At 37.9% G+C, this 144,179-nt stretch overlaps 1 protein-coding gene across 1 annotated transcript; it reads right to left on the bottom strand.

Annotated features, from left to right (window-relative positions):
- Window positions 1–69,822: 69,822 nt before the first annotated feature.
- SMC2 (structural maintenance of chromosomes 2) lies at window positions 69,823–121,168 on the bottom strand (the record flags this gene model as incomplete). Its single annotated transcript, XM_084239046.1, has 24 exons — window positions 69,823–69,981; window positions 70,950–71,097; window positions 74,737–74,897; window positions 77,605–77,721; window positions 79,139–79,339; window positions 81,084–81,278; window positions 83,461–83,604; window positions 84,733–84,926; window positions 86,029–86,153; window positions 87,759–87,894; window positions 96,621–96,825; window positions 98,344–98,463; window positions 98,808–98,946; window positions 99,808–99,925; window positions 100,407–100,566; window positions 102,224–102,457; window positions 104,540–104,689; window positions 104,866–105,099; window positions 106,293–106,337; window positions 106,781–106,891; window positions 117,518–117,556; window positions 118,717–118,839; window positions 119,973–120,122; window positions 121,001–121,168. The coding sequence occupies 24 exons, from the start codon at window positions 121,166–121,168 to the stop codon at window positions 69,823–69,825; spliced, it is 3,576 nt and encodes a 1,191-aa protein (XP_084095172.1).
- Between the last annotated feature and the right edge of the window lie 23,011 nt (window positions 121,169–144,179).

The raw sequence follows: 144,179 nt of genomic DNA, 5'->3' as shown, positions 1-144,179 counted from the left end.
ATAAAAGCAAAAGAAGAAAAAGAACTTACTAGCTGCTAAACACAATGGCTAAGTGCATCGTCTAGTTTCATCAACTTGTGAGGTTGGTACTATTATTAGCACCATTTTACACATGAAAAACTTGGTCTCCGTAGATGAAGTTACTGGTGGTGCTTGAATTTGAACTCTGATCTCATCTATCTTTCCACAGAATGAATGTCTTAGATGAAAAATGAATATTCTTATATCCATTAATTTTGAGTTATATAATTTTATTCAAATTTTAAAAGGAAAACTTGTTCTATGGGGGAGGGGAGTAAAATTTTAAAAGCAGAAATAAAACAAACTCATATTTCCTTCTAGTAGTTCTTTATACAAATGTAAACTTTCTACCCCAAATTGAGATAATATTACATATCATAGGATCTATTTTATTTTCTCTAACTGTATATCATAAACAATTTTTCATGTTGGTAAATGTTATCCTAAAACATGTGTTTTAATTATTACAAAGATATTTAATCACAACGCTATATGAGTGATCAATTTTTAACCACTTCTGTAATGCTGTGTTCAGTTTATAACTCTTCAATTTTATAAATCTTTATGTATAATGTAATCTTTGTATAAAACAATTTATAAATTTAATTTATATCAATTAGTAGAAATAGTATTTCATGGGAGGAAAATCATGAAAAAAATCAACCCCCAGGAAAATTACAGCAGTTTCTAGAGATTCGTGAGAAAGTACATTTTCTTATTCTGTTGGCCATAATAACTCCTGGCTATTATTTTAATTTTAGCATTTATAGAGAAAATAGTGTTTCTTTCCTCACATTTAGCTTCTTTCCTTACTTTCTATATTGTTTAGTTCATGCTAAGCGTGTTAAAAAGGTCTTGGTTAGTACAAACCGAAAAGAAATTTTAAAAAAGAATACTGAGTAACTTGCAACATTGAACATACAGTTGAGCAATCTGATCTCAGTTGAAACTGGGTAATTCTAGAAATGCATGAAGCATGAGTTAGTGGAGAGTTTCTTCAGGATATTTCTATTTGAACAGCTCAGGCTTGACTTTTCTCTAATGTTGATTGCCAAGTTTGTGTTAATAGGGGTACAGTTCTGGCAAGACCACATGGAATAGAGGAGGCATGTTTCCCCAGAAGAAAAGTACAGATGAAATGAAAACCTCAGGGCCTCCCCTGGTGCGCAGGGGGTTGAGCGCAGCGCTGTGAAGCTGTCCGCAGCCTCTGCAGTGCCGGTTCTATCCCTGCCAGCTGCTGAGAATCCCACATGGCACAGCAGACCTCTCCTGTCTCGCCCACTGCTCCCCTCAGCAGTGTATTTCAGTCTGCCTGTTCTGTTCCCTGCTCTGTCTCTGGTGAATCCTCTCACCCTCCCGCGCATCTGGCCTGTACCCCAGTTCTTGTATAAAAATAAATAAATCTTTAAAAAAAAAAAATGACAACCTCACCAGAACAGAAAAGCATATCCCTGTATATTTATTGGCTATTGGGTGTTCTCTGGTGAATTAGTCTTCTATGTGTCTGACTTCCTTAGTTACTATGTCCTTTTCTTATTGTTATATTTTTATAAATTAAGGACATACACCCCGTATTTTTCATATTCATTGTCTTTGTCTTTCTAGTTTGATTTTTCATTAAATTTTTGAATATGACAGCTTATTAACAAATATTTTAAATGCTTATACAATTAAGTAGTGTAGTGGGAGAAATCTGAGTGTGAGGCCAGAGGTACAGGAGTCAAAGAATTCACCACAGAGTGGAGAATAGAAATATACTGCTGAGAGGAGCAATGGGTGAGACGGGAGAAGTCCGCCCATGAAGGAGAAAATGAAATGGGTTTTTGAAACAGAAATGGGTTCAAATTTCTATGGCTCTACCATGCTCTAGTAAAATGTCCTTGGCAGTTGTGGCATTGTTTACTTTCTACAAAAAATGAAAATCAAGGGCCTCCCTGGTGGCACAGCGGTTGAGCGCTGGGTTGCGAAGCTGCCTGCAGCCTCTGCAGCGCCGGTTCGATCCCCGGCTGCTCCCCGGTCACCAGAGGCGGGTCCCACCACCAGAGGCGGGTCCCACATGGCGCGCAGACCTCTCCTGCCGCCCGCTGCTCCCCTCAGCAGTGTTCTTCGGTCCTTCTGCCTGCTCTGTTCCCTGCTCTGGCTCTGGTGAATTCCCTCACCCTCCCGCGCTTCTGACTGTACCCAGTGCTTGTATAAATAAATAAATCTTTAAAAAAAAATGAAAATTATTAATACCTATTTCTTAAGGGCTTATAGTGATCAAATGAGCTTCTCTGTTTCTACAATCCATATAATACCTCAGTGGGATATTTAATAAATGTAAATCCTCCCTATGCAAAAATAAAAATGAATAGATTTCCAAAATTCACTTGTTAATTATGAAGTTCTAGCTAACTTTGCCAAGTAATTTAAATTATTATTTTTTTAACTATTTGACTTCTAGAGGCTGAAGTCAAGTTTAGAATATGAGTGTCAAATCAAATTGGAAGGCGTGTGGACAAGGTTGCTAAAGATAAGGGTTTGGAAGTATCTGTCCAGCTTACAAAGATTTTCTTGTAGAAAAATCAGACAAGAGTCAGGATCCAAACTAGACAGACAGAAGGGGGCAGCCAAAGAATAGGTTTCACACAACAAACAGAGGAAAGCTGTCTCATTCAGTTCAAAGGAAAATACTTACAGAATTTACTGTGTTGAAAATAATTAGAAAACCTGAGTTCATATCAATCTTTTAAATACTGTGACATTAAATATTGTGATATTTGACTCCACGGCTATGTTTAAAAAAAAGATTTGTATGATATATTTTAAAATTTAAAAAGCAGAACACGAAAGTGTATTGTAGTTGCAACTATATAAGTGTTGATTTATGAGGATAAGGAATAAATTAAACCAGAAAAAAATGTAGCAGCTTGTTCATTAAAGAAGGTGGGATTGTTTTCTTTTTGTTTTCAATTTTATGTTGTAAAATTGTGCAATAACGGGGCTCCCTGGTGGCCTAAGGGTTAAGTCTCAGCACTATCACTACTAGGGCCTAAGTTCCATCCTGGCCAGAGAGCAAATCCACATATAGTGCAGCAGACCTCTCCTGTCTCACCTGCTGCTCCCCTCAGCAGTGTATTTCAGTAAATCTGCCTGTTCTGCTCCCCACTCTGTCTCTGGTGAATCCTCTCTCCCACACATTTGGCCTGCACTTCAGTTCTTCTATGCATAAATAAATAATTTTTTTAAAAACAGTGTGCAATAAAGAAAAATTAAGAAACAAAAGTCTTAAATCAGTATAGATAGTCATCCTCAAAAATTTAAAAGTAGAAATTTTGTTTAAATCAGTTACCTGAAAAATCCAAAAATACTCATTTGAAAAGATGTATGTACTCCATGTATATGGCAGCATTATTTACCAGGGTGACGAACTGGAAATAACCTAAGATATACAGATGATGAATAAAGAATATATATTCTTTATTCTGGGATCATTTAGTTACCCAGGCTATCATGTTATCTCTCTTGGTTCTCTCTTTCTAGGACTTTAATGTCCTTATCAGGTTCCCTACATATGGAGATCTATATCTGTACCTATATCTATATCTAGCCAAGAGGTAAAGAATGTGTGTGGAGAGAGAGAGAGAGAGAGAGAGAGAGAGAGAGAGAGAGAGAGAGAGAGAGAGAGAGAGAGAGAGAGAGAGATGAGGTTTGGAGGCAGGGGTAGAATGGTGCCTCACATTTGTTCATCTTCATTTCCTTGCCTGGAGTTCAGTTGCAAAGCACCATTAACTGCAAGGGAACAGGGAAAGACTGTCAGTAAGTCCGAAAACATAGATATTGGTGAGCAACACTTTTCTTTGTCACAAGATCACTGTGAAGACACAGTGAAATGTTAAGGCTCTCAACATTTCCTGGATTCTTGACAGTGATAAAGCTACAGAAAAAGTAGACACAAGGATACAATAGTCATTTAGTTTACCACCACTGCCCTATAACTTTATTTATTTTCTTTTTTTAGTAATTTTTTTTATTTTTTACATCTTTGTTCATTTTTAAACATTTGCTTCCCCCCACCCCCTCAGGTGTAGTCCCCATAGTGTTTCCTTCACCAATGCACCTGTGCACCATCACCTCAGTCCCCCTTGCTCCTCCCTCCCTTCCTCTAATCCCTCTTCCTCCTCCTCCCCTGCAGTGTCTCTGATTTATAATTGTCTGATTTTGCTTTGTTGTGTTTTGTACTGTTATCATTTTTTTACACTGATGTCTTATTTGGTTCCTCTATATTTCTGCTATAAGTGAAACCATCCGATATTTTTCTTTTTCCTTCTTGCTTAGTTCACTGAGCATAATTTCTTTAGTTCCATCCATGTTGCTGTGAATGGCATGAGTTTATCTTTTTTGATTGCTGAATAATATTTCATTGTGTATATATACCACATCTTCTTGATCCAGTCATCTGTTTTTGGGCCTTTGGGTTGTTTCCAACCACTATGGAAAGCTCTCTGGAGGTTCCTCGGTCTATGACCTGGCAATTCCACTACTAGGGATCTACCCAAAGGACACAAAAACATTGATTCAAAAGAACATCTGTACACCTATGTTTATTGCAGCTCTATTTACAATAGGTAAAACCTGGAAACTGCCCTATGATTTTAGATCAGAAAAAATGCAGAGATATTGAAATGAAAAGGCTGGTTAGTGGAGGATGACAATAATAACCCCAAGTCTCCGGATTCCTATTCAGTTTTCCTTCCTCCATAAACATGTCTCCATAAAAATATGTCATGTGGCAGAGAGACTTGAATTAATGTGGTATAATTGTGGAAGGCAAAAGGAGAACCAAGCAACAAAAGTGAAAGAGAAATGGCTTATGCTCGATCTATGATATATGGTTAGTCCAGAGGGAAGGGACTATCCAATAAAAAATTAATTTACTGTTAATTGAGTATTAAATGAAAGCTACGTAGGAAGTTGTGGGGATGTTACTAATGTAAAAATTGTGTCAGGTCAACTCCGTACTTTTCAAATGTAGAAACAATAATAAAAACATTTTCATTTTCCATTTGTAGTCAGGAATGTAAATGTTTTATGATTATAGAAAAAAATATTCATCCTAATAAATATTATTTTTAAAAGTAATTCTATTAAAGTAGTGTTGAATTGTAACAGTATCTAAGTTTCAGGTATGCATCATTATGTGTAGGTACTACATAAAAAGTTCAACACTAATAGTCCAGTTCTATCCTTCACCTAATTTACCCACCCACCCCCACACACACATCTCATATGGTAACCACTAATTTGGCCTAGTGTAAAAGTTTATTTTTGTTTTATTTAATTCATTTGTTTTTTTCTATGTACTACATATGAATTAAATAATAATCTTTTTCCTTCTGACTCATTTCACTTAGCATAATGCCCTCCAGGTCCATCCACATTGTTGCAAATGGCAGGATTTCATTTTTCTAAATAATTGAATAGTATTCCATTGTTTGTTTATACTACATTTTTATTCATTTTTTTAATCTTTTTAAAATTGGGACAGCACTGGTTTACCACATTGTGATTTAGAAGTGTAGGATCTTCCACCTTAAGTATAGCATCTTCCACATCTTTATCCAATCATCTGTTGAGTTCTTAGGTTGTCTCCAGTTCTTTGTTACTGGAAATAGTGTTACAGTTCATATGAGGTGCATATGTGCATTTATCTCTCTGAATTAGTGTTTTGCATTTTTTCAGGTAAACATCCAGAAGTGGGATAACTATATCATATGGACTTCCTATTTTTTAATTTTCAAGGAATCTTCATACTGCTTTTAAGATAGTCACGCCAATATACATCTCCACAACAAAGTATAATAGCTTCAAAGAAAGATAAATTGGATTGCAAGGTACAAATGATAAGTCTCTTAAATTGTAAAAATAATGCTTTTGATGCTTAAAACAGTATAGTCCTCCTACTTTGTTCCCTAATAGAGTCATAAATGAGGTTTCATTCTTTGTATCATCTCATTAGGGAAACAACACATTAAAACAAATAAGCAAACACCAAAACTAAGACTTTGCAAATTTTGATCACTGATTAATAGGCTGCATTAAATAATAAGTATCTACCATCTGGATCTATTCCATCTGTACAACAGCCACAGGACACTATGCAGCACTGAAATGTGACTGATCTATATTGCTGTAAATATAAAATGCATACCAACTTTTCAGACAGTGCAAAAAATTGAATGTAAAATCTCACTGGTAATTTTTATGGTGATCATTTATTTGAATGATAATATTTTGGATAGGTAAGTTTAAATTTAAAATTAATTTACAATTTTTAACTCAAATTATTGGAAAATTAAAACTGTGTCTGAGTCACATTGTATGTGAGATAGCATTACAAAGCATAATTTGATAAATACTTAAGCTTCTGTATTAAGACCCAGTCATATAAATAACTTTGTTTCTATTGACCCAACAAATATAGAACAGCAGCTAAGGGGTTGTCTTTGGCATGGTTCATTGTTCAGCTATATAATTTGCTAGCTGTATGATTTTGGGTAAGTTAGTTTAATTTTCTTTTTTTAAAAGATTTATTTTTATTTATGCATACAAGAACTGGGGTGTAGATCAGAGGTGCAGGGGTGAGAGGATTTACCAGAGACAGAGTGGGGAGCAGAACAGGTAGATCCACTGAAATACACTGTTGAGGGGAGCAGCAGGCAAGACAAGAGAGGTCTGCTGCACCATGTGGGTTAGCTCCCTGGCCGGGGATCAAACTCATGGCAATAGCGTGATAGTGCTGAGACTTTAACCTCAGTCCTACCAGAGAAGCCCCATGTTAGTTTACTTTTCTAAGCTTCCCGCTTCTCAGCTAAATAAAGACAATAATAGTATCTGTGTCATTGTATTTCAGTGATTAGCACAGGGTAAGTACTCAATAAATACTATACCTTACTACTACTACTACTACTACTACTACTACTACTAATACTACTACTATACAGATTCTGCCAATCTTCACATCAGTTAGCCTATGAAATATTAACTGTCCCATGCATAATAACCATTCACCAAATGATACTCAGACCTTAACATGTACAGTCTCACCATAATTTAGACTAAAAAACAACCCAAATATCAACAGTAGGGAAACGATATAGTATGATTCATTAAGACCCAACTATTAACACAATAATTATAAATTCTTTTAAGAATCATATATATACAGAAACTTGCTCCTAGGAGTATGACCCCTTGGAATTACTTGTGACTCGCTCTCTTTTCATTATTACTCTTCACAGTAAATAATGAAATTTGTATTTATTAATGTATTATTTAGTTTTTCTTTATTGACATAACATTACATCATAACATTGTATAAGATCTCGTGATTCATCATTAAAAATTAAAGTGTGTATATACTGCATTGTTACCACTGACTCATTTTCCTGTACAAAAATGTAAGAATTAAATAAAACATTACATATAAAACACTTCAAATATTGTCTAGCATTAGGAAAGATTATATATGCTACCTTTTAGAATATAGTAGTTACAGGAAATGAAAATAACATATTTGGAAAAACAGGAAATTATCATTACATCTCCCTAAGCAATTTTGCTATTTTATTTGTCTTGGTCCCTGTATATTCACATTCTTGACATATCTTTCAATTATTGTGCTTATGAATCATTTTGTAAAGGTAAATTGCAAATGTGAGTCTATGCAACATTTAAAGCGCTGAGAAACAGTGACATATTTCCATAGTGGGAAGGAAAAATGTAAACCACTTGATTTATTGGACTACAAGAATTGTCGGATGATTTTCTTTCCCTTTGATTTGTATTAATGTTGTTACTGCAATAAGGAAGGAAAAAAGTTAATTCTTAAGTTGATACTGTTAGAAAAGCATTGAATCATGAAGGTTCCCAAAGGACAAAACATGATTTCCTCTAGCTTGCTACCATCCTATTGCCTATGTACTTGTGAAAAGGTGGTTAAAAAAAATCATTTCTTAGTTGATAGCATTTGTCCTGTCAGGTTTCCAGAATGGAACTTTAGTATTTGAACAACAATAAATTTGAAAAATAATTTCAAGGAGACCATTCACTGAGCAAGGACATGTTTTCCCATAATATTCTAATCTGCTATCATGATTGTTCCTTTTATCAAAATAAATTAATATCTTAATCCATCCAGTTGCCATATGTTTCAACAATAGAATGACCTTCATTACAAGTGTTGCTGAAGTGACAGGCTCTCTACATGAATAGCAGTAGATCTGTGCAATGACAGACACTGATAATACTTTTTAAAAAATCATTTCCCTTTATCCATTATAGCTGTTCTTTCTTGATTCTTTTTACCAGGTGCATTTATTATGTCTATGATCTCTAAATGGTATAGGAAATATCCTGTAGTGATATGCACTTTTAAATGCATTGTATTTATTATATCATTTAGCTTTAACAGTACCTTTTGAGATAAGTATGTGCTTTCTATAGATGAAGACATGAAAGTTAAACTTATGTATATAGTAAACATTATACCTCTGATGGCAATGCAGAGGGTATGACAGGTTCCAAAGATCTATTATTTTTTAACATAAAGATCAATAAACAATGTTGCTTGTGCAATTGCATGATCATATTTTTAGGTCTGAATTTTATAACAAAAACAAGAACACTTGAGAGTTTTTAGGTGCACAGAAGATAATAGCAGCCATCTTCATTTGAATCTCTCCCTGTATTCTCCAAAAGCATACAGATGAACAGAAGAATAAAGTAGATATTTTAAAGTTATATCACATTTTTCCAAAATGAAAATATGTAAAAGTCTAACATTTTATTAACGGAATATAAATCCATAATATTATGTTTCTCTTAAAATATAATGTATATAAAATATATAGTATATTTCACAATTAATTAATCTAAATACTGTCCTCCCAAGTGGAGCTTTAATATGGGTTTCCAGTTTAAACTACTGTTAAGAATGGAACATTAGGACCTCCCCGGTGGCACAGCGGTTGAGCGCTGGGTTGCCAAGCTGCCCGCAGCCTCTGCAGCGCTGGTTCCATCCCCGGCTGCTCCCCGGCCACTGGAGCAGGGTCCCACATGCGCAGACCTCTCCTGCCACCCGCTGCTCCCCTCAGCAGTGTACTTCGGTCCTTCTGCCTGCTCTGCTCCCCGCTCTGGCTGTGGTGAATTCTCTCACCCTCCCGCACTTCTCACTATACCCAGTGCTTGTATAAAATAAATAAATAAATAAATAAATAAATAAATAAAATATTTTCAAAAAATTATTGAAAAAAAAGAATGGAACATTAACAGAATAGGAAATCACTATTGTCTTTTGTATTTTATAGGAAATAATTTCCCATCCTAAGAGTTACACAGGGCCAGGAAAGTGTTGAGTGGTAGGTTGTTGTAGCAAGAGCAAGAAAGGAAACATTATTACTGAGGAATAAACTAGTAGCCTTAGAATATACAAAGGTATATAAAGACATAATAAAAAAATAATTACCAATACTGATATTTACTCCAGTTAGACTATTATTTTTCTGATTGGATATTTCAAAACTTATCTTCTAACTGGAAGAGTTGGATTTACCTAGAATATTCCAAGTATTATAAGAAAAAAAGGAGCCATGAAATCATGACATGTAATACTATTTGTTAAATGTCATTTCTTAGGTTTAGCCCTGCAAGATTGTTTCAAATACCTTCTGTGCACTCACTCCATCTGCCTCCACTCTCTCTCCACACCCATTTTCTTTCCTACTCTCTCTCCTCTATACCCAGAGCTTCTATCTAAATGAGTCCCTCAGATTCTCTCATCTGGACATTGCACATCTTTATTACTGTCTCTAGTTTTTCACTCAATCAATACATCTTTTAAAATATCTAAAATACAAGCTGGGCATTGAATACCCTTACCACAGTCCAGATTTCTTACATTAGTAAATTTGGTCTTAGTGATCTGGTTATTGCCCATCTCAGTTTCTCCTTTCATTCCTCATGCCAGACCTCACTGCCATTTATAACACAGCTATAACAAAGTACCTTTGAAATATTAAAGAATGAATATGTTTATACACACACACATACAATCATATATAGATATGTAAGTATGTGTGTGTGTATAAACAATTAATAATTATCAAGAGCATAGTACTCCCCAAGAGATGGGCAATAGAATTATCTTATTCTATTTTGATCAAAAAATATGATTTTTCTTTCTTTAAAGAATAGAAATGACACTTTTCAAAACACATAAAGATGACTTGTTTATGTTTGCCAATTTTGCTACGTTTGTCCTTGGAGTAACAATTTTTTTCCCCTCCATGATTGTTGGGCATGTTATGGTTAGGAATTCCCTATTGCCTCTCTAAGGATATACTTTCTAAGTCCCAGTTTCTTCCTCAAGAGATAATCTTTCCTTCCCGGTTGAGGCCTCATCTGTAAAACACAACTATTATCTCAGAGTAAAACAAAAATTGTAACATTGTATGACAGGAAATGCATGGCACAAGACTGTGTAGTCAGAGGCTGTATGATAATAGGTAGATGCTGTATTTCCTTGGAGTTATTTGCTGGAATTTCTAAAAAGCATTGGACTGCACATTTGAACCACTCAAAGTAATTCATTTGGCTTAACAATATACATGAAGCATCCTTGTGTATTTTTAAATTTCACAAAATGTTCTCAGAGAATGGCAGGAATTTAATCACTTGCATCAGCATATTTTTCCATGATAAAGGAGCTCTCAGCAATTTCAAATCAGCAACTTTAAGAACACAAAGTCATTCCCTAAATGTACCATTTTATATCTTGCAGCTTTGGATGCCCAGAGAAAAACAACAAACAAGTTTATATGTGTTTATTTCTGTCCATGGTAGTATATTTATTTCACTGTATAGAATGCTATAGACCCTGAAGTGTTCTGGAAAATTTTGAATTGATATACTCTTTAGATCACCTTTGTATATTTTCTGGGAACCCCTAGCACTGGTCTTTTATATTACATGCTACATTAAGCTATTTGAGAAGCTTCAAGTTGCATCGCTGCTTCAAGTTGCATCACTGAAAAGCTTTGATGCTTGTCAGAAGCAGTGCATTTTGATGTTTATATCATAAAAGGCTTTACAAAGTGCAATATTATGACATAGTTACAGGTATATATTTTAACTATTGAATTTTTTGCTTCACAGAATGGCTGGCAAAGTAGAAACTTCCCAAATACTTACTGATTATAAAATAAATTACTTTCAGAACTTAAACTTAAACTTACTCTCTTAAAATCACTCACTAAGAAGCAACACCAAATTGGATGAGAGTAGGCAAAAACAGAGGTGACCAAGGCAAATAGTAGTTTTATAGATGTGTTGCTAAGGGAAGCTTGGGAAACACTCAGAGCAACCATGGAAACCCACTTGCATGCTTAGATTTGGACTGTAACTGGATAAAGCCTGGAGCAAAGGTTTGTCCATGTGTCTTTTCACCAAAACCAAGGTACACATGTCTCCAGAAATAGTCCTTCCTCCCAGGAGTCCTGCTAAAACTACATTGCCCATTTAGAGCAAGACTGACATGCTTCACATCCCAAGGCTGAATTGACAGGGTAATCACCTAGAGAAATCAGAATCCATTTGAGCTTCTGGGCTAAAAACTATCATGTTTAAAGACAGAAACAAAATCAGAGACACCATCTCAGCTATCAAATCCAAGATTAAATATGGGGATGAATACAGGAAGGGATGTAAGCAGCCTTGAGCTGTAAATGCACAAAGCAGGAAGTGAAACTGAAGAATTGAAGAAGGGATTGAAAAAGGCACAGAAAAATCCTTAACATTACCAAGGGTAAATGTCCAAGTTCCTCGATCCTAGAGTTTCTGCTCCTGGGTGTTGGGACTGCTATGTTCAAGTCAGTTGGCCTGAGTTAGACTTAGCTGTGAGATAAATACTAAAATAGGGACAACCCTGGCCATTTACATAAGATGTAATTTTAACTGGGCTTGTTAACCCAAGCTTTAAGACAAGGAGTATTGCCTGAGATGAAGATGGCTTTTTTAATAAGGCTAGTAGAGTCAGATCATCAGGAGACATCAAAAAGATATGCGGTGAAAATGTTTTGCCTCTTGATTGAGGTGGTGGTTGGATAGGTATATACTTCTATCAATATTCGTCAGATTCCATAGTTACTGATCTATGAATTTCATTTTATATCAAGTGTACATCAAAAAAGTGTCACAAAATGGGTTTCCTTGGTGGTGCAAGGGGTTAAGTCTCAGCATTATGAAGCTATCAGCAGCCACTGTAGCATGAGTTGGATCCCTGGCCAGGGAGCTGACCCATATGGCACAGCAGACTTCACCTATCTCACCTGCTGCTCCCCTCAGCAGTGTAGTTCAGTCAGTCCACCTGTTCTGCTCCCACTCTGTCCTGGTGAATCCTCTCACTTCCCTCTCCTCCTGCGCCTCTGGACTATACCCCAGCTTTTGTATGCATAAAATATATAAAATAAATCTTAAAATATTAAAAAAAATTAAAAAAAGAAAGCTTCACAAAATGAACCATATGTTCAACTATAATAATCCTAATCTTTTAGAATATGCTATGAAGTAGTAAGCATGTGCTAAAGGCAGGGGGGAAGAAAAGAATAAGGAGAAAACTATTTTAATCCTGCCCAGAGAGGTCCCCTTAGCTCCACCCCAGGCAATAAGAAACATAACGTCAGAGACTTTATGAATTTATTGTACTTCTAGTACAGAATCTGATGCATAGAATCCAACCAGTATGTATTTATAGATTATTTCTTGACTGATCAATATGTTTGCCTGTCAGCCTAGTTTCTTAGGTATAATGACTTCTCTTTCTTTAGATAATTGAAGATAAATTTTGTGCTTGTCCTGTGTCAAAAGCTGTGAAACTTCATAGCAGGAATCTAGAGAACTTAAATAAGGGACCAGGAAAATGAATATAAGAAAGTGAAAATCAAAATCAACAGAAAACTATGAACCAGAGACACTTTTTGGGGGGCGGGAGGGGAAGGATTGGGGTCAGAATGGGGCGTTTGCAATTGTATGGGGGAATATAAAAATAAAATTTATTATTTAAAAAAAAAAAAAGCTGTGAAACTGAGATCTATTGTTTGGTATCTGAAATTAAATGTTCAGCTAATTATTGTCTTTAAAATGTAGCAGGCTTTTGCACACCCATATTATTCACAATAGCCAAAGGTGGAAACATAACAAGTGTCCATCAGTGGATGAAAAGATAAAGAAAATGTGGTATCTACATATAATTAAATATCAGTCAGCCTACAAAATGGATGAACTTTGAGGACATTATGCTAAGTGAAATAAACCAGTCACAAAAAGACAAAAACTATAACATCCCACTTATATAAGGTATCAAAACTAATGGAACTCATAGAAACAGAAAGCAGAGTGGAAATCGGCTGAGGAAGAAATGGGGAATTATTGTCCACTGGTTATACCTTCAGTTTTGAAAGATGAAAAATTTATAGAACTCTTGCAAAACAATGTGAATATACTGAAGACTACTAAACTGTACACTTAAGAAATGGTTAAGATGTTAAACATTTTATGCTATATGATTTTTAATCACAACCTTTTTTAAAAAAAATTGCAGCAAGTTCTTTCATTCCTCATACATTGCAGAATGTAAGAACAAGCTTCCAACAAAGATATCCGTCCTGGCATTTACAGTAGGGTAACTTCCTTGACCCACTAAACTTAGCCCTCTGTGTCCTTGTGCCATATGTCTGTGATTTCTTGGCTTTGTTCTCCAATTTTCAGTATTTGGCCCTGGTCTTTTGCTATATTTTGGAGTCTTTTCTGATTTAATATTCATTGATTTGCTCCCCAACATTGCTGGTCCCACACTGACTCAGCATACTCCTTTGATGCTAAAAGCATCAGAGACCTGAGTAAGGTACACTTCCTCTCCATGCCAAGGAACCCATGAAATCCTCACTGTGTTGGTTACCCAAACTGTCCCTCCAAGGAAATAGATGAGGAATTTTGTATCTGGCAGTAAAATGGGTTTAATATAGACATATGAATTTAAATCCATGCAGCAATTTAGGTTGATCAGAAACACATAGTCAAGGGTATAGTTCTAAATGCCAAAGTATAGTGAGGGAGTGTGGCTTCCTAAAACCATAGGAACAAAAATGTCAAAACCGTAAGTTGGCATGTGGAGAGAAGTGAAGCTCAAGTCTGTTGAAGCCATGTTCTATCTTATTCATGGAGTGAGTGGTTGGCCAGAAACTAAACACAGTGTCAGGACCACATGACTCTTAGATGGTACTACTCTTCTTCCATTAGGTCGTTATACCTGTTTTTCTTTTTAAATTTTATCCTACCCAATAAGTCTTTGCTGTTATATTCACTGTGCTACGTCGATTGTTGTCCCCAAACTGATTTAAAGGATGCTTTAAATTTTGTTTATTATAAAAAATAAATACATGAACCTAATGTGCAACTTTTAAAATTAATTTTCCTTCCTTCCTCTCTGATATTGCTTTTTGGAAGTTATTTTTAAAAGATTCTAAGTTATATTTTTAGCTCTGGGTTCTCCAAATATCATCAGTATGTCTGCTAGGCAATTTGTTTAAGTTAGAAGTTCACCAGTGAGTGCAGATATGAAAATGCCTGAAAGCTGCAGGCAGGGTAACTTTCGCAGATCGATCAGTATTGGGATATCAGGGCAGGAAAGAACTTTAGACAACTTCTATAGAAACTGTTTCCATGTTTAAAAAAAATGAGGACCTAGATATGATCTGATCATTGAACCTCTCCCCTTAACAACCACTACTGGTCTCACCCCATCCAGTGCCCTCTCCCCACTGTCAGGACCTCATTTAGTGTGTCTGAAGCCAATGGATTGAAAATTCAGATCTAGACAGTGCAGGCATCTTCTTTGATGCTGTAAATCAAATGGTCTCATACCAGGATTTCTGCAATACTTTCCTCTGGCGGCTCCCCCTCTTAATACGTTGTTAAATTGAGAGTGTTTTAGTTCATTTGCCCTGCAGACAGAATTTTTTAAATTATTTTTGGATCCTATTTTTTATTTATATACCTATCTTCATTTTTCTTTTTTTATATAAATTTGTTTATTTTTTAATTGAGGTACCATTAGGTTACCACCATCAGGTATCAGAACTGTAGTGCACCCACCAGCAATCACCCATAGTCCACCACCACCATAGTCCATTGTGCTTCCTTCCCTCTTTGTTATTACCCTTCCCCACTCTGGATGCTTCAGTGCTGTAGTTGGCTTTCGAGGGCTAGTTTTTCAGCTTATGTTTATATGACCCTTACTTTGATTTTGTTCTGTATTTCACATAGGAGAGACACCATCTGGTATTTACCTTTGTCCTCCTTACTTAATTTACTTAGCACTATCCTCCCCCTAGCACACACCTCACCATCTGCTAGGCTATAACTCATTCATCCCAGTCCATGGAGGAGAGAGAGGAAGAACCAGGATTCTGCTTATTGTTGAAGTTCTAGAACATAACATAAGGCTTGCCACAAAAGTTCCCAATAAATATTTGATGAGCAAATATATTATTGAAAGAATGATTCTAATACAGACATAATGGCATGTCAATCTACAGGATGGAGTATTCAAATGTAACAGGGCCTAGTGGTTATATAAGCTAAAATAGAATAAATAATTTTGAGTAAGAACTTGGCATCATGACATAATTTTTCTGTTATCCCAAATTAAACTTTTTAATTGAATAATGTATCATGACTTATTTTAAATTCTCAGAAAATTTGATAAATAACAAGAGGTAAATGGTTTAATTAAATTTCTTAAACTAGTTAAGTGTTAATGCATAAACAAATCACTGCCACATACAGTCCATAAATGTTCTCTATTTATCCCCTTTTCTCCTATCCAAAAATGCTTCAAAGCTTGGTTTATCAACAGATTGTCTGTTAACTAATCAGCACATTGGCTTTTGTTGGTTCTTCCTCCTTTCTGAATTCTTAGTGTATGTGTCCATGCTGACAGGCATCAAATTCAATGATTAGTGTGGATTACACAAAAGCATAGGTTAGCCTGGGATAGCAGAGCATTAGTTTTGATCAGGTTGCTTCATTATTTTTCTTCCTATGATGAATCAGAACTAAGAGATGTGGGGGGCCAAACAGGCTTGCTTGATTGGGTCAAGACAGGGGCTGTGAATATGGCAGCAAAATCATTGTCATAAATCAGACACTGGGAAATGATGTTATAATAACAAAGTTACCATGCTGTTTCAGTCAGTGTTCTCCAGAGAAACAACCAATTATGTATATAAAGAGATAGACTTTAAGGAATTTGCTTATGAGATCACTGAGGCTAGCAAATATGAAATGTGCAGGGCAGGCAGAAGCTCAGGCAGTTCTGATTTGGAAATCTGTAGAGCAGGCTGGTAGGCTAGAAACTTGGCAGAAGTAGTTGACTCTGCAGTCTTGAGGCAAAACTTTCCTCAAAAAATCTATTTTGATTCTGAAGGCCTCCAACTGAATGGGTGAGGCCAACCACATTATCAAGGACTCTCTCATTTACTTAAAATCAGCTGATAGCAGATGTTAACCACATCTAAAAATATTTTTACATTAGCACCTAGATAGGTTTTTTAAGTAAATTATTCTGTACTATCAGCATGCCAAAATGAGACATAAAATTTAACTATCACACAGACAAAATCATAGTGTATGTGGTGTTTAACTGGCATCTGGGATCAAAGAAAAAAATGTGGAGCATGTGGTCGGTAATGACCAAAGGTAGAAGGTCTCAGCCAATTCTGAGTTTTAAAGTAAGAATAGGGAGATCCAGGTTTAGGGGCAGGACATCCAAAAACTGGGGGTCATCAGGTCAGAAATCTAGCTTCTGACAGGAAATGAGAAAAATAGAAGGCACTGCACTAAGTCACATGGAGAATGGGCAGAGGCGAAATTACTGGATACTTACTGTAAAAAATAATATGTCACATGAGCAGTGGTAGAGTTAGAGAAATTCAAGTTCAAATTCTGGTGCTTCACTTTACTGAGAAAACTCTTTAACCCCTATCAGTTTTATATTTTCGCCACTACCACACATATGATAAAAATAAAATGTATAAAATATATTTGTAAGGTAGATGATAAACATTTTCAAAAATTTTCCTTTTCTCTCCATTTGGGAAGAGAAAAGGGGAAGTTAGGTAAGATCTTGAAGACTAAGGTATAGGTTTTTAATGTTCTCTGAAAGTAGAACGTTACTGTTTGATATGATTTGGTAGATTATTTTGGGGGTCTGGGAATCCTGTTACCAATGACTGATATGGCAAAAATATATATAACATTCTCAGGTGTTATATATAACACTTGTTATATATATAACATTCTCAGCACAGAATCAACAAGAAGCAGCCTCAACTCATAGCTGTAAAAATCAGACCAATCGTCCCCAGCCTCCCCATTCTATTTCCTTCAGGTCTGCAAGTATTCCTGAATTTGGGCAAGGCAGTATCTGGTCCCAGGAAAATCTAGGAGTTTGAAATTTCTTAACATTTATGAAATTTGTTTTATCAAGGTTTGAACATGTAAGCATTAAGAAAAATTCCATATGTTGCACAGCCAGAAGGTTCTGGGTCATTATACAGCACTTACTGTGCAACCATATAACTCTCATCCCATCGTCATCAGTGACCCCAGGTGGTGAGCTAGATTTCTAGCAACCTAAAGGAATATTTTCACAGATGAATACCATTGGGGTCACTTAAAGGTTTCTACAAGAGTTAATCCTTCAACCTGTGCTCTAGCGTTTCCAGATGGTCTCATACCTTCTGGAAAGACTCTCCCAGGGCAAATGCTACAGGGTCAATTCACAAAGCTAGTATCTCTAGCACCTGGAGATATAAAATATAGCTGATTTATCAGAATATTGGTGTCAGGTGCAAAAAGAAAACTCCAGCAAATCAGACACGATGAAGTGACTTTGATACTTGTATATAAGGAGTTGATAGAGATTTAGGGCAAGTAGAAGAAACAAAGATAGAAAATGAAGGAGTCCTGTCTCCCCACCCCATCTAAATCTTAACCAACCCCCAAAAAAGAACATGTAGGGCCTCCCCGGTGGCGCAGCAGTTGAGCTCTGGGTTGCGAAGCTGCCTGCAGCCTCTGCAGCGCTGGTTCGATCCCCGGCTGCTCCCCGGCCACCAGAGGAGGGTCCCACATGGCGCACAGACCTCTCCTGCCGCCCGCTGCTCCCCTCAGCAGTGTACTTCGGTCCTTCTGCCTGCTCTGCTCCCCGCTCTGGCTCTGGTGAATTCTCAAACCCTCCCGCGCTTCTGACTGTACCCAGTGCTTGTATAAATAAATAAATAAAAATAAATCTTTAAAAAAAAAAAGTATAACAATTCAGGATTTATTAAAAAAAAAGAATGTGTAACTTTTTTTCACAAAACAATAGTGATTTAGAAAAATCATAAGTAAAATGCTATTATGGTACTATTGATTAATAGAGGAAGCATAAATATTGTGAATTGGCAAAGAAAGAGATCTACTAGTCTAGCAAGAATACAATTCACAAAACAGTGTGTGATTGAGATCCTTGTTGCTTTGTGCAAAAGATATGCAGGAGGGTACTTTATTCTTCAGTTTTTATTTTTTTATTATTTTTTTAATATATATTTTTATTTATTTATTTATTTATACAAGCACTGGGTACAGTCAGAAGCACGGGAGGGTGAGAGAATTCACCAGAGCCAGAGTGGGGAGCAGAGCAGGCAGAAGGACCGAAGTACACTGCTGAGGGGAGCAGCGGGCGGCAGGAGAGGTCTGCGTGCCATGTGGGACCCTCACCTGGCGGCGGCCAGGGATCGAACCAGCGCTGCAGAGGCTGCGGGCAGCTTCGCAACCCAGCGCTCAACCACTGCGTCACCGGGGAGGCCCTATTCTTCAGTTTTTAGAAGAAATTAAAGAAATATTAGGGGAAAAGGAACCACAATTACTAAATAATCTACTTATCTCAGTGATTGTTAGATGAAGAGTTTATTAGATAATAAAAGTAAGTAAGGATTTGAACCTAGAGCAGTCTGACATATAATACTCCGTGAATACTGTTCCAATAAACTACTGTTGAATTTAGTTTACAGAGGTAGGAAAAGTAATTCACTGATATTAAAAATGTAATTATTGTTGACAGGGGTGCTACTCATTCTAAGTTGTCTGGACCTAAAAATACACTGATGCTAGAGGAAAGTAATCCAGTATTTAATTTCCTCCTTTCTAATGAATGCACTGCAGAGATGCAAAGGCTGGGTACTCATTTTCAAATCTTTTTTTGTTTGTTTGTTTACACATAATTTATTTTTATTATTTTTTATTTAAATATTTTATTTTATATAATTCTTACATCTTTTTTCATCTTTGCACAATGTATGCATTTTCATTTTGGTTATATTCCCCATACAATTGCACCTCCCCCTTATTTTGACTCTAGTCCTTCCTTTCCCTGTCCCTCCCCACCCATAGTGTGTCTCTGGTTTATAGTTGCTTGTTGGTTTTGATTTTTACTTTGTATTGATTAGTCTTTTTCCTGCTCTCTTATTTAGGTTTTCTAAATTCCTGCTATGAGTGAGACCATCCAATATTTTTCTTTTTCTTTCTGACTTATTTCGCTGAGCATGATCCCTTCTTTATCCAGCTTCTTGGTTATTAGCATGGGTTTAAAGATGGTTTACCTTCAGGCAGCAGATTCCCTTATAGTTTACAGGGTGGAGCTGTTCTGACTTAAGTCTATAAAGATGGCTTTGCTCTCTTACTTACTAGACTAGGAAGTGGGATCTGGGTGAAGAGGTCCCAGAAAATGTTACAATATGTTCACAAAACTAAAATGTCATTTTATCATAGGAGACTTTTCTGACCATCCCAATTTAATTATTCCATCCCCAACTCTAGACTTATTCTTGCTCTCATAGACTTTATTATTGCCTTCATAATAATAATTGCAATTGATAATTATATATTGAGTGTCTATATATATTCTATATCTTCCTATATTTATTTTTTAATCTATCTTTCTATAGTCGTGTCTTATTTAAGCATCATGAGAGCTGTGATCACCAAATTGTTCACCATCATATAATAAGCACCTAGCACACACAGGATCTGTCAATGAATAAATGTTGAAGCAGTGGAATGAATGAATGAGTGGTCAAAGAGTATTTTCTTTTTTGCCTTGTATGAAGCTTTCTTGGAAATAAATATGATCAAATTCCCCACAGAAATGGAAGATGAGATTAGAATTTTGACTTTTATTCTAACCTTAGATCCTCTTTGAGAATATAATATCTAAGCTGACTCTGATTATAAGATAGAGGAGTTAGAGATCTATCCAGAAAAGGGAAGTAATGAAAGAGGAGTGTGTTATATACAGAGATGGCAGCAGATACAAGGATTCTATGATAGAATCCAGTAAGAGCAGTCTTGTTTGGAGGGCAGTTTAGGTACCAAAGTTCTCTTTGGGGCATCTTAAATTTGAAATACTTTTTAAAAATCTAGCTGGAGATGTCAAGTAGACAGTTGGTTATTTGGAGTTAGAATATTGTGGTGAGATTAGGGCAGTAAGTAGACAAAGAAACTAGTCAGAGTTTTAATTGCAATAATTAGGGGACAGGAACTAAAAATAGAAGAGAAAAATAGGGTAGTGGGTCAAGCCTTTGAGCTAAGCTCACCTACATTTGCAGATTAATTGAAACAGAAGGAGGCAACAAAGAAGACTGAGAGCAAAACCAGGATCATGATTTAAAGAAACAAAGAAAACAACATTTTCAAGAAAGAAAAATAATTCTAGTCTCTCAAAAACTAAACTTAGTGTTGCAGATAAACCTCTGTGAAGGGGAGGTATGCCGACATTTGTGCCATTTTACTTTGCCCCCACTTACATGTAGCTACGTTGGACTTCTCCAGTATGTCATGAAACAGACTTCCCAAATGAGGGGGTGGGCAGCTGGGAAGGAACAAGGTGGCTATATAAATAGAGAGGGAAGCATGGGAGGGACTTGGAGGAGACACATAGGAAAAGACACTTAGAGGAGAGACATGTAGAGACACTTCTAAGAGATACTTGGAAAAACACGTGGGTGAGACATACATGGGGAGGTTGCTCCTTGTCTGAGGCAGAGACAATGGCAGCCATTATCTTGAATACATGTTGTATTATTAGATGGTACATTTTGAATTTTGAGTTTTGGTGATCTGCCTACCCCCTTTTTAGGTGGTTGGTTGTACCAGAAGTTACTTTAGACTTGTGGCAAGTTTTCAGGTCTCAGTGGCCCCACCTCAAGCTGAGCCTGTTTGAGCATTTGCTCAAACACTCATATACTCATGAGTGTATGGGTAATTTGTGGAGGTTTATTGGGAGACTATTATTTAAAATCCTCCCCCCGCCTCCCCCGCACATGACTTCTATTAAAAATATTTCACACTGAGTCCACTTCCTTTGCCTTTGTGCATGTAGATGGCCAAATCCCCTCAGAGCATGCACCCCTTAACAGTTTGGGGTCCCTGGGTGTCCCTTGGTTGCAAGCTAACCCTAGAGTGAAGTACAGACTATTGAATCTGGCAAGATGGAGGCCATTGGTGGTCATGACAAAGTAGTTTTAATAGAATACAGAGACTGGAAGCTCCATTAATGTAGAAATGAAGTGAGAATACCTTGATCATATTGGCATATCGCCATCATAATACCTATTTAACAGATTAGACATATAGTGAACAAGTACCCCTAAATCTTTGTTCAGTCATTAATAGTTTTTTCTAGCTTGAACCTATTTTTGAAGTACCTCAGAACTCTAAGGAATAAACATTCAGTTCTGAGAACTTTTCAAATGTAATTGTTTAATTCTTTTCTCTAATGAATGATGGTTTTAAATTTTACACTTGCCTGATGCTTTACTCAGGAAGGAATGAGTCTAAGGTTTGTTTTAGTCTTGCACTTTTTTAAATTCTTTATCCTGGCAGAGTGTTTTCATTCATTTAATAATGTCTTTCCATGTTCACTATATTAAAAAAAAACTTTTTATGGATTTAGATAAACTAGGGATGGCTATTCATACCTGTAACTTCTTTAACAAGGTATCTTTATTTGTCCTACATTCTTGTCCTAAATGACTTGGCAGTTTGGGGTCAATAACTATGAATAGCTACTCTTATTAAATTCACTAGTTCTACTGTAACACCAGAGAATTCATTATAATGAATGAGTTTCTTAGTGCAGTAATTAGAGAATTTGCTATTGATTTCCCATGCTGTGACAATTGCTGGCATTTCTGTGACAAAAATAACCATAATATTTTGAGAATCCTTTAAACACTGAAGAGAAGCAGAAGTTCGAGGCATAATATATTATTATATCGGAATTTGTTTTGAGAAGTTTTCCCTTTACCATAATCCAAAATTACATAGCTGTCCTTCTACCTTGCTGGCTTGAAGAAGAGATTAGAATGCTTTATCAAGCTATTTTACATTGAAGATGGACAGTGCTTATTGTTATCACTGATACAGTGTTGTTTTTTTAATGTTCATTATGTAGAAATTTTAGAAGTATAAAGGATCATACCTCACCATCCAGAAATAATAATTATTTCTTTTTATTTTAAAGATTTATTTATTTATTTATACAAACACTGGGTACAGTCACAAGCACGGGAGGATGAGAGAATTCACCAGAGCCAGAGCGGAGTACACTGCTGATGAAGTACACTGCTGAGGGGAGCAGCGGGTGGCAGGAGAGGCCTGCGTGCCATGTGGGACCCTTGCCCTGTGGCTGGGGATCAAACCAGTGCTGCAGAAACTGCGGGCAGCCTGGCCACCCAGCACTCAACTGCTGTGCCACTGGGGAGGCCCCCAGAAATAATAATTATTAATATTTTTATACATAAGCCCCTGCAAACTTTTTTTTTATGCTTCTATCTTTAAATTTGATGCCTAACAGAGAGCAGCTTTGGCTGTTACAACATTTCTTCACTTTTCAAGTAGATTTTTTTTTGTTAAAATTATTTTTCTGTTTTCAAAGAAAGTATTAGTTTGTATGGAAAATTCAAGTGCTAGAGAGAACAAAATCCCCCTTACCATCTCTACCACCAATCCTTTCACCCAGGTATAAGAAGCGCCACTATCGGTGTTTCAGTGACTATCCTTCCAGAATGAATTCTCTACTTGTAGAGAGTTTGCTCTGTATAGTTTCATATCATGCATACTGTTTTTCAACTTGCCTTAAAAAAAACCCTTAAGTCGTGATTTCTTTTACTGACTGTAGATACAGAGCACGTCCTTACATGGTTGGAAGTTATTTAATCCATCACTAAATAGTGAACACTGAAATTCTTTTTAGTATTTATTTTTTTTTACTGTTTTAAGTTAACCTTCACATTCATACTTGTTAGTTTTTCTCTTTTCTACTCTTAATCTCAAGGTATTCTCTTAAAATATGATTCAGGGTTTTGTTTTTGTTTCTGTTTTTGTTTTTGTTTTTTTGCAATTTAAATGATATGGCTATAAATACATATGATGTTAAAGGTCTCTCTTGGGGTGTTCTGGACCCAGATTTCTCCCCTTGATTTTCTTTCATGAGGAGATCAGCAGAGTCAGGTGAGGTCATAAAATATAATCTAATGAATAAAAAGAGAAAGAGGACATTGCAACCTTATTGATACAACATCTTTAAAAACCTATTTGGCAGAATTAAAAATATACATACCCTCTAACCCAGCAATTCCATTCCCCATATGAATATATGTGCATATGAAAATATTCATAGTAACATTATTAGTAAAAGCTACCAAAAGCAGTCACCTAAATATGCATAAATGTTAGAATAAGTATAGTATACTCATAAGGTACAATACTATACAAATGAAAATAAAATAAATTTTATTACCTACAACAACTTGAATGAATCTCACAAACCAAAAATTATTTTATTTTTTGTAAAATATATATACTTTATTGTAAAAAATAAAGCTGTTTATTTATAAAAAATTAAACTGAGGGCCTCCCCGGTGGCGCAGCGGTTGAGCGCTGGGTTGCGAAGCTGCCCGCGGCCTCTGCGGCGCCGGTTCGATCCCCGGCTGCTCCCCGGCCACCAGAGGAGGGTCCCACACGGCGCGCAGACCTCTCCTGCCACCCGCTGCTCCCCTCAGCAGTGTACTTTGGTCCTTCTGCCTGCTCTGCTCCCCGCTCTGGCTCTGGTGAATTCTCTCACCCTCCCACGCTTCTGACTGTACCCAGTGCATGTATAAACAAAAACAAAACAAACAAACAAATAAATAAAACATGCCTCTATAAAAAAAATTAAACTGATATTTTGATTTTTGGCTTCAAACTGTATTTCTCACCTGATTCAAAAATGTGCAGGCAAAAGATCTTTCATACAAATGTCTGTTGTCCTCTTGGTTTAAGTCCCAGGTTGACGGATGTCTGTCTGTCTCTAATCCACAAGCCAGAAAGTGATAGTTGTTTGCAATAGAATGAGGTAACACTGAATAAATTAAGTAGCATTTTATTGAACATATCGCAGGAAAGACACTTTGCAAAGATTTACAAAAGAATGAATGAAAATAAAAATAGGTTCTTGTAGTGAGCATGGACTGTGCCAGATGTAAACTCAATTGTTTGCATGCCACATCAGGCAAGGTCCTGCAAGAAACAACATTCTACTTAGCTGGTTTCAATTCAAAGGCCTTTAATGAAAGGACTGTTTATAGAAGACTGGGCAAACTTAAGAGAAACAGCAAGAGATAACAAAACTCCCAGGAGCTAGAAACCTAAAATTGGTTGAAAGCCATCAACTGCAACCTTTAGGCCTGAAGGACAAAAGGGGAAGCCAGGCAGCTAAGACCCAGTGAGAACTTGGCACTGAGGAGCAGGGACCCTGGGACAACAAGGAAGGCTGTGGCCCATGCTGTAATGTGCCAGAATCAGGACATGTGAGCAGAATTATAATGAAGAAGAAACTCAAAGAAGAAAGACCAACTACTTCCTTCTCCTTTTCTCCTATTACCTACCAGTGCCTTGCAGAATTAACAAGAAACGGGCCTACCAGACACTCTGGGTGATGCATTATGTGAGGATCAGCCTTGAGACACAGAAGAGGATAGAGAAGGGCAGAGAATAGCAAAAACAGAGCAAAGGGGAAAGCAGTCAGCAACAATGGCATGATATAAATTATCTTTGAATTTTAAAAATTATCTTATGAGGTTGCTCCTGTGATTCTCATTCTAAAACTGAAAAATGTTAGTCTTAGAGATAGTAAATAAATGACTCTATTTATGAGTCCATGAACTTAACTAAATTGTTCTGGATGCAGAGTCTGTGCCTCAAAATATTTGCTTCAATAATTAATTGAATGAGAGCTGTATTTTGATGTAATTAGGCATGCATTGTCTCTATAAATATAAGCTTATTAACTACAGTAATTATTGCTTGGTTAAAAAAAAAGAGAGATGATTTTTCTCCCCTGAGTTACCAAATACATTTAATTAGGATTAGGAGACAACTGCAGGAACATTCAGGATTAGAGCTGAAAGTCAGAGGAAGCAGGAACTCAGTAGAAATGAAGCACTCTAAAACACGTTGTTCTCAAGCAGCCTTAGCTGCCTTCCCTCAAGCATGCCCTGCCTTTCTCATGATTCAGGCAAATTCTATCAATCTAGAGATTTGAGCTTATAATTCATGTCCCTGCCTCTGTTTTCTTCCACATGCTGTTCCCTTTCCTCCCTTTCTTTTCCTGATCTAATTATCTAGCCTATTTTTCAAAGTTAAGTTCAAAGCCACTTTCCTCTGTGAAGTCTTCCTGAGGGCAGGGACTGTGTCATACTTCTCTGTACCCCCCATGTCTTCCAGATAGCCAGAAAAACTATATAAGGCACTTTGGGAGTGTGTTTAAATGAATTAAGCTGAGATGAGTGCAGACTTTGGGGAAAACAATGTAGAGGGACATAGGGCAAAATAGGGTAGATTTTAAAGGTTGATCAAAGGCTATAGAACAGGGTCTCCCCTGGTGGTGCAGGCGGTTGAGCGCAGCACTGTGAAGCTGTCCGCAGCCTCTGCAGTGCTGGTTCGATTCTGGCCGGCCAGCGAGAATCCCACTTGGCGCGGCAGACCTCTCCTGTCTCGCCCGCTGCTCCCCTCAGCAGTGTATTTCGTCAGTCTGCCTGTTCTGTTCCTACGCTGTCTCTGGTGAATCCTCTCACCCTCCCGTGAATCTGGCCTGTACCCCAGTTCTTGTATAAATAAATAAATAAATCTTTAAAAAGCCAAAAAACAAAAGCTATAAAACAAAGAACCATCAATGAAGTGGATTTCTGGCACTGCACAGAGCCTGCCTCTTTCCCCACCCACCATAGCCTGCAGCACCTTTTCTGCTCAGCGTCTGCCACCCAGGGTCTGTTTCTCTTTGAAGAATTATGCACATGTATTTCATCACTTTTCTCACCTTTATCGTTTAGCTTCTCTTTTATAATTTCCAGCTATAATTGATTTGGATCACTAATAAAAATACATTATTCCTTTCCCAGCTGAATGGTGACTGTTAATAGAATCTTTTTATATGAATGATTATTTGTCTCAAATATTAATTGCATCAAAATCTATTATCAAAAGCCATTTTGATCCCAACACCCTCTGCCCCCACCCCAAATTTATTTATTTATTTTAGATTTATTTATTTATACAAGAACCGGGGTACAGGCCAGATGTGCGGGAGGGTGAGAGGATTCACCAGAGACAGAGCAAGGAACAGAACAGGCAGACTGACCAAAATACACTGCTTTGGGGAGCAGCGGGCAAGACAGGAGAGGTCTGCCGCACCATGTGGGACCCTCGCTGGCCGGCCGGGATCGACCTGGCACTGCAGAGGCTGCTGACAGCTTCACAGCACTGCGCTCCACCGCCTGTGCCACCAGGGGAGGCCCCCCACCCCAAATTTATATGTAGTTTATTGCTGTGGTGTTAAAGCATCATGTGAGACATGGAGAAATGTATGAAGATGAATGTGAGGGCAATTGGGTGGTAGCAGGAAAGGTAAGAAAGTTACGGTAATTAATTTAAAGACTAGAATTTTTAAAGTGTAAAAAATAGTTGCTAGGGTTTAAGAGAAGCTTCTAATAAGGAAGGGCTTCAGAAAAATATAAAATGTTTTAATTGTATCCAGTTTTCAAAGTGCCACGCACCTTATTTTATGAACCAGCTAGTAGATAAGAGAATGATAAAGGTTTTTTTTACCTATCTTTTTTGAAGGGAAAAGGAAAGAGTGGTATTTTGTATTGAGGATGACACTGGAAGAAAGGAGGACAGCATGCATGTTGTAGGGTAAAGAAAATGTCAGGCTTTTCTGCCCTTCCGCCATCAGGATAGATGATGGATCCTTGTCCTGAATGCATGCCTGATGGCGGGCACCTGGAATAGGGTGTGGGCATAGGAAGATGGGATTCAGCTGAGTTAAGACTGTGCTTTTTAAGGGCGGCGTCACGGGGGGACGCCAGCAGCACCAGTAGCAGCAGTAGAAGCAGCAGCAGCAGTAGAAGCCGAAGCCGAAGCCGAAGCCGAAGCCGAAGCCGAAGCCGAAGCCGAAGCCGAAGCCGAAGCCGAAGCCGAAGCCGAAGCCGAAGCCGAAGCCGAAGCCGAAGCCGAAGCCGAAGCCGAAGCCGAAGCCGAAAGAAAAGCCGAGATCACTAGAGAGCCCAGATAGAGTGAAGACTTGCTGGGGGCTGGGAGGCTGGTAGGCCTCCTGCCATATGCCTGGTGAACTCCAATAAAAGACCTGCAAAACTACTGAGGACTCTGACTCCTCCTTTACCCAGTCTGCATGGGATCAGAAAACCTGCACCGTGTCCATTCCTGCCTTTACACATGTCTAGAGGGAAGAGACGTAGGACTGTCCAAGTCAAGGGAAGCAGAAGCTTAGAGCATCTATGACTTAGGAAAGTCACAAATCTCTTCCTTCCCACCAAGACCACCGTATTGCACATCATTAGGCTCCTTACACATTAGCCCATGAAAATGTAAAATAGGAGAGAGTCTTTATTTTTCCTTATTGCATTCTCATGAAAGGTTAACACCACAGAGATACTCTATATCTGTTCATGTATGAAAGCTATGCTTCATACATAAAAGTGTAAGCTTTTTGGTTTCTTCCTCCCCCCTCTCCCATAAGCAAATTTTTGCCTCCTTAGGATCCATAAAATCTGTGCTGAGAAAGCATGATGGAGAAGGTGGAACCCTTTGAGTTACACAGGACACTTTAATAGAGACCACAAGGTGAATGGTTCTCCTGGAACGGAGAAGCCCAACTCCCTCATGCCACTTTGAATCTCCCAAGACAGTACAGACAATCATTTAGCAGCTTTACAGTGGACAAACTTGATTTTGAGCCATTTTAATTTCAATCTCAGATATTAGGTTATCTTAGTTGACACCTAAGTCACATCATGAAAGATAACAAAAACTATTGTCAAAGATGAAGCATTCCCACATACTTACCAGGCTAATGGAACTTTATTGAAAAGCTCTAAGTCATCAGTCACACGAGCATTCACATGTGTAGCAGATTGTAATAAAGGATTAGGCTGCTCATCCTCAGGTTTTCCCACTCAACACAGTTCCCCTTTCTTTGTTACCTGGGGCAATTTTCCCTTCTTTATATCTCTAGCAGCTGCATTTCCAAAGATGTGTTAGTATTACTTGGAAGTGGCAAAGATTCTGAAATATCATTCTTTCATTCTCCTTGTTGCTACTAAACTTTTTCATAGACTAGGTCAATATAGAGATTTATTTTCATGCTAATCTGAATTGTCTCCCAAATACAAAAAGACATAAAAAGGTCAGAGTAGTTATCGCTCATTATAATTTTAAATGACATTCTTCTCCATTACGGGAAGTCATGTATCATTTAGATATTTTCATTTAAAATAGAGAAGACTCTTTTTAGGATTGCTAGCCAGATTCTGGGTTGGTATTTTGCTTTTCCTTTTTCATGACATTTTTCAAGTATTGTTGTTTGTATTGGCAAAAAAAAAAAAAATATACACAAAACAGCAAAACACTTTCAATTTTCCTTAATGGAATGCTCTGTCTCGAGAATAAATTGGATACTCAAGTATCTATTTAAGCAAAAGACTTGCAGACTACATTCAAGTTTCTAAAACATAAAGAAAAATTCTCACATGAAAAGTCTTGACCTTGAAACCTCTAAGGTCCCATCTAACTCCTAAGGTTTCAAAAACAGTATTTCTTTTTGAATACTGAAAGGTTCAGGCGATAAGCTTCAACCATGGTTAAGTATTTTCAACAGTCATTTTCTTCCTCAGTGTCAGCCAGAGACCTGGTCTGTGCAATACTCACCAGTCCCCTTTCTTACCTAGATTCGTGTGATATTTGATTATTATACAGTTAGGAGATTTTATTGTATAAAATTTAAAGACTGTGTCTACGTTGAAAAGGAACATGGGAGTACCTAAGAAACTCTTCTTTGAAACATCCACTGTATCCTTCAATGTAATTCCTTCCTCACCCCTAAAGACAGATTTGATCCCATCACATCAGGCCTAAATAACTTCAAATTGCTATCAGCAAAAAGTGAAAATTCCTTAGCATGACATACAAGTCATTTCTCGCCTGATCCCATCTATATTTATGACCTCATTTCAAGCTAGCGTTTCTTTTACTTTTTCCATGTGATAGGTTTTTCTAAACAAGGCAATTTTTTTTCCTTTTCTCTGCCTCTTTGCTTGTCATTCTTTCTGTCAAGAAGTGCCTTACTTTTTCCTTATGATAACCATCAACAATTAGCAGCTGACACCTCCCTTAACAAGCTCTTATATAACTACTCACACTTCCCTTGCTAAAAGTTTGAGGCTTTGCACAGGTCTCTGTCATAGCTCCTGCCACTGAACTGCAGTCACTTGCATCAGGTTTGCTGCTGCTAATGGGGTCTGCAGTTTGAGGGCAAGGAGTGTTAACTCGGGAAAGTGCTTGTGACATTATGTACTTATTTATTAAGCTGAACTGTATAAAACTGCTGATATTTAACCATTTGACTGACAAAAATGACAAGACTTATTTGTAATCTGCCGCATTCTAAAAATACAGCTCAAAATCCTATCGAAATACTGAGGTGCAGATAATATGCTCACAAGCTTTCCACTTGAACCTTTACATTTCCTGACTCCGCTTCCAGGGGGGAGTGGCCTTCAATCAGTTCTGGTCAATGAAGCAACACAAAAATAAACAGAAGTACATCACTCACTGGCAAACAGTGAAAATAGCATGTGCATGTTTCCCAACTGATCTCTTGCTATCATGACAAAAGAAATGCATCTTTCAGATGATACAGCTACAGATGGTGTAGTTACTTTGTGCTGTGAGCATGCAACAAAGGCCTTTGCTGGCCTATAATATGCATAAGCAAAAGATAAACAATTGCGGTGTTAATTCACTGGGATTTCAGCTTTAATTTATGGCTAAACTTACATTTCACTAATTTTAGAAGCAGGAAGGGCACAGAGCAGGATCTCTATGATCCGAGCAGATGGGTAAAGGAGGGTCCTGGAGCCCTCAGTGGATTTTCAGGCTTTTATTGCCATTTTAGCAGGTATACAGCAGGCAGGGGTGCCCAGAGGCCAGGAGGCTGGCTGGCCTCCAATGTCCTTGCGAATCTTCACTCTATCTGCGCTCTCCTGCGTTCTTTTGTGGTCTTGTTCGCTCTCTTCTGCTCTCTTTCATTCTTCTCGCTCTTCTTCTCTTCTGGTGGTTCTGTTCCCTGTGATGCCACCCTTATAAGCCCAGTCTCAGCCCAGGTGTACCCACCTCTGTATGCCCACACCCTATGCCAGGAGTGTGCCATCAGGCATGCATTTAGGACCACTGGGGTTCATCATTAATCATAATGGTGGGAGGGCAGAAAAGCCTGATAATCACTTACCCTACACTAATGAAATAAAATAGACAATGAAATGAAGTACAGGGGATAAAGAGAGAGAAATAAAGACAGGATAAGATTAAACCCAAAGTGTACCCATTATGGCCTCTGAGTACCAGAGTTATGATGCATATTTGACTGAACCTTCTCTGTGGTCAAGACAAAAGGAGAAATAGCATGTCTTGCAAAGTTCTACATCTCCATAAAATGAAACTTCTCATTGCTTTAAATACTTGATATATTTTGAATGAATAAACCTTTTTATGTCATTGTTTACATGGGCATTATATATCAGGAAACTAGCTTAGCAACATAAGAAATAGCAACAGGAATAAGATTAAAGAGTCTTTATCAGAGGTCAGAGAAAGTACCCAATTGTGTTGAGCCCAAAATCAAACACTAGATCAATTAGTTTTCTATCTCTAGAGGTATTCACCTTGAATTTCCAATTAGCAAATGATTCTAAACAAAAGAAGGCTGATGTTGTGGTAAACCACTTTGTGCATATATTTTTAATAAGCTTTTAAGAAAGGACATTCGTTTAGATAATGTTCAGCTGCATAATAACCTATCCACAACAAAGAATTTTATATAAAGAAATTCTTAGCTCAGAGGTAAGAATAACACCTTCAATAATTTTGTGAGATTCATAGAGCATAGAGACTGATAATAAGACAAGACTGACAATGATATTAATAAACGTAGCCTCCAAACATTTGGTGAAACTAAAACATTAATCTAAGCTGTTAGCTCTCCAGTTACATATTTCCAAATTAAGATATAAAGGTAAAAATCTTGTGCATATGCCCTATATTTACATTGCATTTGAATCAAAAGATTTGTGAAATTTTGGATGACATTATCTTCTATATACTTTTTTGAAAATATTTAACAGCAAACTTATAATCAGATGTGTATTTTTAAATATATGTAAATTTAAACAGTTTGGCATTCTGAGTCATCCTTTTCTTACTACCCATCTGCCCTCACATCCTCATTCACAGCCTTGAATTGTTTATAACCAGGACTGTCATCTGAAGTTTCTCTAAAGATAGGAATCATATTATACTAACTACTTATTACCCTTTTACTACCTCTATCATTTAAAGCTCTTTTGAAGACAAAAACTCTGATTATAAAAAAGCTGGATAGATCTATGAAATATAAAATCTCTGTATTCCCACTCAAAATTCAGGGAGAAGCCACTCCTGATTTACTTCTAGATACTCCTGCTTCTGCTAATGTGCACCAGCATCTCATCCTCGGTGCTGCAATGTCCTTGCTTATTTAATATACTCTTGGTCTGTTCAGTACTCTCTTTTCTCAAAGCCAAGCTCACTCAAACACTTCCTTTCTATGCTCCTTTTTTTGCCTTACTGAGACTACGCTACTTATTTCCAGAAACGCACCCCAAATTCTCTTACCCTATTTAAATACCATGGCATTTGTGTGAGGCTTCTCATACAATACATTCACAAAATGGAAAGAAGAATCAATATGAGTTATTTTTTTATGTTAGTTGGTTTAAAATGTAAACACCAGCCTTTTCACTTGATATTCAATAAACTATTACTATCAACAAATGTAGAGGGCAGGACCTGGGCACAGTGCAGGTTTTCTGATCCCATGCAGACCGGGTAAAGGAGGAGTCAGAGTCCTCAGTAGTTTTGCAGGTTTTTTATTTGGGGTTCACCAGGCATATGGCAGGCAGGGGTGCTGGCTGGGGGGCTGGGAGGCCTGCCAGCCTCCCAGCCCCCAGCAAGTCTTCACTCTATCTGAGCTCTCTGGAGTTCGTTCTGCTTCTGCTTCGGCTTCTTCAGATTCTGCTGCTGCTGCTGCTGCTGCTGCTACTGCTGCTGCTGGCTGGGGCTGCTGGCGTCCCCCTGTGACGCCGCCCTTAAAAGCAGTCTTAACTCAGCTGAATCCCATCTACCTATGCCCACACCCTATTCCAGGTGCCCGCCATCAGGCATGCATTCAGGACAAGGATCCATCATCTATCCTGATGGCGGAAGGGCAGAAAAGCCTGACATTTTCTTTACCCTACAGTCCACCCCCTCAGGGTTTTCTGCCATACAGTCTATATACATATATACAATTTTCTAAGCAAACAAACAATGCAGCCATGGCCCACAAAAGCAAATACATCAAATATAACAAAACACAATATAACAAAATACAACAGAACACAAATAAGTCCAGGCAGGACACCAACCTAGTGCAAAAGACAATTATTGGTACCAGCAGATAAGCCACCAAATCTGCTGCCGAAGGCACTGCTCATACGAGGGAGGGGAATCACTCATGGCATCTACTATATCACACCAGGAGCCGTCAGGCTTCCTGGCCTTCTCTGGCTGTAGTCTCGGCTACAAGGCACACACAGCATCCACCCCCAGGATGCACTAGCTCTGGGATTGGCAATTTTATTCTGTTGGGGGTAATCGCCAACCCTCAGGGTTTCTGTCTGCAGTCGCTCCAACACTCGGCCTTCATGGCCACCCATGCGACTGGCAGACCCCTGCACTCAAGCCAACCCACTGCACAAGCACATGGGTTGGGGATCAAAACTCTACATGTGGCTTGGGCTCCACCCCAAGCCACGTTCCCCACCCGTCCCCCAAGGACAGGTTCCTCAGCCTCTCACCCTCACTCAAGAATGAGCAGGGCATCACCCACAGGTGATTTTACGAGACCCACAGGGCTTCAGCATACCCAGGTTGCTTAACAGCTGCTTAGGGCTTCTCAACTTAGCATCAGTACCAGCTTTTGCCGCCTTAGTTGGCTTTTCTCCTCCACTTGGCTGCTGGGCATACACAGGCTGCTTTTGGCCATCTAGGCCCACTGGCCACCCCCAGATTCTCAAAAAAAAACATAACCTGCCAAGGTCCTCCGCCTTCTGGCGGGATTGTCAGTCCAAGTTTATCAGTCCATGTCCATTGGCCTCTCCCTGCGTCAGCAGCGGCCTGCTGCCTCAGGGGTCATTGGCTGGTCCTTTCCGGTGTCGTTGCCTGGTCCTCTCGGGTGTCTCCTCCATGCGAGGTCTCGTCCCACAGCTCTGGACCGTATCCACCTTCTGTACCACCATGGCGCCTCCAGCGTCATCACAGGCAAACAGTCTGTTCTCCTTAGTCCCTCCAGGTCTTCAGAGGGCTCTAATACCCGTCTGCATGGATCCTGCCGACTACGCCAATTGTAGAGGGCAGGACCTGGGCACAGTGCAGGTTTTCTGATCCCATGCAGACCGGGTAAAGGAGGAGTCAGAGTCCTCAGTAGTTTTGCAGGTTTTTTATTTGGGGTTCACCAGGCATATGGCAGGCAGGGGTGCTGGCTGGGGGGCTGGGAGGCCTGCCAGCCTCCCAGCCCCCAGCAAGTCTTCACTCTATCTGAGCTCTCTGGAGTTCGTTCTGCTTCTGCTTCGGCTTCTTCAGATTCTGCTGCTGCTGCTGCTGCTGCTGCTACTGCTGCTGCTGGCTGGGGCTGCTGGCGTCCCCCTGTGACGCCGCCCTTAAAAGCAGTCTTAACTCAGCTGAATCCCATCTACCTATGCCCACACCCTATTCCAGGTGCCCGCCATCAGGCATGCATTCAGGACAAGGATCCATCATCTATCCTGATGGCGGAAGGGCAGAAAAGCCTGACATTTTCTTTACCCTACAACAAATTATACCATATTGCATAATTTCTTACTCTTTCTAAAGTTTAGTGTAGGGTAAATGAAGATTGCTCAGGCTTTTTTTGTCATTGGCCTCTGTGGCTATCACCTGCAGCCTTGAATGCAGGAGGCGCTTGGGAGCGTGGGCTCGGGGCACGCATGCCTGATGGTGGACACCTGGAGTATGGTGTGGGCATGCATGAATGGGCACGCCTGAGCCAAGAAATGGGGCCTATCAGGGCGACATCACAGAGGGCGGGTTGCAGCAAAAAACCACAGAGAGGAATGTGTTGGAGATTGCCAGAGGAGCAACAGAGAGCCCAAAGAGCCCAAAGAAAGAGCTCAGAGAGCCCAAAGAAAGAGTAAAGATTTGATGGGGGCTGTGAGGCCTACCAGCCTCCTGGCTCCTGGGCCCCTGGCCCCCCTGCCTGCCCGCTCCCTCAGCACCAGCCCAGAGAGCCACTTCCCAGCCTCCTGGCCCCCAGACCCCCCGGCACTCCTGCCTGCCTTGCACCTGGTTAAGTCACTACAAACAGTATAGAAAGAACTTCAAAAACCTGAAAGTGCCACTGAGGGCTCCAGGACTCCTCCTTTACCCCTGTCCCGTTTGCCTAGATCCATAGTGTACCTGCCCCCGTGCTAGCTTGCCACTGCATTTTTGAAAGGAAACTTAGGAAAATAAACGGAATACCCCTCCAGTTCAAATCATCAAGGCTTCCAGGTTTTAAGGAGAGAATATTTTTGCACACATACTCCCCTTCAGATAAGGTTAGTGGGACATCAAACAATATTCATTTGTCTTCCCAAATCTCTAATCTCAGATTCTAAAGTATATTTTTTTCAAATAATAGTCTCTGATTCAAAATCATGTCTTTATTCTACCGAAGCTAAGACCTTTTGTTTCCACCACAAAGGAGCAACCTGGCTCTTTTCCAAAAGCAATACAAATGATTACATCTTTAATAATTCGATAGAGCTGTTAGAAATAATTAGTTGGCATAACCTTCTGGAGGATAGGTTTGCAATTTATCTGAGTGCTAAATTTCTACATAAACTTTGACCTCAAATTTCAGTTCTAATGATAATGACTTATGCAAAATTTGCTTAAAAGTGTTTATTATAAAGATATTTTCTTCCAAGAAGAAAATAATTACAATTTTATTTTAAGACTAGCAGTTCTTATTTCAAGGTAATGTGATTATGCCTTTTATTTTAAATGTATGTATGTATTACTATAACATAAAGTTAAAATTTGTAATATAAAATTTCCTTGCTTTTCTCATCAACAGTGTAGGCAAAATAATGTATACCTTATAAAGTCATTGTACAGAGTAAATTCACAGCATATGTTAAGTACTTAAACTATTAGGATGGTGATTATGTGATGATGGCAATGGTGATACTGATTTAAACAAATACTTATCACAGAGTTTGGCACATAGAATGAAATCAATATTCATTTTCCTTCCCTTCTCACTTTGAAGTTACTTCATCAAATATTTATAGCGTGGTCGACTCATAGTGTTTCTCCCTGGAATCCAAAAGAAAAGTATTTTCATTGTTCTCTCAAGAAATATCAGATCTCCTTTCCACGTGATCCTTTATTGTATTTTGTGAAAATAAGTCAGAGGAAATGTGTTTTGGAGTCAGCGTTACTGGAGACCAGCTCCAGCAAGAGGTTGTGTCAGGGGCCTCAGAGAGGAGAGGACGGCGTCGGCCAAGGTTGCTCTCGGAGGACTGAGGGGGAGTGGAGCGAAGTAGGAGTGAGGTAGACACAGACACCTTAGTTCGTTCAAGTATCTCCTGCTGAGGGTCTCAGAGGGTCTTTATACCTTAAGGCCAGCGGTGGGATTACATCAGCGTAAGCATTGAAGCAGAGCAAAGACAATACATATTTTCTCATGATCATGTAAAGACTCCCTTGGCCTTATACCTGTAGGCCATTTCTTTGGCAACCTAAGAACAATTAGTTTCCTAGGTACAGCTCATTTGCTAGCATGATCAATCATACGGGACAGCACAACATTTGGCAACAATTAAACTTTCCCAGTTACAAAGTGGGTGTAAAATTCCTATTCTATATACAATTACTAAAATCGATCTATCTCCTAGCACTCAATTAACTTGGTTAATATATTAATTACTTCAAAGTGGTCTAAAACAACTCATCAAATCTATGTAAGTTCTACTGAAGTCTAACTCTTAACTAGAAATTCCTAGCCTCCACACTGCCTACGAACTATTGACCTCTTGCATACACCAGGAAATGTATTGTTGCCGCAAACAGGTACCCCCCAGGTTAGGCTATGGTTTCCAAGCACAGTTGGTTCAGGGCAGCTTGTTCTCCATAGTTCTCAGGGCCAAAACATTTCTTTCCTAACTATACCTTTAACAATTTTTACTTCTTTTGTGATAGTTCATGTGTAAGAAAAATAAGCCAGTTGTCACCTGGGTCCCTAATTAGGTTTTCACAGGCCAATTTATAACTAACTTACATTTGCATTAACCAAGAACAAAGAGGAGAGCATTAGCAGGCATTGCCAAGGAGACTCCCTAGTTCAGATCTTCTTTGGGAAATGCAAGAAATCCCCTCTTCTGGGAAATACAACTTTGCCTCTTCAGGGGAGCACAGGAACTCCCTGCTTCTCGGGAGTCTCCCCCAATGCCCGGACCAAGTCAAGAGACAGCATGGGAGGCGCAGCCTGCCGCACAGAGTACCTGAATTTTTCTGCTCTTACTATTCCTGAAGTATTGGGGAACATCCGTGTTAAGGTCTTTTCCTCCTGTGTTAAAAGAACCCAAATTGCACCAAAGTTTCTTAATTTTATTCCATCCAAAATATAATGAGAGTACCTACCACTTAAGAACACTCAATGTATAGATGTACTATCTCACTTAATGCTTATAATTTTATTATTACTGTCATTCTCATTTTACAGGTGAAAAATATTTGGCTAATAAAGGTAAACTTAAAACCGGACCAAGGTCACATAGCCAATAGGCAGCAGAATTGGAATTTAAACCTTTGACTCTAAAGACTATGCTGAGATGCACTATCTCCATACATCTCTATATCAAAGATGCAACTCTAAGTAAGCAAATTCTCTTAGCAAACTATAAAATAATAAAAATCAAGCAAAGTAAATGTCAACCAGTTCATTAAGATAGGAAGAACATACAATATAAAAATGATAAATCCGTTGCCTTTTTTTTTATAACCCCAGTGTTCTGTGAGAAAACTAACTCATCAATCTTCTTCCCAACTCATCTTTTTAACATTAATAATTTCCTAAAGTAAATTAGGAACTGGGAATTAATTTAATGAGTTTTTTCTTCCTAATAACATAAGACTCATATCATTGTCTTTTCCAAAGTAAATTGCCATTAAAGTTATCAAAGATGTGGATGGTAGCTCTCTATGGAACTCAGTTAAAAACAGAATTTAGTAATTAGAATTTTTCATTGAAGTGGATATTTTTCATTCTTGAAAAAAAAAATGCTTTAACATAGCCAGCAGCCTCATTTCTTGTCATGTGTTACCTGCTCCACAAAACACATGCTGCCAATATAAAATATGGCTTGTATACATTTTTAAATGCACAATTATAATTTTCAATGAGCCATGTACAAGAGATATATTGCTTCATGCCATTTGCATAAAATGTCAGTCAAACTGGCAGCCACTTCACCCTTTTGCTGTCCTTGAAACAGAGCACAGAATGCTGAGTCCCACACTGTCATTAGCGATGCCAATCAGAATAAGAATCAGTCACTCACTTTTAACTAAAAGAGTGAAAAATTGAATTACCTCTGATTTGTCAAATCATTTCACAGAATAATGACACCATTAATAAATCATATTAGTCTCATAAAGGAACAGAATTCCCACCATAACAATTATGGGCAAATTATTATACTTGAGGATTGAATTAAAAGATTTGGGCACTTTTTTAAGTATATTCATACTTGAAAAGGATTGATGAATTGAAGTTTTACCTTTCCAGTCATTTTACTTGTTTGTTTTAATACTCACCCTGGACAAGATGCTTTTGATAATGGGAATGACAGAACAGCTTAAAAAAAAAGTAAGTTCTAAGAACCAAGAGTGGCCTTCCCATGGGCATCCCAATGGAGCAGCTTTATGGCTTGTCCCTATTTGTACATTTTTGCTTAAAACTATTCTTTTAAATAGATAATACAGATATGTTCCTTAAGGAATTTTAAAAGGTGCAAAAAAAAAGTAAGTTCTGTATGTTAAAGGGTCAGCCATTTATAGTTCATAGAGAGGTGGAACTATGATCGTGAAGAAACTTGAAACATGAGGAATGACTGAGGAAACTGAAATTATCTAGCGCAAGATGATTCAGCAAAAGGCATGCCAGATACTTTTATTAATTTGCAACTATTTAATTGAGGTTTTGAAGCAGGCCAAAGTTCAGGACTCCAGACGGGCTCTTTCTTGGCTTTTGTCTTTGTCAAGGAAAGAATTCGACATTGATACCAAGGATACAGAAAAGCAAGAGATTTATTGATAGGTAGGTAGGAAGAAGAACAGGAAATCTCTGTGAGTGGAGAGAGGTCCCATCACTGAGGGGGCGAGAAGCAGGTGCTAATATTAGTGGGCAAGGAGTGGGGGTTTGGCCATTGGGTATGTCCAACTTGTGTCTCTTGCTGATTGGCTGGGCCTGTGGGGTCTCTCTCATAGGCTACCATGGTTCACTGAGTTGGCTACTGAGTTTGCAGTTCTCCTAGGCTACTGAGGCCCACTGAGTTTGCCCAAGTTACCTTATCTACCTTTCCAAAACTAGCTTTAGTCCATTACTTTAGCATTGTGTTACTGAGTTGGTATTCTGAACTCTGCAGTCAGACTGATAAATGGACCTGGGGCTTGGGGGGTGCTGGAGTTGGGGGAAAGGGAGCCTTCCTGGTTCCAAACGACTGCTTCTCAACCAGGCTGATAAATGGACTTAGGGGCTTGGGACACTCTGTTCCTATACCCATTCCCTAATGTCCTCCTTCACTATCACATGCAAGCGGATTAATAAACAAAACAAAGACAAGTGGGTAGAAGACACAAGGAAACAGATTTCCATTTATCGTGGTATGAGAATGGGTGGACATCAGAGCTACACATTACTGTCTACTCTGGATGTCATTGCAAATATTCAAACACAGGTTGAGGTTGAGATTACTATAGGGGGGAAACATACTGTACACAAGAGAAAAAACTAGGAAGACAACAAATGTTTCCTTAAGTCCTAAATTTCTGTTTTAGGAAGCAAGAAGCCTCCAGACATGGGTAATTTGAAAATTACCCAAGCATAATTTTAAAAGAAAATGACCAAGATTAACAAATAAACAGAATAATTTAAATTCAATATGAGGTACTGTCACAGGTTGGGTTCCTCCAAAAACTGACCCTAATGCTCAGTTTAGTTTGCTCAGTGCTTATTAAGGAGTTGCCTTAGGGATAATCCCTGCAGAGGGAGGGGAAGGACACAGGATTGAGCAAAGAGAGAAGTCGAGCTATGAAGCAGGGCCAGTGACAGCCCAAAGATCCAAAAGTTGTTCCAGAGCTAGAAAACCTCATAAGAATTGAACTGGGGTATGGTGGCCAGGACTTTATATGATCATGCATATTCACTTGATGCGGATTACCCAGAAAGGGCTGCCACCTTGGACAAGGTCACTCCCTGAAGCTGAGGTAGACCCTGAAATAGCTGTCAGCTGAAGGCTGTCAGAAGCAGTAAGTCCATCGTTGAAAGGAGATCTAGGTTATGTATTATAGTACCCACCAAAATCTACCTCTTGCCTGCAAATCAGATCTACTTCATGCACAATTTGGGAGCAACTTCTACAAGATTCAAGTAGATCTCTTTTTTGAATGAACTTTATAGAGGAGGAAAGTTAGTAGGACAAACTGCAACCACTGCAGCTTGTCTCAGAGCTACGGCTGATGCTCATTGCCTCCCTCCACCAGTGAACCACTGCTCTATTCTGGATCCTCTCCTAGCGATATTAGCTAAATCAACAATGCTACATGAAAATCCACACTATTGGGCACAAGTATAGACCCTTTTGCACTGTGTGTCTGTTGTTTCAGGCGGCATGAACCAAACTCTTGGAGGAGGCATCTAGAGAAGGGACCTCCCACTTCCAGGGCGCCCAGGTGTGTCTCATTCCGGGACTCTCCATAAATATCTGAGCTCCGGAGGGATCACGCTTCCTCTGAGAAGAACAGTCACGGGAACAGAATCTCGGGCCTGATTCCTCCATTCCCTTGACCTCCTGTGAGTGAAGCTACCTTCGGGAAAGACCTCTCCCTGTCTTCAGGACTTGCATCTATTCCTTCTACACACATGAAATCAGATGGCGCACTCTGAGGGCTCCTGTTTGCCTTCCAGGAGAGCCCTACAAACCGTGCCCTCCCCACCAGCCGCCACACTGCCCTCCGTGTCACTCATGGCAGTGAGAAATGTGTTTCCTGTCAGTGGGACTGGATGTAAGTGCCAGCTCCTATCACAGAATACTGGCAGTTGGGCTCAGTGGGTCTCAAGAGACATCAGTGCACCAAGGCCTGCTTTCAATGGTAGGCCTGAGGAGCCAGCATCTAGGGTCTTCTGGGTCATTTCAAGAGAAGAGAAGAGAAGCCTTGGAGAGAATTGCATGCTGGAGCAAGAACTTGGAGTCCACCTCTTTCAGGGCTCGTAGTCCCAGGCTCTTCACACAGGCTCCAGGGACACCAGGCCTAGGCCTGAAAAGGTTAAAGGACAGAACAACTTGAGAGCACAGTTACCTTACTGGCTTATGGACACGTCTGCAATGTTCCTGCCCTTGCTCCTCCTTGGGACAGAGTCTGGTCCTTCACTCCTTGGTGAGGCCGGAGACAGGACACTATTGCAGCGTGACTCTGACTACTGGACCAAGGTAAGTTTTGCGGAGGACTTCGATTTGTTTGATAGTGTGAACCAGACTCCATTCTGAAGAGTCTCTGTAGGGGTCTCAGAACATCTGTTTGGGCTACTTTTTCCTACTTAGCTTCTTGCTCTGTGATGCCAGGTTGAGGAGATATCTTTTGAATGTTGTGGGGAAATCACTTTGATTTGGTCTCTGGATATTGCCAGATTGGGGCAAGGGCTGGAGGATCAGGGCAGCACATGGTGGATCCTGTTTCAGAAACACAAGCCCCAGATGAGCAAGTGAGTGATGCTTACATTCATTACCCAAATGAAATAGGAATTGAGGCAGTGCTGAGGCTTATGGGCAAAGTAAGTGATTATTATAAATTTATTCATATAAATTATATAACTTTAAATCTAAAACAATCTTGTATTCTGCACCCATATAAGAAGTAACAAACATGTAAGTAATTATAATTTTGTCATGACTAGTCAATGTTTAATAAACTGACAACAGAGACCTGCTGAAGTCAACCAGATAATCAGAGTGACTTGGCAGTTACTTGGTGCCTCTCGCTCTGTTGAATGTTCTTTGGTGGGTGTTACAAGTGATACAAAGATCTTTACACTTTGTCCTTCACCCTCATTTGACTAGCCATATGCTTCTACCTACCTGTTTTTGAGAACTGACTGTCCCTAATCTTCCAATATTTCTCTTTGAATAGCCTCTCAAGATTTCTTACCACTGCCCATGAGGCTCTGTATAGTCTCACTTCACAGCACCTCTCTATGCATACAAAGTAGGTGGCCAGTTGTATTCCAGTCTCTGTTTATTGGGGGAATTTTTACTAGTCACTGTCTTCAAGGACTTTCATCAAAACAACTATAGTACAGCTGCTACCAATTTTAGTTTTTACCCCCATGCTCAAAACTGGCTTATCCATGATCCAATCTCATGCTTTTTCCTCTTTTGTCTAGCTGTATGAGATTCCCCCATCCAGACATGGGTGGTGATTTGAGGGTGAGGCTCTATGTGGTGGAGTACATGGGGATCTTGAGCGAGCTGATATAGGACTTGTGCTTGATTCTCGATGAAGCGGTTTTTTTAATCTTAAATGGATTATTGCTGGGCCTACCTGTGATTTAGTGAATGAGAAAGCAATGCTAATTATGGGCAGCTGGGGCTGTGTGCACACTTGATACCCCGTGGTTAGGGGTACAAGGGCTCAGGGGCTCAATGGGAGTTGTTTTTCAGAAGATAATGAAGTTTATGCAGATGATTTCGCCTCACCCTAAGAGCGTGCTGTGAATATCCTACTGGGGCTTGTTGTCTATAACAATGGTACTTTTTCCCACAAATGGTAATACCAAAGGGCCTGTCTGCCTGCCATATATTCCGGATGGCAAAGCTGTTCCAACATAGCCGGTCTGGCTACAGAGATTTTCCTGTTTTGGGGCCCCACTGAGAGCTTCCATGTCACTTGATGGGAGTCAAAACGGTAGTCTCAGGGGTTGAAGATAACTGCCTTCAGAATCTACCTGTCATTGTGCTTCTTTCTTTGTATTGGGAAGTTCAAGTTGCAATAATTTCTTTTACTTTGTGTGGGATGCCTGGGAGGCCAGGACCACTAGACCACTAAAACTTTCATTGATGTGTCTCGTTGTTTTGGTTACAGTCTCTTACTGTGCAGAAGCTTTTTTGGTAATCATAATTGTTTAAATTCCCTTTTGTTTTCCTTGCTGGGAGTGAATCTGCAAAGGTTCTCTGAAGCTTATGTCATACAGTATTTTGCCTTTTTTTGTGTGTGTGTGTGTGTCTTAGAACTTCTGTAATGCAATTTCCTCTACAACCCCTTCCTCCTCTGGCCAGAAAAGGAGAAAGGAGAGAGCATTTCTTGGTAATTTTTCTGTCCACACCCATGGATTTGGAGTTCTCTAAAACACATGGTGGGAGTCATGGAAGAAAAAATGAAGCAGGAGACTCAAGGCTGTATGGGTTATTTTTCTCCCAAATCTGCTAGGTATTACTTTTCAGAGCTCTAATGTAGTGTCTTTATGTACTTTGTGTAGGCTTTTTAGTTTTATAAATGGGAGACAGAGGTTGGAATGTGCTTACTTCAACTTAACTGGAGTTTCAACCCCAAAATTTGAAGATTGAAAAAAATATATAAATTATTGAAAAAGAATGTTGAATATTACTAAGTTATTGCTATTCTGTAACTTGGAATGATGACATTGAAGAAAACTAAAAAAACAACAGCAAGGAACATTCAGTAGATTGTTTTACTAGACCATTTTTATTTAGTTGGTGGGTTTTTGAATTATTGTAGAGTTGTGTTTTTTTCATGCATGAAGTGATTTTTGCCTTTCCATGACATAAAATTTGAAGTGTTTGTGGGACAAGTGACTCACTTGATCTGTTTATGAATAAATGCAATGGTTTGGTGTTTCTATTGTGAAGAGTAAAGATCTCAATATTATATGATTGTGAGTGATTCCTTAAATGCTAAGGGTTTTAGTCATTTTGAGAACAAATTGCTTTATAACAAAAATGGTTTTACTATCCATATATCATCAAAATATAAAATAGTATCTGTGTGCTCTCTGCACAATTTTAAAGTCATTAATGCATGATAATAAACAAGAATATTGACTGTATTACTATTCCTTGATAATGCTCTAAGTTAATTTTCAAATTCTCATAAATATTTTAGTCTTGATAGTAAAATTTTAAAAAATCTTTATAGTGCCTTTACATGCATTCTGAGCAAGTTGCTTCATCTGCTTCTGCTGGGGCTTCTTTGAGCATGATGTTGCTAGGATTAAATGAGGATAAGATACTGTTAAAATGGACAGGCTTAGCAATTGTCTATTAATGGTCATAATTTGTTGTCATTTCTCCATACTGCCACCATATCTTATTATCTGATTCACCCACTGACAATAGATGACATTTGTGCTGCCCCTGATATTCAGGGTGGACCAGATGTGACCCCAGTGACCCTATCATCTAAGCATTCTTAATAAAATCCTTATGAGTTCTCCCTTTAAAGTGTTTTGGGTGTACAATATTGGCTCCACTGTGTCAGTTACTAGAGGCCTTATATTTTTAGAAAGACTGTAAAGTCAGATTGATGGATGACATGAGGCTGAAATGAGCCAAAGGGACCTGTGAATTATTTTCAGGAACACAATGGGAATCGTGCATTCAGGATATATGTCCTGGCTTCCAACTGTGTGCCAAAAACTGGGCTAAGATGTGGAAATCAAAATGCAAAAAAAGTACCTATCCAGATTTGTGGAAAACCTGTCAGAAAAACTTGACCTAGATTTTAAGTTCTTTCAGGAAAGGAATTTTGTTTCATTCATCTTCGTACCCTTAGCATTTAGCAGACTTTCTAACATGATAGAGTTAACAACAGGAATCTCTCCTCTCTCATTTTTGTTTCCTTATTACACTCTAAGAGAGAAGACATGCAAAGTCGGAATAGGTTAACACTATGCAGACCTATTCTGAAGAAAAGTGTTTACGTTTTAAATCTATTCCTTTAGCATCACACCATTTCCACAAAGTAGAGCCCAATAGTAAAACAGTGAAACTTCCCTGATAGATTCAGGACAGGAACTCAAAGCCACTTGGAATATAGACAACCCGAAAACTGTCCTGTATAGTAGGACTAGAGCTTATAGGAGTGTGAAGAATGTCCTGTGGAATGCTGTCTGTGCAATCTCTTTCCCTCAGTACCTCCCATTTTTTTCTTATGTAAAAATTTTGTCAGAACAACACACTATCATTACATTGAACAAAAATCACAAATTCTACTGCTTTGCAACATTTCCATTAAAATGAAGAGCGTCATGGCTCTCCTCTATAACAAAATTGAATTTAATAATCCTCTCAGCCCTGAAAGCAGATCCACCCTTAGCAGCTCCTACAAAGTCTCATGGACTATAGGGAGACACACTTCTGTAGAAGTTACTTAAATCTTTGAATTGATTATGGTGTCTCTGTTTCAGGGAGATACTGTAAATGCCATTCACATACATTCTCTCTTCTCGCTTTAATTCATATAACTCAGCATTCTCGGCTCTACGTGATCTATAGAAAGATACAAATGTAGAATGGGAACAAGTTAAACCCGTTACCAAATAGGGTAGTGGAAATAATTGAGTTAGAAATAAGAATATGGATTAAAATACATTACATATTTAACATTATTTTAAGTTCAACCTAAGTGTCCCAAAACAGATGAGTGAATCAAGGAGATGTGGTATATATACACAATATATATTCCATGATCAAAAGAGAAAATTATGCCATTTGTGGCAGTGTGAATGAAAATGGAAGGGATTATGTCAACTAAGTGAAGTGAGTCAGGAGAAAGACAGATGGTTTCACTTACATGTGGAATATAGAGAAACCTGACAAAGAGTCAGATAAAACTAAACTCAAAACTAATCCACAAAAGCTGACTACAGAATTGAGGCAATCAGAAGGGCGTGGGGTGGGTGGTTGGTGTGGGGGGATAAGGAGAGAGGGGTCCGTACAAAGTGGGGAGGGAGCACAGCGGATTATGGTGGAGGACTCTGGTGCTTCGGAGCTTGGGAGTGGTACTTTCAAAATACATACAATGATGTAAACCAACATTGTCTCAAAAAAATTAAAATTAAAAAGGGGTGTGTGTGTGTGTGTGTGTGTGTGTGTAAAAACTTTTGGTGTTAAAAAAGGAAAAACAAACCCTGATTGCTTGCGTACTCTGTAAAAGACTAGTTGAGGTGATGCATTTATTTTTTAAAGTGGGATTATTAAGTCTATGAAATTTTAACTTTATATAAAATATTCTCTCAAGCATGTCTTTTCCATGCCAGTTAACTCAGTTCTCCATGGACACTAACCCCAAATTTACTCAATTCTCACACTGTTTATCTCAAGATTGCATATTCCACAGCTGCTTGGGTTGATGTGTTCACTCTGATCCATCAGACTATAGTCTTATGGTTTGTGCACTTTTTTTTTTAAAGCTTTATTTATTTATTTATTTATTTATTTATTTATTTATTTATTTATACAAGCACTGGGTACAGTCAGAAGCGCTGGAGGGTGAGAGAATTCACCAGAGCCAGAGCAGGTAGCCTAACAGGCAGAAGGACCGAAGTACACTGCTGAGGGGAGCAGTGGGCAGCAGGAGAAATCTGCACGCCATGTGGGACCCTCGCCCGGCGGCCTGGGATGGAACCGGTGCTGCCAGTGCTCAACCGCTGTGCCACCAGGGAGGCCCTGGTTTGTGCACTTTTGTTTACTATGCTTTGTGTACTTAAATATGCAAAAGTAAAAATTATAAACAAAAAAAAAAAACGCACAAGAGAGTTGAGTCCAGAACACCAAGGACTTGGATAAAGGGTTTATATATCTTACAGGGAATAAAATTTGGGAGAAAAAATGTAAATAATTGAGGGGCTTGATAAGAGCTGTTCAGAGTGGTTAATAAATTTCTTCAGCATGGAGGGTGTGTGTGTGTGTGTGTGTGTGTGTGTGTGTGTGTGTGTGTGTAGACAGCAAACATGTAGAAAAGCTCTCAAAGACTATGAATCTTTTACTTACAACTGAAAATGACTTTTATAAAATGCTACCTAGTCTTTTTCTGATGAGAAATCTCCACAATGACTCTTATGATTCCAGCATTTCCCTTGCTGTACCTACAACTGCCTAATTGAGATCTCCAGGTGACAGAACAAGGACTGTTTTAACACCAGTGTCTTTTCAAGACCCCATTTCGGGGTCAGTTTTCTAGGCCCTGCCCCATTCCGGGGCCCTCTGGACACCTACCTTGCACTGGCCTTAGTCTGCCTAAATCGGCAGCTTTTATAGTCATGTCAAATGTTTTCACACAAAATATAAATGTTCTCCTCTCTAATGGTGAGGCACACATAAAACATTCAGCTTTGTTATTTAAAGTTCACCTCGACCTGACTCCCTGGTAGGCTGGGGTGGAAAATGTCAGCATGAAAATGTTTCTAGTAGTTTTCATGGATCAGGAAAGCGCCTTTAAATGATATATCTGGAGGACAAGAGTAAAAATTGTCTACAGATAAGGTAAATCAAGATAAGACAATATGTTGAATAACATGTAGACATAACTATGCTGTCTCACGTAAAACGTTCATTCTTTTTTTTTTTTAAGGAACTCTGAAGTTATTATGAAATATGCTTTCTAAATGTTGTGGGGTTTTGTTTATCTGTGAACTTATCTCCCATTCATGAAAAGAGGGCTATGGATCTTGAGCAAAGAAAAAGTGAAACCATATTACAGAGGCTATATTTTTAAATTCCTGTTTGAAACTAGAGATAGGTGAACTGCAGAGGTATTTGTTTATCCACCAAAAATGAACTTCACGAGAAACAAATTCTTGTGACTCGCAGTCCTAGTCTCTCTTTGATGAAATGCTTGTGTTTTGGAAGTATATTTGATCACTTTGATTTCCAAGAAGTCATAAAAATAGGTAGAAGTGTATGAAGCCTTGTGTTTACCTTTTTTAAATCCATACTAAAAAAATGGATTATTCATCAATCGTTATCTAGGTGTAAGGGAAACATAGATCAAAATATTGTTATTGAACTCAAATAGCTGGTGATCTAATTTGCAATATAGAATAAGTAAAGCTTATCCATGAGGACTATGATACACCAATAGTATATGAGGGTTCCTTTCTCTCCACATCTTATCAGCACTTGTTGCTTCTGGTCTTTTTCACATGGACTATTCTTGCAGGTGAGAGGTGACATCTCATTGTGGTTTTAATTAGCATTTCCCTGATGATAAATGATCATGAGCAATTTTTCTATAATCTATTGGACATCTGTAGGTTTTCTTTGGAAAGTATTTAGTTCTTCTTCCCATTTGTAATTTTTTTTGCATTCTATTTTTTAATAAATAATTTTATTTTATACAATTCTTACATCATATTACATTTTTACATAATGTATGCATTTTTTATTTTGGTTATATTCCCATACAATTCCCATCCACCTTATTCTGACCCTAATCCCTTTTCTCCCCCCGCCCCCACTTTAGTGTGTCTCTGGTCTATAGTTGCTTGTTGATTTTGATTTTTACTTTATTGCAATTGGTCTTTTTCCTGGTCCCTTATTTAGGTTTTCTAAATTCCTGCTATGAGTGAGATCATCCGGTATTTTTCTTTTTCTTTCTGGCTTATTTCGCTGAGCATGATCCCTCCCAGCTCCATCCATGTTGCTGCAAATTGCATGTGTTTCTCTTTTTTGATTGCTGAGTAATATTCCATTGTGTATATGTACCACATCTTCTTGCTCCAGTCATCTATGGTTGGGCATTTGGGTTGTTTCCATAGCTTACCTATTGTAAATAGTGCTACTATAAACATAGGGGTGCAGGTGCCCTTTTAAATTAATGTTTCTGTGTCCTTTGGGTAAATATCTAGGAGTGGAGTTGCTGGATCATATGGAAGCTCTATCTTTAGCAGATTGAGGAATCTCCACACAGCTTTCCATAGTGAATGGACCATTTTGCAATCCCACCAGCAGTGCAGGAGAGTTCCTTTTCTCCACATCCTCTCCAGTATTTGTTGTTGCTAGTTTTTTAATATCTTCCATTCTCACTGGTGTAAGATGGTATCTAATCATAGTTTTGATTTGCATTTCCCTGATTACAAGTGATGTTGAACATTTTTTCATAGGCCTGTTGGTCATTTGCATGTCCTCTTTGGAGAAGTTTCTTTTTAGCTCTTCTGCCCATTTTTTGACTGGATTATTTTCTTTGTTTTTGTTGAGTCTCATCAGCTCTTTGTATATTTTTGTGATTAGTCCTTTATCATTAGTGTTGTGTGCAAAAATTTTCTCCCAGTCGGTGGGATTTCTCTTTGTTTTGGTTATTGTCTTTTTCTGTACAGAAGCTCTTTAATTTGATGTAGTCCCAGCTGTTTATCTTTGCCTTCACTATCACTGCTTTGGGTGATGTGTCTGTAAAGGTATTTTTGAGGTGCATGTCATGTAGTGTTTTGCCTGTATTTCCTTCTATATATTTTATGGTTTCAGTTTTTATGTCTAGTTCTTTAATCCATTTTGAGTTGGTTTTTGTGTATGGTGTGAGGTAGTAGTCAAGCTTCATTCTTGTACATGTAACAACCCAGTTTTCCCAGCACCATTTATTGAACAAACTTTCTTTGCTCCATTGCATATTCTTTGCTCCTTTGTAAAACATTAGTTGACTGTAAATCTGTGAGTTTATTTCTGGATTTTCTATTCAGTTCCATTGGTCTGTGTGTCTGTTCTTGTTCCAATACCATGCAGTTTTGATGATTATGGCTTTGTAGTATAGTTTGAAGTCTGGCAGTGTGTTGCCTGCATTCCCTTTTTTTTTTTTTCCAGGAGAGCTTTGGCTATTCGGGATTTTTGGTGGTTCCATATGAATTTCATCAGTAATTGTTCTATTTCTTTGAAGAATGTCATTGAAATTTTTATTGGAATAGCATTGAATCTGTAAATTGCTTTTGGTAGGATGGACATTTTGATAATGTTAATTCTTCCAATCCATGAGCAGGGGATGTCTTTCCATTTCTTTGTGTCTTCTTCTATTTCTTTTAACAGTGTTTTATAGTTTTCTTTGTATAGGTCCTTTACCTCTTTTGTTAGGTTTATTCCCAAGTATTTGATTTTTTTTTGTTTCAATAATAAAAGGGATGTTTTTTTTTTTAATTTCTTCTTCAGATTTATTGTCTGTGTATATGAAGGCTACTGATTTTTGCATGTTGATTTTGTATCCTGCCATTTTGCTGAACTGATTGATTATTTTGATTAGTTTTTCTGTGGAGTTTTTGGGGTTTTCTATGTATATTATCATGACATCTGCGAATAGTGATAGTTTGACTTATTCCTTGCCTATTTGGATTCCTTGTATGTCTTTCTCTTGTCTTATTGCTAGGACTTCCAGTATTATATTGAAAAGCAGTGGTGAGAGTGGACATCCTTGCCTTTTTCCAGATACTAATGGAAATGCTTTCAGATTTTCACCATTGAGAATGATACTGGCTATGGGCTTGTCATGAATGGCCCTTATGATGTTGATTTATGTTCCTTGTATCCCAAGAATTTCAAGGGCCTTTACCATAAATGGGTGTTGTACTTTGTCAATAGCTTTCTTAGCATCTATTGATATTATATGGTTTTTATATTTCTTTTTGTTGATGTGTTGGATTCCATTGATTTTGATTTTCGGATGTTGAGCCATCCTTGTGTCCCCGGAGTAAATCTTACTTGGTTGTGGTGAATTATCTTATGGATACATTGTTGGATTCTGATAGCTAAAATTTTATTGAGGATTTTTGCATTCGTATTCATTAGAGAAATTGGCCTGTAGTTTTCTTTTTTTGTGTTGTCCTTGTTTGGTTTTGGTATTAGTGTAATGTTGGCTTCATAGAACGTGTTGTATTATCCCTTCCTTCACAATTTTTTGAAAGAGTTTGTGAAGGATAGGTACTAATTCGTTTCTGAATGTTTGGTAAAATTCATTTGTAAATCCATCTGGTCCTGGGCCTTTGTTTTTGGGGAGGTTTTTGATTACCATTTGAATTTTGCTGCTTGTAATTGGTCTGTTTAGGTGTTCTATTTCCTCTTTATTTCACTTTGGGTGATTGTAGAGTTGTAGGAATTTGTGCATCTCTTCTAGATTGTTGAACTTGTTTGCATATGACTGTTCATAGTAGTTTCTGATTATTCTTTTGATTTCTGCTGTGTCTGTTGTGATTTTTCCTCTTTCATTTGTGATCCTATTTATTTGTGCTTTCTCCCATTTTTCCTTTGTGAGCCTGACTAGGGGTTTGTCTATTTTATTGATTTTTTTTTTTTGAAGAACTAAATTTTGGTTTCATTGATCTTTTGAATTGTTTTTTTAATTTTGATTTCATTTATTTCTGCTTTGATTTTTATTGTCTACTGGTTTTGGGATTTTTTGGTTGTTCTTTTTCTAGTTCTTTGAACTTTGAGATTAGGTTGTTTCTTTGAGTTCTGTCTTGTTCCTTGATGTGAGCCTCTATTGTTATAGAGGCTTTTGCTGCATCCCCTATGTTTAGGAAATTGGTGCCCTCCTTGTCATTCAACTCAAAGTATTTTGAATCTTTGATCACCTCATTAATCCAGTGGTCTTCCAGTAGTGTGTGTTTCAATCTCCATGAGGTAGCAGAGTTCCTTGCCTTTTTTTTTTTCCTTGCCTTCTTTTTATGGTTTATTTCTAGTTTGATGCCTTCATGGTCAGAAGATGGTTGGTATTTCAATCTTGCTCTGTTGATGTTTGTCTTGTGTCCCAGTATGCAATCAATCCTGGAGAATGATCCGTGTGTGCTTGAGAAAAATGTGTACTCAGGTTTTTTTGGGTTTAGATGTCTGTTAAGCCCATGAGCTCTAGATCCTCATTTAGAGCTTTAGTGTCCTTACTTATTTTTTGTCTCATTGATCTATCCATTGTTGATAGTGGTGTGTTGAATTCTCCTACTATATATGTGTTTTCTCTGATGTCTGTTTTCAGAGATGATAATAGTTGTCTGATATATTTTGGTGCGCCTTCATTTAATGAGTACATGTTAATGAGTGTTATTTCTTCTTGAAGTATTGTCCCCTTGATCATAATATAGTGACCGTTGGGGTCTCTTTTTACCTTTTTGAGTTTGAAATCTGTTTTATTTGATATAAGTATAGCTGTTCCTGCCTTCTTTTTTGGTCCATTTGTTTGTAGGATTGTTTGCCATCCTTTCACTTTCAGTCTATTTTTATCTTTTGTAGTTAAATGTGTTTCCTGGAGACAGCAAAAGGTTGGGTTTTGTTTCTTAATCCAGGCTGTGATTCTGTGCCTTTTTATTGAAGAGTTTAGTCCATTTACATTGAGTTAATATTGATATGTTAGTGTCTGTATTTGCCATTTTGTCTTTTCTCTGATTTTATTTATTCTTTTAATAACTTTTTTTTTGTCTTATTTCATTGTTATTCATCCCTCTGTTGGTTCTGGCTTTAGGATTCCTTACAGTATTTTTTTGGAGTGGGGGTTTAGTTGTAATGAAATGCCCGAGTTTCTGTTTGTCTAGGAAAGTCCTTATTCTTTCTTCATAGAGAAAGGAAAGCTTTGCAGGATAGAGTATTCTTGGTTGGCATTTGTTGTCTTGGAGTCTGTTGACTATGTCCCTCTGCTCTCTCCTTGCCTGTAGTGTTTCTTCAGAGAAGTCTGATGTCAGCCTGATTGGTTTTCCTTTGTATGACATCTGTTTCTTCCCTCTTGTCAGCTTCACTATTTTTTTCTTGTCTTGGATTCTTGGGAGCTTTACTATTATGTGTCTTACTGTATTTTTCCTTTCACCATGGAAGTTTGGTGTTCTTCTTCTTGTATGTCTATTTTCAGCTCCTTCTTCACATTTGGGAAGTTCTCTTCAATTATTTCCTTGACTATTTTCGCTGTTCCTATGTCTCTTTCCTCTTCTTCTGGGATTCTTATAACTCTTATATTTCCTTTCCTCATGGAGTCAGATAGTTCCCGAAGTCTTTCTTCATTCTTTTTCTTTCATACTTCACTTTCCTTTTCTGTTTTGGTTCTTTTTATTTATGTGTCTTTGAGAGTACTTATTCGTTCTTCCATTTCATCTGTTCTGCTTTCACTGCTTTTTTCTGAGTTCTTTAGCTCCTCCATTAATCCTTTGATCTCCTGCATTTCTTTCACTTCCCTCTTTAGGGACTCAATTTCATTCTTCTGATTGTTGATTATCTTTCCCATATTATTTTTTACTTCTTTCAGTTCAATCATGGCAATTTTAAATTCTCTTTCTGGAAGGCTCATAAGTTCTTCCAAGTCACTGTTGTGCATTCTGGTGGGTGATTTTCTTTTTGTTGTATGTCTTCTCCCTGAGGACTTGCTTGGTTGTTTGTAGATTTTCTTCTCCCTGCTGCTTGTTTTCTAATTTGTCCTATGCATTGGGACACTGTCGCTGGTGTATCTTTTGGTGTGCTCTTTCTGGGACGTCAGAAACTAGTGGTCCAGTTGAGTCAAAAACTGTTATGTCTGAATTCTGGTAGGGCAGTAGTACTATGAATATGTTAGTGGTTGCTGTCACAGAGAATCTCCTCCTTCTGCATTTGTTTAATTCCAAGGAGGGTCTTATGATCCCACAGTGTACCCTGCGGTGGCAGGATTGTCTTCTGGGCTCCAAATCGCTGGATCCCCCTCTGGGCTCAGACTAGTGGCCAGATGGGTTTGTGGGGGCTTTTCAGCTCACCTCTGAAAAGGTGAGGGCAGCCCTTTCCCAGCTCCACTCAGTCTAAGTGTGTTGCAGACATGCAAAAGGTTCCTGATCTAAAATGACGAGTCGGGAGAGCACTTCTGTGCACCCGTGGTCTGCCCCAGCAGTGACTGGATCCCTCTCTAGGCTCCAGTGGCCAGATGGGGCCTGACTTGTGGGGGCTTTCAGCTCACCTCTGGCTGTGGGGCCAGCCCTTTCCCAGCTCCATGCAGTCTAGGTGTGTTGCAGACACACAAAATGTCCCTGATCGAGTCAGCCCCGGTGCTGACTTGTTTTGTTTGTTTTGTTTTTTTGATGGTTTTTTTATAAGCCCCTTGTTAGAGTTCAGATTTCCAAATATTTTCTCCCACTCACTAGGGTATCTTTTTGTTTTAATGGCTTCTTTCACAGTGCAGAAGCTTTTAAGTTGGATGAGTTGGTTATAGTGCTAGGTTTATTTTTTGCTTTTTTTTTTCCTTCCTGATGGAGTTGAGGCACCAAAGACATTCATGAGTCATTGCTGTGGAGTGTTTTGCCTATGTTTTCTTCTAAGTATTTTATGGTTTCAGATCTTACATCCAAGTCTTTAATGCATTTTGAGTTAAATTTTGTATGTGTTGCGAGAGAGTGGTCTGTTTTCATCCTTCTGCTTGTCTCACTGTCCAGTTTTCCCAACACCGTTTTTTTGAGGAGGATTTCTCTAATGTATATTCTTGGCTTCTTTGTTATTGCTGTCTTAAATGTGAGCTGGTTATCAGTGGATAAAGATTTTGTAGGGCATTTTTTTTCAATATGTTATAGGTTTTCAATAGAGAACCACGTTTTTATAAAGGCAAAAATTTTTAAATAAGGATATACTCAAAACTGATGTATTGTTTTATGACTTTTCAAAGGCCAATGAAAGCTTGTACTAAACTATTCTGTGAACTATGAATGTAAGATGGAATGTGTGTGTGTGTGTTTGAATTGGTGACTATACATAGTGGTTACTAAAATATCTTTGAATTTGGAAACTCTTAAATATCAATATCAAATGCTGTTTCTGCATTTCTGAATGTTATAGACCAGAGTGGTTTATTCCGGACTAAGTCATGGTGTCTCCAAGTTCTTGACATAGAAGTTCTCATTCTAAGTATAGATTGTACCAAAATGAACAACATACTCTTAATGTTGAAATGCACACAGAAATAATTTGACCTGTGAAGCTGACTTTTTCTTTAACAGTATGTCAGTAAATTGGGAGCTAAATTGTTTCTACTTCCATTTTAATGCTTCTAATAAAATTTAAAGCCCCAATAAATCTAAGGTAACATAATTATAATAAACTATGATTATAAAGAAAGTATTTTCCATGAAATACAGATTTATGACCACTTAATAATTAGAATGTAGATTTCTAATGGAAATGCAGTAAACATTACAGGGCCTTATAACTTCTTTGTTTTATGGCACTCGATTGTGCCTTATAAATCTAACCTATTTGAATTTGTTTCAGGTAGTTTTTCAAACTTTAAAAATGAAAAGCATTAAGATAGTTTGAACTATATGCAACTTTGATTAGAACTCATTTGCTGTGTGATGTTACAAATACATAGATAATTGTTGTGGACTGATTTTTTTTGTTTTTAAAGGTGATATATATATATATATATATATATATATATGGCATAAGAGTCTCTGGTGTTTTGAGAAGAAATCACAGTGGATTTTAAAAACTAGCAAAATAGGTATAACTTTTGAATAGTTTATATATTGCACTTAGCATATGAAGTAAGGGGAGTTCTCTCTTAATATCAAACTGCTGAACTTAGTCTAAGAAGAGTTGAAAATAACATGGTTCCTTCTTAACTAAAGTGATTGAAGAAACCATTAGTGAACGCCAGTGAGAAGAGGTGAGATGTGGACAGGGAACACCCAGGTTTTGGAACGAGATAGTATGTATTAAAATCTCAGCTCTATTTTCCATGTGCAATAGGAATATCACTTAACTAGTCTGATTTCCTAGCATTCAATTTACATTTTCACAGAAGATCTGATGGTACCCATATTTTAAGAGTGTCATAAGATTTTAGCAAGCAAAATCTTTAAAATGCCTGTCAGGGATATTACAGACATAGGAACTAAAAAGTTACTGGCTAACCTCTTTGCTAGTATACATTCCTGGAAATAGGATTAAAGTCTAATTCCCTGCAACATCCAACTAATATCCCTGCACAGTGACTCTTTAATGAGAATGTGTGAAGTTTGGGCACTTCAGAGATTCTAAGATGTTTGTCAGCCAGGTGTATATCTATCTCAAGGTGAGTTGATTGCTTTCTTTCAGTAATTGATTTTTACATTTGTATTGTTTGGTAATCCTAATTTCAGAAATACTTTCAACAATGTTGATTTCAGTGGTCACCGCTAAACATTTTAAACTGCACCTTCCCTATGTGATTCTGTATTTTGCTTCAACACTTGAGTAAATAGCCTGTTCTTAGAGGCTTGCTTTATTAATTGTTTTCTAGGAAGATTATGGAGTTGATACTTTATTTTTAATTTTGCATAATTGAGGTAACATTGTGTTTCCTCAAATGATTAACAATTTGGTTGAATAGAATTCATCTGTTACAACTTCCCCATGTAGCATTTCAAATATTTTTGATGTATAATTTGTGGAGGATATATCAAGGCTGCTCAGAGTCTTTTCTCTTTTCTAGAGTATTTTTTGCCAAAATGCTTATAAAATTGCTTTATACTTTATCACAAAGTGCTTCTATTTATATATTAAATCTCAATTGTGTATTTATATATATTTAAAGGGTTTTTCTAGTGTTTTTTCTTCATTGAGCATTAAACACTCAATGAGATCACTTAAGCTTGTGCCTTTATTTCAGAAAATATTCTTCATTACATCTTTTTTCTGGCTTATCTTTTTTTCTGGACTCTTCTTCAGGAATTAATTATTATAAATTGAGTTTTTTGGCTAAAATATTTTAATTCATTCTTCATCCTTTTTTTCCTGTAACTAAAGGGTATGATTTGAGTTTTCAGACTGACCTTAACTACTTTCAATCTAATTTTTTTATTTAAAGATTTATTTATTTATTTATTTATACAAGCACTGGGTACAGTCAGAAGCGTGGGAGGGTGAGAAAGAATTCACCAGAGCCAGAGCAGGGAACAGAACAGGCAGACCGACGAAACACACTGCTGAGGGGAGCAGCGGGCGAGACAGGAGAGGTCTGCGCGCCATGTGGGACCCTCTCCGGTGGCCGGGATCAAACCAGTGCTGCAGAGGCAGTGGGCAGCTTCGCAGCCTAGCGCTCAACTGCTTCGCCACTGGGAAGGCCCTGCTTTCAATCTAAATTTAAATCCTATTTGTTTAGTGTCATAAATATCCTAATGTGATTTCTTTCAATGTGTCTGCTTCTCGACACTTATTTCTAGTTTCATTTAATCAATGTCTTATTTCATAAATATTGAGAAAAGGAAAGCGCGCAATTTCTGGTTTTGCCTTGTATTGTTTTTAAAGTGTATTTCCCCTCATTTTAATTATTTTATTCTTTGCACTTTATATTGCAGAACCTAATACAAAATATTGACAGTGTTTACCCATATGTAGGTAATTATTTCTTGAATATTCTCACTCTACACTTTCATTGCCGTTAGAATTTTCCTCTTATTTTCAGATGGACAGCTAACAGATTTATATAAATGTGTACAACCAGCTCAGACTGAGCTTATATGGAAATAAAAGAGTCAAAGATAGTTGAAGCAGGGCCTCCATGGTGGCGCAGCGGTTGAGCGCTGGGTTGCGAAGCTGCCCACAGTCTCTGCAGCACCAGTTCGATCCCCGGCTGCTCCCCGGCCACCGGAGGAGGGTCCCACATGGCGCGCAGACCTCTCCTGCCGCCCGCTGCTCCCCTCAGCAGTGTACTTCGGTCCTTCTGTCTGCTCTGCAATCCCCTCTGGCTCTGGTGAATTCTCTCACCCTCCCGCACTTCTGAATATACCCAGTGCATGTATAAATAAATAAATAAATCTTAAAAAAAAAAAAAGATAGTTGAAGCAGGGAAATTTCATGTTATTCACTAGCCTTATTTTGAATTCAATCAATTTTTTTACCTTTGTGTCACACGGCATCCAATTCTGGTAAAATCTATAGTTGTTTTCTTAACATTATCCTCATAAGCCTCGCTTTAAAAACATAATATATACTCTAACAATAACATGAGTGAATTACTTGAATATAAAGACATTCTTAATACCACTGTCCTATTAGTTATATCAGGTTTTCACTTACTATCTTCTAAACCTTTTATCAATCATTTAAACTTTTATATAAGAAAAAAGAACATACATAGTATTCTCCTAAATGATCAATAAGGAAAAATCCATGTTAGTGTTTTGTCCAAGAAAACCTTTATAAGAGGGCTGTGACCTAGCGAGGCCCTCCCTCAGGATATAATTTTCTTCCTACCCAGAGGGGAGTAAGGTAGGTAAGTGGACCGTGGCAAAATTGATTCAACCTTTTCTAAACAGAGTTCAAAATGTACAGAAACTAAGACATTCATTGTTGAAACTCAAATAACTAGACATGTGAGATGCAACAGAAAACAATTGCCTTGAGTTATTTTGTAAAAATAATTGCATGGCATTAGAGATTAATTTCTGTTGTATTTGAAGGAAGTTATTGATGATAAAAGAACATCAATGAGAGAAAAATAAGTTTGAACCAACATCCTCTTCATCTTCTAGCATTCAAATCTGAGTCTTGTTTCAGGCAAAAGTTAATTTGCTATATCTAGCTTGTGAGAAGTCCACTAACCAATAAGGGATATGCTGATTACAATATTTAATTGAAAATACAAAACAGTAGAATGCCTGATGGAATTTCTGCTCTATATACTGATGCAATGGGAAGGGAATTGCTAGTATTAGAAAAGAAAGGCTAACACAGAAATGATCTAAAGCAAGTTAGGCTGGATATAGTACTGTTGATGGTAAAGGGGAGGAATAAATTTTCATTTTTAGATATAAGATATGAATTTTGAGTTTCTTTGCCATGCACATCCATTTTTCTTATAACTTAGTTTGGGACATTTTCCTTCTTAGGAAATGGCAGATTGCAGCAATATCAACATACAGCTTGTCTGCCTGTTTCTAACAAAAGCAACCTACAACGGGTGCCCCTCCCTCTCCAAATAACTGCTGCTTGCTTTTTTTTTTTTGTATTCTGAAGCACACCAGTCAAAAAGCATGCATCGGTTTTAATAAAAAAAGCTCATTTTGAAATATTTTAGCATTGAATAATACAAACTTGCTATAGGAAAATACCAATAGAAATGGAGTGTTTTCAAGTTAGAGGTATTTGGATTAAGAATGATAATTTGGGTGAGAAGTTAACTAGAACTGAGCATCTTTGAGTGTGTCTTCTCAGGGAAAAATGTAAAAACATGGAGACTGCTAATTACAGCCTCAGTGGAATCAGTCACAAATTGCACGTGGCTAAAACAGGTCTTGTAGCAGCACATGAATCTGTTGCTTTTCACCCTAAAAGATTTAGTCTTAAGAAATTCTTGCATTTGTGGCAGTTGCTCTATCTGTAAACTTAATGTATAATAAGGCTTCTTATCTGGCTTTTAAAGTATTTTTGCCTGGGACATGCTGGGGGTATCTTTAATTGGAGAGCTTGGATTAGAGCTCACTCCTGTTCCGGTCACTCTTTCTTATGTCCTCTGAGTGCTGGTTCAGTCATCTGAATTGTTCCTTTTCCTTTTGCGCACCGTTGATGTAAGTGATTCTGCCTGTTTACTTAGTTTGACATTACTTTTCAAACTTCGTTATTTTGCAGAAAGTAATTCTGCTCAGATGATTAGAATATTATGTGCTAAAAATAGAGTAGGGGTCCACATTTCCTTCCCAAACAAGCAGGGGATTCAAGGTCAGCCTGGACTGTCGTACTAGAAGCAGATGGACCTGGGAGTGGGTAGGGAGAGGTCTTTGGGGTAGAAATGTGGTTTGGGGATGGGGGAAATGTCTTGCAGATCTAAGGGCAAAGAAAGAATTAGAATATGCCAGTAATTAAACACCAAACAGCAAGCAGGCAAAACTTGAATGGGCTTGTTTACGCAGGAAGAAGGCAAGAGGGGAGTAACTGAGGCAGGGCGAGGAATGAGGGGCCTCACAGTGACTTGTTGATCGTGGTACTCTGTTACCCAGACTTTCTGAAAGTCAAGCACCTTATATAGGCCAAATTGTATTCCCTCTGTGGGGTACTATTAAGTCTATTTTGTGTTTGTGTTTGGGTGAAGGAGACAGCAAAAGTGTAGTATATTTTCAGTGTGCCCAGAGTCGAAAATAATTGACAGTGTCCATGCCTTGAATTCAAGTTGAAATTATATCACGCTTTAATCTAGTTATGTATCTTTGTGACAAAAAAAGACATCTCAAGACCTGAATAGTTTTAGATGTGACCCCCATTTCCACTGATTTTTGGCTAAAATATAGGGAACACCTTTGACCAGAGTTGGCAGTTTTTTCCTTGTTGAGGAGCGTTTTAGCCATGTCTCTGATTATTGCTCTTGTTAGACTTGTGCTAAGTTGTCAAGGTTAGGTCATGTATCTGCATCTCCTTTTTAGTAATTCTTGTCATATTTTCTCCTGTTACTGCCATTTTTCTTCTATATTTTAGGAGTTACTTATTTTCTCCTGATTTCTGTTTAGATTTTCTAGCATCAGTTTTCCATTCAAATCAGGTTTGTTAAGAGGACAGAGTTTAAAGTGAAATAGACATTTCTCAATTCAGGGCTAGGCTGCCTTTCCAGATGCATTTCTTGATTCCATTTACTTAATCTACAAACAAGGCACAGTTAATTTCATTCTCCAACATTCAATTTTTTTTTTCCATGTCTTCTGTGTGCTCTCACTTTATCCCTGGAAGAGCATTGTCTTTCGTTTCCAGTAATGGGCCATGCAACTTCCTGCTGCTGGAAGGAAGTAGTCAGAGCCTCCGAGCCTGCTGGCTTGGCTACAAGCACCACTGTGAATCTCCTGCAAAGACATCTCTTCGAGATATTGTCCAAGTGCTTGGAATAGCTTCAATTATAAGCTCATTAATCGTTATCTTTCTTTAAAAATGAAAAAAGTCTTAAAAATGTTTTGTAAATAGAGTGTTCGGCCATTTTGAATTGAGCATTGTGCCAGGTACTAAGGAAAAGAGCTGAATCACACACTGCCCCTGTCCTCCTGCTTTCCGGGGAGGTCACAGGGACCTAGGAGGCAGCAAGTGTTCTGAGAGGTTGAGGTACTGAGAAACGTCAGAGGGGCAGAGACTCGCTCTAGCAGGTGGCCAGGCTTCAACAGACATGCCATTAAATCTGAGTCTTAGAAGTTACACAGAAAATTTCAAGGCAGAGATTGGAATAAAGGACAGAAGAAAGAGAACACAGAGGTAGAATGTCACGGAAAATTTGAGTAACTGTTAAAGAACAAATTCAGTCAGGGACACTGACTAGGGGGAAGCAGGCAGGCAGTAGATGTGTTGGGCTGGGCATGGAGACAACTCTGAGGTCCCTTCACCTCTCAAGGCTTTAAATTTTATGCCCAGGCATTGCACATTAAATGTGAAACGGCTTTAGTTGAAATTGCTGAGTTGTTGAATTCTAAGTGCTAGGTAATAGGTTAGGCACTGAAAATGCTAAAATAAGTCAATGGTTCCAAGGTTAGTTGGGATGACAAATGAACCTGTAGGACAGTATGATATATAATATCACATATAATATATGTATAATCAGAAATGTACATTTTGAATTTTATAGAATAGTTTTGTTTATCCTAGTAAGGGTAGCATTTAAATTTGTTTTCACTACCTCATATGTCAAGAAAATGCAAGCAATGTGTACCACGCCTTAATTCAGTGTTCTAACACTTCATCAACATTTATCAACATTGTCAGGCTCGTAAGAGATAGTGCCATCTATACTTATATTTTAATAGGACTTTGAGAAATTTAAAAGTAGACCGAAATGGAAGAATTATGACAGCTAACTTTCCGTAGTCCCGAAGTAAGTGGCAGGATGTTCTGAAGCTGTGACCTTTCAGGGAAGTGGAGTAGAAGTTTAATCTACACAAAGTACAGCTGAGTGTAGGTGAGAAATACTGAGGATGTGTGAAAACCCACCGAGGTAAATGCTGCAATGGAACCTTGCCTTTGTCAGAGAGTAATGACCCTCTATACAAATTATGCACATCTATCTTTGATGCACCATAGTTCAATCTCTTAAAAATTGCAGTTTTAGAATCTCTGTGGAGGAATCGGGATTTATTTTCAGGAGCCTGTAACCTTAGGATACATTCTCAGGGTGTGTGTATATTTATTGTCTTCTCAGTATTTAGAATTTTGTGTTTTTATTTGGGTAAGTTAAAAAATGAAATACATGCATATGGGGGAGGTTTATCTCTACAAATAACTATCTTAAGCACTGCTTGGTGACTTGAATGCTACTATTTATATCTGTACAACTCTCTTTGGCATGAAGCAGGGATATTTTAATACAAAAGGCCATGAGAAAAGAACAGAGGTGTTCTTAAGATGTACATGATGTGTACCTTAGCAGGTGACGACCAAATGACATACAACACGTTGTAACAGGTGTCATAGTGGTGTGTACTGAGGACAGCGGTGGGGGAAATGAGTTATTACATGGTTTATTTAATGAGCTAGAAGCAAAAGGAGGACCTCCCCTGGTGGCACAGCGGTTGAGCGCTGGACCGCAAAGCTGCCCACAGCCTCTCCAGCACCGGTTCGATCCCCGGCCACCGATCCCTGGCCACCGGCAAGGGTCCCACATGGTGCGACAGACCTCTCCTGCCGTGCCTGCTGCTCCTTTCAGCAGTGTATTTCATCACTCTGCCTGTTCTGTTCCCCGCTCTGGCTCTGGTGAATTCTCTCACCCTCCCACACTTCTGACTGTACCCAGTGCTTGTATAAATAAATAAATCTTTAAAAAAAAAAAAGAAAAAAAAAAACAAAAGGACCTGCTCTGTAGGTTGTTCCACAACAACTATATTTCCACCCTTTATCAGCATAATTAAATGCTAGAGAGCGAAACTTTTTTTTTTTGTTGGTGGTTTTGTACTTATTTTGTGTTTTTTGGGGGGGGGGTTGTTATTGTAGGTTTATGAGACTGGAAGGCAAAAGAAGTTTATTTCAAAGTTTATTCTCATGCATATTTAAGTGAATCTTGTTTGGAAAGTTTTTGCTTGTTGGAACGTATTAGAAAAAACTGCATAGTTGACAAATCATAAACCTTGGAATTAAAAAGACATATTCATGTCTGATCCTGCTGCACCGTAACTGAGGAAGCAAATTAACTTCCCTGAGCTTGTGTCTCCTCATCTGTGAGAGTGATGATGGCAACTTTGGTGTTAAAAACAATCAGTAGATGAAATTGTGTGCAACTCATGTATGTACGTTCTCTTCATTTCTTTTCTCTTTACCCTGAATTCACATTTTACCATAGGAATTTTTGAGCAGTAACCCACCGGGGAATAGCGTGGGCTGCGGTTATCAGCACAGTGCATTTTTGGTCCATTTAGTCCTGATGGAAAATATGTGAAAGGAAGAGTAGAAGAAATGGCTCTAACTATTAGAATTACTTATAAAAGTAAATTACTCACGTTCTTTCCAGTCCCCAAAACGGAGGTAATCAGGTTGTACTTAAAACCTGCTCCTCTATGCTGAGCTAGGAGCAATCTCAAGATAAAATTCTTTTTTTCCCCATTAGGTTTTTTTTTTTTTCTCTTCAAATTAACATCTGCCTTGAATTTTCAATCCTAAGTAATTAGCAATACAGCAAATTTCTATACCTAAATTACTAAGGGAATTAAACTTTGTCTTTGATTACAGTTGGCAGGTACGGGGTGTGGGAACCTTTCAATTTGAAACACCTTAGGCAATTTATATACCTCTCATGCATACAAAAATAGAATTAATAGATACAGTATAGAAATGCTAGATGCAATATAGAAAAGGGTGGATGTTATTCTTTTTTTTGGAGGAAACATCTCTACCATGAAATCTTTGTTTATAAAACTTTACTGTGAAACGTCATCAGCATGGTCATGTGACAAAATCTTAATAGTAATTCTTCAGAGTAAAATATGAATTAATCTCATTCTAGTAACATACTAATCCATACAGTGGATTATGAGTTGTATATGATGTAAATACTGCACTGTATTCCATCTTTAACATTTACCATCTCTTATATTCATTTAGAAAGCAAATAATGTTTGAGATCAAAACATTAATAGCGATAGGCACTCAATCACCTAGAAAAACTAAGATGTATTCAGTTACTACTATTATGGACAATATTTTGATAGCTTATGAAAGAGGGAAGGGAATAGAAAAGGCTCCACAGAGGTGGTGGCTTTTCAGCAGACCCTTGAAGGATGGGATGTTGTAGGAATGGTATAGAGTGGCTGTTCTGTATTGAGGGCACGAGCAAAAACATAAAGACAAAGAAGTTTGTTTTATAATGAGTTTCTTGTTTTGTAAGTTTCTCATTTTATAATGAGTTGAGTTGTGACTACTGTTGCGCTGGGTGTAATGTGAGGTTCATAAAGGCAGTTGGAGATTGGCTGGAACTCCACAAAATGGTGGACTTAGAATGCCTGCTTAGCGGGTAGTGATGTGCATTGTGACTGACAGGCAGGATGGAACACGATTATGCCTTGAGGTTTAAAAATTTTAGAGGATGATGGTAACTATCAAGTAAGAGCTCATCCTATCCTACAAACCACATAATAAAAGTTGTCTTGGAAAGAAGAATATGTGAAGGCTCTCCCGACTGGAGAAAACTCTCATCCTTAACTGGTGACAAGAGACCATTTATGGCCCCTTCTGTCATACCTTTGGAGATTAGTAGCCATGCTGTCTCACTCAATTGCTGTGAAATGATCCACTGGTGTGAGTTTAGGACTCTTTGTTCCTATAATAGGTTTATTTTATTGGGGTAATGTTGGCTTCCATTATTATTATTTTGGAAGCATACGATCACCGCTGCCCCATCACCACCGCAGTGCACCTGCCCCGCAGTCCACACCCGTCCATTTTGCTCCCTCACCTCTTTTTCTCATCCTTTCCCCCCTGTATGTTTTAGTTCTACAGGTAATTATCTTTCTTTTGACTTATTTTACTTAGCTTATCCCTTAGCTCTAGCCATGTAGCTATAAATGGCACATGCTTCTATACACGTATCTGCTGTGTATATTAGAACACATCTTATTGATCCACTCATGTTTGGGGGCACTTAGGTTGGCTTATTTATATAGATAATTGATTATACATAGTAGTTTTATATATAATCAATATTTTCAGGATTTTTGTTGCTGTTCATGACTTTTTATAAGTTTCTTGTTTTATAATGTCATTGCAAATTTTACTATTAGAATAACACTGGCCTCAAAAAAAAACACCTGGAAGTACTCCATTCCCTTCTATATTCTGTAAAACTTTGTGTAAGAATGCTGTTACTTTCTTCAGTGTGAAAGTATACAGGTGAAACCATAGAGGATTAGAATTTTCATAATGGGAATAAAATATTTTATGATTTTCATTAGTAGATGAAAGGCTCTTCAGGCTATGTTTACAACAGCTTTGCTGAGTTTTCTTTCTTTTTTTTTTTTTTAAGCCTTATTTATTTATACAAGAACCAGGGTACAGGTGAGAAGCACAGGGTGAGAGGATTCACCAGAGACAGAGAGGGGAGAACAGGCAGACAGACCAAAAACACTGCAGAGGGGAGCAGCGGGCGAGACAGGAGAGGTCTGGCGCGCCATGTGGGAATCTCCCTGGCCAGCTTGGGATCGAACCTGTGCTACAGAGGCCACGGACAGCTCCACAATGCTGTGCCACCAGGGAGGCCCTAAGTTTTCTTTTTAATTGAGGTGTCATTGGCATAAGAGAGGTGTACAGTATTATTCAGTATTTGCATGTATAGTAATGATCACACTAGAGCTAGTTACTGTTACCACCTCGTCACTTTATTTTGTGATAGGAACTTTTTAAGATTTACTCTGAAAGGCTCAAATTTGCAACAATACTGATTACAGTCATCATGAGTTATTTGTAGCTGGAAGTTTGTAACTGGTTCCCTTCACCCAGCCCAAACTCCCTGCCAGCATCTTCTGAGCTCAGGTTTTAATTTTAGATTCCATGTCTGTGAGCTCATATGGTATTTTGGGGGAGGGGGGTGTGTGTGTACATGACTATACCATTTTCTTTATATATACATTGAAGGATACGTATGTTGTATCTTGGCTACTATAAATAATGTGATGTTTCAAGTTAGTGTTTTGTTCTCTACATACTGATACCCGTAAGTAAAACTGCTGGATCATATAGTTCTGAGAAACTTCCAGACTGTTTCCCATAGCCGGTGCAGTAATTTACACTCCCACTGAACAGTGCACAAAGATTCCCTTTTCTCCACATTGTCGCCAACACTGTTTCTTGTCTTTAGTAACTGCCCTTCTAACAGGTGTGAGATGGTTCTCACTATGGTTTCGATTTGCATTTTCCTGGTCATTACGGGTAACTCTGGTCAGCTGTGTGTTATCTTTGGTGCAGTCTCCTTAGACCCTGTCCATTTATTTACTGGATTTTGAGTGGATGAGTTTGTTATATATTCTATATCTTAACCTTATGTGAGATGATTTACAAATGTCTTCTTGTATTCTGTCAGTTCAATTTTCATTTTGTTGATGGTTTCTCTTGCTGTGTCGAAGTTTAGTTTTTGCCTTTTATTTGTGCTTTTGGTATCAGATCCAAAATATAATCACTAAGACCAACAGCCAAGGAGCTTGCCTGCCTTTTTGAGTTTTATGGTTTCAGGTATTTTCAGTCAAGGCTTTAAACCATTTTAATTTTGTACATAGTAAGAGGTAGTGTTCCAGGTTCATTGTTTTGACTGTAGGTGTCCCATTTTCCAGCACATTAAAGGGGTATTCCCCAATGCATGTGCTTGCCTCCCGTGTCGTATGCTACATGACCATGTACAGGCACTGGTTTATTTCTAGACACTCTTCTGTTACATTGATCGATGTTTTTATGCCATTATCATACTGTTATAATTACTGTAGATTTGTGCGAAATCAGGGATGAGATGACTCAGTTTTGTTCTGGGCCAAGATTGCTTTGGATATGCAGGGTCATTTATAGTACCATAAAAAAATTTAGGCTTATTTTTTCTATTTCTGTGAAAAGCCACTGACATTAATAGGGATTGCAGTGAATATGTAGATTGCTCTGCATGGACATTTTAAACAATGCAAATTCTTGTAATCCATGAGCATGAAGTATCTTACATTCACGTCTCTGAATTTCTTTCATAAGGGTCTTCGTTTCAGTGTACAGAGCTTTCACCACCTTGGTTAAATTTATTCCCGTGTATTTTCCATCTTAATACAATTGTAATGGGATTGTTTTATTATCTTTCTGGTTGTCAGGTGTATAGAAATGCAGCAGATTTTGGTATGTTGATTATATGCAGCCTGCAATTTAGTGAATTCTTTTACTCTATAAGTTTTTTGGAGTCTTTAGGGTTTTTTAATATGTAATAAGTCATCTGCAAATAATAAGTTTTATTTTGACCTTACCATATTTCTCTTCATATTATTCCAGCCTTTTACCTTTCCCTTCCACTTCCCCAATTGGGATGTCTTCTTTTTCTTGCTCTGGTGAGGTAAATAGGTTTTCTTTCACCTAATTGCAACATGGATGTCTGTGGAGGCTTCCTCACACCAATAAACAATTCTCACACTCTGCTCAGACTTGAAGTGCCACGACAAAAGATTATGAGGCAAATTTAACATTTATGATTTATTGGAAAATAATTGCAAATCAGTAATCCAAGCTTCCATCATAAAACTCAGTGTTCAAAGCAAGCAGAAAAAAATGAAATAAGATAAAAGCAGAAATTGGTGAGTTGGCAATAAAGACAACAGAGTTTATCAGAAGACAGTAAAACTTACAAACCTCCATTAAGAATGACAAATATTTTGAGGCAAATTTCTATAAATGGGAATACAGAAATTGGATCTATCAAAAGGATAGGGAAATACCATGCCCTCCACACACAAATCTGACAATTAAATGAAACAGAAGTGTTCACATATATATATAAAAACCTAAAACACAAACTATCACAAGTCACTATGAAGTAATTCAAATGGCCCTATAACTATTAAAAGAAAGTGTACTCATTTTATCAAACACTCCACAGCCCCCAAATCCAGCCCAGATGGTTTAATTCTACCAAACATTTAAAGAATTATATAGAACTGGCATAAATTCCCCAGAAAATAGGAGGTAACATTTCCCAGCCCTAGAACCAAATAAAGAATGACATTACTTACAAAAATGTAATATTTGAGGATTTTTAGAGTAGAATGATACATAAAACCAATTAGGAAAGCACTTAAGTAGACAATCTGTTGCAGAGGAAAATAAAAACTAGTACACGTGGTAAAATATTCAACCCCAACAAGTTATTTATAAAATCCTAACTAAAACAGCAGAATTACTAAAATTTATGAGTTGTGGTCAAATAAGTATACTATATACTGGTGACAGTGCAAATGATGTAACAATCTGCAACACATTTGAAAAAATTTTTATCCTGATACTGGATTTCCTGTGGCTCAGCATATATAGGTTTGTCTCCCTTCTTCCGCAGTGGCTAGAGCTAATTTCCTATTTCTTTCTTTCCAATGTGTCCCAACAATGGGTTACCAGGCAACTTCTAGATAATGTATGAAAATGAAGGATGAGAAATGTTAAACTTAGTGCCAACAAGTATGCGCATGTATCAGGGAAAGGATTAACTGGCACCGAGGAATTTTAGACTCATGTTATGAAGAAGGGACCTGGGGTCAAAATAATAAAGCCAACATCAGAGCGTTTATGATTCAGATTTTTAAGACACTGTTCTGGTGATATACCTAGAGATACGAAGAATACCATATATATTTCTTAGTGTTTGTTAACACCATTCTTTGAATTCTTATAAGAAACTTCATCCTTTTGAACTGGAAAACAGAAGATACTAACACTGGTTAAGTTGTGAGTCCTTTTGGTAAAACAGAGGGACCCACTGACATACTTATCATAAGTTAGGAAAAAGACAGTTTGATTTAGTCTGCTGACTCCTACATTCTCATTCCTCAATACATGTTTCTGATTAGATTATGAAAAGGGTGATACAATCTCTGAAAACACTAGACTTCTGATAAACGTGCAGCAGAGAGCAGCTTCTCCAAACTTCTATTAAAATACTCATTTTTAAAACTTAAGGTTACAGAGAACAATTACTGAATATATAGAAACATGATATTCAAACATCATTAAAAAACAAAAACACACACATCATTAAAATGAGAAATGTTTCAAGATCTGTTTCCCATCTGAGTCTAAATCTGAGATCTAAAGGTTTGTGTCTTCAAGGAACTAAGGACAAATAGCTTTCTGTTGTCCCTGTTCATTACTTGCTTTGCAATTCTTCCTTACCTGAATAACTTTATTAGCAATAGAAAATACATATTACCTTAGGAATTAAACTAACTAAAAAGCTGAGTATCAGCTATATATATTCTATAATTTAATCTGTCTCTTTGTATTTTTGTTTTTACAAATAGAATTTAACACCAAGCAGGTATCTCAGGTTTCCTAGTATATAAAAAAACTTGGGTAAGAACATTTGATATATATAAAATCACAGCCACAGTAATTGGACCATAGTTATACACTAATTAAGAAGAATCTACACACATTTATAAGTGATTATATAAAGGAAGAAAATCTGGGTTAAGTAGCATTAAAATTTCACATACACATATTAGATAAAATTAGATAAAGTCCAAGTTCCTAAAAAGTTTGTTTAAAAAAACAGGTCAAGGTGAAGGAGTAAATCTGTACTTGAAGCTTCCATATGTGATCACTTGGGTCCTTTTGCCTTTGATTTTGTTTCCTTTGGAACCTTTCCATTTTGAGATTGCGTAAACCTAGCTACTGTAGAAACACCATCCACAAACTTGGTTTTAAAAAGGACGTTCGCATTGTTGAACATTCCTTCTTTAAGGGATACCACAATGAACTTGAAGCAAAAAGAGAAAAAAGCATAAACATTTTTCACAATACCCTTGAAGTGCCATCCATTTTTAACACTGGGGTCAAATTAAGAACTATTTTTGGAGATGTTTTGATATTTCTTTAAATGCTTGGCTCTAAGCAATGCAAATTCTCAAATGCAAGAAAGGAAGAATTATAATATGAATGAATCCTAGCTTCCTATTCTGTTTTAGAAATTGCTTAATTTTACCTCAGTGCCTCATTACCCATGTTTGTTTATTTCCTGCCGGTTGACTGCTTGTTGCTAGCTCTAAATGCCCTTGTGAAATATTTTTCTCTGGTATTTTAATATTAAGGAAGGCCTCAAGTTGGTGAGCACTGCCAGCAGCTCAAATGGAACATTTGTATAATTTAAAAGAGGTACTACTTCACTGTTATCTGCCCCAAAATTGCCAGAATAAATGCACATCCATGATAACTGTGAGTGAAGCCCCCAGAATTGCCCCATACATTAGCTATCCAACCATATTTTGTAGCCAGAGGTCTTATAACAACAGTTCAAAAACTATTCTTAGCTTCAAGGGGCTTTTCTCTATTTTTTATAGCCAGGAGAAATTAGGATTCCCCTATCAAGTGCCACATGGTTCTGAAACCTAGGTATAGCCCTGAAATAGTCTTGTTTTAATAGTGCATCTACCAGGAGGTAAACTAGAAGGAGTAATTCCATTAAATTTAAATGAATGCCAAATTTAAAAAAAAATCTACCTCAGATTCTATACCTCATATTACAACCAACAATTGTAATGCATGGCCCTTGTGTTCAACAGACCAAATCCTCTTTCCGCCTATACCCATTTGAAATACATATTTGAAGAGAGAGATGAAATCTTAATATTCCTCAATCCTAAGTATTTTATTAAGTGACCACTACTAAGCAGCTGTGGAAAAACAAGTACTATACTTAACTAGGAGACATTTATTTCTGATTCTTACCTGAGAATGTGTGAAATGAGTACGCAGCATCTGTCCAATATTTTGGGTATGAGAAAGATCCAAGGCTGCATCTACCTCATCCAGGATGTAAATTGGAGCAGGTTTGAAGAGGAGCATAGATAATATTAATGACAAAGCCACCAAAGACCTAAGAAAAGATCAGAAGAGAGTCTATCAAACTTGATTTGACTATTTTTTACCAAAATACTGAAGAAATCTGCTATGCTATTATAAATAGTACAGATATAGCGGAAAGATAGCCATAGGAAAAAAGGAATCTTTAATTTTAAACTTCAACACTTTGGTTATGGTTATATTAAAACTCTTCTTGTATTTTATTTTATTTTTTTAAATATTTTTTATTTATTTGTTTATATTTATACAAGCACTGAGTACAGTCAGAAGTGCGGGAGGGTGAGAGAATTCACCAGAGCCAGAGCGGGGAGCAGAGCAGGCAGAAGGACCAAAGTACACTGCTGAGGGGAGCAGCGGGCCGCAGGAGAGGTCTGCGCGCCATGTGGGACCCTCCTGCGGTGGCTGGGGAGCAGCAGGGTATCGAACCTGTGCTGCAGAGGCTGCGGGCAGCTTCGCAACCCAGCGCTCAACTGTTGCGCCACCAGGGAGGCCCTCTTCTTGTATTTTAGATTTCTATTTTTTCCTCTCTTGAATGAGTTTTATTTTGAACAGAATAGGTTTATAATATTTTCAGCCATATGATCAGGATTATATTTGGCATCTATATACTTAGAAGTAGACTGAAGTCAGGTGACTAGGGTATTTAGCTGTTAACTAAATTTTCATTGACTAAATAAAGATCATGTATGTATTAATAATTTTTCTCTTTCCCAATTATTTATTAGATGCCTACGGGATCAGGTGATTGAGGGCTATATACTTAAGATAAAAGGTACTGGTAACACTACTACTGATTTAAATGCCCTCCTTCAAACTTTGAGAGGCAGCTGGACTATAGCCTATTACTCTAAATATAATCCTTATGTGATTGTCTATTTGATTGGATCACAAGACAACCAGCTATTTGGCTAAACATCATTTCTAGGTGTAGCTGTGGGGGTGTTTCTGGATGAAACTAGCATCTGAGCTGATAATAGTACTTTGCCTTTCCCAGTGATCGATGGACATCATGTGGTCCTAAAGGCCTGAATAGGGGGGAAGAAAAGAAGGATATAGGAAAGAATTTTTTCTCTTCTTGTCTAATTGTTTAACTTGAGATATAGATACCCAGCCCTTTGCACTCCTGGTTCTGGTTTGCGGGCTGTTAAGATGGAGACTAGAATCGATATCATCAGCTACCCTGGTTCTTTAACCTTGTGACTCAAACTGAATCACACCACTGGCTTTACTAAATCCCTAACTTAGAGGTAGCAGATTGTGGGACTTCAAAGCCTCCACAATAAAATAAACCAATTCCTTGTAATAAATCTCTTCCTATATATAAACTATTTTCTCCAGGGAACCCTAAATACACCTTATTGAAAATTTGTAGTTAGGCCTATTCTTAGATTCCATAGTTCTTTTTCCATTCTCCTTCGCTAATCACACCTCCCTTTTAACTGCAGCTGTTTTCACGCTAACTTGTTATGGAAGCATTTATACTGGAATGTAGTAATAAGCATTAGATTATAACTAAAGTATTAAAAACATGTAAGTGGGGCAAAAAATTATGTGCAATAATGAGAAGGTCTAGGGAGGTGAGTTCAAAATTTCTAGCAATGGAAATGAAAACAGGGCACTAAAACACATTAACATTCACCTCAATTGAGGGGCGTGGACGTCATTCTAGTAACTTAAAATTATTTTTCACTGGCTTACTGTGTCTAATTTTTATTGAGCTTTAATCTTAAAAATCATTTAAAAAAAATCTCACCAACTTAATCATGGAAATAATTTCTAGGTCCTTAAGAAAGCAGCATATATTTCCTATTTTCCAGGATTTTGGCAAAAACAGTTCAAGATACTGGGATCTAAATTGTGGAATTCAGTTTTGGTTTAGTAGGCAGAAGGTGTCATTTGAATTATTAATACTTAGAAATTTTAATATTAACAATTTGAATGAAAATAGTGGACTGCTTTTCATAAAAATGACAAAATTAACAGGTCTTACAATTTTCTATAGTTCTTAAAAATTTTTTACATATGTAAGAATTATGTGAGAGTATTACAGGGCACATGAGGACAATTCAAGGACTATGTATGGATTGTACATCCTGCAGAGGAAGGCTTTAATTATGTGAATATTCACAATCTTACTCAGGTTTTAATTTCCTGATTCTCTGCGGGTAAGGAGCTGGGCCACATAATCTTTTAATTTTCTAGCAATATGTGCATTTTCTGAATCACGTATATGGCTGAGATACTTCCCTGATTTTCCTTTCACTTGAGAACTTCCTGTCTACTACTACACATTCTTCCAGGTTTTGTTTTTCTGAAAAAATGTTTATATTGCGTATAGTCTGTGGAGAATATTAGGTACAGAATCCTAGATTTGACATGTTTTTCTTTTAAAATTTTATAGCTATTGCTCCAGACTTTGAGCTTGCATAGTTTTTTGATGACAAGTTCAAAGTCACCTTTATCTTTGGTCCATGACACTTAATATGCCTTTGTATTGCTGGTAAATAACTGGTCAGTTTTACATGGCCTGCTTTGCTGGGTCATTGTGGTGGGGGAGGTAGCAGTTGTGGATGTATTTATCCTATTTGGGGCTTAATAAACACAAATCTGAGTTCACAGAACTGGTCAAATCTTAAATAACTAGTGCCATTATTTCTTCATAGTTTTTTGTCTTCCCTCTTTAGTTTAAATAGATTCATTGCCCCATCTTCAAATTCACTCACGTTTCTTTTACAGTGTCTAATCTGCTACTCTCATGCAGTGGTTTCCATTTCTTCTATACTTTTTACCTTTAGAAATGCCACTTCTTTAATAGCTTTCATTTCTCTCATCTTCTCATGCCCCACATAAGTTTCCCTTCTTTCTAAAAGTAGAAATAACCTATTTGCTATGATTTGGTAGGTAATTAGATTATTTTTGGAGTCTGGAAATGTCATAGCCACTAATTAACAAGGAAAAAAAGCTTTAAACATTCCCAGACCCAAAAAATAAGCTACCAATTATACTGAACATTACTTTTGGAAAGGAGGAAAAGCCTGTAATTCTTGGCAACAGTTAATATAACTCTAACTTTCCTGTCTGCTAGTTCAATCATTTGTCATTTCTGAATCTGTTTCTGTAAAGCTCTAAGTCATAGTCTCTTGATTTCTCTCTAGTAACTTTTATTAGATACAGTCCTGTTTGTTTTGATAGTTACATGCAGATCAATTTGAAAAGTTCAAGTTCTGAATTTTGGGTAATATGTGTAGAATAAAGGTTAGTATGGAGGCAATGCTAAGGTATTGATCAATGGGGCCTCTCAAATTTCCAATCTGTTTCACTAAATTTTAGACTACCACTGGTTTCTGTGTTCTAGTGGGGAAAGACAGAGTAAACACTGGGTTCAGCATTTTTGTTTCATTTTTCTCAAGTGCAATACTTCTGGGCTAATCATTTTCCAATGTCTGAAAGCAACTTTGTGTCCTAATTGTATTTTTTTTTGCCTTACTCTCTAGTTAATTATCCTTTCAGTCATATTCTAACCACAATATGTGATCATATTAGGTTCCTTAAATTCTACATACAAAGATAACTAAGCAAGGCAAAACAAAACTGGGAGGCAGCGATAAGATCAGCTAATGAAGAAATCCAATATTATAAAGGAATTACTCACCTCTGGCCACCACTGAGTTCAGTTAGATTTTCTTTCCAAGTGTTTCCTAAGGCAACCTTGAACTCCAGACCATCCAAGACAGTTTGCCCCTCTGGTGGTGCAAGCATAGCATTAGCACCAGGCAGAAGGGTAGAAAAAATAGAACCAAAGTCTTTGTTCACCTAGATGAAAAACAAGCATTAAAATCGCATTGGTTTTCCAAGAAAAAACACAACTTGATATGTGTATATGCAACCCAGCAGGTGCATTGTGTTGTCTGGTATTCTAAATCCAGGAGTGAAAATTTATGGCCCATGTGACAAACCTGGCATGAAATCAAATAGCCAGGTCTATTTTCCTATATGCTTCTCCTTATAACCAAAAAGGATAGGGAGAGGACCCTATGAGAGAGAGGTTAAAGAGACCAATTAGCTTACCCTGAACCAGTCATAGTAGGAACTACACAGAAATTCAAGGTCAATATTCCAGCTTGTAACTGGGTAATTTTGTACAGATAGTGACCAATGAACTGAGAATTCAGCCCTCCGTCTTCAAAGACATGACTAATAATCTTAGAGTTTAGTAGACAAAGGATTTGCCAATCATGTCCTCTAAGGAAATCTCTAAATTCAAGTGCAGGCACACAAAATTCAAGTACAAATATACCTTTATATTGGAAATAACAAGGAAATCTAAACACAAGAGGCATTCCTGGATAGATTTACTATCAGACATACTTGGAACTGCTCCCATCCTAAGTAAATTGCACACAGAAAAACCAAGTTCTAGTTTTATCTGGGATAGATTTTCAAAGCTAGGCAAAGTTCAGCATAAAGGGGAGAGGACCACTGTTTTTTGAGTAATGAAAGAAAGCATAATATTTAACACCAGCACCTGAAGTACTCTAGCTTTATGAATTAACTATGCTTTGGAAACAAAAGCAAGTACCTGCATTGTATTTATAGGTCACTGTAAGGATTAAATGAGAAAACTAATACAAGAATAGTACCTGACAGAGGGTGGTGTTAAAAAAATAAAGTGCCTGACATGGACCAAGCAGTCACCAAATTAACTTGCTTTTGGAGAACCTTGGAACATGAAATCAGTTAAAAATTAAAAAGTTAATTTTATAATAGCACTAAATCCAGGAACCACTGGGAAAACAAGAGACAAAACCACTCAGATTCAGTGTTAATAAATCTACATGCTATTCAAAAACCAATGGGGCCAACATTTGCATGCATTTTAAAACCACAGAAAAATACTACAGAGAATACGGAAACTAAGTTGTAAAGCTGGAGAACCAAGACTGAGAGGGATAGAAGTACTGCCATACTGAAAATAAAGTTCCTATGGAAAAAGGGGCACAAGGGGGCAGGCCGGCCAGGGAGCTAATCCATATGGTGCAGCAGACCTCTGTCTTGCCCGCTGCTCCCCTAGGCAGTGTATTTCAGTAGATATGCCTGTTCTGCTTCCCACAGTGTCTCTGGTGAATCCTCTTACACTCTCCACTGCACCTCTTGTCCTATACCCCAGTTCTTGTATGTATAAACAAATCTTTTTTAAAAAAAGAAGCAAAGGCTTATTAAGTACCAAACGGTATAGTGTCTATGTAATAACTCCACATAAAAAACTAAGGAATTATTCCAAAGAAATATACATGCAGTCAGGGAAGTAGAAATAATCATAAAGAACCTTGAAATCTGCCACAAAGTTGTCATAAAACAAAAATGGTAACTGATATTTTGTTGAATAAAAGTACATTAAAAAGGAACTAAACTTCCTATCTACTGCCCAATTCTTTTCTTTTTTTTAAAAAAGACTTATTTATACAAGAACTGGGGTACAGTCAGAGGTGTGGGAGGATGAGAGAATTCACCAGAGACAGAGCGGGAAACAGAACAGGTGGACTGACCAAAGACACTGCTGAGGGGAGCAGCGGGCGAGGTCTGCTTCGCCATGTGGGATTCTCGCCAGGCGGCTGAGATTGAACTCGCGGACAGCTTCATAGTGTGGCTCTCAACCGGCTGCACCACTGAGGAGGCCCATACTGCCCAATTCTTGAAAGCAACAAGGGTGACAGCAGTTACCAACAAAAGGCAATTTTAATTTTGGTTCCAATTTAGAAAAAAATGAAAATCCCAGCTTTTCTTCCTATGACTATATAGCATCTTTAGAAGTTTCATCTCTCTTAAACTTTGGTTTCTTTGTAACTGTCAATGATACAATTAGTTTTAAGACAATTCATATACAACTAACTGCTTATTCCATAATACATAACTATTAATCTATCGTACAAAATGATTGACTAAACTTGAGAACACAAATTCTGAAATTCAATTAAAAATTTATAAATACTAAGAAATCACAAATCTTGTTCTACAAACATTCTTAGATCAAATATTTAGCCTCTTTCAAGCCTAGGCAAAAGAAACCAAGGATAGTGTAACTGAATGGTTTGTGGGAAATTTTCCAACAACTAGAGATTCCTCAGCGTGAAACTGATAATGCTTCTCGTATCAAGTAGAGTGTGAGGTCTAGTAGATAGAACATGGTATAAAAGACTTCTTCCAAATATAAGAACATATGGTTTCATGGAAAAGAAAGATGACAAACGGCATACCAAGGTTAAGAATGATAAATGGGAAAAATCTAGAAAGTCAAGAATTTAGCATAACTTGAAGTAGATGATGGGAGCATGGAATGACTAAAACTTACCTTAGCAAACTAATAGTGAACCTCAGGCTTTTAAATGTTTTGTTTTCTAAGGTGACAGTATGTGCCTACTGCAAATAAACTATTCCTTTAAATACCTCTCAGTATAAAAACCTATGGGTCATATTTTGCTCTTGACTCATACAGAATAAATAATATTTTTGGTTCAAATACCTTTTGCCAAGCAATATTTAGGGCTTGGTTTTTCTTCTGGTCAAGGTCTTCAATAGTTGCAAGGATTTTGGATTTGTCGTTTTCCACAATTCTCTTCTTCTTCATCAAGTCATTATACTAGTAAGATAAAAAATATACTTAATGAAAAACATATTTTTCTATAAGATACTCTCCTTATAGTTTCACTTGTAGTATATCATCTATATGTAAAATTCAATAGACAATTTATAGAACAGGCTGTGAAATATTTGGCTACACTAATAAATCTTTTTATCTTCTTGGTAGCCAAGATAAAAATATGTCATAGGTAAATGCAAAAAAAAAAAAAAGCCCTGCATGGTCTTTTCTATGTAATTTGGTCTTTTTCTCTATGACATCATTGCCTATGCTCCAATCCTATGGTGTTTTCAGTTCCTTAAACATAGTAAGTTCATTATAGATATATATAGCTCCTGCATCATTCTCTTGCTGGAATGTTCTTTCTCTATCTGACGTAACCGTTAACTTGTGTTTTGCTTCAAACATCACATCTTCAGAGTAACCTTCCCAAAAAATGTAAAACTGTTGACTACAAAAAAAAAAAAAAAAAAAAAAAATTGAGGATACTGAAGGATAATCATACCATGGACACAACAGCAAAGCTTCCTAAAGATCCTCTTATTTCTCCCCAAAGCCTCACATTTAAGCTGGCTTCAAATTCTCCCTGAAAAACTCCAACCAGGGCTGTTCATATGGCCAACCTCCTAAAACTTCTCCATCTTTTTATCTTATTCCTTGAAAAATCCCAAGTATTTATCTGGACACACTCAAATTATAACAAAAAATAAAAGAAGTCATATGCTGAAAATGGAAACAATCTCTGGCAAGGAGATGGGAATTGTGAATTCTAAGAGCATATAGCTCTATATAGATATCTATCTGTAGCTGAACCTCAGACCAAAGATTTCCTTCCACAAATATGACATATGTTGCAAAGTTTTATGGGGAAATGAAAACCAACAGGAACATTTCAAAGATCATAACACCTGCATTAATTTGGTATCTGACATAAGATATTCTTGGCAGGTACTGTTACTACACACTTAAAAGTAATTGAACTCATAATTACTAACAGTGTTAGAGCTCTCATTCTTATTGGAACGTTAATATACAAATTCAAACAATTTTGTAGAAGGTATAGATAACATTATCAAATAATGAGGAGATGCTGCTGAGTGACTCATCTGTATAAACAGTGGTTATGTACGGAACAGTTTTGGGCATTACTTATATAGAATGCTCTTAATACAGAGGTATGGACTGAAGGGTGGTATTAGTTACACGAAGAATAAGTAGAACAAGCCTATGGTAAAGCCAGTCAAGGTCCAACAGAATATACAAACTGATAATGCAGAAAGAAGAAAATAAGCACTTTCCCCCTTTTCTCTTTCCAGTTCTAAGGACATCAAATAAAAGGTTGACTAATCATTACCTCAGAGGTCAGAAAGAGCTATCATGTACCAGAGAGGCCAGATTGTCCTAGGAACACACTCACCCGCTCTTCAGCTTCAGTCAGTACATTCATCGCTCTCATGTTGACATTTCGTCCTAGTTTCTCCTTCATTTCTTGCAACTTCTGAAGCCTCTGACCTGCTTCTTTGGGGTTGTTAGTTTTGAAATCATAGGCACTATTCGGTTGGCCAAAGAGGTGTTTCTCAGCATTAATCCAGTCATAATCTTTCAACATTTTGGATACCTAGCCACATACAACAGGAGAATCTATCATTGCTTATAAACCTACATTTAGAAACCAGTTTCTTAAATGTTTACTAATTCTAAAACACTTTGGAGAAAAACTGGACGGTAACTCATTTGAAAAAAGTGGGTTCATTTTTGACAGGAATGAGTATTTTTATCCTGAAATAGATTCAAATAAAAGACCAGAAAAAGATATTCTGTAAGCACAAGAGCCAACTGATAAAGAAATCCTTAAAGTATAGGTAACAACATCTCCATTAGAATGAAATATAAGTCAGATGAGGCACCTTGAGATTCTACCAAATTCAATCTATTGCTTGAGAAAAACTTGTGAAATTCTTACAGTAATAACTTATGACTTAGTAACAGATACCTAACAATTATTCCAGAATTAAAATCTTAAGTAAAAAGAACTATCCTGTATGTTGACGCCCCACCTATTCTTTTGCAAATGCACGTAATACACCTGATTAAACATTTCAAATTACAGTGCTTTGAGGAATACTTTCTTCTAGAACTGTATGGTTGTCACTGCTATAATTCAATCCTTCTCAGTTTGTTTGTCCTTATTAAGTCTATGGACATGGTCTCACCTCCAGGATCCAAAATAAAATTATCAATTTTAGGCTTAAGTTCCTTTCTAGTCCATGAGCAGTATTTCATAAACTGTTTTAAAGAATCCTTGAATTTTGCTGTCCCCTTGAAGTTCCTCTTTTTACTCTTTTCTTTATAAATAAAACCCCCAAGGAATCACTAGTACTAGCCTTTTCAATGACCAAAAAAACTATAGAGTAATGTTAGTACTGATAATATTTCAGTGAACCCACTAATACTAGGCTAGTAGGTTAATGCAGTCATTAATAAATGTGTTTTAAACCAAGCAATAAACAGGCAGTCAATACTCTTGTAGAGGTAGAAAAGATTGTTTTGAAGTTAAACCTAATTTTTATGATGCTAAGGAAAGATTAAAAATGCACTGAACTGTTATACAAACTTAAGAAAACTATGGGCCTCCCTGGTGGCGCAGGGGTTAAAGACACAGCACTATCAAGCTATCTCCAGCCATGGCAACATGCGTTTGATCTCAGGCCAGGGAGCTAACCAGACCTCTCCTGTCTTGCCAGCTGCTACCCTCAGCAGTGTATTTCAGTACATCTGTTCTGCTCCCTATGGTCTCTGGTGAATCCTCTCACCCCCTCAACTCAGACCTACACCCCAGTTCTTGTATGCATAAATAAATCTTTTAAAAAAACATGACAGATGAATTACTAAAACTATACATATACATACCAATGAGTTTCTGCAAAAGCATGTGTTCCCTTTAAAATATTTAAGGGCCAGTGATACATGGAAGAAACTATTAAAAACAGTGACATCAGATTTCAGATGAGGCATCAAAAATTGACAGTACTGATCTTCATAATATTCTAAAGTCAACTAAGTTCTTATTTTACAAGTTGAGAGTATGTGTTTATCTGAATTCTAAGTTCAACATTATCATTACTAATTCATTAGTAATTCTATAACTTGTAGTTAGGATTAAATAATTAAAATTAAATACAAAACATTAGTGAGTGTCATTTGGTGAAAACAGGTACTGTTGAATAACAGTTAACACAGTTGTCTCAAAATTATTATAAGCAGTACTTTTGCCATTTATACTGAGTGCTTCATGGAGCAGTTCATATTTCAACCCATAAGCAAAATTTTGATTAATGGTAAAAATGAATAATACTACATACCTTTGCAGCAGCATCCTCAGCTTCCCGCTTATGTTTGCTAATGTTGTGGTCCAGTTCCTTAATTTTAAGCTGTGCATCATTGTTTTGCTCTTTATGTTTTGCCACTTCTGTATATTTAGCTTTAATCACGTTATCTTGGGCTGTTATTCCTTCTTTTTGCTTGGTCACCTCTTCTTGAGCTTTATTTACTAATTCCTAAAATAAACAGTATAGTAAGGTAATAAAGATATATTTAGTTCACTGAGAGATCATTTAACAGACTTCTGGGCAAGACAGCAATGATTACAGGCAGATGGTCACCTAACCCTCTCCATTTTTATGTCCTCATTAAAATGTCAGTGAATTTACATATAGGAGAATTCAACTGGCAAAAAAGGGGTGGGATGTAGTGTTCATACTAGAAGCAACAAGTTTCCACTGGATATAGTGTAAATGGACTCAACCGGAGAGAGAAGGGACTACTAGGTCTCTCAGAAAAGTGGAATTTCTGAGTAGTTAATGAGATACTCTTATGCACCACCCCAAATGACATCTACCCAGGAGGGGCAAAGAACAGGGGTAAAAGTAAAGTAGGCTGGAATTTGTTCTTCCTCCTCTCTGTAGATACATGGACTTTACGAGCAACAACAAAAGGTCACAGCATTTGGTCCTATCCCAGGGGGTCAAAACAGAAAAGATTTTTTTGTAGAATAGATTGGTGATATGTCCCTTTACTTCATCCTAGATCTTAAAAAGTTCTCTATCAACTCACACAGTTGTCTAAGACAAACCAACCAACCTAGCTCAACTCATATTTAGATTAGAGAGAAACGAAGCAGAACTGTGAGAAATACAATCTCCATATGTGATTGAAAGCACCAGTAACAACTTGGGAATTTTAAAGGTATTCTCATTAGGAAAAAATAATTTTGAGCAATAAAAACAACTAATATTACGATTAGATAACTGAATGAGCCCAAAGTGCTTTAATTACTTTATAATGTTTGTATCATAACAAGTCTTTTTCAGAAGGAAGATAAAAATCATTTCATTTCTCTAAATACTAAAGATTATTTAGTTGTTTAAATCCTTTGAAGACTAAGAAAGTGAAAAGTACTCTGGGCACATTAACCAAAGGAAAAATAAGTTTATTAACTAACAAAAAGAAAAGTTTATAATACTCGTATGTCTAAATGTTAAAGATTGCACTGCAAGTGTAACTTATAATCTGACATTTAAGATTGAGCAGAAATGTTTTAATCTTGCCTCTACCCAATGAGATGGCCATTTCTTAATGTCTTCATAGTCTCCTTAGCTACTGTTCGCCACAAAGAGAAATTACAATGTAAAGCCTCAATGAAATACCTTTAAAACTAAGGGATCCATGTTAGTGTTAATATTAAGAAGGGAGTGGTTTATTTTCCCCACTCCTCTTTAGAAGCACAACAGCAATACATAATGCCTATGAAAGAAAAATGGAGGAAGAATAAGATGAAAAATGTGAGAATAGAAGAAAAATCAGGGAAATTAGATATTTTAAAAATTTACTTTGGAGGCAAAATTATCAACTGGCAGAAAAAGAGAAAATTTAATGCAATACAAAAGGAAGAATCTTCCAAAAAAGACATCTGCTATTAGTAACAATGAACTATTAAAAACAATTATCTCAAGGGGAAAACATAAAATAGACAACGAAAGGCAAAAAATTCAGCTCTGATGTGGGTAAATGACATGTCACTGTTAGTTATATGCATTCAGTTACACGCAGAAACTGTCTCTAATACAGACGTACGTTAACCTGCAGATGGCAGAACATCTCCACCACACGAAAGAAGCCCCCGCAGTCCCAAGCCCGCCCCTCATGTTCCTGACTCCCCCACCAGCGTTGTGAGTTGAGCAGTGGGGACACAGGAAGGCTTCATATGCAGTCCCGACGTACTTCTCCAGCAGCCCGGCCTGCGCGGGGCGGCCACTCGTGCAGCTTCCAGGCATGCCAGTGGGTACTGCAGCAGGTCTGGGGGCCGGGCACCCGCCTGTGCCCACACCTGCGTCCTTCCCAGCTGGGTCTGTCACTCGCCCTGCAGGCGGCATGGGGCTTCCACATGTGTGCTATGTGGTCGCCTGCCTCCGTCCTCCCGCCAAGGGCTGTTCCCTGTTCTGGATTTTCTAGTTTACCCCGTAAGAACAGTGCAAGGCTGATTATTATTTAAACTTTGCCTATTCAAAGGACTCTAGTTTATTCTTTCCTGAGTAGACCCTGACTGAAACAATGAAGCAGTATTTCAGGACTCTTTCTGGATCAGTAATATTCATGTTCACCTCTCCTCAAAAGTACAGATGGAGACCACTAACCTCAAACATTAAGATTTACTTAAATTGGAAAAATTGCAAATGTTACCTTATTTTTAGCCACCTCAGCAGCCATTACTTCAATCTGACCTTCATAGGATTTGATGGCTTCATTTACAGCTTCAAGTTGTTGTTTATAGGACACATGCTCTCGCTTGAGCTCTTCTAGCTCCAGAGTGATAGCTTCAACTTCCTATAAAAAAAAAAAAATGCAATGTCTGGGCATGATTTGACTATGAAAACAAATATATCCATGTCAACAAAAGGCAATTAAGACACACAGCTCAATTACTCAACCACAAAGAGCACATGTAAACTGCTTCCCCTAAGGGGAGGGGGAAAGGTATTTTTTCTCCCTATACTTAAAAAATTATGACAAAAGTGGGTAGGATGTTTATGTGTTTAAAGAATTCCGTAACTTAATTCTTCTATCCTTTTGCAGATCTTCCGCAGTTTAAAACAGGGCCACTTCCTGATATACCCACTGGAAGTTGAAGACATCACAATCTGAAATAGCCGAGGGGAGCTACAGCATCACCAGAGTGTCATGCTGTGGGTTCCATTGAGTGCATACTGCTGTCACACCACAATCCAACAGGAAAAGCCTAAGTCGAGCCATAGAACCATCTAAAATTGGGACTGTCTTATTTCCATAAAGGAAAACAAGAGAATGATGCACAACAGATGAGTACAGGTAAACAGTTTTTCATTTTTCTTTTTTCTCATTAGGTTCTTCAGACTATTAAATACTTTTCATGTAGTTATTTAATGACAGAACCATAAAGCATGTTATAAAAAAAAAACTACTAAGAAAAGCAGATTTTAAGTGAAACTGTATGAAACAGTGAGACTAGTGATTCAGAATCTTTACACTGAAAACTTTGGCACTATTTAAAAGATATCAGCTATAGTCAGATTACAATTAGATAGCATTCTGCCAATATAACATGCTTTTTCTTACGTCATTCTTTTACCACATACATTCACATATTAAATAGAAATGTCAGTGCTGATATGGACCTAACTACACTGCATGACCTAAAGCTTTGGTCTACTAGAAGGAAACATTTGCCAAAGGCAGCTTTGCTTTTTCTATAGTATTAGCAAGTTAGTGCCACCCATACTCACAATTACCACACCCAATTACAGGGCTCTCAGACAAGAGTGTATTTTAAAATTTAAGAAATAAATTATGCACCTTACAAGAAGCAAACTTTGTTTTTAGTTTCTATAATAAATAAGGTCAACCAATGATGCTTTATCACCCTCAGTATTATGTTGATGTTAAAAGACTGGTTCCATTTCAAAAATGGTTATTTACCTGTTGCTTTTCTTTCATTTTCTTGCTAGAAGCATCTGCTTTTGTTTTGGCACAATCAAGCTTTTTCTGAGCATCTTTTAGTTCTTTCTCTCTCTCAGCTTCTGCATTTTTCATTTTATTCTCCAATACTTCGTATTTTTCTTCTGCCTTTTTTTTAATTTCTTTGGTGTTTTTCAATGTCTCCTCACTTTCCTCTGCATCACAAGGTAGGCAAATGTGACTATAGATAATGGCTTATAAATTCAATTTTTAATAGTAAAATGCCTTTAAAAGTCAAAGACTCCAACTTTATCCTGGAAATGGTATGCTGACACACAGAGCCATACATAAATTACCTAAAAATCTGTCAAGAAATTAACAAGGTAACTTTAGCCATAACTTATTAAAAGGATGACAACTCGTTTTTCAATATACCTGCAGTTTCCTAAACCAGAATTGAGTATAACAACTAATGCATTATTTCATTATTTTAGCTGCCAAAAAGCTTACAAGTAATTTCATAAACAAGTTTACTTTGTGTTCTTATTTATTTCTATTCAGAGAACCCCCTTATTAGAGAAATACTGAGAATGTATTTTAGGAAGAAGCACAGGAAAAGTTCTCTAAAATCACAAAGAAAATAAGAACAAGCATGTTAGTGTTAGCATCTAGAAACAAATATAATCCTGAAAGTCATGACTGTCCACGTTCCTATACTACTTTTCATTGTGGAACAAAAATATTAGGCTAATAACCTGTAAGATACGCCAACTCTTACATAAAAACAATGGAAACAAAATGAGTAACTCAAGAGAATCATGGTAAAAGAAACAAATGGAAAATTCACTGAAAGAGAAACTTGAAAGGTTCCATGAAACTATAAAAATAGACCCCACACTTCGACAGCAACCAGGGAAATGCAAATTAAAAAGCTAAAAGGCTGTTTTTTCACAACCATAAGATTAGAGAGAATTTTAAGTCTGGAAAGGAAAAGATTTAGGAAAATGAGACTTTTCATATGCCATTGGTAAAATGCAAAACATCATGCTAGATTCTTGGAAACTGCATCTTGAAAGGAAGTCGATAAAGGCATGTTCTCAATGTCCTTTTGTCAACTTCTTGCTGGGTTTTTCCCTCAACATTACAATGAAACAACGTTGAACAAACATTCTAGATCTGCTGTATAGTGGTACAATGGGCAGAACTCTCATAATTTGTACTAAGAATTAAATAACTCAAATGAATATGAGGTTTTTGTAATACCATAAGTGAGGACATCAGCAGAAACAGATTAAGCACAGACTGTTTTTATCTTACCAATAATTTTTTTAAGAGCATCTAATTCTTCTTGTTGCTTGTGATAAGAGCTTTGCTGGAGCTTCGTTTGTAATAAATCTGCCTCCTCAGTTTTCATCTCCCATTGCTGCTTCAGTTGGCGGTATCTGAGAGGTTTATTATAAATGACAACATTTCAGATGTTTGCGTCATTCAAATTACAGAATCTTAACTATAACAGACTCACAATAGAAGGTATTACTGGTAATAAGTAGTTTTGATGACTCATTTCAGGGGCATCAATTAAAATGAAGTCTGATTTGGTCACTATGATAAGCAACACTAAATGACCCAGATCCATGGGAAGTATTTAGTCATATTTTTGGAAATTCTTGAGCTAATTCAGGTGAAGTGAAATTTTAAGTTATAAATCACAAGGTAGTGTGTTCATAATTTAAGGGGAAAAGCAAAAAACAAGCAATTTAGAAAACAAATACTCCTTTAAGTGTTATTACCTGAGACTATTTGACAGCAATGAAAAATGAAGTTAAAATTAGTTTTAAATTTGTTTTAAAATGTGGAGCATAGAACTTTGAAAAACAATATAACACATTATCTTAATATGGTCCATAGAAGAATGCCTTTAGTTGACCCTTCCAGTGTTCAAAATCTGTTTCCTTTGACCTAAATTCCACAATTAATAAGAATGCTAAAAATGTATTAAAATTTTCAATTTAATTTTCTTTTACAGTGACTTAGTACCATAATGCTGAAAACTGAAACCAAACATTTTATTATCTCAATTTCCATTTACCATCTTCAGAGGGAATAAAAAACAATTAAGATTAAACTTCTAAATAATGTATAGGTATGGCATTTATACTCCTGAAGCTTTTAAAGCAAGTGCAACTTTCCTCCAGGATAACCACATGGTTAATTCACTCAAAACTTTTAAGTGTTTATTCAACAGCTGTCTTCTCAGTGAGCTTTCCCTGACCAGCCAATCTGAAATTCTCCATCTCCTGCCCTGGGTAATTCATTATCTCCTACTGTTTTATCTTTTTAGATCTTAGCATTATTTAACATGCTTTACCAATTTAACTTTTGTCTGTTCCTCCTAACCCTATGAAAGAGATGATGAATGTCTGAGTCACTGCTGTATTTACAGCACCTCTATAAGTATCCAATAGTGAGTAATGTTACATAATAAAAGTTAAACAGCATATCCCAATTTGAAAAAAGTTAAATATGAAAACAGAACTACTGTTGAAAGGTATACATACATATATATTCATACCCCCCACAGAAGACATGTAAGGAAACAATTTTATCAATGACTTTCTGGCCCAAGATACTTTTTTTTTTAACCTCCTATAGAGAACTGATCAATTATTATGCTGCTAAATGTAGATGCCTGATTGATGTTACATTGCATCACATCCTTTCAAATCAAGAACTCAAGTATCCTCTGATACTCTATCTAAGGGATTCCCCATGAATCACAGCAGAATGTTGCGAGTATAATCTCAGGAGGGAAAGGAGAATATTTGGCTGATTTTATTCTTTTGCTTAAATCAGGAAAAAAAAAGATATGTGATAAACAGATTACCAAGTCAATGTTTTCAAATACTCTAAATAAAGCCAAGCATATCATGAAAGTCGTACGTTGTATTTCTTTAGAAGTAAATGTTCCTTCATTTCCTATTGTGCAAACTTTTGTCTCCACTCCTCCTCCCTCCCAAAAATCTACAATCAGCAGAAAGAAGTCTTACTTTTCTGCAGTGTTTTTAAGACCTGCTAATTCCTCTTCTAGAGACTGTAGTTCATTCTCCTTGCTTCTCAGCTCATCTTGAACTTCTTTGAGTTCTTGAAACTTGGTTAAAATAGAAGCTGCCTGAGATCGAGCACCTGATGGTAAGAAATTCAAACAGGCCTTAAACATTAAGTTACTAAATTATTTAGTAAACAATAAAAGTTATCACAGAATTATACTTTAATTCAGCACTGAATCTTTTACAATGATGTTACTAAAGCCACAGGGTTTCTCACTTGAACCTTAAGAAATACAAACAGGGCTTCCACGGTGGCGCAGCGGTTGAGCGCTGGGTTGCGAAGCTGCCCGCGGCCTCTGCGACGCCGGTTCGATCCCCGGCTGCTCCCCGGCCACTGGAGGAGGGTCCCACATGGCGCGCAGACCTCTCCTGCCGCCCGCTGCTCCCCTCAGCAGTGTACTTCGGTCCTTCTGCCTGCTCTGCTCCCCGCTCTGGCTCTGGTGAATTCTCTCACCCTCCCGCGCTTCTGACTGTACCCAGTGCATGTATAACCAACCAACCAAACAAAGAAACAAATAAATAAAACATGCCTCTATAAAAAATAAATAAAAAAAAAAAGAAATACAAACACCATCTATGTCTACCGGGTCCATCCCTCCTAGGTATCATTTTTCTCACTACTAACCCTGGACTTAGCCAGGTTAATTCACTCTGGCCAGTAAAATGGAAAAATACCTCTTCTGAAAAGAAACTTTAAAAAGGTATCTTTCAGGCCTCCCTGGTGGCATAAGGGGTTAAGTCTCAGCCCTATGAAGCTAGCAGCCAGGAAGGTAATCACACAGTGCAGCAATGTATCTCCTGTCTTGCTCTCTGCTACCCTCAGCAGTCTTTCAGTAGATCCACCTGTTCTGCTCACCACTATGTCTCTGGTGAATCCTCTCACCCCCACCCCCCCCACACACCTCTGCCCTACACCCCAGCTCTTGTGTGCATAAATAAATAAATCTTTAAAAAATAAAAAGCATCTCTCCATTCATAATCCAAGGAAATCAGATTTAAGATAAGGTCTAGCTCTACTTTATCATGGGTTCCAGAAAGAGAATAACCTGAACTAGATACAACTGACCTACGGTAATGATGCGCAAAATGTGGGAGCTTTTTGTTACCACAATCGTCTGGCAAGTTAATTAAAAGCAGAGGTGTTATGCTGTCAAGAAAATGTTATAGGTTTAATGATAGATTAATAAGATACAGTGACATATTTGCTGCCCCTCTAAGTACAGATTTTGAAAGTATCAAAATCAGTGAAATAAACACCTACTCATTTGATATTTACAGAAAAAAATTTTACAATACTAGCCACCTTAAGTTGTGTAGTGGAGAACTTGATCATGAGATTCCTTTTGCTTACTTAATGTCTTTCCAGGCCAAGAAAACAATAGTTAACAACCTAACAGTACACCTCAAGAATAAGAAAAGAACAAATGAAGGGCCTTCCCAGTGGCGCAGTGGTTGAGCGCTGGGTTGCGAAGCAGCCTACAGCCTCTGCAGTGCCGGTTTGATCCCCGACCGCCAGGCGAGGGTCCCACTCAGCGCGCAGACCTCCCCTGCAGCCCGCTGCTCCCCTCAGCAGTGTACTTCATCAGTCTGCCTGCTCTGCTCTCCCCTTTGGCTCTGGTGAATTCTCTCACCCTCCCGCGCTTCTGACTGTACCCAGTGCTTGTATAGAAAAGAACAAATGAAGCTCAAAGGTAGAAGAAAAGAAAGATCACAGCAGAAATAAATGAAAGTCTAGAGAAATAGAAAAAAAAAAAATCACTGAAAATAAAAGCTGGTATCTTTGAAAAGACAAAATCTTTACACTTACCAAAAAAAAAAAAAAAAAAAAAAAAAAGGACTCAAAAAAGTAAAATCAGAAAGGTATTTTCCTGATGCTGGGGGGGTGGGGGGTGGGACTTAAGAAACTACTACAACGATTGTCAACAAATTAAACAACCTAGAATACATTGATACATATAAGCTTATCAGGACTGAATCATGAACAAATAGAAAATCTGCACCCACCAGTTACTAATAAGGAGAAAACCAGTTTAAAACCTCCCAACAAACAAAAGTCCAGGACCAATCAGCTACATTAGTAAGCTGTACCGATATGCAATTAATTATGAACACTATTCCTTCTCAAACTTCAAAAAAAATAGAGGAGGAACTACTTCCAAATTCGTTTTTACCAGCCCACCAATCCCCTGATACCAAAACCAGACAAGGACATCACATATCACAATTATAGATTATGAGTAAAAAAAACATGGAAAGATCCTGAGTAAACAACCAGTGATGCGAGGCTACTGAAAGTTCAGGTCCCAAGCATGCTGAGGTGGCTAGGGGTGTTGGGGCATGTGCAGACCTGTCTAAAGTCAAAAAGAAAATGAAACCACACTGGAACAAGTCTCACCCAGAATTGAAATTCAGCCAATCACCACTGACAAACTTTCTGTTAATCAGAACTGCAATGACTGAAACCTACTTGGAATAAATTGACTTTACCCTTTCCCTTTTTGCCGATGTAACAGTGAATCTTTGAATCTGTATACATACTTCTCCCCCTCCTAACTACAGTTGTGAAGCTTTTTACTGTAATACTAGAGCTGTAAAGCAAGAGCTGTAACACTCCTAAGACATGAGAGCTGTATCACTTCTGTGACATACAAGCTGTAACCCTATAGCTATTAACACTGTTGCTGGAACTTGACCAGCATTCTGCACACAGGTCAATATTCCTGATGAGATACAAAAATCCTCAACATATTAACAAACTGAAATAAAGGATCATACACCATGATCAAGTGTACTTATTCCAGGATACAAAGATACTTCAACATTCACAAATCGGTGTGACAACCGCATTAAAAAAAACACAAGATAAAAATCACAATCATCTTACTAACTGCACAAAAAAAAAAAAAATTGACAAATTTCAACACACATTTATGACCAAAAAACTCTCTCATCAGGGCCTCCTTAGTGGAATAGGGGTTAAAGTCTCAGTGCTATCACTGCCTCAGCCTGGAGTTCCATCCCCCGCCAGGGAGCTAACCCACATTTGGCACAGCAGACCTCTCCTGTCTCGCCCACTGCTCCCCTTAGTAGGGTATTTCAGTAAATCCACCTGTTCTGCTCCCTACTCTGTCTCTGGTGCATCCTCTCACGCTCCCCTCCTCAGAACCTCTGGTCTATACCCCAGTTCTTCTATGCATAAATAAAATAAATTTTTTTAAAAAGTTTTAAAAAAACTTATCAAAATAAGTACAGAGGGAACACACCTCGACATAATGAAGACCACATATGACAAACACACAGACAACACCATACTCAAGAAGAGCGCTTTTCCTTTAAGATCAGGACTAAGACAAGGATGACCACTTTCACCACTTTTACTCATCTTAGTAATTTAGTAATGGAAGTCCAGTCAGACTAATTAGGCAAGAAAAAGAAATGAAAGGCATACAAATTACAAGAAATGAAAAATGTCACTATCTGCAGATTACATATTATAAAACCCCTAAAAGACTCCACCAATTAACTATTAGACTAATAAATGAATTCAGTAAAGCTGCAGTATACAAAAATCAATATACATAAAACTGGTTGCATTGCTACAGACTAATACTGATGGAGGTTAACAGTAGAAAGGTTGGAAAGAAGGCACCACAAGAAGAGAGACCAGGCTCACACAATGCTGGTAGCTGGAGGTAGAGGTAGAGGTGGTTAACATAGTCATTAAAACAGCTATCAAAATGAATATTCCTTAGGTGCCAACGGCTACCGCAAGTATCAGAGAGCTATACAAAATATCACCAGTGCAAACCAGAGGTGGGGATATGGAGATTTGAGGGCCATTGTAGAAAATCATTGGTCCTTAGAAATCAACCCAGCCACACCCTAGAAGTAGTTAGGCTAATGAAAGTTAACTCCACAAAGGAATGAGCCCCTACCAAAGAGAATACTTTGTCCATGCAATTTCTGTACTGGCATGAGGCAGCAGCCCATCTGCCAGCCTGTGCCTATGCAGGTGTTCCTTGTGACATCATTCTCTCTGCAGCAGCTCTCCTGCCCACCTCTGACCATGCCAGTGTTTCTCTTCACTGACCTCCTCCCTTTGCAAAGGATTAGAGGTAGCTCTCCTCCCCACGGCTGCTCGCCTGTAACTATGCAGGTCTCTGTTTTAGCAAACCTGTCCCTTTCAGGGGCAGCTCTTTCTGCCCCTGTGTCTGTGTAACCATTCTTTATTCTTTTTCCCCCTTTATAATAAACTTGCCCTTCTGGATATAACTAACACCTCTGTGTCATGGAGAAACTCACCTGGAAAACTCACTGGTGCTACTGAAAGGGGAATGCTGGTAAAACTTCCCAGAGTTAAACCAAGGACCCCACTCTCTGAAACCAACAGCTCCAAAATAGATTTCAATACCAATCAACCGAAAAAGAAATTAAGTAAACACTCCCTCTTACAACTGTATCAAAAAGAATACCTGGGAATAAACTTAACCAAAGTGTTCAAAGACCTGTATGCTCCAAACTATAAGACATTTATGAAAAAAACTGAAAACAAATAAATGTAGGTATTACATGCTTATTAATTAGAAAAATTCATATTGTAAACTGTCCATACACCCAAAGCAATTTAGATCCAAAGCAAAAGCAATACAATCCAATGCAATTCTCATCAAAATTCTGATAGCACTTTTCACAGAAAGGGAGCAAATAATCAAAAAAAATTATATGGAACCATAAGACCCCATAGTCAAAGCAAAGTTGGGGAAAGACAAAGCTGGAAGTATCATAGTCCCTAATTTCAAACTATATTACCAAGCTGTAGTAATCAAGACAGTACAGCATTGTCATAAAAGCACAGATCAATGGAACAGAAGAGAAAGCCCAGAATGGAGCCATATACAATGGAGAAAGAGCAGTTTCTTAAGTAAATGGTATTGGGAAAATTGGACAGTCAGAGTCAAAAGAATGAAACTTGACCACTCTCTTACACCACACACAGCAATTAACTCAAATTGGCGTAAAGGCTTAAATGTAAGAACTGACACCATAAAACTCCTAGAAGAAACGTAATTGGTAAAAGTTCCTTGACACTGGTTTTGGTGATTTTTTTGGATCTAATACCAAAACAAAGGCAACAAATGCAAAATTAAACAAGTGGGTCTACATCAAACTAAAAAGCTTCTTCAAAGAAAACTCAATATTGAAAAGGCAGCCTATAAAATGGGAGAAAATATTTGCAAATCCTATCTGATAATGGATCAATATCCAAAACACACAAAGAACTCATATAACTCAACAGCAAAAAACCCAATCTGATTTAAAGAAGGGCAGATATGAATAGACTATTTTTTCCAAAGATGACATAAAGATGGCTAACAGGTATACATGAAAAGGTGGCTCAACATCACTAATTGCCAGAGAAATGCAAATCAAAACTACACTGAAATATTACCTCTCAGCTACTAGAATGGCTTTTCTCAAAAAGACTAGAAATAACAAGTTGCTAGGGCCTCCCTGGTGGCGCACGGGGTTAAGAACCCCTTGCTATGAAGCTATCTGCAGCCACTGCAGCACAAGTTTGATCCCCAGCCAGGGAGCTACCCACATGGCGCAGCAGACCTTTCCTGTCTCAACCACTGCTCCCCTCAGCAGTGTATTTCAGTCAATCTGCCTGTTCTGTTCCCCACTCTGTCTCTGGTCAATCTTCTCACCCTCCATACCTCTGGCCCATACCCTGGTTCTTGTAGCATAAATAAATAAATCTTTAAAAAAAAAAAAAAGAAATAACAAGTGCTAGGAGATGAGGCAAAAAAGGAACTTCTGTCCAACACTGGTGGGAATATAAATTAGTGTGGACTCTATGGAAGACTATGGAGGTATCTCTCAAAAGTTAAAAACAATTATCATATAATCTACCAACTCCACTTCCAGTTATTTATCTAAAGAAAACAATCTAGTTATTTATCTGAAGAAATTGAAAACACTAACTCAAGAGATCTGCAACCCTCTGCCCATTGTATCATAATTAACAATAGCCAAGATAGGCAAGAACGTAAGTGCCCAGTGATGGATGAATGCATAAAGACAATGTGGTATGCCCGCATACAGAGGCAAAATGGAACATTATCTTGTCATAAAAAAAGAAATCTGGCTTTTTTGTGACAACATGGATGGACAGCAAAGGAACTCATTATTGTAAGTGAAATAAGTCAAAGAAAAGAGAAATACTATGTGATCTCATTTATATATGTGAGGGCTGAAAGAGAACAAAAACACACCAACCAAGCAACCTCACAGACAAGAACAGATTGGTGGTTGCCAGAGGTGGCTGGTGAAAAAATGGTAAAGGTTGTCCAAAGATATAAACTTGTAGTTATAAAATAAAGGTCACAGGCCTCCCCTGGTGGTGCAGGTGGTTGAGCACAGCACTGTGAAGCTGTCCGCAACCTCTGCAGCGCCGGTTCTATCCCGGCCGGCTGGCGACGGTCCCACATGGCGCAGCAGACCTCGCCTGTCGTGCCCGCTGCTCCCCTCTGCAGTGTATTTCGTCAGTCTGCCTGTTCTGTTCCCTGCTCTGTCTCTGATGAATCCTCTCGTCCTCCCGCGAATCTGGCCTGTACCCTGGTTCTTGTATAAATGAAATCTTTAAAAATAAATAAATGTCACTGGGATATAATGTACACGGTATGGGAATACTATGATTAATAATACCGTGTTGTATATTTGAGAGTTGTAGAACAGTCATACTTAAATTGTTAGCACAAAGAATGTAACGGAATGTAACAAAAAGATGACAGATTTAATACTTCTATAATTTTGCAATATATACAAGTATCTAAATTATGCTGTATACCTGAAACTAATGTTATTTGTCCATTACATCTCGATTAAAAAAAAATAAACACACTGAGTCACTTGATATCTCAAGAGGCACTATATAGCCTACTGGTTAAAAGTACAAACTCTGAAATCATACTATCTAAATTGAAATTCTGAGTTTTGTCAGTTACTAGTAAGTTACTTAACCAATCTGTATCTTAATTTCTACAACTGCATTTTTCATAGTAATATGTCTACTTATTTGTTACAAAGATTCAAAGAGTTAATTATCTGAAGTCTTTAGAATAAGGCTTTATAGAATGAGAGACATGTCCCTTATGACTATTATCCAGTTACCTATTAACCACCGTGATTAATGAGCCCTCGAAATGTGACCAGTATAGCTAAAGTAATGATTTTTAGTTTACTAAAAATGTAAAGAACCACATGTGGCTAGCACCAACAGCCTTACAATACTGCCTGGAACATAATACTAGTCAGTGTTTGTTATTATTACATGATCACTTGACAAAGACCTGGAAACAATTTGACAAATATTGGAACAAGAAAAATACGATCCGGCCTTCCTAGTGGCACAAGGGTTAAGTCTCAGTACTTTCAAGCTAAGCCACTATAGCATGAGTTCAATTCCCGGTCAGGGAGCTAACCCACATGGCACAGCAGACCTCCCCAGTCTTACCCGCAGTTCCCCTCAGCAGTGTATTTCAGTAGATAGGCCTGTTCTGCTCCACGATCTCTAGTGAATCCTCTCATCCCTCCCTCCCCAGCCCCTCCACCCCCATGCCTCTAACCTATTCCCCAGTTCTTGTATGCATAAATGAAAAAAAATAAATCTTTAAAAAAGAAAAATATGATCAACTACTAAGAATTCCTTTCTAAAGCACCACCTTAAGGGAAGATTTGTTTTGTGTTTTGTTTTTTTAACTTTTGACAGGAGTGGCATAAACACAATTTAGAAGTTAACGTGTTTCCTATAGAACTGGGTAGTTGGGACCTACCTCCCTGGTGGCATAGGGGTTAAGTCTCAGCTCTTTGACTCTGATGGCCCAGAGTTTGATCCCTAGCCATGGAGCTAACCCACATATAGTGCAGCAAGACCTCTTCTGCCTCACCCGCTGCTGCCCTTAGCAGTGTATTACAGTAAATCAACTTGCTCTGCTCCCTACTCTGGGGTGAATCCTCTCAGCCCATGCACCTCTGACCTTCACCCCAGTTCTTCTATGCAAAAATAAAATCTTAAAAAAAAAAAGTGGGTAGTTACACTAAATATGTACTTAATAAAGACTTGAATTCTCCAGTGACTAAACTATCCCGATAGGACAGAAAACAAGAGAAAATAAACAGTATACTTTTATTTGAGATGAATAAGAGAAACAGGGCCTCCCTGGTGGAGCGGGGTGAATTCTCAGCACTATCAAGCTATCACCAGCCATGTGACATGAGTCTGATTCCTGGCCAGAGAGCTATCCCAAATGGTGTAGCAGACCTCTCCTCTCTTGCCCGCTGCTCCCCTTAACAGTGTATTTCAGTAGGTCCACCTGTTCTGCTCCCTACTTAGTCCCTGCTGAATCCTCTCATTACCATCCCCCGCAACTTGGCCTACTCCCCAATTATTGTATGCATAATTAAAAATAAAGCTAAAATAAAGAAAAAAAGAAACAGGATTGTTTACTAGACTGAATTCCTTGAGGTATAAAAAGACACTGTATGATTATCAATATTAATTATGTGTCATGTGGTAAGTATTTAAAGTATAAATTCAATCCTTAGATTTCCATCAAGATACTTTAATTAGATTATTTGCTTATAAGCATAAAACCTGGGTTTTATTCCTGGTTCTAACCAAAGATTGGACTAAACCACCAACTCCACTATTCTCCTTAAAATAATAAAATGAAAAAGAAAGCCCCCCGCCCATCCTATTTCCCACACAGGATTACAAGGACAAAATGATATAAAACCTACCTCCACTTAATGTCCCATGAGGATCAAATATGTCACCTCCTAGAGTTACAGTTCTAGTCATTATCCTTTTATCAAAAGCCACTTTTTTTGCATTGTCCATACTGTCACAAACAAATGTTGTTCCAAAGACAAATTCCATTGCTTTCTGAAGTTCTGGTTTGTAGTCAACCAGGGATAGAGCCACATGAACATTGTTAGGGCCAACCTGTAAGGAAATAGATTATGTCACAGCTTATACTTGTCCTCTCCCTTCAAATATATTTATAAACCACAAAGAATTAAAATAAAAATTAAAATAATTTAATCTATATTTAGTACTATATTACTTTTGAAATTTGAAAAATACTAACAGAAAATTCAATAGTTTAGGGGAAAAAATTTCATGTTTAAACACTGAAAGATCTACTAGTAAGTAAAACACAATGAAAGTACCAAGCATTACAAGAATTTCTACTAAGTAGGAGCCACTACCAAGTTTCTGAATTAAAAATGGACTATTTGCATACTACTTTAATTAAAGCACAGCAATGGATCGAGTTAACACAATTGCAAAAAATGCTCCCCTTAAAAATTTTTTAGCCCCTCATCCCTTTGTTTTGATACAACTCTCTTATCCTGGTAATAATGTCTGTCTCTGCCCTTTTTCCTTTTTAACTAAGATGAGCAGAACAACTTGTTCTTTTTAGAAAAACTTGTTCTTAAGAACTTTGTATCACTATCCTTTATGGAGTTTAAGAGCAGCAGCAGAAATCACAATGAAAGTAGCACTGGGTAAGGTATGTTCAGCATTTGTTTGACAGAACAGTTACCATTATCTAAGTCTGGTTAAGAGATCTAAGTGGAACTATTTTTGTTGTTATTTGAGATTCCAATTTACTTAGAGGCCAGGACTTCACCCAAGGCTGAAGTGCCTTTCTAAGTTTTGGAGACCACCCAAAGGTGATTTTTCAAAGCAAAGGAAATACTAACCCAAAATACCACCTTTCACTTAATCTGTACTTATCCTCCTTTTGATATTATGGACACAACTGGATTTTGAGATTATTTCATTAAAGATTTCTCAATTTCAGCAAGTGTACTATATTTTTAGTATCTTAATTACAAATGTATTTATCAGTTTCATAGAATTGCACTTTATATTTACACACCTGGAATGCCTGTGCCATTAACAAACTGATAGTGCTGCTGGACATTATGATTGGCTTTATGTTTTTAACCAATACCACACAGCGATACTAGTCCTTTATATCTACCTTCTGTACTCATCTTTTTTTTTTTTTAACTAGTAGGCATGCCACTTTAGATCTACCTCAGCAGCTGACTGGATATCCTAGTGATCGGCTTCGTGACTATAATACTGATGGATATTTTCCGTAATTGTTGCCCCTGTGGGCAGTGTAAAGCTGCCTGACATGAAACAAAAACATGGAGAATTCTGGTATTTAAGCTCTATAACTGTAGCTATTTCAGAAATCAGAAATTTCATGTTTAATATCAGTTGATAGTCAGATGGTTTGACTTAAGATTTATTACACACTGAAATACCAAGAAGAATTCTAGTCTGACATTTATCTCTACTTTCCATCTAACTGAATAAAGCCAACTCTATTTTGTTACAATTTTTTAAAGCATGGTAACATAGTATTTTTTGATTCTACATGATTACTCCCCTATTCTTAATTAATGTCCTCTAATAAAGATGCAGAAAAAAATAAAGACTTACAAGATTCTGAGCAACTCTCAGAGTTTCTGGAGCAATACATCTGGCTGAAATTTTATTGAGTGGAATTATAGTATATCGACGCTTCAATTCCCCTTTTTCTAGTAGTTTTTTTCCAGTAACCTAAAACAATGTTCATTTGAAAAAAAAAATTATTGATGACAGAAAATATCCAAATGGAAGGAGTGATTGTTTAGGAATTCATAATCAAATTTTTATTGCCTTCCATGCGTAACAACCAAATGCCCAGGACTGATAATATGAATTCAAAACTCCTAATTAAGCATGACATCACCACTGGAACACAAGTAAATATAATCAATAAAAAAATCAGAAAGTGAATGAGTGAATAGCATGTAAAAATAAGCAACCTTGGGAGAAACTTAAAACATCAAGAAAGTACCCAATTCTTCTAGCAGTACATGATATTTCAATCTAAATAACAATTACAAATTCTCTGTATTTACCTCTGTATCTACTACAACATTGTAAAGCCGCTCCCCTGCTACCAATTCTAAAGCTGTGGTTGCAGAAGTGTCTTTCACACTTATCAGGGAAGCTACCAGTCCTTTCACACAATTTCTATTCCAGTTCTTCTCTGGATCCCTAAAATAGAAAAGTTGACAAAAATCAATCTTTAGCTAGAAAAAATAGAAAAAGTTGTCCTTTATTAGTCAAGAGCTTTTCTGAAAACATATTTAATTGACATGAACACAGGTGAAGCATGTTGTCTTAAAAACTGAATGTTCCAGATGACTAGTCAGTTATTGCTTTAAATCAATCAAAAGTTCCCCAGTATATTGTTTTTAATGTAATAAATAATTTTAATGTTTTTAGTCATACATGTAATTGCTATAAATTTTCCATGGAAAAAATTCAAAAAGTTTTTAAAATGTTAATATTTAACATTGATAAAATAACTTTTAAGAAACTGGTTGAAGGCCTCCCCGGTGGCGCAGCGGTTGAGCGCTGGGTTGCGAAGCTGCCCGCAGCCTCTGCAGCGCCGGTTCAATCCCCGGCTGCTCCCCGGCCTCCGGAGGAGGGTCCCACATGGCGCGCAGACCTCTCCTGCCGCCCGCTGCTCCCCTCAGCAGTGTACTTCGGTCCTTCTGCCTGCTCTGCTCCCCGCTCTGGCTCTGGTGAATTCTCTCACCCTCCCGCGCTTCTGACTGTACCCAGTGCTTGTATAAATAAATAAAAATAAATCTTTAAAAATTAAAAAAAAAAATTAAAAAAACTGGATTGAGATTAAATTGGTAGCCATTTTATTATGCAATAATTTTCCCATTCAACATCTGAAACAGCTCATTAAATATTTAAGGAAAACATACTAAGGAAGAGCAGTTTTTTGAAAAACAATAATTCTCATACAAATATCTTAACATTAATAACATCTCCAGATTGTCTTCCAACTAAAAGTTTATCTTGGTTATTACTATGTTAAAATTTAAGGTTTAAATCTGTTACCTGTATGCAAATCGAAGGTTGGGAAATCTGGCCAAGAGAGCTTCGTATGTTTCCTTCAATCTACTGATATCACGAGACAACTGCCTGCGCCTTTCCAAAAGGTTTTCCTCCTTGTTTTCTGAACAGTAAATCATAAGTAAATTGAAATGAAGTTTTAAAAAAATTCAACTATTCTGATCTAAGGAAATACTAGAAACCTCTATTTCAAAAATATTGGAAGCAAAATAATTTCTGATAAGTACTAAATAAAAAGCATACTTAACAAATTTCTATCAAGTGTCAAGTAGACATTATTTTCAATAACACAATTTTCATTCCAAGAAACAACACATGAACTGAATGCTACTATAGAAATATACAACTATTATTTCTGAGTCATCAAGTGGTATTGAATGAACATTAATATCTCAGTACTGATATTTCAAAAATTCCAAGTGCTGTTTTATACCTAGATATTTTGGGGACTATTTACTAATAGTTACTACACTAACACCCATTAATAGGGTAAAAATTTTTTCCTACTTGCTATTTCCTTAAACTTAGTTTCTATCAACAATCACTTCCTTATAATGATTTACTACATGTTTTTAAAGGCAAACCTTCATAATTTAGCTTTTTCATTTCAGCTTCGAGTTTGTCTTTAAGTTTCTTCACTGCCTCTAAAGCATCTTGATCCTTCTTATAGCCACTATCCATCTTCTTTACTTCAGCTTGTTTAGTCTTTAATTCTTGTTGGGCATGTTTCAACTTCATCTGAGCCTGTAATAGAAAGATGTAACAAACTACATAAGAGGTAGACAGTACTAGCCAGACTCAGATTGGTTAAATTAAAAGACATCAGTCTTGAAAATGTAACTGTTAGGTCATTTGGATTAGTATTTCAACATAGCAATCATTTCCCAGTATTTTCTCCTAAAAAAACACGCACAAAACCAATACATGCTTAATTAACATAAGTCATTAAATAATTTCAATTTAAGTCTGTATTTTTAATGCTTGTAAGAATAACAAGAGTTCAAAAATTATATTAAAAATAACTCATTAGCCAGTTAAAACCACAACAAAAAGCTAAAAATCCACAAGTCTACTTGTCTTCCTTTGCACTGAGGCATGCACATTTGTATTTTTATCTATTTGGGTGTTATCTAACTGAGAAGAGGAGACGCTTTATTGAGCAATGAGAAATAAAATTATGTAGGAAAGTGAAACTGACAGAAATTTAACTGCTATGGTCTGATATTTAAAATTCTGCTAGAAGTTCTGAAATTTCAGGAGTCTTAGGTTTATATAATTGAGCACTATTCCTTAAAACCATGAGCTAGTTTTCTGAGACCAAGAAGGCTAGGAGGGCGTATCCTCTGAAACTGAACAGTAGTGGATTTTTCCCCACATAAAATTAGTTAACAGAATAACTGACCAAACTTTGAAGTATTCTGCTACTGATATGTTTTTGTAAGCACTATTTTTGAAAAAAAAATGTTGCAAATATATAAAACTTTGAATGGGATTAATATACAAAAACATAGGTGTATTTTTTTTTTAATGATGAGTGCTCCTTAAAAAATAATTCTGTACGTGGGGCCTCCCTGGTGGCGCAGCGGTTGAGCGCTGGGTTGCGAAGCTGCCCGCAGCCTCTGCAGTGCCGGTTCGATCCCCGGCCACCGGGCGAGGGTCCCACATGGCGCGCAGACCTCTCCTGCCGCCTGCTGCTCCCCTCAGCAGTGTAGTTCTTCACTCTGCCTGTTCTGTTCCCCACTCTGGCTCTGGTGAATTCTCTCACCCTCCCGTGCTTCTGACTGTACCCAGTGCTTGTATAAATAAATCTTTAAAAAAACAAATAAATAATTCTGTACGCATGCACACACACTTTTCTGCCCTCAAATTCTGTGTTCATAAGACTTTAAGTTGCATTAAATGAACAATTTGAAGCCATCACAATAAACTGAAAAAACTCTGAAGATTAAGAAATCAGAGTTAGGGAAGCTAAAGACTGGAAAAGGGGATAGATATTTCCAAGGAGGATGTTGTAGTTTCAGAAACTAGGTGTGGTGGACACAGAAATGGAGAGGACATTTTTGGTTTCCTGTTAAAGCCTTAAGACATCAATTTTATGATGGAAAAGGATGAGAATAAACTGACTAATTGTCAATGTTCCATACAATGCAGCAGACAGACTAAACTATTGTACTTACAGTTTCAGTTAACCTACAAAAGTATTTTATGTTTTGCAGCATCTTAACAAATTAAGATCACCAATATTTAGTATCAGCATGTTTGAATTTCATTGTATAAGGTGTTACAGAGTGGTTAAGTAAACAGTCCATCATTTTCATTATTTTATAATTGACAAAAGCATATAATATGAAGCAGGTTCTCTGATGAAAAAAACTGCAATCACTCGGTACTTAAATTTTACCTGTTTAGCTTCTGTTTGAGCTTTACTTATGTCATTTTTACAGGCCATCATTTGACCAGCAAGAGTCGCTTCTGCTCCATCTTCATTACTGGAGAGGCCAGCGGAAACAGCATTAAAATGCTGCTGTGCAGCAGCCAAAGCTTCAGCATCTTTATTGTTTGCTTCTTGAAGGGCGCTCAATCCATCTGTTATCTTTTTAACCTCTTTTTCCTTTGCTGCTAAAGTTTTAGAATCCTAAGAGTTTCAGATTGGAAATATTACATTAAAAAAAATTCATTTACTTATATGTATCTGTAAGTCATCAAGTTTCATAGCAATTTGAAGTAGGCATGACAATAAGGAAAATAATTTAATCATCATAACTTTAAATATTTTATTCCTATTTTGAGATTCATTCTCTTGTTTTTAGGATAAATGTACATTTTACCTACTAGAAATACTTTCATTTCACGTTATAGTCAAATGTGGACAATAAAGAACTAAAATATCACTGAGGGATTTTAAGCACAAGAGTGATGTGACCCAACTTTCATTTTAGCTTCTGTAAAGAAGAGATAGAGCAGCAAGAAAAAAAAAACAATGAAGAGTAAAAGACAACTAAGAAGGAAATTACTACAGTAAGCCTCATTCAAGATGATGGTCTGAACCAGTTTAGCCATGATGACAGTGATGAAAAGTTGCTGTATCCCAGATACATTTTTAAAGTCAAGAGAATTTTGTCATGGATTAGAAATGGGATTAGATAAAAAAAAAAAGGCAAATTATGGAAGGACAAGGATTTCTGGACTGAACAATCAGGTTAACAGTGTAGACATTTACTGACATGAAAATTCAGTAACTCAGGTAGGTTTGGATAAATGGGGAAAATTTAAGAGCTCTATTTTGGCTATGTTAACTTTTAGACTTATTAATCGTCCAAATAAAAGTGTTGATTTAGTAGCTGGACAAATGAGTCTAAAGTTCAGGAAAGATGTCTAAGCTAATTAAAGATTTGAATGAGATCAACAAATAAAAATTAAGAGATAAAGGGCAGGATGAGCCATTGAAGAGATGATGTATATGGAGTAATCCTGAGCACTTAGACCTGGAGCATGCCAACTATGCATTTTGTCTTGTATTACTAACCTACATTCAAAATTCCTATATTCAACTATCTAACAGCACCTATAGCCTATTATATTCACACTGTACTTCTTCCTATTCTGCATCTTAGCTAACAGTAACTCTGTATTTCCCACTGTTAAAGACAAAAATCTGGAGTTATCCTTCAGTCTTTTTCTCTTTCTTGTTCAACAACCAACATGTCACTTGTTGGATCTACTCTTAAACTACACATAAAATACCACAACTACTTTTAAAACATCCATTTCTACTGCACTAATTTATGCAAGGATTATCACTTGGATTAGCAGCCACTACTAGCTGGATTCTCTGCTTCTTCCTTTTATCTACAGTTTGTATTCAAAACAGAATGGGGCCTCCCTGGAGGTCTAGGGGTTAAGTCTCAGCACAATCACCACTATGGCCTAAGTCTGATTCCCAGTCAGGGAGCTGCATATATGGCACAGTAGACTTCTCCTGTTTCATCCACTGCTCCCCTCAGCAGTGTATTTCAGTACATCTGCCTGTTCTGCTCCCCACTGTCTCTGGTGAATCCTCTCATTCCCTCACTGCTTACACCCCAGTTCTTCTACACACCCCCACACACACGTTAGAACAGCCCAATTAAAACATTAAAAATGTCATCCTCTCGATCAACTCGTGACTTCCCTTGTCTCTTACTCAGAAACTGTACACACTGCAAAAATGTGTTATCATACACCTATCACCTTTCTGTATCCCTATACTCAGTACCAGCAGCCCAATTATTTATTTTTCTAATACCTTAGGGACCTGGAGCAATTAGTGCTCTTCTGCTGGAAATTTGTCCCCAAAGCCTCCCAATTTATCTACATGGTTCTCTGACCTCTACCTCCTATGGTCATCAATGAAGAATCACCCTCTCAATGAGCTCTTCAATATCTATTCAATTAAAAATTCCAAACTGTACCCTAATATTCCTAATCCCCTACCCTGCTTTATTATTTTCTCTACATCACAGTTATCACTATAAAACAAATCATCTCGCACAGTTATTTTCGCATCATTTCCCTCAACGGAATGAAGACCCAGAAAATGTTTTGTCCATTTTTGTTATAGTCGACATTGCCATATTCCCCAGCCCAACAACTATACTTGGTCCATAGCACTAAATAAATACTGACAGAATGGAAAAATGCATATTCGTGAAATTAAATAAAATTTCTATATGCTTACCTCGACCATGTTTTTCTCTAGTTCTTTACGTTTGTTCTCTTCACTTTCCAGATTTTTCTTCTTAAGATCAAAGGCACTTTGAGATTTAGTATTAACTCGCTGAGCTTCTGCAAGAGCATCTTCTAAAGAGCGTAGTATTCCTCCAATTTCCTATAATCAAATGCATCCAATGATTTCTACGTGAAGTACAAGTAAGCTTGTTAAAAAGCTATTTTGTTATCATACTTAAGATTAACAAATCAATATGGAAGACAATGCCAAATAGATTCTAGTTATAATATATGATTTTTCAGAGTATATTATCCATTCTTATGTATATGCCTAACCTTATCTTTTCTTTTTTCCAAATCTTCTATTTCATGACTGAGAGCTTTTATTTTTTTATCATTCTCAGATAATTCTTCTTGAAGCTTTACAACTTTATCCTGCATTTCTTTAAACTCCTCAGCTGAGCGTTCTTTGGTATCTTCAGCCAGCAAAAACTGATAAGCAATATATAAACGACTCAAATGTTCTATCTCCCTCATTACTTTTTGGTATTCCAAGTAGGAAGATCTTTCCTGAAAGAGAAATCACCAACATAATATAACTCAAAACCCACATTTAAATAAACTTGGAAAGAATCAAACAGCAACATGCATACAATTTTTCCTTACAAGACAGAATAAACTTTGCCTTATATTTAAGTGATCATGGATTTGGATTATCAACTTTAAAAAACTTTAACAAAAGAACTCTGGCTTTTATTTAACATTAAACCATTCCCAGTAAATTCGACGAGGATATTTATTTTAATACATATTTTATGCAGTTGGGACAAACGGACATATGGTCACAGATAAGGGGTAGACAGTAACCTACACACTCACCAATGATATACTAAATTTTTTTGTTGTACACTGCAAAGACATTCATTCATTTAACTATTTAAAAGCTTTTGCTCACATACACTAAACTTTATTTCCATAAGGACCCTATGGGGCAGACATAGTAACACTTAAAATTCCTACTTTGCTGATGAAGAAATTCAGAGTGGTGAAATGACTCATCCATGCTGCTAGATTTAGAGAAATTTGGCAAAATTAGGTATAAAACATAAGTTAAAATTACTGACCTAGTGTTTTCTATTAAATTGTGCAAGAGGTAGCGTCAAGATCAGAATTTTTCAGTCTTTCCAATAATATCTAAACTCTTATATGGACTCAGAAAATAGCTCTGAGAAGGACAAAAATTTAAGGAGCATTTAATAAATTCAGTGAAAGTGCATTCTTTTCTGAAACACTGATTATGACTTCAAGAACTGTACATATTTTAAAGGAAATTCAGTCGTTTCATTACCTTCACTCACCAAATGCCTTGACAGCAATAATGGTAGTGATAGTCCCAATCATGCTAGGAGTTATTCATGCTAACAAGGGAAGACTGCCATTATCATCAAGAAATATTACTCCAGTCAATTCTGGTTATGCAAGAAAATCTAGACTTACTTCTCTCCAACAAAACATTGAAATATGGCAAATCATTTTCTGAGATTATGAAGAGCAATCTTCAAAATCATTATGACTTAATAGATATAAAGTACATGTCCTCTAAAAGCAGAAGGCTGAGTTAGAGTACTAATTCTATTCCTTATTTCATCCCAGAAAAAAAAATTCCTGTTTAGTATACAATTCATTCCTCATGTTTGATCCTGAATACATCACCAATTTTGAGAGACATTATAATTGGTTATCTTCACATCTATAGTGTATACCTCTTTTAATTTTTGAATGGTTGGTGTAATCTCTTCTTCAAGTATCTAAAAAATAAAGGAAAAAGTATGTAAAGTACCATTAGGAAAAATAACATGGGAGGCTAAGGAAAATGAATAGGAGAAAATTTCCTTCTTTATAGGAAAGCAATGTCAAAAAAAAATCACTGTCTTCTCTATAAACATTTCATATAGGGCCTCCCCTGGTGGCACAGCGGTTAAGCACTGGGCTGCAAAGCTGCCCGCAGCCTCTGCAGCTCCGGTTCGATCCCCGGCCCCCAACAAGGGTCCCACATGACGTGACAGACCTCTCCTGCTGCGCCCACTGCTCCCCTCAGTAGTGTATTTCGTCAATCTGCCTGTTCTGTCCCCAGCTCTGGCTCTGGTGAATTCTCTCACCCTCCCGCACTTCTGACTGTACCCAGTGCTTGTATAAATAAATAAACAAATCTTTAAAAAAAAATTTAGACATTTTATATAAATTTCATTACCGTCTTAATTTCTTTAAGCTTAGCCTCCTTTTTTTCTATAGTTTTCTGGGCAGCTATTTTTTTGTATTCATACATCCTGGTTCCAGCCGCTTCTTCTATCATGGACAAAATCTGTAATGACATTGAATAATATTTTAAGAATCCACGACAATGCGCTACATAAAGTTCACACTAAGAATACCATTTAAGGCCTTGACCTTAGCACCCTACCAAAATAATGGCCAAAATGGATAATGGAAGTACATAAAAATGTACATACCAGCATAATCCTAACATTGAAGAAACATTTCTGGCCTCTAATTCTAAAAATCAAAAATTCTGCTACTGAATTTCCAGAAAACATCTCTTTAAAAATTGAAGCCAGTAATTTCTCCCTCCTGATTTCCTTCAAATTCAAATCTAAAAAGGCAAAAATAAGACTAACATCATTCAGATTTCAACAGCCATGCCTACTGAAAATTCTTCCAAGTGAGACCAATCATATTTTATGTCTACGAGGATGAAAAATGGCATAACATTTGCATCTCAACTGTGGCAATGCTTTCAGAACTTGAACAAGTCACGTAATATTCTCTTTGCCTCAGTTTCTTTATCCACAGTATCACTAATACCTCATAACATTTAAGAACTTAAAAAAATAAATCCTTTGAAAAGCACTCTGAAAAAAGTAAATATTAATCAGTTTTAACATTATAAGGACAATTCTGTCAGTATACCTTTTTCAAAAATGTCTATATTCTATCAATTCCTATTTCAAGGATTATTTCTTTGAAACCACCTTGATTTCTATGTATTGACAGTTTTCAAATTAGAAGTTTTCGTTAAGATGTTGTCTAAAGATAGAATTTATAAGGGGAGAGAGGATCAACATGGTGGTGGAGAAACGCTACCAGTAAGTTCTCCCATAAAAACGGTTAATAGGGAGGAAAAGCGGCAGGTCCCTGGGAGAACCGGGACACGGAAGATAAATGGGCGACTCTGGCAAACTGCGCAAAGAGGAAAGTTACAATAAAAGAGGATGAGAAGAGAGGAAAGCTCAGAACTATTACCCTCCGCCACCCACAAAGCCGGCACTCTCCGACCAATAAGAAGGAGAAAAAAAAAAAAAAAACAACAAAAAACAAGAGCACAGTTCTGGAAGGATACTAGGAAAGATCTCTGCTGCCACCTAATGAACAGAACAAAATCACCCACTTCCTGGTAGTCGGAAGCCAGGGTTTCCAAAACCCCCCTCCGGCTCTGAGAGAGGGCAGGCCATACAAACAGGGGTAAGAATGGAAACAAGGCGTGGAGCAAGACCCCATTCTGGAACTGAGAGCCAGGCATAAGATCTGGGGCATGGGATTTGCAGTAACAGTGGGCACTGCACAGAGTGACAGCTGGTGTTTTGGATCTGAGACCCTGGGATTGAGAATTGGAGTGCAGAATTCAGGGCACAGCAACAGGTGAACATGGGGCAGACAGAGCTTCCAGCGTGAGCAATCCGCCCCTGTGTTGAGGTGCTCTCCTACCCCAGCCCCACCCAGTTTCTCAGAGAAGTATGGGGAAAAGCACAGGTTGGCAAGTACAGATCTCTGGTGCCACCTAGTGACCAGAGCAAAATCACCAACTAGGTAATTCCCTGCTGGAGCTGAGTAAATATGGAGGGAGGGAACTGTAACAGACTGAGCCCAGCAACACAGCCACAGCATCAAAACCCTAGTGGAGTTTTGGCCTAAAGTACTGGTGTCAGTCTGGTAAACAGTTTCTGACACCCTTGAAGAAGCAATCCAAAGAGACGCCCGCCAACACCAGTGGCACAACATCTCAATGCACAGAACTAAATAGAAAGCAAACAGCAGGGAGAAGGAAAAATATAAATAATCGCGCAAGCCCACAGGGGAAGGACACACCACAAAAAGAAATTCAGTCACCAGAACTCAATAACAATGACATGGAAGAACTTCTCTGCCTGTCAGAAAATTTAGATTCATCATGCCTAAAAAGTGTAAAGAATACGAAAAGGAAAAAAATTATATGAGACAAAATATCAATGAATTGAAGAACGAAAATGAGACCTTAAGAAAGGAAATAAAAAGAGGAGACTAAAAGATTACTGAGGGAGACAGAGAACTCTGGGAAAAGCATTGAAAACAGAATTTGTTAGGGGGAAAAGGATGTCCCAAAGCAAATTCCATATAGGCTTTGTGGACTCCACCCCCACCCCAGGTCAAAGCCAAAGACACTGGGAACTCCAAATCCCATCACCACCAAAGGGAAGGTGGCTGGGACCTGAGGGTGGGGTTAAGCAGCCAGGTGGATACAAAAGGCAGACACGTGGGCTTTGGGGTCTCTCCATTCTTTTGCATGTAGCGACCCAGTTTTCCCAGCACCATTTATTGAACAAACTTTCTTTGCTCCATTGCATAGTCTTTGCTCCTTTGTCAAAGATTAGTTGACCATAAATCTGTGGGTTTATTTCTGGATTTTCTATTCGATTCCATTGGTCTGTATGTCTGTTCTTGTTCCAATACCATGCAGTTTTGATGATTATGGCTTTGTAGTATAGTTTGAAGTCTGGGAGTCTGATGCCTCCATTCCCTTCTTTTTTTTTCAGGAGAGCTTTGGCTATTCGGGGTTTTTTGTGATTCCATATGAATTTCATCAATAATTGTTCTATTTCTTTGAAGAATGACATTGAAATTTTGATTGGAATAGCATTGAATCTGTATATTGCTTTTGGAAGGATGGCCATTTTAATAATGTTTATTCTTCCAATCCATGAGCAGGGGATGTCTCTCCATTTCTTTTTCTCTTGTAAATAAACCTTTTATTAACCCTTTTGTGTGTGTCTGTAGTAGAGTATTCATAAGTCCCTTTAAAGCGCGCGGGTGAGGACCCACAGCCAGGAACCCGTTTAATATCGGGGTTGCTCTATAACAAATTGAGGAAATGGAAGAATGGATCAGTACTCTTGAAGATACAGAAATAAAAGAACCAGAAATAAAAGAAAGAGAGAGAGAAGTACAAAGGAAGAAGAATGAGGACAATATTCAAGAATTATCAGACTCCACGAAGAGAGGAAATGTAAGAGTTACAGGCATTCTAGAAGGTGAGGAGACAAAGGATCTGAGAAATTATTCAAGGAGATAATAGAAGAAAACTTCCCAAACATGAAAAAGGAGATGAATATAGACATGCCAGAAGTGAGAAGAACACCCAATTACCACAGTGAAAAGAAAACTACAGCAAGACACATAACAGTAAAGCCTTCAAGAGTCCAAGACAAAGAAAAAAGAATGAAACTAGCAAGGGGGAAGAAACAGATAACTTTTAAGGGAAAATCAATCAGGTTAACCTCAGACTTCTCTGAACAAACACTACGGGCAAAAAGAGAATGGAGTAACATTCAGCAGACTTCAACACAGCAAATGCCAACCAAGAATACTTTACTCTATAAAGCTCTCCTTCCTCTATGAAGAAAAAAATACGGACTTTTTCAAACAGACTCCAGAAACTCATTACAACCCCAACTAACCCCCACTCCAAAAAATTCTACAAGAAGTCCTAAAGCCAAAACCAACAGTGGAATGATCAAGAACAAAGTGAGGAATGAAATTACAAAAAAGACAAACAAAATGGCAAATACAGATACCAACATATCAATATTAACTCTAAATGTAAATGGATTAAACTCATCAATAAAAAGACACAAATTTAAAAAAAACAAAATCCAACGTTCTGCTTTCTCTAGGAAACACATTTAACCACAAAAAATAAACACAGACTGAAAGTAAAAGGTTGGAAAACAATTCTACATGCAAATGGACCAAAAAAAAGAAGACAGGAACAGCTACACTTCAAGTTAAAAAAGGTAAAAAGAGACATTGATGGACACTACATTATGATCAAGGGGACAATACATCAGGAAGCTATAATACTCATGAACATATACTCACCAAATGAAGGAGCACCAAAATATATTAGACAATTATTATCAGCTCTGAAAACAGACATTAAAGAAAATACATATATAGTGGGAGATTTCAACACCCCATTCTCACCAATGGACAGATCAACGAGACAAAAAATAGACACTAGAGCCCTAAATAAAGACATAGAATTCATGGACTTAACAGACATCTATAGGACACTGCACCCAAAAAAATCTGAGTACACATTTTTCTCAAACATGCACAGATCATTCTCCAGAATCGATCACATTCTGGGCCACAAGACAAACATCAACAGATACATGAAGATCAAAATCATTCCAAATCATTCTCTGATCATAAAGGCATCAAACTAGAAGTAAATCATGAAAAGAAAACAAGGAAGTCTCCCACTTCATGGAGATTGAAATCCACACTACTGGAAGGCCACTGGACTAATGAGGAGATCAAAGAAGAAATTGAAAAATACTTTGAGTTGAATGACAAGGAGGACACCACTTTCCAGAATGTATGGGATGCAGCAAAAGCAGTAATAAGAGGAAAATAGGTAACAATACAGGCTCACATCAAAAAACAAGAAAGAGGGCCTCCCTGGTGGCACAGGTGGTTGAGCGCCGCACTGTGAAGCTGTCCACAGCCTCTGCAGTGCGGGTTCAATCCTGGCCGGCCGGCTAGGGTCCCACATGGTGCGGCAGACCTCTCCTGTCTCGCCCGCTGCTCCCCTCAGCTGTGTATTTCATCAGTCTGCCTGTTCTGTTCCCCACTCTGTCTCTGGTGACTCCTCTCACCCTCCCGCACATCTGCCCTATACCCCGGGGTTCTTGTATAAAAATAAATAAATCTTTAAAAAAAAAAAAAACAAACAAGAAAGAACTCAAAGAAACAACCCAATCTCATATCTCAAAGAGCTTAAAAAAAAAAAAGCAAAAAACACCATAAAACCAGCAGAAGATAGGAAATAAAAATCAAAGCAGAAATAAACGAATAGAAATTAAAAAAATAATCCAAAACAGCAATGAAATCAAAAGCTGGTTCTTTGAAAAAATAAAATAGACATACCTCTAGCCAGGCTTACAGAGAAAAAAATGACAGAAAACACATATAGATAGGATTATAAATGAAAGAGGAGAAATCACAACAAACTCAGCAGAAATAATCAGATTACTATGAACACTTATATGCAAACAAATTTGATAATCTAGAAGAGATGAACAAATTCCTATAATAATATAATCATCCAAAGCTGGATAAAGAAGAAATAGAACACCTAAACAGACGAATTACAAGCAGTGAAACTGAGGCAGTAATCAAAGCACTCCCTAAAAACAAAACCCCAGGCCCAGACAGCTTCACAAATGAATTCTACCAAACGTTCAGCAGGGAATTAGTGCCTATCCTACACAAACTCTCTCTAAAAATTGAAAAAGAAGGAGTACTACCAAATATGTTCTACGAAGCCAGCATTATACTAATACCAAAACCAAAGACAGAAAGAAAAAAGAAAATTACAGGCCAATCTCCCTAATAAACACTGACGCAAAAATCCTCAACAAAATCCTTGCCAACAGAATCCAACAATGCATCAAAGGGATAAAACACCACGATCAAGTGGGATTCATCCAGGGGCACAAGGATGGTTCAACATACGAAAATCGAGAAGTGTAATCCAACACATCAACAAAAAAGAAAAATAAAACCCACATGATCATATCAATAGATGCTGAAAAAGCATTCAACAAAGTCCAACATCCATTTATGAAGGCCTCTGAAATTCTCGGAATAGAAGAAACATACCTTAACATGATAAAAGCCATATACAACAAACCCACTGCCAATATTATTTTCAATGGTGAAAAACTGAAGGCGTTTCCTTTAAGATCAGGAAGAAGACAAGGATGTCCTCTCTCACCAGTGATCTTCAATATAATACTGGAGGTCCTAGCTAGAGCAATAAAACAAGAAAAAGACATACAAGGAATCCAAACAGGGAAAGAAGAAGTACAACTATCACTATTTGCAGATAATATGATAATATACATAGAGAACCCTAAAAACTCCACAGAAAAACTCCTGAAAATAATCAACCAGTTTAGTAAAGTAGCAGGATACAAAATCAACACACAAAAATCAGTATCCTTCCTATACACATCAAGCTGAAGAAGAAATCAAGAAACCATCCCTTTTATAATTCAAACAAAAAAATCAAATACTTGGGAATAAAGCTAACAAAAGAGGTGAAAGACCTATACAAAGAAAATGGTAAAACACTGTTAAAAGAAATAAAAGACAAAGAAATGGAAAGACATCCCCTGCTCATGGATTGGAAGAATTAACATTATTAAAATGGCCATTCTACCAAAAGCAATTTACAGATTCAATGCTATTCCAATAAAAAATCACAATGACATTCTTCAAAGAAATAGAACAAATATTGATGAAATTCATATGGAACCACAAAAAAATGTGAATAGCCAAACAAAGCCCTACTGATGAAAACAAAGGGGAAAGGAGGTATCACACTTCCAAACTTCAAGCCTTAATAATTAAAATTACAAAGCCTTAATAATTAAAACAGTTTGGTACTGGGACAAAAACAGACACAAAGACCCATGGAACCGAATAGAGCGCCCAGATATAAAGCCACACTTATATGGACAACTAATCTTTGACAAAGGAGCAAAGAATATGCAATGGAACATCGACAGTTTGTTCAATAAATGGTGTTGGGAAAACTGAATTACCACATGCAAAAAAATGAAACTAGACTACTATCTCTCATCATGCACAAAAATCAACTCAGAATGGATAAAAGAACTGGACATAAGACCTAAAACCATAAAATACATAGAAGAAAGTATAGGTAAAACACTACAAGACATACATCCCAGTAACATCTTTAAAGACTCATCACCCAAAGCAAAGAAAGTCAAGGAAAAGATAAACGCCTGGGATTACATCAAACTGAAAAGCTTCTGTACAGCAAAAGAGACATTAACCAAAACAGAGAGACACCCCACTGACTGGGAAAAAATTTTTGCAATCCATGCAACTGATCACAAAGATATACAAAGAACTCACATGGCTCAACAAAAACAAAGTACACAATCCAGTCAAGAAATGGGCAGAAGAACTTAAAAGACATTTCTCCAAAGAGTAAATGCAAATGGCCAACAGGCATATGAAAAAATGTTCAACATCCAGGAACATCAGGGAAATGCAAATCAAAACCACACTGAGATACCATCTTACACTAGTAAGAATGGCACGTATCAAAAACAAATGTTGGCGAGGATGTGGTGAAAAGGAACTCTCCTACATTGCTGGTGGAAGTGCAAACTTGTCCAGCCACTATGGAAAGCTGTCTGGAGGTTCCTCAGTCTACTAAAAATGGAGCTACCATGTGACTAGGCAGTTCCACTCCAAGGGATCTACCCAAAAGACACAAAAACATTAATCCAAAAGAACACCTTTACCCCTATGTTTATTGCAGCATTATTTACAAACAGGCAACACTTGGAAACAACCCAAATGCCCAAACATAGATGATTGGATCAGGAAGATGTGGTATATATACACAATGGAATATTATTCAGCCATCAAAAAGATAAACTCATGCCATTCACAGCAAGGTGGATGGAGCTAGAAGAAATTATGCTCAGTGAAATAAGCCAGGAAGAAAAAGAAAGATATCGGATAGTTTCACATAGTTTCAGCACTATGTCTTAACCAAGTTAAGACATCAGTGTAAAAAAAATACTAACAGTACAAAACACAACAAAGCAAAAACAGACAATTATAAATCAGAGACATACTGCAGAGGAGGAGGAGGGACAGGAATCAGAGGGAGGAGCACAGGGGACTGAGGTTATGGTACACGGGTGCACTGGTGAAGGAAATTCTATGGGGACTACACCTGAGGGGGTGGGAAGCAAATATTGTTTAAAAATGAACAATGTCGTAAAAAATTAAAAAAATTAATTATTAAAAAAGATTAACTTATAACCTATGTTCAAACCAGAGTGAATATGTGAATTATCAGTCTATTTAGCTCTTCTCTATTGAGAAGAAAAACTAGTCTTTGTTCTTGTACAAAACATTCATTCCTTCATACCACATTCCCTTTATACAACCTCTTTGCAAGAAGAAAATAAGCACCAAAACCCTAAGTAGTGCACTGTATATAGTTTAGTTTCATTCAAATCATTTTCTGCAGCTTAACTGATGTGGAACACTGGTTGACAAAGATTACTTTATAAACTCCAAATTTCTAATATTGGGCACATAAAACTCCTGGGAGAAAATCTAAGTGTGGTGAGCTCCTTGACATCTGTCATTGTGATGATTTTTAAATCTCACACCAAAAACAACATCAATTTAAAATGTTCTGAACAGCAAAGGAAACAGAACAACAACAAAAAATGCATACACAAAAGAAAAAGGCAACCTATAAAATGAAGAAACTATTTGTAAATCATATCTGGCAAGGGGTTAATATCCAAAATACAGAAATGACCCTCCCTGGTGGAGCAAGGGGTTAAGACACAGTATTATGAAGCTATCTGCAGCACTAGTTTAATCCCCTGCCTGGGAGCTGACCCACGTGGCTCAGAAGACCTCTCCCGTCTCACCCACTGCTCCCCTCAGCAGTGAATTCCAGTCAATCTGTCTGTTCTGCCCCTCACTCTGTCTCTGGTGAATCCTCTCACTCCCGCACCTCTGCCCTGTACCCCAGTTCTTATATGCAAAAATAAATCAATCTTTCAAAAAAAGAATTAAAAAAAATCCTTTGAAAAGCACTCTCAAAATGGTAAATATTAACATTATATGGAAAATCTTGCTAGCATTCCTTTTTCAGAAGTATCTATATTCTATCAATCTCTATCTCAAGGATTATTTCTCTGAAAACCCCTTGATTTCTATGTATTGATAGTTTTCAAATTAGAAGTTTTCCCTTAAGATGTCTAAAAATTAATTTATGACCTTTGTTCACACCAGAGTGAATATGTGAATTATTAGTCTTTTTAATCTCTTCTCTACTGAAAAGAATAGCTAGTCTTTGTTGTATAAAACATTCATTCCTTCATATCACACTTCCTTCATGTAACATCTTTGCAAGAGGAAAACAAACACTAAAACCCCAAGAAGCGCATTGTATGTAATTTAGTTTCATTCAAATCTTTTTCTATAGTTTAACTCTGATATGGAACACTGCTCGACAAAGGTCACTTTATAAAATCCAAATTTCTAATACTGGGCACACAAAACTCCTTGGAGAAAACCTAAATGTGTCAAGTTCCTTGACATCAGTCACTGTGACAATTTTTAAATCTCACACACCAAAAACTACATCAAATTAAAACACTCTGAACAGCAAAGAAAACAAAACATAAAGGGAAAAAACTCCATAGACAAAAGAAAAAGGCAACCTATGAAATGAAGAAACTATTTGCAAATCATATATCTGGCAAGGGGTTAATATCCAAAATATGGAAAGACTTAATTTTTTTTTTAAGACTTCATACAACTCAACAGGGGAAAAAAACAAAGCAAAAATCCAATACAAAAAAGGAAAGAGGATCTAAATAGATTTCACCAAAGACATATAGATGGCAAACAGGTAGATGAAAAGGTGTAACACATCTCTAATCACCAGGCAAGTGTAAGTCAAAAATACAATGGATTATCACTTTACAAGTCTGGATGGCTGTTCTTAAAAAACAAACAAAAAAGGCAGGAAAAAACAAGTGTAAAGAAAATAGCCCTTTGCATACTGCTTAAAAGAATGTTTCAGGTACAGCCACTATGTTTCACAGTATGGAGGTGCCTCAAAAATTTAAAACTAGTAATTGCACTGTCAAAAGGCATAAACATTAAGTTAAAAGGACAGGTGCACCCCAATGCTCAATGCAGCATTATTTACAATAGCCAAAACATGCAAGCAACCTCTATTTCCATGGATGGATAAAGAAAATATGATACATATTCACCATGAACTAGGATAAAGAAAATATGATACATATTCATCATGAACTACTATTAAGCCATAAATTAAAAGGAAATCTTTCCACTGTGATAGCACTGACGGACTCTGGGGATCTTATACTAACTGAAATAAGTCAGAAAGAAAAACAAATTTCTATGGTCTCACTTATATGTGAATATGAAAGCAAACAAAAACTGAACTCACAGATACAGAGAACAAATTGGTGGGGTTGCCAGAAGTAAGGATGACAGAAAGTGGATGAAATGGGCACAAGTGTCAAAAAGTACAAACTTTCTACTAAAAAACAAAAAGTCCTAAAGATATAATATATCGCATGGTGACTATAGTTAAAATTAAAATAGTGTAATATATATTATATATAATAGATACTAAAAGTTGCGAAGAGTGTAATAATGGATGTTAGACTTACTATGGTGACCAATTTGCAATATTTACAAATTTCAAGTCATTATGTTGTATACCTAAAACTAATATAATGTTGTATGTTAATTACATCTCAATTTTTAAAAATCTGCTTAACAATGTCCCAAACCTTTAAACATTCGCATTTAAACTTCACAACAAACCTAGCATAAGGACACTGACTTCAATTTATGGATGAGGATACTAAAGCTCAGAAGGGTGATGATGTACATCACACACACACATAAAATTAGGCATCGCTGAATTAAAAAACCCCAACAAAACTAAACTACTTTCTTGACTAATCATGCCTAAACAATGCTTCCAAGAATTTTAATGAAAGAAATTATGTAAAATAACTGATTACCTACAAGATTAAAATAAGAATAGCATTCTTACCTCTGGAGGTTTCATATTCAATACTTTTGTAATTCGGCCCTGAAAATAAAATGTCAAACTTACTATCATGATAATAAATTACAGAAGTAAAACAAAGTCATATATGTTTATCTTCCCTGAATCTGTTGTTTACTAATATAAAACAATCTTTTGGGCATACTTTAGTCTACCTATATGAGATTTTTCTCTGCTTAGATTTGAGACCAAAGGTACTTCATAATTCTAGAATTCCAGAACTTTGCTGTTCATTTTCTTATTTACCAGTAATAGAAATTATGTTATTAAATGATACAAAGTTAACTCTTACCATATTTCTGAAAACAGGTATCTTAAGATAGAAGCATCTAATTCCAAAAGTGTAGACATAAATCTTAATATTACTATTTAACATTTCTTGATTTCTTTAAATGACAGTCCTTCAAAGTAATTTCTAAACATAGTATTTCCGGGTCTCACATAGAATGGTAAAATGTTTCATTTCAATATGCCAGAAAGTCATAAAACGCATTCAATACCAATAAAAAAATAAACAATCCCTCATTCAAAGAACCTGCCACCCAACACTCAGAGAATCATATTTCTAAGGATTCCGATTTCATTTGAAGTAAATTTTCAGCTTTCAAACTGTAATATAGTGAAAATATTTTTACTTTGGTCTCATTAGAAACCTACAGATGATTTTGCTTTGATTCTCTCAAAAGACAGCTGAATGAGGCAAGTGAGATAATGTAAGTACAAAATGACATTACCTTTATTTTTCATTTGCACAAACTTCTAAAGAAGAAAACCATTTAAGTTTATTAAACTTTAAATGGTTTCAAATCTTTATTAAACTTTAAATGGCTTCAAATCTTTATTAAAGATTGAAAGTTTAATAAAGATTTGAAATACTTTAAATAAAAAGATTTAAAGTATAGCTGTAATCCAATACTTTAAAAAAGGACAGTGTGATAATTTTTAGTCTTTACAATAAGCATGTACTGTTCTTGTAACAAAGTAGTCAAGATTATTTCCATACATTCTTCACCATTCAGATGTATACAACATGTTAGAATTTATCAGTACAAATAACTAACCCACATTTCTTAACAGTGCCCAAACACAAGAGTAAATATATTTAAAGGGGAAACAAGCACTTCTTATTGTAATAACTACAAAACAAAAGGTATCAAAACCATAATAAAAGTGAAATGAAATACCTGCATGATGAGAAAGTGAGGGTTGTTAACATTAAGGCCAACAGAACAGAACAGATCCTGTACTCTGGTATTATTTGCATTTACTCCATTGATTAAATATTTATTTCTGCCACCAATAACCACCTAGAAGGGGAAGTTTTAAGGTATAAATGAAGACACACATATTGAGCTAAGGCAATAAATTACCAAATATATTATTTTTTTGGTTCTGCCCAATTAACGGTAAATAAAACCAACCCCAAGTCAATAGTGGAGGAAGTTACATGGCCCAAAATATATGAAATTGATTCAGGACAACTGGCTTCTAATCCAGGGACCTTTCCTAACTATTTAGGTAATCACCTTCAAACTTCCCAACCTCACCTGCATTGGACTAGGTCTCTAGGTCACTTCTAGCTTCACGTTTCCAAGTATATATAAAATTATCTATCCCCGATTATCCTCTTTCTACATTTAGAGGCTAACTAACCCCTCTATCTCTTTAATTTCCAAATGAACAGAAGTCACACACTAAAAACTAAAAGCAAGCAATGTGGTATCAAACATTGACAAGATTCTAAAATTTTTAATAAGACACGTGAGTACTTGAAAGATTAGGGAGGGAGGGACAGGGAGAGAAAGGACTAGAGTCAAAATAAGGGGGAGGGTGCAATTGTATGGGAAATATAACCATAATGAAAATGCACACATTGTGCAAAGATGAAAAATGATGTAAGAATTATATAAAATAAAATATTAAAAAATAAATTTTAAAATATGAAATTAGATTTACTTCAATGTGTGAAACTTAAGGATGGCATTTTGGCTCAATTTACAGGAATAACTGTGTGCATATGCGTTTTGGTATTTTAAATAAGATAATACTGGTTTACAATACTGTATGTGATTCAGAGGCATAAGATTACACCTACTCACTCACATGTATATCACTACACTATAATAAGCTTATAATTAGACCGGAAAAAAACAGATTGGGTTACCTCAGAAGATAACAAGATTCCAAGAGCTAGAGTTGATCTAGCACAGATGGAAAATTTAAGTTTGGTTCAAGATTTAAGAATAGTTAAGTGCTTATCCTAGAAGCATTAGTTTTCACATCCCTTTCAATTCTCTTGGTTAATAGTGAAATATTCTTGATCAAAATTTTAACAGAAGAAGGATATTTTTAAGGAATTTTGTTTTACTCAGCAGTCATACTGCCAAAAAACACAATAGACACCAATTCTTAAGTATCCAACCATTTAATAACCACTCACCTGCCTTGTTACTGTAATTTCATCATGAACTTCAAATCCTAAAGGACTTTGCTTTTTGTCAGAATTATCAAAAGTGATTGACACTGAGGCTTTGGTAATACCAGCTTGCCCATTTTTGTAAACTAAATCTTGTAAATTAGAGGCACGAACCTAAAATAAAGGAACAGTTTATCAATTACAAAACCCCATACTGCACTAAACATCAGTAAAGTTTCTTGCTGTTGGAAAACCACCTATGTGGTACTCATTAAGCAGCTAAAGAAAGGCTGTCACAGTCTCTGACAAAGCAAGTAAGGAGAACAGGTAACTATCTGCAATTGGCACCTTTCTCCATTGGCTTTCTGAACCCTGAATTGTTTTCCATTTGTTTCTTAACAAACGTTCATTTTAATAACCGCAATGCCTATTCATTCAATTTCAGTAGACTTTATTATTATTTTTTTAAAGATTTATTCATTTGCTTATTTATTTATTTATTTATACAAGCACTGGGTGCAGTCAGAAGCGCGGGAGGGTGAGAGAATTCACCAGAGCCAGAGCAGGGAGCAGAGCAGGCAGAAGGTCCGAAGTACACTGCTGAGGGGAGCAGCGGGCGGCAGGAGAGGTCTGCGCGCCATGTGGGACCCTCCTCCGGTGGCCGGGGAGCAGCCGGGGATCGAACCAGCGCTGCAGAGGCTGCAGGCAGCTTCACAACCCAGCGCTCAACCGCTGCGCCACCAGGGAGGCCCAATTTCAGTAGACTTTAAAAAGACAATATAATGCTGGATTCTGGAATGAGACTGACTTTTAAAGGGAGAATGTGTTAGGGTGAGTGATGCTTCAAACATCTTAAGAGAATGAACCTTCGATAAGTTTCTACTTTCTCACCCCCAAAATGGAGTAATGCTCACCTTTAAAGGACTGCAGTGATGCATGAGATCATAAAGTGAAAAGGGTAAATGAATAGAAAATACTGACAATAATCTCCAAGTTCAAAGAGGATTCCCGTCAAGCTTAAACTGAAGTTTTCCAGAAAGCTTATACTTTACCTGTGACAGATTAGAGATACCCAGCAAAAAGCAGATGGAGTCCAATATGTTGGATTTTCCACTACCATTTAAACCAGTGATGGCATTGAAGAGGGGGTCAAAACCATTGACTTCAGTCCTCTGAGCGTAGGACTTGAATCCTTCAAGAATGATTGACTTAATATGCATTTTTTCTACTGGGCCGGATAAGTCAGTTTCTACTAGGAATCAAACACGTCACAGGAGTTCTGTACAAAACAGAAACAACACATTAGCGGAATGTAAACCTGGAATGCAAAAGACTAAAACGTAAGAATGACGGTTTAATAGAAATAGAATACCCACCTGCCGAGCTATTTATTCGGATATAAAGATACCTTTCTCCATTTTAAAAACAGACAAGTTAGTACTACCTAGAAGTTAATTAAACCATTAATTCAACCTGGCAGTGAACTACTTAGGCCTCCAGGCTTCTCTTTCCCTGTTACCATATCCCACCTAATACAGACTACTGATTTTTTTTTACATTTCATTCCCTCTTTCCATCACATGCTTCTCCCAAATACAGGCAGGCTTACTCTACTGCACTTAGGTCTGCTCAAACGTCATCTTGCTGTGATGTTTCCTGACCGCCCTATATAAAAAGACACCTCTACCCACCCCCTCACTGATTTCTATTTCCTTCCTTGCATTAATACACACTAAGATAGGTCTCCCCAATTTATAGTGTAAGTTCCTCTAGGTTCTTCGCCAACCTCCACAGCTTTATGCAGGGTAAGAGGGGTCAGCGAATATTTATTAAATTCCAGATATCCTTCAGTTTCCTGCTTTTACTCACAGCTATTTCCTCGCCTAACCACACCTTTCAGCCAACACTTCTTCGCCCGACTCCAAGGCTGCAGAAAAACTACTTGTCCTGCCTGGAACCCTTGAGGCTAATTCCAGCCTAGGTCACTCCGTGCTTTTCTCCCCCCGCCCCCACCCACGACTCCCGCCACAAGTGCCAGGCTAGGCCCAACAGGCCGCGCGCACGCACCTGCCTCCCCGCCGCGCCAAGCTGCCCGGGCCTGAGGCTCACAAGAAAGGCCCTGGTCACCGGGGCGGAGAGCCCACAACGCTGCCCAACCCCGGGCGCTAGGAAGCAAATTCCACCATAGCCGCAGCAACACTCGCCCGCGTCCAGAACCAGCGCCGGAACTATTTATTTCTTTGAATTTCGGCGCGAGCAAAGGACCCCACGTCCCTTGACTGTTTCTTCGGCGGGTGCCTACGAGATGCCTGGCTTACGGGGGTTCCATTTTTCTTTCGTATCGCACAATCAAAGAGACAGGGAGATAGAAAAGAGAGTCGCGACCACGAAAGCTCCGAGAGTGCCACAGCACGTGCCTGAGGACGAAACAGGCAGGCGGCGAATGTTGAGATCGGCGTCCGGCACGTCTCGGACAGCCCCGCATCGCAACCGCAGGACCCCGCGCGTCGCAGGCCCCGCCCCGCCTCGGCCCACGTTTTGGAGACCCCGCCTCCTCCAGGGCGGGGCGCCTCCCCCCACACCTCCACCCCGCGCTAACTGCTGTGTGTTGGGCGGCGGACCGGGCAGAGGCGGGGGCTTCTTTGGAAAGTGTTCTTCTGGGTCAGAAGCCTCCGAATCTCTCGGTGTTGGCTCAGCTTCTCCCAGAATGGAAGCTGCGCTTTGTTGGGGCTTGGGAGGCGCCAGGCTTCTGAGATCTGTGGGTCGCGTTCGGGCTCCGCTCCGCGCAGGCTCTGACCTTGGCGGGCTTTTTCATCTCGTTTCCAAGTGCAGAGGGACGACGGTGCAGCGTTGAGCACTTCTGGGCAAAGGGAAATTGTGGGGGGCGGGTAGCGGTGCTGGACAATAGGTGTTCGCCGCACTTCTAAAGAGCCGTAGGCGCAATGGCAGGACATCTGGGGAAAGTTTGGAACCGTTAGTATTTGTTACAATTTGCACCAGCCTGGGTTTGAAATGCATTTAAAAACCCTCCACATCAACCCTATGAAACGTGTGTTGCGTTCTCATTTTACAGATGAGCAAACTGAGTCGGAGGAAGGGTTAGAAACGTGAGTAGTTACTGGAAGAGGAGGAATGTGTTCCCAAGCAGCCTTGCTCTAGAGCGTTTACTCCTAAATATTTTATAGTACTTTTTTTTTTTTTTTGGTACAGAATCCAGTAGTGCTAATAACAGCCTGTTGTTAGTGTGTATTATACTTTCTTGAAAAAAAAAAATGCCCACAGTTAAGCACATTGATACTAATAGATTTGGAAAGGCTTAGCTTCAGTGGGTGTGGTCTGTACTAGTTGATTTATAAAAAGTTGGTGCATCTTGGGCCTCCCTGGTGGCACAAGGGTTTAACACACAACCTATGAAGCAATCAGCAGCATCTGCAGCACCAGTTAGATACCTTGGCCCAGGGAACTACCCATATGGTGCAGCAGACCTCTCCTGACTCACCCCCTGCTCCACTCAGCAGTGTATTTCAGTCAGTCTGCCTTTTCTGCTCCCCACTTCATCTCTGGTGTGAATCCTCTCACTCCTCTGGGCCTGTATCCCCGTTCTTGTATGCATAAATAAATTAAAAAAAAAAAAAAAAGTTGGTGCATCCTGTATGCTGTTTTAGGCTACACATTGAAAGTTTCTCTCTTGGCCCCGGAGTGGCTACAGTATTGGGCGCAGGTCTTAAACTATCAAGAAATGGCCTGTGTTAGAATTTCTCAATTTAAAAGTAAAATAAGTGCACCGTGAAAAGAAAATTCTGTTGGAAAATGTCTACCTTCACTCTTCCAGGGTCATTTCCAGAAGATGGAGTTTGTAGACATCGATTCTCATTCACTGAAAATCCCTGGAGTAAGAAACAAAGGAATGTTCACAGAGGCCTGTCATGTCTGACAGTTGTAGGAAAGAATATGAAATAATGGGCCTTCTGCAGTGGTACTTTTTAGAATAATGGTACCACTTCTGCAATGGTATTTTTTAGAATAAGATTCAAATAATTTTGGGTCCTTACATCTTCCTAAACAGATCTCTCTGACTAAACTGACTGTAAATCCAAGGGATTGCTTTAAAGTTATGAACAGTGTTTTTAACCAGTTGTTTGTTAGAAATCAGACTCCTTTAGTTAACTGAAAATGTTAGAAATTAGCTAGATGTCTTCTCTCCTTTGTTAAATAATTATGTATTCTTTCTCTGTAAGTAACTTACCTATGTAAATCAAAAACTGTGATGGAGAACAGGGACTAGTCACTTCCAAACTAAGTAGGACCCTAAGTTTGGTTCTGAATAGCCTCTTTAATAAATTTCTTTCCCTAAACTTGGCATGTGTTCACAACAATTATTTCAGTTGACATAAGTTTTTTGGGGGGGTGGAGTTTGAGAAAGAATTCATTTATTTCCTATCCTATCTCTTTCTGTAAAGTCAGTCATTATCAGCCTTACTATGGCCCAACATCAATACAGTTAAGCAGTTATCTTTGTTCACTTTGATTCTGCATCTTCTATACTCCACAGCTCCTCACTTATATCAATTCTATTTAATACATTTATTTTTAGTTGTGTCTATTTCATTTATTCGCTTTGTGAATATGGAATTTTATTGCCAACAAGTATAAGGTTGAGAAATGAAGTTTTTCTTGCAGTGAAAATTTTAAGCACTAAGCAGACAGTATTAACCTTTGCACTTATTTAGTACATTAATAACTACTTGATATTTAAGTGAATAAAATGTATATGTGCATGCACTTTTGCTTAATAAGGACTTTGGGAAAGTTATAAGAATATAGCCATCTAATTACCTTCACTAAAAGTACTTATTAAAATGAAAATTGCCTACAAAAGGGGAAATTTTTTATCAGTTTTAGTCTTTGTCTTTAGTAGAGAAGACAAAGCCACTAATACACTCCTAATTTGGAAGAGGGGGGCTAAGAATGAAGAAACCATGGGGTAGATGTAGTATAAAGTACTGTTTTTGTTTCATCACCATGGATCAGTTTTCGAAAGCTTGAACCAGACTGATGGGCTGCTAGAGTTTTCTTAGTCTTTCTGTGGAAAGCGGCAGCACCAGCAAGGATGCTGAAACCATAATGAAGGACTTAGGAAAGATTTGGTCTTGTACTGGTTGGGCTTTGGAGGGATGCTATTTTCTTGGGTGTGCTTTTCTAATCTAGGTGTCCTAAGTAGTTCTTAAAGGGAGCTGGGTTGAAACCTCTCTTTCTGTAACTGAACATAAAAGAAAAAATAACTACCTTCACTGCAGAAATAAGGTTGTATCCAGTGGCAGTGCATTGGAATACACCCAGTATAATTTGACAAACTTGGGGAAAAAAACACATCTGAGAGCTTAAAGGGAAGATTAATGAAGGGGTGATTATATTCATTCACCTATATATGAATGAATGAGATCTGGTTCCACTCATTGATTTTCATTTCAATGACAATGTTTTGAAAACTATATGTCCTGTTTGGTTCTTTGTAAAATCCGCCTATTTTATTATGATTGCTGTTTTTGCTTCTTCAATCAAGTTACATATCATTATAATCTGATTTAGGTACTTCTGTTATTTCCAGCTTTCAAGTTCCTAACTCCGTTGTTTACACCAGGTGCTGATGCTTGCTTACTCATAGAGATTTATTTCCTACTGAGATCGGGTTGTTTTGTTTATGGGAGTCTCTAATTCTCTGAATGGTGAGTCTCCTCAGAGCAATTAGGCATTTGCTTTTGCCAGGGTTGTTTGGCTCTTAAAGATGCTAGAGCATTTGTAAATGATTATTTTTCAGTTTGTGGTTACTGAATTATGAAGAGCTTGTAAATTTATACCTATTGTATGCCTAGGTTTTTATTTCTCACAGGTACCTTTTGGTTTTGTCCCCTACGCAAACACTGAGACAAATAACATACTTCTTTGTCTTTTTCCCAGACTAGTAGGTAGAGTTTTCCAGCCTCTGTGGCTGGCAGGAAGTTTGTTATTAAGGCTCCAGATTTCACCTGAGGGTCTAGTCCCAGCTCCTCCGCCTCAGTGAAGCATCAGACCAGCTTCTGGACCCTGAGCATTGCAGCCAAGTATAAAATGATGGAAGGTTGCCATGGTTCCTGCTCTTCAAGTTTTCAATTTGTTTCTGGCACTCAGAATTTCCTGGGTTTTGTTGTTTTTGATTTTGAGCCTGGTATATGGTTATATATAATAATAGTTACATTGCCTGTTACAATTCTATAAGTTTATAAAGAGAAGGTTAGTCACACATGTTAAAGCAGGTCTTCCCATTTACTTTTCATGAAGAACATCAGTGACCTTTGTTTAGCCCTGTTAAGCCTTGCTTTCAGAATCTCGAATTCCGTATTCAAGTTAGCTTTTCCTAAAAAAAAAAAAAAAAGGAAGAAAAGTTTGGGACCAGTTCTTTCTTTTTTAATAGAGGCATGTTTTGTTTATTTTTTATTTATTTGTTTGTTTTTTGTTTATACAAGCACTGGGTACAGTCAGAAGCGCGGGAGGGTGAGAGAATTCACCAGAGCCAGAGCGGGGAGCAGAGCAGGCAGAAGGACCGAAGTACACTGCTGAGGGGAGCAGCGGGCGTCAGCAGAGGTCTGAGCGCCATGTGGGACCCTCCTCCTGTGGCCAGGGAGCAGCCGGGGATCAAACCGGCACCGCAGAGGCCGCGGGGCAGCCTAGCAACCCAGCGCTCAACCGCTGTGCCACCGGGTTGGCCTGGGACCAGTTCTTAAGAAAATATTTTCATGCACAAAATTCAGTCTTCTTATTTCATATTTTTTGTTATTTTTCTCCTTGGTTTTTATCACATCTGTCTTGGGTTATTGCTAAATTGCCCATCTTATCTCTTTTCTGCTTCCACATTTCTCTTCCTTTATGGGGATGATTTTTGGCTTCTCTTTCTCAAATGGTATTTCATTGTTGTCCCTGTCATACTTACCCCTTATTACTATTTATTTCAAATCCGTGCTTATCTGCTTGATCTTCCTCCACTTGGTTCCCTTTTATTATAAACTCAATTCTTACTAAATCCAAACAGATACTTTTCACTCTTAAATTTTTTTTCCCAAGATCTACTTCTGGCAAGAAGCCCCATCCTTAGGTCTTCCAAAAGTCAGCTCATTGACATAACAAGAAAAACCTTTAACTCATTCAATACTTAGTGAAAGGTCCATGTAGCAGGCCAGAGTGCAAAAGCCTACCCAGAAGCCCACCTGGGGGGCAGGAATGCGGATACCTGCCTGGAGGACTCAGACAATGAGCCTCCCCCCTCCCCCTAGGAGTCTCATCTCAGACAAAGAACCTTTACCTGCCCTACAAACGTACGAGCCCAACTACCCACCTGACCTCTCCCCACCCTATAAAACCCTGCTGTGCGTGACTCCACTGACCCCCGCCTTGGGTCTGTGAGGTCCGCCCGGGGCACAATAAACTTTCCCTCCCTTTGAGAAATGTAGCCTGGCTCTCCTTTTCTTTACCGCGCCGAACCTTTCACTTAGGAAATTCCAACACTTTTGAGAGCTGTGAGACAGAAACTATTGATAAGACCAAATACAAATGTGACTATATCTCTTAATCACAACATTGCAAACCCCAATTGGACTCATTTCTGGAAAATTATTTACAATCTCATCTGGAATTCCATAACCCTTTGTGTAGGGTAAGGTAAAATAGTATCAGGCTTTTCTGCCCTCCTGCCATTAGGATTGATTATTGATCTGTGGTCCTGAATGCATGCCTGATGGCAGACACCTGGAATAGGGTGTGGGCCTACGTAGATGGGATTCACCTGGGCTGAGACTGGGCTTATAAGAGCAGTGTCATAGGGATGACAGTGGAGGAGAGCAGAACATAGCAAGAGAGCAGAAGAGCAGAGCTAAAGGAGCAAAGAAACAAGGCCACAAGAGAACGCGGGAGAGCCCAGAAAGAGTGAAGACTTGCTGGCAGGCCTCCCAGCCCCCCAGCACCCTTGCCTGCCATGTACCTGGTAAACCCAATAAAAGCCTGCAAAAGCCACTGAGAGCTCCAGGACTCCTCCTTCACCCGTCTGCATGGGATCATAGAGATCCTGCACTATGTCATCCTGTTACAGGGCAACCCTGATATAAAACTGGTTGCCTGACTGTGGGTCTTCACCCGTGTGCTTAAAAGGGACTTATTAATACCCAACTACAGGCACATACAAAAAGTTAATAAAAGGTTTATTTACAAAAGAAAGGGAAAATGAAGAAATGAATAACAGTGAGAAAAAGGGAGATAAACTCATGAATGCGCCCTACCTTTTGGCTGAACTGGAATCCCAATGGCACACTTGAGAGCTGGCAAAGAGCCCAGAGGCCTGAGGCCAAGAGAGACACAAGGCCCTTGTGTCTGGCTTTATACCAAACCTGGCTGCTTAACCTCACCCTCAGGTCCCAGCAACCCTCCCTTTGGTGATGATGGGATTTGTCATTTCTAGTGTCTTGATGGCTGTGGTCTGGAGTGGGGGTGGAGTCCGCAAAACCTGTATGGAATTAGCTCAGGACATCCTTTCCCCCTAACAATCCCGCCGCTACACCCTTTATCCAGTCTTCTGACTTCTATTCCTATTGTTTGTTATTTAATACCTCAGTGCTGAGCACAGAGAAAACAATACTGATTGAATATGAGCAAGTTTAGGTGTCTGTAGGGTAAGGTAAAAAGTATCAGGCTTTTCTGACCTCCCACCATTGGGATGGATGACGGGAAACCTGCAGTCCTCAATGCATGCCTGATGGTGGGCACCTGGAGTAGGATGCAGGCATAGGTAGATGGGATTCACCTGGACCAAGACTGGGCTTTTAAGGGCAGCATCACAGGGACACAAGAAGCAGAGAAGCAGAACAGCAGCCGAGAGAGAGAAGGCTGGAGAGCCTAGATAAAGTGAAGACTTGCTGGGGGCTGGGAGGCCTGCCAACCTCCTGGCCCCCCCAGCATCCCTGCCTGCTATGTACTTGGTAAATCCCAATAAAAGCCTGCAAAAGCCACCGAGATCTCCAGGATTCCTCCTTTACCCGGTCTGCTGGATCAGAAAACCTGCACTGTGTCCATTTCTGCCTCTACAGTGGCTCATTTGCCGCTGTCTTACTAAGGTAAAGTGAAAGAATTGATTTAAAAATGAAAAGACTAGAAAATCACTGGCTATTGAAATATACTATGTATTATAGTGTATTGTATCATAATGTATTGTATTGTATAATATTGTATAAATATTATATAATATGTATTGATAATGTATAATACAAACTTCAGTATATTAAGGTTCAGCAAATTAATGGTAGTGATTACTTCTAATTAATCAAACATTGAAAAAAAATGTATACAGCCAGCAAAGTGTTATTCTGTGCAATACCATCAGTGACCACAGCAACATTCTTGAGGCTGAGGAATGTGCCAGGGAATATACAGTCCAGCTTTTTGCTTGTTAGGGTTCTTAACACCAAATACTTTCCCATGTCTGGTGGGGGGTTGTTTTTTTTTTTTTTTTTTTTTTAGCAGTTGGAGTAAAAATGAACTTCTACTATGTCATGGAATAGATGCAGTTTCAGGTTGAAAGAAAATAATCAAATATCACCACTTCCTTAATTGCTACCCAAGTATAATTACCCAATTATAATTACCTCCTTTGTGCTCCCTTTACATACACAGACTTGTGTTACATGTCATTGAGTTTGTTCATTTTTTATATCCCTTATTGTGAGCACCTTGATCTCATTATTCTTGCCTTGTTAGTGTTGTAAACCTAACATCCAGCCCAGATCTTGATAGAGTTATATCCCATAAATGTTAACTGAATGAATGAGCAGCTACAAGAACACATAAAAGGTGCCAAGTTGGTCCTTCTTTCTAAACCAGAGAGCACTCATTGTCTTTTAGATTTTTCAAATGAATATTAGTAGTTGTTTTGTTGTTATTGTTACCCTTATTTAAATTTCGAAGCAATTGCCTGCATACTCCTACAAACATTAACAAGCACAGAATTCAGGAAATACCTTAATCACCATCTCTTCTCCTTTCCCGATGCTGGTCTTCCTCCAAGCACAGACTGCCACTCTGTCTCTATAGCTCCTTGGGTGGGGAGTATATAAGGAGTCCATAGCTCTTCATTTATTCCCATTTAGTCTAGTCTCCTTATACTTTATCCCCCCAATCCCACCCTCACTCATTAAACTAGTGTCTTTAACATTAACATCTCCAAAAGTTTGAGGGTTTTTTTTTTTTTTTCTCTAAATGTAACAGGGTGGTGCCCAGGGCAAAGGGAGGTCCTAGGTTCCTTGTCCCACCCAAGGAAGGATGGAGCTGGTCAGGGAGAAGTGGGAAAAAAAAAAAAAAAAAACCACCTAGGAGAAGAAAGCAGATTAAAACAACAACAACAACAAAGACCTGCAGGAGGCACATGGAGTAGAGAGACGTGAAGAAGTGGAGCTTGCTTCTTGTCCTTGAACTTGTACCAGGGACTTTGGGAACATGGAAGGAGACACTTGAAACAATCATGGGTGAGAGGCCTGTGGGATAGCTGACATGATAGCCTTTATCTTGATTTTGCTTCTTTCCTTCCAGACTTGCTTGACTCTTTCTGTCCCTGTCCTATGGCTCCCCACCAGAAGGTGACTCAGGCAAGCTTTTGGGCCAACCCTGTTTGACTGGCATTTACCCATGAGGGGATGGGTAATTTTGGGTGTTTGATTTGGAAATTATTCATTTCCTTCTCTTTACTGCACACTAATTGTATTAAAGTACCTTTCCATTGAAAGTTGTATGTACTAGAACTGTTTTGTCTTGATGTGGTGGATGGCAAAACCAATTTAGAGCAGGCAGGTTTGGGGGTTCTGCATCCTGCCCTGTAACACAAATACCAGCATTTCCAGGACATACCAGGACATTCACAGTAAGACCAGGTGGGCCTGAGCAATCCAAACCTATCTCTTTATGTCCCTTGTCAATGGACAAAGACGATCATGTCTCCAGGTCTTTTCTGTCATTTTCCTTCCTAATCTCCGACAGGCTATTGCTTGAGGAAAAAAATCCTCATATACTTCTATAAGAACAAACAACAATGTACAGGTATAGACTGTCCAGATTCCTATACAGGTGCTACATGTCTAAAATCTTCCTACACCATCAGGAAATCACTGCTTTATACTTACATAAACTTGAGTAACCATTCAGATGATTTTACAAAAACATAAGTTTTTCATGAATAACAATTCGACTCAAAATCATTCATGTTTAAGGAGAAAGAACTATGCTTGAAACTTAAACATCAGTTTTCCCCATAATTGCTTTCCAATAATTTTATTTATTTTTTTAAAGATTTCTTTATTTATTTATACAAGCACTGGGTACAGTCAGAAGCACAGGAGGGTGAGAGAACTCACCAGAGCCAGAGCTGGTTGCTGAGCAGGCAGACTGACAAAATTCACTGCTGAGGGGAGCAGCAGGCATGGCAGGAGAGGTCTGTGTGCCATGTGGGACCCTTGCCGGCGGCCGGGGACCGGCACTGCACAGGCTGCGGGCAGCTTCGCAGCCCAGCGCTCAACCTCTGCGCCAACAGCGGAGGCCCTCCAATATTTTAAATCTTTTATTTCATACTTAGCTTTAGTCATATTAAAAATTTTATTGCTTAAATTATTGATGTAGGGCCTCCCCGGTGGTGCAAGGTGTTAAGACGCAACCTATGAAGCTATCTGCAGCCTCTGCAGCACGAGTTCGATCCCCAGCTGTCCAGGGAGCAACCCACATGGTGCAGCGGACCCCTCCTGACTTGCCTGCCGCTTCCCTCAACAGTGTACTTCAGTCAATCTGCCTGTTCTGCTCCCCACTCTGTTTCTGGTGAATCCTCTCACCCCCCCTCCCCCCACATACACACCTCTGGCCTATACCCCAGCTCTTGTATGCATAAATAAATAAATCTTAAAAAAAAATATGGATGTACACTTGTGCCAAGTTCCAAATACTTTCTCTAAGTTATTTCATGTAATTCAACAGTTCTTTTATTGTTATCTTTTTTATAGCTAAAGAAGCTGGATCATAGAACCAAACTTTAATAATAGAGCAGAGCTGGGACAAAAGTCCATCCATTTATTCAACAAATATGTGTGTGCTTACAATGTTAGTAAACAGTACCAAAAAAATTTCTATCTTGTGGAGCTTTATAGTAATGATCAGTTCATATTTTATTGATGATACAGCATAACCTTTTCAACAATCTTACTCTTGCCCTCGGAGTAGTTATCAGTCTCAGTGCCTGAAGTAATTGTCCTTTCCATGTGACTAGTGAAGCCCTCAAGTCACGGAAATCTCAGCTGACCAATTTCACCAGATGCGTGGATTTCCTCTGTCAAGCTTGGTTTATAGTGGGCACCTAGGTTTAGGTCAAGAACATAATATCTGGACCACTTTCAGCTCTACTTATAGTCAGTGAATTCTTAGTGAAGAAGCAATGCCCCACTAGGAATACATACTATAAATGCCCAAAAGATAGATTTGTAAATGTTTATAAAAAGCAGATTGCATTTCACATAGGTAGTAGTGCTGAGCAGGGGCAGGAAAAAACATTCTGTGCTGGTTGGTGGCATTTTCCTTTTATACAAAGACATATTGCCAGCAATTCTGCTTGGAACACTAACTCAGAGTAATTTTTATTTTGTATATTTTTATTAGTTAATGAGATCTGGGAGTGTAATAACCTGGTGATCATTTCTCCGCAAATGGCAATCAAATTAGTCTTCTTCATGAAACTCATAAATAAGCTATAATTCAGCATTTTATGTCTGGGGAAAATAAAACAAGGGTCATGCTGTTTAAGAAGATAAGGGAATTTAGCAGAACACTGGGGGATTTATAGCAGATTTATGAAGAAGATATGTTCTAACTGGAAGCTTAATTGTGATTTAAATTACAGGTCAAGCTGTGCAATGTGTTTTTCTTTTAGGGGAAAACCTCCAGTTTGGGGGGTGGGGTGGGGGGAGCATAGAATATGCCTGTTTAAAGAAGAAACAGAAAGCAAATGAGAAAACAGATTGCATTTTCTATTTTTCTTTTAAAATTTCAAGCTGCTTTAAGTAAAATTGCCCCTGAGTTCCCATTGCTTACTATTGTGAAATTTCTTTATTTTTACTTCCTTTGTATTACTCTCACCTTCTGTTCCAGAGCAGTTATTACTTGATAGTAGCAAAAAGATATAGGCAGCATATCTGCCAGCAAACTAATATGGAAACCGGAGATAAGGTATTCTCAACCTTTCTAGAACTGTGACATCCTATCATTGTAGGCTGACTCATATAAAATTAGCAAGTCCCACAGATGGAAGGGCCCTTGAAGAATTATACTCACTCATTTTACAAATGGGGAAAATAAGATCTTTAGTGATTCTCTGCCACTCTTTATCTCAAGTAAATTAAGGTCAAATGAGAAAATCAAATATGTGTACGAATAATTTTAATTCAAAGCATAAAGAAATTGCTTTCTTGCAAAATAAAACTTAAAACATAATCAGAGATTGGCTCTGTAAGGTGGGGTTTCTACTTGGAAAGAAGAGTTAGACATGTATCTCAGGTTCTTATTCCTCTAGCATTTCCCTTTCCCTTAGAAAAATCCCTCATAAGTAATACCTCAACCACCATGCAGGATACAGAATTGGGTGGGAATGGAGTGGGGGTGGGGGCAGTGGCCAGAAGGCCGGAGAAGGAAATTAAATGATATGTTCTCAGGCACTGAAACAAGGCCAAGTCAAGAATAGAACAATTAAATAATCTTTAAAACTAAAGTTTTAGGAATAACAATGGAGAAATTCATAGAATATGGTGAAAGTGAGAGAAATTTAACTTAGAAGATAAGATCCAGACAAGAAAATACTCTGGAACTGAGAGGCTTAATGTCATCTATGTGGGATCCCAGAGAAACAAATGGCACTAGATTATTCAATATGAATCTCTTTAGTTAGTTTACCACAAACATCTTCCACCTTACTCTCAAAACTTCAGTTTGAGGAGCAGCCCCATTGTTGTCCAATTATAAGACCCTTTGCTTAACCAAGCAAACTTGCAACACAGGATTGGTGCAGTGTGCCAAGAAAGTCCACGAGAAAAAAAAAAAAAAAGTCATGGCTTGGAAAATTTTCCTAGATTGTGTTTGAGCTCAAACCTTAATTTATTTTTGACAGTTGGACAAAGGGAAACAATAGCCAAGGTGGAGAGTTCATTGCAAGTTAAACTAAGAGATAATGAATTCAAGAAATCCTGGTTCAGGTTTTTGGTTATTTTATTAGAAATATATACTCTGGGCCTCCCCGGTGGAGCAGCGGTTGAGCACTGGGTTGCGAAGCTGCCCACAGCCTCTGCAGCGCCGGTTCGATCCCCGGCTGCTTCCCAGCCACCGGAGGAGGGTCCCGCATGGCACACAGACCTCTCCTGCTGCCCGCTGCTCCCCTCAGCAGTGTACTTTGGTCCCTCTTCCTGCTCTGGCTCTGGTGAATTCCCTCGCCCTCCCGCGCATCTGACTGTACCCAGTGCTTGTATGTACAAACAAATAAATAAATAAATCTTTAAAAAAAAAAAAAAAGAAATATATACTCTTACAGTGGATGCTGTGTTGCACCACACAAAATCTCCTTTAAGGGCTGAGGCATAAATCCCTTCAGTTGCCTAGACTGTTGGTTCCTGTGACTCACAGCTAATTTCCTCCACTGAAATAAGCTGACTCACAGAAAGTTAAATCTCTTCTGTGGTTGGCCATACACTGACTGGTTGGTGTGAGGACACAACAGCCCCTTAGCTTCAACCAAGAAAGAACAAAGGGCCATCTAAACAGCAATCCACACCATGGGGCTATGACTGCACTGTAATTTAGCCAATTCTGTCTTATGCATGGTGCTGATCTGGACAGCAATCTCAAAAAATTTTTCTTCATGCAAATCTCTATTTTCTGGGAATCCACCTAAGATTAACTCCAGATATAATTTGAGATGCTTTATAGGCTATTTCAATAGCATTTAACCTAGAGTCTGAAAATACTAAAGAGAACATGTGCTTCGGTCTTTAGGATTCTGGCTTGTAGTTTCTATGGTAACAAGTTAGCATCTCAAATTAAGTACTAAATTACTAACCCAATTTATATTCCACTGACAAAGCACGAAAAAGAAGAGTGTACCTGAACTGTGATTCTTCTGTTCTCCAAATATGCCAAATCCATCTATCAATTCTGGTCAGTAAATCAGTTAGGTTACATAAGGAAGTTACAATGTAGGGTCGGGAGGAGGAGGAAAACAAATAAAAAATATCAAGCATTTAAAAAGCAACTACGCCGCTATTTCTTGCTTATGTTCTGTGCCCACTAGTCATTAGGGAAGCCAGTTTAATCCAAATGAAGCAGTCACTACCTAGTACCTTATTTAACTCTGTCAAAGGGAACAAGAACTCTGAAAATATCTAGAACCAGAATTTAAAATGCTCCATCCAAAATGGCACAGGTCATTTATACTCCCAAATCACCACAACTATTTACCACAAGGAGTTCAGGTAGTACAATCCGAGTACGTCCAGGTGAAGGAAGGAGAGTGGAACATTTGGCAGGTGCCACTAATGATGAATAGGAAAAAATCTTGGGGTCTAGAAAATAAGGAAAATCAGATTAAACAGAAAAATTCTCAATTTTTTAAAAACATTTATTTATTTATTTATACAAGCACTGGATATAGTCAGAAGCATGGGAGGGTGAGTGAATTCACCAGAGCCACAGCGGGGAGCAGAACAGGCAGACTGATGAAATACACTGCTGAGGGGAGCAGCGGGATCGGCAGGAGAGGTCTGTTGCGCCTCGTGGGATCCTTGCTGGGGGCTGTGGATCTAACCGGTGCTGTAGAGGCTGTGGGCAGCTTTGCAGCCCAGCGCTCAACCACTGTACCACCAGGGGAGGCCCAAAACTCTCTATCTTTATCAAATACGCTTAATAGTAATTATTTACCCTTTATTAGCTTTCAAGTCATATTTGCATTTTTGGATTTCACATTTATCTCTTTTATAAACATCATGTGCCTTCCATTTACAAAGTTACTCTTGGGGCACACTTATGAAAAATTTCTGAATTGTTTAAAGACATATCTAGTTGGAGATACAGGCATTCAAAGTATCTCGAATAAACACAGAGGAGGAAGGGGCAGTGAGCGTAAAGAGGGAATTGTGAAGAGCCATGTGTCCATGATTGAACCTGGAAAGGATAAAATTGTGCCTTCAGACCTGAGCTGCACTGGATAAGCAAAAGTAAATGTTCCTTTATTGCTTAAAAATACATTGCTTGATTTGCATTTCTTACCTCCCATCTCAGATTCTTCTATTTACATTAAAATGTATTTCCCCCACCACACCCCAGAGCACCACAAATCTTTTCGTGGTTAGGATAAGTGTCTGGAACCAAAAGCTAATATTGTTCCTCGAAATCAGGAGACATGCTTTCTTGGTATTCTGTGCACAAGTTAATGATGATTTATAGTGACAGTTATAATAAATTGCATATAATAAATTGCCTCTTGTTGCCTATAACACAAATTTACATATACTATTAATGTTATTTCCACAACATGTTCATGAGATAGGTGCAGGAAGTTTAAATGATATTATTCCCATATCATAGATAGAGAAATTGAGGCTAAAAGAAGTAAAATGATTTCGTTATGGTTACGATTATTTATAGCTGTAAACAAGCCACCTTAAAACAGTAATTTAAAATAATAGCATCCATTTATTTTGTTCAGTTGAAGGTTGACTAAGTTTATTTATTTATTTATTATATTTATTTATTTATGCATAAAAGAGCTGGGACGTACAGGTCAGAGGTGTGGGGGCGTGAGAGAATTCACCAGAGACAGTGTGGAGCAGAACAGGCAGATCTACTGAAATACGCTGCTGAGGGGATCAGCAGTTGACACAGGAAAGGTCTGCTGTGCCATGTGGATTAGCCCCGTTCCCTTGGGATCGAATTCGTGCTGCAGTGGCTGCTGATAGCTTCATAGTGCTGTGCCACCAGGGAGGCCCCAAAGGTTGACTAGGTTTAGCTAGTCCATCTCACTTGGGGTCTCTCAAGGCGGTGCAAATAGACAATGGCCAGGGATGTGTGACCTCAAAGGCCTCAATCTCATGTTTGAAGCTTGGGCTGGACAGTATGGGGAGCCATGCTACTCATGTCGTCTTGTTAGGGGGAAAGGATGTCCTGAGCTAATCCCATACAGGCTTTGTGGACCCCACCCCCACTCCAGACCAAAGTCATCAAGACATTGGGAAAGACAAATCCCGTCACCACCAAAGGGAAGGTGGCTGGGACCTGAGGGTGGAGTTAAGCAGCCAGGTTGGGTATAAAAAACCAAACACATGGGCCTTGGGGTCTCTCTCGCTCTGTCACTTGCCTCCTGGCTTCACTGGCTCGTGGCCAGCTCTCAGAGTGCCATTTGGGATTCCAGATCGGCGGATCGGGTAGGACTCATTTAAAACTTTGTCTCCCATTTTTCTCCCTGAACTGTACATTTCCTCATTTGCCCTTCCCTTGTCAATAAACCTTTTATTAACCTTTCGTGTGTGCCTGCAGTAGAGTATTGATAAGTCCTTTTAAGCGCGCGGGTGAGGACCCACAGTCAGGTACCCCGTTTTGTATCGGGGCTGCCCTATAACAGTCTGACAAAAGTCCGGGCATGGGGCAGATTTCTGAAAAATCAGGAATCTTGTCAGCTGACTCCAAGATTCTCCTCATTTTTTTATGGCTAGTTTCTACCATTGCTAAAATACGCATTTAAAAGTTAAACTGCAAATACTGATCAATCACTGAATTGAATAACCAATTTGATGACAAATGGCACTGCATGATACAAATATTATGTTTTTTAATAAAATTAGTAGTCCTTGACAAAAAGGCAGCAATTCAACATTTGGCTTTACATTAACAAAGTGAAAAAACTTCTAGAAACAAAAGGCTGTAAACATCTATCGGCCAAGTCTTTGATATAGAGATGTGGTCTCTTGAGGCAAGAGCTAATGGAAGAAGGAAATTCTTTTACTTTAAAGTTAAAGATAACAGTTAGGTGGCAGAGGTGAGCCATGCTCCAAGTACAAGAAAATTCCTGATAAACCAGGAGACGCCATAGTTGACTCCTTCTAAATTCTTCTTGTTTGTTTAGGGCTAATTCCCCTGGATGTGACAAGCGGTATGGTATGGTAGTTGTTAGAGTATGCATTCAAGAATAAGTCAACAGCAATATTGTGACTGGTTGAGGTAGTAATCGGCAGCACAAATAATGCACTCGGAAATGGTCAATGTTACAACTACTGATATGTCACATATTGACCATTTTTGAGAATCAAAGGCTATAACCATCTCCGCCCCTGCCCCTGATAAAATATTTGTAGTTCTTTAGAACAACAACCAGCAACCTTATGGAAGAGGAAATTGCCCCTTGATCTTAAAGTTAAATATGGAAACTAGGCTGACTAGATAAGTAGGGGAGTGATCGGTAAAAAACTTTTTTGTTAGATTAGGAAACTTCCTCCCTTGATTGAGAGCTGGGGGATAGGGAAGAGCCAGTGCGACTTGCCTGGCATTAACGCCCTCCAGGCCCTTGGTTCCTTAATATCAAATCAATATTAAAACAATATACTATAAATGATGATTTCTATAAAAAAGCCTTCTGTTTTTGTGTTAATCAATTAGTTATATGTTAGTCTAAACTCTATAGGTTAGCTAAAAAATAATCTCTTTGTCTTCCTTCCCCAGGTAACTTCCTGCCCTTTGTTTCCCTCAGCCCTTAGTTAATGTTCACATGGCAAACTTAGAAATGTTAGTTGCAGACACATAGGCTTTTTGCTAGTGATACAATAACTGTTGGATTGTTTAAAGTAAATGACTATTTTGAAAACATTTGTTTAGCAACTGTGCCTTCTTTAAGACAAAGAATAATAAGTGTCATAACCTCTGCAGGATTGCAAACAGACCTTTGTCTGCTCTTGAAAAAACATGTAATGATTATTATCTTCCTACCTTATGCTTGCACATTAACAATTTGCTTAGTATAAATAAAGGGCTGCTGAGACCCTCAGCAGGATGATGTCAGCACCCTGATCAAGTGTCTGGTCTCCTCATTTCCCCTTCCCCCTTTCCTCGCGATTTCGCCAGCGCGACACGGTCCCATCCTTCAGGAACCCCTGACACCCAGACTGTTGCTGCTGGCTCACAACAGGACAGGCTCCATCATCCAGTGCCAGAACAGTTGGGGCTCCTCGGGCATAGTATTTCTCTGTGGTCTTCCCACATGCTCTCTCTACAGTGAAGGGTGTGAACTTGGGAAGCGTGGTTCTTTCCAGAAGAAGCGATACTTGCAGGTGGAGACAGTAGAAGCCTGTCTGCCAATAGGATTTCTAGCAGTTGCAGCTGTACTTTCCTCCCTGAAGGAGGATTACCTCACTTTTACTCCAAATCCAGTTATATTATACCACACTGTCCTCACTTAAATAACATCACTAATCTGTAGACATTAGTAACCACTAATTGTGAACTAGTTATTCAGTGAAAATAATAATCACCTTGGACTACTTTGTTAAACAATTATATACTATTTTGCAGGTATGTCTAATACTGGAATGGGCTTTATTTTATACTAATTTGTAGGTATCAGTGAAATCACATCAACATTAGCATTCAAATCTTGCTTGCTTCAAGTTCCCACATGTTCTCCCAACAATTCTAATTCCTCAGAGTAACCAACTTTAAACATATGTGGAAATATCCAAGAGATGGGATAGAAGGACAATAAATCAGTCCAGGCAGCCTCTGGCTATCAGCTTTGTTATTGCTGCAGGCAGCAGGATGACTGCTTCTAGCTCTAATTCCAGGCTTGTTGCAATAGAGAGTCATTGGTTTCACTGCTGTTGCTCCAACCTATCCTTCAAGGTCCAGACTTCTATAGCAAAATACTTAATCGACATTTTCACTAGTTTGAGCCAGTATATCAACATTTCTTTGTCCAAAACCAAACACTTAATTTTGCCCACTGAAACCCCCATGCTTCCCTACATTTCAGTAAATGGAATAACCATTGTTCAAAACATACAAGTCATCCCTGATTCTTTTCTTTCACATTCTGGGTGTGAATACCTGAAATCACATTACTTATTTAGTCATCTACTTGTATATTTTCTGTTTCTTTATCCTACATTTTAGCCCCACAAAAACAGAGGACTCATTTGTGTATGTGTGTTCCATGGTGTTTGTCCAGCACCTAGAAAAACTTAGGATTGTGGCTTATAATAGGTACCAGACAAATATATGATACATGAATTTGTGAATCAATCAATTAATTTATGCTAACTAAGGATTCCACAGTCCCAGGCCTCAATAATGCTACAAAAATGTTGCTCTAAGATGATATATATTTGCTCTAAGCAGAAATAATTCTCACTGACCTTAGAATCAGACCATTTCCAATACCACTATTTACTGAACACCAGCTACTTTTAAGATTTGCTTATGTCACAGCCAGTGTTGCTTGTCTGACAGGGATTTCTCAGCTGCTGACCTGCAAAACTGTGGTGCCCTTATTTGAATGGCACCATGTCTGGTGGCCTATAATGGCATGAGCCAGCGTTACTGCTGTCAAGACGCAAATACCTCGGTACTTGTGAAGTTTATTATGTTCACTTGTAAAAAGAAGTATTCCACAGCAGAGTTATTTGGGTCCCAAATCATTACTGAAACTAGTGAAACACAACTTTCACTCCACACACAGTTCCTTTTATTCCCCCTCAACTTTTATACACTCATAGCTGGATTGGGATGGATACAAATAAAAAAAAATAATGCTAAAGGGGCCTGTTTCTCTTCATGCTAATTAACTCTATGCTTAAGAAAATTCTTTTGCAGAAGTCTGTCTCTTCCAGTAGTCTGGCTCCAGTTTATCAGAATCACCCTTCCACCTCTCTGTCTTCTTCCTTACTGGTCTTCAGCTATTCACACAACACCAATTCTGCTAAGTACTGGGAATACAAAGATGAGTTATACAGGGGCCTCCCCGGTGGTGCAAGGGGTTAAGTCGCAGTACTATGAAGCTATCGGCAGCCACTGACAGCATAAATTCCAATCCTGGGGAAAGGAGGTGACCCACATGGAGCAGCAGACCTCTCCTGTCTTACCCGCTGTACACACAGCAGTGTATTTCAGTCAATCTGCTTCTTCTGCTTCCCACTCTGTCTCTGGTGAATCCTCTCACCCCTCGCACCTCTGGCCTGCACCCCAGTTCTTATATGTATAAACAAATAATCTAAAAAAAAAAAAGATGAGTTAGAGTCTGTCCGAAAGCACAGACATATTCTAGGCAAGGTGCAAAAAATTATTTCAGGCTTATGACAAATATATATGCAAGCTACAATGGGTCACAAAGATAGGAGAGGTCAATTATTAGTGAGGAATTAATAAATCTTTTTTTTAAAAGATTTATTTATTTATTTATACAAGCACTGGGTACAGTCAGAACAGTCAGAAGCGTGGGAGGATGAGAGAATTCACCAGAGCCAGAGCGGGGAGCAGAGCAGGCAGAAGGACCGAAGTACACTGCTGAGGGGAGCAGCAGGCGGCAGGAGAGGTCTGCGTGCCATGTGGGATCCTCACCCGGTGGCTGGGGATCGAACCGGCGCTACAGAGGCTGCAGGGCAGCTTCGCAACCCAGCGCTCAACCGCTGCGCCACCGGGGAGGCCAAGAATTAATAAATCTTAATTCAGGTTGAGAAACAAGTTGCGTCTGGCTATTTTTCTTCTTTAAGGTTATGACCAAGTGTTGGAGGCAAAGAAAAGAGGATGAAGGTAGTTGGAACAATCTAGGCAAAAACACAGAGGTGTGGCTTAACTCCCTCTAAAATTCATTAAATCAGTTTAAGTGGACACTCAAATATTTGTCTTTGTTTAAAAAATGTATTGTTTTTCATATATAAATAATTCATACAAGGGAGAAGACATCCTATATTCCTCTTTTATGAACTTTCTGATGATACAAGAATTACAATTCACACTAAAGATTAAAAAATATAGAAAAGTAATTGAAGGAAAAACTCCCAGAGAGAAGCAGTAATAAAATTTTGGCATATTTTCTCCTCACTTAAGTCTATGTTTGCATTTTACATACAGATTATTAATATTAATTCAGTTTCCTAATATATAACTAATATCATTTTATATACCTTGTCACTTTTTTCTGATCTGTAATGCATATGAATTGAATTGCTCAAGACTAAGCTGTGGTTGGGTGTGAAATCTAAATGTTTTCACTGAAACTGATTGTTCCAGAGCATGATTAATTTGTGTGTGTGATCCCCATAATATGCCAATTTCTGAAATAAAATTATGATCAACAGAGCTCAAGCTTCTGATTCATCTGGAAAATATTTTTCAGAAAAGAAAAGAACACATAGACAATCAAAAATATAAATTACAGTACATATATGTATATCTGTCACTATGTATAAAGAATAGAATACATATAAAATATAAAAACATATTTCCTATTATGATGATGCATAATCAATGTTTTTATCAATTTAGAAAAGATAATAGCTATGCTTTATCAAGCACTGATTTTTGGCAAATATTGTTTTTTAATTTATTTTGCATTTGTGTGTAGCCCTCAAAACTATTTCCCAGTACTTAGAGATGAGGAAACTGAGGTCCAGAGAAATTAATTTTCCCAAGGTCACACATCTAATAAATGCCCAAACTGAAAATAAACTCAAAAGGATTATGGTAATTATTGTAGTACTAAACAATTTACTTACATATTCTTTCATTAATGGACATTTAGGATGGAGGAACAATGATATTTTAATAGTAGCTATCTCTATTTGTTAGGATTATGTAGTTGAGTTTTATATTCTTCTTTACTGTTACAATTAGAAAAAGTTAATAAGTAATGGTCCTGCCAATTACTAGCGGTGTGACACTGAACAAAAAACCTCTTTATACCTAATTTTTCATCTTTTTCTTGTCTGGAAATTAAGAGTGTTGAGCCAAGTTCTTGGAAATCCCTTCCTGTTTTGAATTCTGAGGTTTTACCACAGGGACAGAATATTACCTGCAGAGGACCTAGGTGATATTGAGATTAAAGTTCATGTTGACATAATATTATTTCTAGGAATATATTACAAAACCCAATTTTGTCTAGCAAATACCAATAAAATCTCAGAGGGAATACTAGAGAAACTAAAGGAAATCATTTTGGCAAAATGGTATTGTATAAAGAACATTTTTCTAAGTAGAAAAAGGACTGGGTTACATTCCATGGTTTGCTATTTTCTGACTGTGCTAGAAAATGCTTTCCCTCTCTGACTCCCATTTGCCTCTCCTGTAAAAAATGATGCAATTGGGAATTGAAAAGGTTAATGTCTTGCTATAATATCGGAAACTTGATGCCACATGGAAAATCAGATTCACTGAAGTAGACAATTAGGCCTATTACTTTCTAGGGGATGGAAGAAGCAGGTCAAAATTTTCTAGCTCCTGGACTGTAACACAACACACATCAAAGGTGTCTCAATCCAGGGACAGTTTGAACTTCTTAATATATAGGTTTTCTAAGAAAATTTAGGGGTGGAGGGTCCTCCCTGGTGGCTTAAGGGCTTATGATGCAGCACTATGAAGCTATCTGCAGCCACTGCAGCAAGATTTTGATCCCTGGCCAGGGAGGTGACCCACATGGTGCATCAGACCTTTTCTATCTCACCTGCTGCTCCCGCAGCAGTGTATTTCAGTTAATCTGCCTGTTCTGCCCCCCACTCAGTCTCTGGTGAATCCTCTCACCCTTCCCCTCCACATCTCTGTCCTGCACCCCAGCTCTTATATGCATAAATTAATAAATCTTTTAAAAAAAGAAATCTTAGTGGTGTAGGGGTAAGGATATTTAACTATTGATTGCCAGGCTATAAAATACCAGGAGTCTTGCCCTGTGAGATATGTTTATTTGCAGAGGACTTACTTGGATATAGCCAAGTAATGTATTTCTTACATCATTTTTCATTTTTTCCCAATGTATGCATTTTCATCTTGGTTATATTCCCCATAAAATTGCACGCCCCTTATTTTGACCTCAATCCCTCCTCTCCCTGCCCCACTCCCCCGTAGTATGTCTATGGTTTATAGTTGCTTGTTGATTTTGATTTTTTCTTT

Source organism: Talpa europaea (assembly GCF_964194135.1).
Source record: "Talpa europaea genome assembly, chromosome: 7".
In the NCBI taxonomy this organism is placed as follows: Eukaryota; Metazoa; Chordata; class Mammalia; order Eulipotyphla; family Talpidae; genus Talpa; species Talpa europaea.
The sequence above is the reverse complement of the archived record's forward strand: the minus strand, read 5'-3'. Positions and strand labels throughout refer to the sequence as shown.